Genomic DNA, 144179 nt, shown 5'->3' on the forward strand with positions numbered 1-144179 from the left:
ATACTTGTCCATCAACTGACGACCGAAGAACCTGAAATCATGAGGTCCTGTGTGAATATAGTAAGAGGGACCACCCATCGCTGCCATAAACAACCTGGCTTTAATTCAGCTTGTAAAGAGCAGGGCCCTGAGACAATAGCTTGGGAAGGGAATATTAGAGGAATAGGAAGGAAACAGGAGTGAGGGCCTCCTATAGATGGAAATTCTTAATGGAAACCTGTGAACAAGGTGATGGACAAGCCACAAAATAGAGAAATGGCGTTCCTGGCAGACACTGTGAATTTGGTGAGATCTTTCCTATTCTCCCACCTCTGGGGCCACGGTAGGCCTGCACTTCTGTCCCCCGTGGTTGGGGGTGGGACCAGTCCTGGCTAAGAGGTGGTGCACGTCTCTTCAGGGCCAAGGACTGGGCTGTACCAGTGGAACCCCCAAGTCCTCCAGCATGGCGGCTGGCCCCACTCAGGTGGAGGCTGCCCTTTCAGCTCAGGTGCTTGAGTGATGCAGTGAACTGCTGACCCCCAACATGAACAGCATGCGCGTCATATTGTCCTTGTAGTTTTAAGCCGTGGAGATTTTAGGATTGTTTGTTACCCCAGCATAACTAGCCTGACTGGTTCAGCACAGAAAGGGGAAAAAAATAAATGAGAAAGAATCCCTCCATCGCTGATGATGAGATTATGCTTTAGACGGAGGAAAGGAATAAATTCAACTCCTTCTACCTGCTTTACAACAAACAAATAGATGGGCACATGACTGATACCTTAAATTGCAAAACTGGGCTAGAATTGTAGGTCTCAAAGGTTGAGGTGGGCTTCCCAGCACCATGGAAGAGTATTAGGAGGTCAGAAAAGCCAAACCCCAGCTCTACCCCAACCTCTTGCCTTGGAGCAGAGCAGGCTTTGCGTTGTTGGTTGAATTGTGTCCTCCTGAAAAGATCTGTTCAATCCTAACACCTGGTACCTGTGCATGTGACCTTGCTTGTAAACAGGGTTTTCACAGATGCAAGCAGTTAAATGAAAATGATGGTGGGCCTTAAGCCAATGATTAGTATCCTTATAAGAAGAGAAAACAGAGCCATAGACACAAATACAGGGAGAGAAGACAGAGGCAGAGGTTCGATTTACACAGTCACAGCTAAGAAATGCCAAGGAGGGGCGCCTGGGTGGCTTAGTCAGTTAAGTGGCTGCCTTCGGCTCAGGTCGTGGTCCTGGGGTCCTGGGGTCCTGGAGTCGGGCTCCCTGCTGGGCAGGGAAGTCTGCCTCTCCCTCTCTATCTGCCTCTCTTTCTCCCCTTACTCATGCTCTCTCTCACTCTCTCTCAAATAAAATAAATAAAATGCCAAGGATTGCCAGTTACCACCAGAAGCTAGGAAGAGGCAAGGCAAGGTCATGCCTTAGAGCCTTCAGAGGGAGTGTGGCCCTGCCCACACCTTGATTTCAGACTTGTAGCTTCCAGAACTGTGAGAGAATACATTTCTGTTGTTTTAAGGCCCCCAGTTTGTGGTGCTCTGTTACAGCATCCCTAGGGAACAAATATACCTTGGATCCCAGTCTGCCCTCCAGAACAGCTGCTGAGGGTCAACCATCTCACCTGCTGGGGGAGGGGTTATCCCCAACCCGGGGAATCCCGGGCAACGTGGACAGCCACTACCCGCCAAGCACATACTTCTCTTCAGAAGACGTCCACATCCTGGCCCAGCCCTCCGTGTCTTTGTCAGTGATCTTGGCTCACTGCAGAGTGACAAAGATGATCACTTTATTAGTGCAGCTGCTGCTGAAGTCCCAGAAGAAGGCCATTTGCAAGAAGTACAAAGTCACATTGGGGACATTTCGGAGGCTGATTTTCCAACATTGTGTCCTTTTTTTTTCTGAAAGAGAAATTGGCTCCTGTTATAAATAGTAACGATATAATTCTACTTCTTTCCACAGTACCAGCCGAAACAAAGGGCTCAATCAGCATATTTCATAAAGACAGTCATTGACTCCAGGGATAAGGAAGGAATTTGGACTCTTAATCCTAACCCTGGATTAGCCTAGAGGACTGGAAACAAAATCAAAGCCATTCTCCCCTCGGGGTCTGCCCCTCCCCCCTCTCCAGCAGGATTCCCACAGCAGAAGGGGTGCGGCTCTTACTCAACCAGCACAGCTGTGGGAGCCCCCTCCTTCTGTGGTTTGCCCGTGAACAAGCACTCCTGCGAGAGTCTCTGCTTTCATTAACCTCAAGTGACATTAGAGAGCAAGGGGAGGACTTGATTACAGTCAACTTGTGCCCTGAGACCCAGAACGCACAGCCTGCATTTCCTTTTCCTCTTTTTTTTTTTAAAGATTTTATTTATTCAGAGAGAGAGAGAGAGCACAGGAAGAGGGAGAGAGAGAATCTCAAGCAGACTCCCCGCTGAGCGCGGAGCCCAATGCGGGGCTCAATCCCAGGACCCTGAGATCAGGACCTGAGCTGAAATCAAGAGTTGGCTGCTTAACCGACTGAGCCACCCAGGCGCCCCCCTTTTCCTCTTATACAAACAGAAGATACGATTTATAATCTAGATCAAACGTGAGGCAAAACACACACGGATGGGAATTCCACAGAAACTCCTCCGAGGCCAGGCTGGGCCCTCCCGGAACCCATCTCCCGGGCAGTGTCCCCGGGCACCACTGCACGCAGCTGGCGGGGGACGCGGTGGCCAGGAGGCCACTGCCTAGCATTCCCCTTTCATAGCGTTTGCCACACTCTCCCCTTGATAGAGAGTGAAGGAGTGCTCTGCTAGCAGCCAGGCTGTGCTTCCGAACCAGGGAACCGAAACAGAAACCACGACTTGACAAAATGCGGCGCTCTAGGCCTCACACACCCCATAAACTGCATCCCTGCAGGGCCTGCATGTCGCAAAGCGTCCCCGTGTAAACCCCTAACTCTTGGTCACTCACAGACGAGACTGCCGACTCTGCCAGCAGGTCTCTAGTTGACAAAATCTGACCCATCCCTGCCAAGACCATCCCATGACTTACTCTAGTCTCAAGAACTCGCATTACCTTTCCCGAACTCCCTCCTGTTGAGATGGCCCCCAGCCCCTGAAATGCAACCTCTCCCTCGCTACAGCAAATAATAAACCTGTCGTTGTTGACTCTAAGTGGGTCCCGGGGGGGTCTCTGACTGATGGGCATCAACTCCCAACTCGAGCAACCAGTGGTCTCTACCATGGTCTCTGGATCCACCAGCATGTGGAGCTCAACTCTGAGTGTGTACTAGGTAGTTGGGGACGAGTCCTGAGTCTGGACATGAGAAGGCAGGCTGGGTGGCTCAGGAGGAACTGCAAAGCCTCGAAGGCCCCTCACATGTGCACGTGAATGTCACATACAGATCTTCCTTGAATTATGATGGGGTCACGTCCCTAAAGCCCATTATAAGTTGGAAATATCGTGAGTTGAAAATGCACCTAATACACCTAACCTAGAGAACGTTCACAGCTTAGCCCAGCCTCCCTTATACGTACCCAGGACAGTTCAGCCCCTGCTCGCATGCTCTCTCTAAAAAAGAAATTTTGGTAATGATTTAATGAAGACCGAGAGAGGGTCTTCTACATGCCTGATCCTTGCAGGGAATACAGCCTTGAACAAGACAGAGACATTGAATGCCCTTGTGTTGCTTCCGGAGTATCAGGGAGGACCATTTAAGACAAGGAGTGCATGGACCGCCGAGCCCAGCAGAGGGTCGGGGATGAAGGGCGCCATGCCTGGCGTTCACTAAAGCTGTCCCCTGACGACAGAGATGTGGGCCGGGCCTCAGAGGAAAGCTGGCCAAGAGGAGAATGACACATGCAGGCACGACTGAGGTCCTAAACCCCTATTTTCCAGTCCTGCGATTGGACCTGGGGGCGGAAAAAGGAGCCCTGCTGTTCGGAGGTGGGCCCAGGAGGCCCGTGTTACAATCCTTTATGCAGCTCCCACACCATACGCGGTACAGCTACGGTATTCCCACTGAGATTTAACAAAACAAAGGCCATGGGCACCAGGAGCGTCTCCCCTTTGGTTCCAGGGCGCCCTCTTCTCTGTCTTGCCTTGTGGACCCCAGAGGGGTGGGGAGGCCCTGCTTATCCCATTTAAAAAGTCAGGGTGATTCTTTTCTCTCTTTTTTCCCCCTAGTACTGATTTAGCTAGAGGCGCATCCCAAAGAACACAGCCCGGCAGCTTGGCAGGCTGAGTGGCAGGGGCCAAGGGAGGCTGGGCAGGTTTCTGTTTCCTGAGGGGCCGCGCACATCATCTCCCCAGCTTGGGGAGAACATAGAACCCTTCACAGCTGCACAAGGACAGTCTTTCAGCCTCTGAGACAACCAGGAATTCACAGGGACCAGGTTTTCCCTCTTCATGGACTGAAATGACTGTTTAATGTGCATTTGGCTGAAATAAGGAGCATTTCTGTTGATTCCGGGTTCACCTAACAGAGTTCAGCTACGCGAGGAAGTTTAAATTGGCTTGCAATCCGCGGGCATACAGAAAGCTGAAAAGAGCTGGTGTGTCAGCAGATATGGGGCTGAATCACAAATTTGTTCAGGAAGTCCAAGATTAAAGTCTAGTTTATATTATTATGTAACAAATATACCTGCCAAGCAACACATGCAGGCAAATAAATTTGAAGTATTTTTGCATAGGACACAGCTGGGATATAAAACTTGTATTTATCTAAGACTTATGTGAATTGGTAAATAAGACCACTTCTGTGGAACTCCAAAAAAGGTAGTTAAAACTTTGGAACAGGAATGAAGGTCCTAAATACTCAGGAACAAGGAGCATCCTGCCAGAAAGATGAGTCCCTGGATGGCAAGGCAGGAAAGGGGGAATTCTGAAATAAAAGGACTAGAAGCTGGCACACGTTCAGTCTTCATACCAGTCACAAATAAGTATCTCTAAAGTGCAGATAGGAGGGGGGGAAAGAAGGTATTATGATGTCAAACAATACTCAAAAGTGAACCAGGGTTTCTACTTCCGGAATGGCAGACTAAGGATCTCTGAAAATCCACCACTCCATAAAAGGCATGCGAGAAATGGCAAAAACAGTCAAAACCAATTTTTTCAGAATTCTGGAAATTAAAGGCTTACAAGAGAATTTACTCAAGAAAAACAGCTGAATCTTGGTAAAATGCCTTGCGGCAATGACTTGCCCTGATCTCGTTCTGCTCTCCCCAGCCCCACAACTACAGTAACTGTGAAAACCAGACCCCTAACCCTAGTGGTCCCCAGAGTGGGTAGGACAGATTTGGAGCTCCTCAGAAGCCCCATTCCCCTCAGATTTTCACTTTTTGTTGATCTGTGTTCTCAGGGCCCGTCTTCATCTAACCAGACTCAATAGCAGTAGGCATAGCCAGCACCTACATCTTGAATTATAAATACTATTCTCAATTAGAAGGAATCTGAGCTCCTTAGAAAAATGGCTGATTTGAGGGCTGGGGTGGGAATATACGAAACGAGCCCGAACACCTGTTCCAAATTCATTCACGTGGTTGGCAGATTTCAGTAACTTGTGGTTTTAAGACTGAGTTCTCACTTTTCCGCATCATTCAAGGGTTGTTCTCGGCTCTAGACACATAGCCCTCTCACAACATGGCAGCCTATTTCTTCAAGGCCAGTAGGAGAAACTCCGTTCTAATCTTTGGCTTTAGGAAGGACCCAGTTGCTTTTAAGGGTTCATCTGATTATAGCTTAGGCCCACCTGGGAACATCTCCCTTTTGATTAAACTCCAAACCAACTCATTTAAGACCTTAATTATATCAGAAGTAAAACCACTTCATCTCTGACACATAATGTAAGATAATCATGGGAGTGAAATGCATCACACAGTAATGCCCACAGAGGGAAGTGGTTAAACAGGTTGTGTACACCAGGAGCAAAGAATCTTGGGAGCCGTCTTAGAATTCTGCCTACCACAAGGAGGGCAGGGGAAGATGGGAGACAAGGAACCACTCTTTTTCATATAAAAAAAAACCCTTTTTATGTTTTCATAATTTATTAATCCAAAATAAATTTCGTAAGTTTATTTCACAGTAAACTTTTGACTATATACATACATAAGTTCAATTTAAAAATTACATTCAATCAAATCTAGATGTCACTAACTTATCAGTAAGATCCATCATTTTTTATGCACCAATAAGAAAAAATAACCTGCTGAGTAAAATGTGATATTCCATCACCTGTAAAATACATTCCAATTGCAGAGATGTTAACTATGAAAATAAACACATATCCCAGTATGACACACAGCAACTAAAAATACGTTTTTTCTTTATTTTTAAATAACGTGAGGAGTGTTGCAAACTTCACAGGAGTCAATACCACTTTGAGGCGAGTTGGGCGTCTTATCCCTCCAGACCCAACATATAAATTTTCTCCTCTCCTTTAAATATATCTCTTCCTTCCCAGTCTCTGCTCCGTGCCGGGGGGAACACGATCTTCGGCGAAGAAGGTGGTCAGGGGAAAAACATGAGCTTTGGACAGATGAATGGCGGTGTGATTCTTGGCTCACATTTATTAGCTTGCGTTTGGCTGCAGGTAACAGGGAACGCAAATCAAAAGGGCTTAAGGAGTAAAGAAAATATGTTACTCATGTGGTAGAACAGGAAATGTGAAGGTTAATATCTCCTAAGGCTGAGGGATTCCATGGCTCAGTCGTTCTCAAGAACCCAGCTTCTTCCCAGCTTCCTTCTCTGTCACCGGCGGCTGGTTAGCTAGCTCCCCTTGAGGTCGTAAGACAGCTGTATCTGTTCCGGTGTCATATTCAGACGTGGCAATGTCTAACCTCCTTGTGTGGCTCAAGAGATGTTAACTTTCCCAGAAGTATACCGAGGACGTGGATTCATATTTCGAGCTGGTTCTAAACCAGCTACTGCCAAACGATGGCACTTCCACTAGTTGTTGAGACCAGATGTTTTCAACCTCGGCTATGCTTTAGAATGACCTGGGAGCTACCAAAAATCTAAGGTCCACACCCCAGGCCTCCCTGGACCCTGCCCCCTGCCCCCTGCCAAAAGAAAATCAGAATTTCTGAGTAGGCCCCAGGCATCACTGTTTTGTTTTGGTTTTAAGTTTCCCTATAAAAAGACTCCAATGGGAACTTTAGATCTTTGTTGTTACAACCCTAAGGGTTCAATTGAAGCCAGAGCCCACCATCTACAAAGTACAATGATATAATGGAGGAGGAAATGACACCTAAGCAAAACTGAAATTCTGTTAGGAAAGGGAGAAAACATATGTGATGGTATGCAACTAAGCATTTAAGCTGTGGAGACTCAAGTCAGATAATGCCTTCTTATAAACATGGTTTCCCTGTCTGTAAATAGTAGTAACAACTACTCTTGCTCTAATAATCCCTATTATAGGATTGTAACAGGTACTGAAAAGGATTTCATATGTATGAGCCTAGCATTCAGCAGGTGCTTAACCTGAGATATTCTGATCTCCCTAAACCCCAAATGTGGCATTCGTGCTTCTAATTGGCAATATGAGCCCCATATTCCTTAGGCCAGATCACCAAATCATAGTATTTTGACCTCAACACGCAACAGCTCAGAAGAAATCTTTGAAAGCAACCCTCCAATGGTTATGCTTAGCAAAACCAGTCAATGAACCGAGACACTTGTGCTGGAAGTCAGGAAGCCTATTAAGACAAGGGACAAGTCATTTAAATCTCTGGGTCTGAATTCCTTAAGTTCTACAACTAGATCAAGTTGAAACACCAAAAGACTTCTATTATCTTACCAACTGAAAAAAATTGAGTTTCACTGTCTTGTGGCTTTTAGTAACTGACCACAAAAAAAGTTATATGAAACCTGTCACATAGAATCTTAGAAATGAAAACCGTGTTCATTCCACTTATGAAGTAGACCCACATAAGAACTGTTTACATGAATTATTAGGAGAGGTGAGGTTTTACATCCCACCTCCTTTGTGATAATGAGAGGTTAAATAGATAACCACTTCATCATTTTTGTTTCGGCTCTAAAAAAGATCAGACATAAATTTAATATAGTCAAGATAACCATTCTGGCCAAATGATGCAGAAATCCATGTACAGACTTTCCTACCACAATGGTCTTAAATTTCTTCTGGTCCAGATTTTTTTTTGACTGATCCTGGTTTTAGTATTCATGTACCTGCCTGGAGCTGTGTCAGGGGGTCAGTGACATCTCCCTCACAGGAGGAAACCAAGAGAAGCAGTGAGGAGCACGAGGCAACAGGGGCTAAACATGGTACGGCTGAGGTGGCCATACTGCGGGGCACCGAAGACCCAGCGGACAAACGGATCTTGATTCGGGTACTACGCGGGGTGGGGTAGGGCTGAAGCAGGACATGGGGAAGTGGGCTCTAACTGAGGAAAAGAGAATGGACTGGAGAGCAGAGAGTGGAAAATAGAGGCAGGAGAGTGTGCTGGAGGGTGCAATAATAACCCAGATAATAAGACACCCACAGCCTAATGGCTGCCTTAGGTATGAGGGGCACTTCGGGGAGAAGAGGTCTCTTCTCAACTTGATTTAATAGAAGAGATTTCACTGACACAAATATGTCTGCCTCTTCAAAATAAGAGTTGTAAAGTAAGAGTTTTTTTTTAACTTCTCTGACTTCTCAGTCCCTCAAACCTCTGCTTGGTCTTTTTTTTTTTTTTTTTTTTAAGATTTTATTTATTTGACAGAGAGAGAGAGAGAGCGAGATGCGGGGCTCGATCCCAGCACCCTGGGATCATGACCTGAGCCGAAGGCAGACGCTTAACGAATGAGCCTCCCAGGTGCCCCTCTGCTTGGTCACTAAGTTTAAAAGTGAGATGGGTAGTGCCCCTTGGAATATAAAATTGTTTTTTCCTTATACATGAACTTTACAGGTAAACATTTAGACCTCATCAGTATTGAACGGTACATGAGGTAACATTATAAGGAAACAAATTGTTAAACTGTCATAGAAGATCAAATATAAGTATTTTCAAGGTTCATGGAAATAAAAAAAATAGAAAGTAAATGTTCCTATTTATTCCCTTTCCTAGGCCATTGATCCCATTATCTATCTCAAAGAGGAATATGGCTTAAATAAGAAAGTTAAACAGTATTAAATAAAATAGCACAATGCCCACGGATGGTAAGTGTGCACAAGTGCTTGCTTACTGCTGACCAATGTTAGCTTACACACAGGTCTGCCATAAAACTGACCTTCTCTAATTGTGAGCTATGGCAGGATCTGGAAATCCTTTGAATTGTATGTGATGTTTGAAAGATACAAAGTATAAATTCTACAGGTTATATAATCACTCCTTTGCACAATTTCATTAAATTATTGAAGACTTTTGTAATGGATTCTCTGAAGTATCAACTCAGCCTCTCTCCTCTGTGACTTCCTCTGGCAGCTTCTAGTGTATTGTCTTGCCCTCCTCCCTAGCCACTGCCAGGGAGTGAGCCAATCAACCTGGCAGACAGCAGTGGCGCATGAAGAGATGACTTACTCTTAGCTTACAGACTCCTGATGCTAAGGGCCCAGGAACTATTGTCTTGTCTGATAAACCTTTGCTTGAAGTACACACAATTCCCTTTCTTGCTTTAGCAGGATTAGGTTACAAGCAAAGTAACTGACTCATAGTTTCAAACAGAACTTTGCTAAGAATTTGCTACTACTTTTGGTATACTCTGTATACAGCAAGTCAGTGATACTATTACTCTTCTCGGCAATAAAATGATGATGACAGTTTCAGTCTCACAGTATTGTTCTAATAATAATCAGTACCACTATGTAACAGTGCGTATTTAGAATCTCATGATTTGTGCTTGGAGAATTTTGCCTTTGACTATTGTGTTAAAGATAGCATCACACTTTTAAAATTTACATTTTACACAAGTGTACAATCTCACTACAGTTTATGAACCAAGGAGAAAGATAACCATTCTCATGTCCTAACAACAAAAAAGTTAAGAACTCCAAGTGTAGGAATGGCATAGCAAGAGACTGTTCCACTTTATTTACAATAGTAAGAAATTGGAAAAAACTGGGAAGTGGTTTAAAAAAAAAATCACAAAACCATAATTTAAGACATAAAACAAAATTGTGAGCAACCATTAAAAATATGTTGCAAATGTATTTAATGATATGAAAAGATCTAACCATATAGTCATCATCTACCTATTATCCCAACGTCTTCTTAGAGAAACCTAACAGTTTTCTCTCTCCGATCTCCTACACCTCTTCATCCATTCTCACTCAGGCTAACCTTGCTTCCTATTTTATTGACAAAACTCAATCAGAAAAGACTTCTGCAATTTACTAGCACAACACTGACCTACCAGCCAGCATCTCTGCCATAGATGTTCCTCTCTTGTTCCACTGGCTGGAACATCTTGGTGCAGACTAATTCCCTCACTTGTACACTAGATTCTGTCCCCTCCGCACCATCCATTAAAGAAGATGCACAACATCATAATGACACAAGAGGGCGCTTTAAATGAGGACTCTTGTAAACCACTCCAAATCAACAGTCTTGAACAGGCGTAGGCATAAGCATTCTTCATCTATACAAAACTACAGGAAAAAAACAACAAAAACACATCAGCCAGTACAAATTACCAACTTAGCCACCCCTACTCCCTTCGCCCCCCAAGAAAACCATGCAGCAGCAGAAAACTGTAACACAAAAATCCAAACTGAAATAAATATCCCTGTTTAGGAATATGAAAAAACAACCTCAACTGAAATTCAAAAACTAAGACAAAAACTGAACAAAAAAATGCAAGTAATGAAACAAGAACTGACTGAAGTCAGAAATGATACAAAAAGGGGGATCATGTCAAAAATGTAGACTATATTACAAGGCAGGACAGATTTTAATGGAAACTTAATAAGGTTTATTGGATAAAAGTGGAAAAAGAACAAAAAGAATAAAAATGAGATGAAGAGGAGAGCCTGGTGGCTCAGTCGTTAAGCGTCTGCCTTCGGCTCAGGTCATGGTGCCAGAGTCCTGGGATCGAGCCCCGCATCGGGCTCCCTGCTCAGCGGGAAGCCTGTTTCTCCCTCTCCCACTCTCCCTGCTTGTATTCCCTCTCTTGCTGTGTCTCTGTCAAATAAATAAAATCTTTAAAAAATAAAAATAAAAATGAGATGAAGAAAGCAAAATTTAGAAAAGAGCAAAAATAGAATGCATCATAGAGGGAAAACACACAAATGTAACATAATTTACACAGTAACTATAATACAAAATGTAAGAAACTAACCCAAATGTTCAGTCATTTCAATAAATGTGAATGGGCTTAATTCACTTATCAAAAGAAGCAAAGGACTTTATGTTTGGCTCACAGAACAAAACCCAACTATATACTCCATAGAAGAAAGGCTAAAACTTATTCAAAAAGCTAAAAAATAAAGTGGTGGGCAAATAAATACTAAAACAAATGCAACCAAATTTCCAGTTGCAATATAAAATCTGAAACAAGAAAGAACTTCTTGTACTGTTATATTAAAACCCAGTAACCTATATTATAGGTTGAATGGATGTTTAACCCATGCATAATTTTGTAACACCATGCATTATTTATTTGGAAATATTAGCTTACTAATTTATGCATACCTTCCAAATGTTTCATTATACATTATTTAAAACACCACATTTAAAATATCACTAGTCCTTAATATCACCAACCAATCTGACCAAAAAGTATAAGAAAACTTTCAAGCTCACAGAGACAGATCAAATGTTCCAAAATTATAATTTTTGCTCAAAAGCCAGAATTTTATCATTGGTAACAAATATTTTCAGTTATTTTCCTTGAAGTAATGGGGTCATTTCATTCATTTTTGAAAAAGTGCCTGCCAAACATCCACATCTGAAAAAAAGTTTGCCCCTCAGTTGTTCTTTTGAGTATTCATGAAAAAATACAGCTAATTTAGCTTGCAATTAAGATAAAAGCACACAAATGTTTTTCCTTGAGAATACCATTGAGTACGTAGAAATACTTTATACACCTTCCCATTTTGCTATACATAATACTGACAAGACATGTATCAAGAATAAAGGTTTAACAACATTAATAATTTTTACTGTTTCATCAAGGACATTCTTAAATGACACTAGCACTGGATACAGATGCTTTCAGAGGGGAATTCTATTCAACTTTCAGAAACTAGGCAGTCCCGCTGGACATAAACTCTTCTAGTGGAAATGCCTCCATTGTTTCCCCATTAAGTATGATGCTCATTTTTTTATTAAGGTATAATATATTTTATCATGTTAAGAAAACATTCATCTAGGGGCACCTGGGCGGCTCAGTCGGTTAAGCGTCTGCCTTCGGCTCAGGTCATGATCCCAGGGTCCTGGGATCGAGCCCCGCATCGGGCTCCCTGCTCCGCGGGAAGCCTGCTTCTCTCTCTCTCCCACTCCCCCTGCTTGTGTTCCCTCTCTCGCTGTGTCTCTCTCTGTCAAATAAATAAATAAAATCTTTAAAAAAAAGAAAACATTCATCTATATATCTATAATCTTTTTTTAATTTAATTTAATTTTATTTATTTATTTTTTTAAGATTTTATTTATTTATTTGAGAGAGAGAGAATGAGAGACAGAGAGCATGAGAGGGAGGAGGGTCAGAGGGAGAAGCAGACCCCCCGCTGAGCAGGGAGCCTGATGCGAGACTCGATCCCGGGACTCCGGGATCATGACCTGAGCCGAAGGCAGTCGCTTAACCAACTGAGCCACCCAGGCACCCTATATTTCTATAATCTATATGTAGAATCTATGATCTATACGTAAGAAACCTTAAAGCTTCCACAAAAATACTGTTAGAACTAATAAATGAAGGGCGCCTGGGTGGCTCAGTTGGTTGGGCAACTGCCTTAGGCTCAGGTCATGATCCCAGAGTCCCAGGATCAAGTGCCGCATCGGGCTCCCTGCTCAGTGGGGAGTCTGCTTCTCCCTCTGACCCTCCCCCCTCTTATGCTCTCTTTCTCTCTAATAAATAAATAAAATCTTAAAAAAAAGAATAAATGAATTCAACAAACCAGTAGGATATAAAGTCAACACACAAGAATCAGTTGCATTTCTATATACTAATAATAAACAATCTGAAAAGGAAGTCAAGAAGATAATTCCATTTACTATACCTCAAAAAGAATAAAATTCTTAGGAATCAACTTAACCAAGATGGTGAAAGACTTGTACAATGAAAACTACAAAACATTTCTGAAAGAAGATAAAGACATAAATAAATGGAAAAATATCCCATGTTCATGAATTGGAAAGACTTGATATAGTTGTCAATAGTGATCTACAACTTCAATGCATTCACTATCAAAATCACAATGACATTTTTTGCAGAAACAAATATCTATCCTAAAATTCATATGGAATCTCAATAGGCCCCAAAGAGCCAAAATAATCCTGAAAAGAACAAAGCTGAGGCTCACGCTTCTAAATTTCACAACTGACTATAAAGCTACAGTAATCAAACAGTATGGTATTGGCATAAAGACAAACATATAAGACCAATGAAATAGAACACAGAGCCCAGAAATAAACCTTCCCATACACAATCAAATAATTTTTGACAAGGGTGCCAAAGCCATTCAATGGGGAAACGACAGGCTGGCAAAGCTGGATATCCAAGTGTAAAAGAATGAAGTTGGAACCTTTCCCAAACACTGCATACAAAAATCAACTCAAAATGAATTAAAGACTTAAACTAAGAGGTAGAACTATAAAACTTTTAGAAAAAAAGACAGGATACAAGTTTGACAACATTGGATTCAGCAGTGATTTCTTGAATATGAGACTAAAGGCCCAGGCAGGACAAGAAAAAGAAAGACAAACTGGATTTCATGAAAATTTTAAAATCTTGTACATCAAAGGACAGTATCAAGAGTGAAAAGGCAACCTACAGAATGGGAGAAAATATTTGCAAGGCATATATATCCTAAGTGATTAAAATCCAGAATATACAGAGAACTCCCTAAAACAACAAAAACCCTATTCAAAATTGTGCAAAGGACTTGAATAATCTTTGAATTTCTCCAAAGATGATATACAAATGGCCAATAAGCACATGAAAAGATGCACAACATCACTAATTAGGAAAATGCAAATTACAACTACAATGAGATGCCTACTACCTCATACCCATTAGGATGGCTACTATCAAATAAAAAAAGAAAAAGAAAGTAACAAGTATTGGTGAGAATGTGGAGAAACTGGAATCCTGTGTATTTCTGGTGAGAATGTAAAATGGTACAGCTACTATGGAAACAGTATGGTGGTTCCTCAAAAAATTAAGAACAAAATTATCACACGGCCCAATAATTCCACATCCGGTATAAACCCAAAATTGAGATTTTCAAAGATTTTATCTATGTATCTATGTATCTATGTATCTATCTATCTATCTATTTGAGAGAGAGAGCACAAGCAGGGGGAGCTGCAGGCAGAGGGAGAAGCAGGATTCCCTGCTGAGCAGGGAGCCTGATGTAGGACTCAATCCCAGGACCCTGAGATCATGACCTGAACTGAAGGCAGATGCCCAACTGACTGAGCCACCCAGGTGTCCTGAAAGGAGATTTTCAAAAAGATATTTGTACATTATGTTCATAACAGCATTATTCACAATAGTTAAAACATGGAAGCAACCCAAGTAACCATCAACAGATGTATGGTTCAGCAAAATGTGGTAGATACATTTAATGGAATATTAGTCTGAAAAAGGATGGACATTCTGACACATGCTGCATTAATGAACCTTGAGGACATTATGTTAAGTGAAATAAGCCAGTCACAAAAAGACAAATACTCGAGGATTCCACTTACATGAGGTACCTGGAGTCATCAAAATCACAGAGACATAAAGGAGAATGGTGGCTGCCAAGGGCTTGGGGGAGGGAGGGAGTGGGTAGTTACTGTTTAATGGGTTCAGAGTTTCAGTTTTGCAAGATAAAAAAGTTCTGAAGATTGGATGCAAAACAGTGTGAATATACTTAATGTAACTGAACTGTAAGCTTAAAATGAGTGCATTATATGTAATGTATACTTCAATATAGTTGATTTTCTAAATCTTGTACTATTTTTTTTTTTTTTAAAGATTTTATTTATTTATATGACAGAGAGAGACAGCGAGAACAGGAACACAAGCAGGGGGAGTGGGAGAGGGAGAAGCAGGCTTCCCGCTGAGCAGGGAGCCCGATGCGGGGCTCGATCCCAGGACCCTGGGATCATGACCTGAGCTGAAGGCAGACGCTTAACGACTGAGCCACCCAGGTGCCCCTAAATCTTGTACTATTAAGGCCTTAGTCAACAACACAAGAAAAATAAAAACAAATAAGAACTGCACAAGGAATAAAAATCATTATATGCAGATGATATGTCTACAGAAAAATCCAGAAAAACTTACTCAGATGATCAAATTTAACAGAGAAATTAGCAAAGTTGCTAATTCGATTCAGAAAAATCAACTTTAAAAATATGAATGAGGAGGCACCTGGGTGGCTCAGTCGTTAAGCGTCTGCCTTCGGCTCAGGTCATGGTCCCAGGGTCCTGGGATGGAGCCCTGCATCAGGCTCCCTGCTCAGCGGGGAGCCTGCTTCTCCCTCTGCCACTCCCTCTGCTTGTGTTCCCTCTCTCAGTCTCTCTCTGTCAAATAAATAAAATCTTTTAAAAAAATAAAATAAAAATAAATAAAAATATGAGTGAGAATAACATCCAAAATTATAAAGTATTTAAGAAAAAAAAAAGTAACAAAAATGTGTAGGCCCACTGGGGAAAATGATAACTTTAACAAAAAGACATTCAAAAGGCTGTAGACAACATATTCATGGACTGAAGAACTCACTCTCAAAAAGCTGTCAATTGTTTCCAAACTGATGCATACAGCTAAAGAAATTCCAATAAAAAAACCCCAAAGCATTTGTTTTTGTTTTGCTTTGCTGGGGAAGAGGGATTTGGCAAATTGACTCTAAAATCTATATAGGAGCAAACGAAACAGAAAGCAAGCAGAAGGAAGGAAGTAAATAAAAACTGAGTGGAAATCAATAAAAAAAAAAAAAAATCAATGAACCTAAGTTGGTTCTTTGAAAGATCAACAAAACAGACATTTAGTTACACTGACCAAGAAAAAAAGGTACTCAAAAGTACCAAAATGAGGAACAAAAAAGGGGACATCAGTATGATACAGAACTCAAAACTACTGACACAGAAATCTCTTCTTGATACAAAAATCTTCTTGATATAGAAATCAAAAGGATTATAAAACAGTACTATGGACAAATTCATGCCCACAAAGTAGACAACTTAGATGAAACGGCAAAATTAATAGGAAGATACAAATTACCAAAACTGATTCAAGAAAGAAAACCTGAATAAACCTACGAAAACGAAAGAAATTGAATCAGTATGTAAAATCTTCTGTTAAAGAAAAGCTCAGGCTCAGGTGTCTTCACTGGTGAATTCTACCACACATTTAAAGAAGAAATAATATCAATCCTTCAAAAACTCTTCCAGAAAATAAAGGAAGAAGAAACACCTCTCAATTCACTCGAGGAAGCTGGTATTACCCTGATACCAAAGCTAGAAAAAGACATCATAAAAGAAAGCTATACAGGGCGCCTGGGTGGCTCAGATGGTTGAGCGTCTGCCTTCGGCTCGGGTCATGATCCCAAGGTCCTGGGATCGAGTCCCGCATTGGGCTCCCGGCTCAGTGGGGAGCCTGCTTCTCCCTCTGACCCTCTCCCCTCTCATGCTGTTTCTCTCTTGCTCGCTCTCTAAAAAATAAATAAAATCTTAAAAAAAAAAAAAAAGAAAGCTATACATGAATAGAATAAAACTCCTTCATAAAATATTAGCAAACCAAATCCAAAAATATTCAAAACAGGTTATACACCATGACCAAGTGGGACTTGTCTCAAGAATGCAAGACTGGTTTAACATATGAATATGTCCCAATATTGTAGTATATCATATTAATAGAATAAAGGGAAAAAATGATATGAGAATCTCAGTAGATACAGAAAACACATTTGACAAAACCCAACACCCATCCACGATAAAAGTTCTTGAAAAAATAAGAATAGAAGGGAACTTCCTCAAACCAGTGAAGAGTATCTTGAAAAATCTACAGCTGAATCATACACAAAGGTGAAGGACTGAATGCTTTTTGCCTAGTATCAGGAAAAAGTCAATGATGTCTGTTGTCCCTTCTATTTAACATTGCATAGGAGGTTTGAGCCAATGAAATCACTCAAGAAAAAGAAATAAAAGGCATCCAGATTAGAAAGGAGAAGTAAAACTGTCTTTATTTTTCAGAAAATATGTAGAAATTCCTAAGGAACACACACACACCTATAGAGCTAATAAATGAGTTCAGAAAAGTCTCAGAAAACAAGATCAAAATGCAAAAATTAGTTCTCTTTCTCTACACTATGAATGTATGATCCAAAAATGAAGTTTAAAAAACATTCCTTTCATCATCAGCATCAAAGAGGAAAAAAAACGTGTAAATAAATTTAACAAAAGAAGTGTAAACAACACACTGTACACTGAAAACTACAAAACTGAAATTAAAGATCTAAATAAATTGAGATACATTCCATATTCACAGAACGTGGCAATTCTCCACAGATCAATGCAAACTCTGTCAAAATCCCAGCATAGGTTTTTTGCAGAAATTTACAAGCTGATCCTAAAATTTATATGGAAAAACAAAAGACACCAAATAGCTAAAACAATCTTTGAAAAGGCGAATAAAACTGACAGTTTATATTTCCTTATTTTAAAAAAACTTAGTATAAAGCTATAGTAATCACAAGACACTATCACAAGATAGTGTGATAGCATGTAAAGATAAACATATAGAGCAACAAACATATAGAGCATAACATGTAACATACAAAGATAAACATATAAAGCAACAGAACACAACTGAAAGTCCAGAAAGCAATTCTTACATTTATAGACAACTGATTTCTGACAAAGGTGCCAAGGCAACTCAGTGGAGAAAGGGTAATCTTTTTTTAAAATGGAGCTGGGGCAACTGGCTATCTATATGCAAAAAGAAAAATTTAGATCCTTAGCTCATACTTCTCTTTTCTTTTTTTTAAAGATTTTGTTTATTTATTTGAGAGAAAGAATGAGAGACAGAGAGCATGAGAGGGAGGAGGATCAGAGGGAGAAGCAGACTCCCCATTGAGCAGGTAGCCCGATGCGGGACTCGATCCCGGGACTCCAGGATCATGACCTGAGCCGAAGGCAGTCGCTTAACCAACTGAGCCACCCAGGCGCTCCTTTAGCTCATACTTTTCTAAGAATTAACTCAAAAAGGAATCAGAGACATAAATATAAGAGCTAAAACTATACAAATTTTTAGCAGAAAACATAAAAGCAAATCTTGTGATCTTGTGTTAGACACAGAACTACAACATCAAAAGCATGATCCATAAAAAAAATTATAAACTTATTGCATCAAAATTAAAGTGTTCATGCTTCAATAGATACTATTTTAAAAAGGCAAGCACAAATTAGGACAAAAAGACAAAGCCATATATTGAGACAAAATATTTCTAAATCATATATGTGATAATGGACTTTTATCCAACAAAGAACTCTTACAACTCAATGGTAAGATGATGATCCAATTATAGAATGGGTAAAGATCTGAACTGACCAATGGCACATAAAAAGATGCTTAACACCATTAATCATTGGAAAAAATGCAAATTACAACCATAGCAGATACAACTGTGACAGTAACAAGTATGGGTGAAGATGTTGAGAAACTAAAATCTTCTTACTTTGCTGTCCAGAATGCAAAATGATGCAGTCGCTTTGGAAAACAATGTCACAGTTCTTAAAAAGTTAAACATATATTTACCATAGTACCCAGAAATCCCTAACCATACAATGGAATAATGGGGCAATTATTAAAAAAATTAGTGATCTATAAGGCATGGATGAATCTCAAAAATATTATACTGTATGAAGAGCCAGACAAAAGACCACATACTGAAATTTATATGAAATGCCCAGAAAAGGCAAATCTAGAGACAGAAAGGAGACTGGAGATGGGACTGGGGAGTGAATGAAAATGGGTACAAAGGATCTTTTTTGTGGGTGTCAAAAACATTCTAAAATTGAATATGGTGATGTCATGCAACTTTGTAAATTTACCAAAAAGTATTAAGTTTTACACTTTGTAAATTTACCAAAAAGTATCAAGGGAAAACTGTATCAAAGTAAAAGGGTGCAAAATAGGGGCACCTGGGTGGCTCAGTCGGTTAAGCGTCTGCCTTCAACTCAGCTCATGATCTCGGGGTCCTTGGATCAAGCCCTGTGTTGGACTCCTCGCTGAGCGGGGAGTCTGCTTGTCCCCCCCCCCCGACCCCCGCAACTTGTGCTCTCTCTCTCTCTCTCAAATAAAGAAATAAAATCTTACCAAAAAAAATTTTTTAAAAAGGGCCCAAAATAGCCAAGGCATTTGTGTAGAACAGCATTAAACTTTCAAACTATATAAAATCCAGTAAAGTTCCAGTAATTGAGACAGAGTATTAGAGAAAGAGAGAAATGAAACAGAGAAGATACCCCAGAAATCAATCTTTGTTTGAAGGAAACATATATAGTAGAGGGGGCAGGCATTACAGACCAGTGGGGAAAGGGCAGTCTTTTCAGTTGAATGGTGCAGGGAGGCTGCTTATCTGTATAAGGAAAGAGGAACAATTAGGTCCCTACTACATACCATTCAAAAAGAAGCCAATTAGTCTTAATTCTTTTCTCTCTATAGCCACAACCACCCTCTTTTTCATGTAATTCAGCAGCTCCTCCCATGTGGAAAGTCTAAGTAGAGTGTACTTCCATACTTCTTGACTTTGGGCTTGGCTGTGTAACTTACTTAGGCCAATGGGTTGTGAGCAAATGTGATGCAAACAGCCTTGAGCTTCTGTCAATGCCATGAGAGGAACACATCCCAGCTAGCCCACTGGTCCCAGGAGGAGACGGAGACCAACGTGGAGCAGAACCATCCTAGTCAACCTGCTTCATGAAGCAGAGCCAACCCAGCCAAAGCCAGCCTAGACAGGCCCGGACTACTGCCAGCCAATCTGCAGATGCACGGAAAAAGAAATGTTTATTTTTATATGCTAGTGAGAGGCTTTTGGTTGTTAACACCATTATGGTGTTAACTGATACATTTTCCAAAGGAGTAAAAAATAAATGTAAAAAGCAAAATTCTAGAACTTAAGAAGATTGCCAAAACAAGTAATTCTGCTCATTGAGGCACTTCAGAAAAACGGAAAAGACAGCCCACAAAATGGGAGAAGACCTGCCACACATACCTCATAAAGGATTATATCAGGGATATATAAAATCAATTTATAAAGAATAATCAGCCCAAGGGCGCCTGGGTGGCTCAGATGGTTAAGCGTCCGCCTTCAGCTCAGGTCATGATCCCAGGGTCCTGGGATCGAGTCCCACATCGGGCTCCCGGCTCAGCGGGGAGCCTGCTTCTCCCTCTGACCCTCTCCCCTCTCATGCTGTTTCTCTCTCGCTCGCTCTCTAAAAAATAAATAAAATCTTAAAAAAAAAAAAAAAGAATAATCAGCCCAAAAGAAACATAGGCAAAAACACTAACAGGGATTTCACCAAAAATGAAACTCAAAGCTAGTAAGCGTAAGAAAAGATGCTGAATGTCATGAAAAAAAGCTACGTGACATCACTTTTATGCCCAATAAATGAAAGTCTTGACAATACAAAGTATCGGCAAGCATAGAGCAACAAGGGCTCTTTTACACAGTTGGTGGGAGTATAAACTATTCTAACTACTTTAGAAAAGATTGGTATTATCTTAAATTTTAAGATGATACAATTCTACTCCTTGGTTTATATCCAGAATAACTCACACACATTTACATCAAAAGACATACATAATTATTTATAATACTTTATATTAAAAAAATTGAAAATAACCTAAATGTTCATCAGTAGTAGAATGACTAAATAAATTTTGACATATTCATAAAATGAAATGCTATATAGAAGTATAAATTAATGAATAAGAGCTATGTGCATCTACATGTATGAATCCCAGAAGCATAATGTTGAGGGGCACCTGGGTGGCTCAGTTGGTTCAATGTCTTACTCTTGATTTCACCTCAGGTCATGATCTCAGGGTCATGAGATCAAGCCCTGCATCGGGCTCCACACTAGGCATGGACCCTGCTTGGATTCTCTCCCTCTCCCTCTGCCTCTCTCCCCTGCTCGCTTGCTCGCACTCTCTCTCCCCCTCCCCCAAAAGAAGTATAATGTTGAGTGAAAATAGCAAGTCACCAATAAGTACACAGAATATTTATTGTTTAAATTAAATCCAAACTGTTTAAATAAAATCCAAACACAAGCAAAACTAAATACACTATTTAGTGCATCATACACATTTGGTAAATCTACAAAGAAACAAAAGAGAATAAAAATACAAAAGATAGTGACAAACCAAGAGAGGGAAGCAGGTCCAAGGAGACGGACATATATATCTATATATATGTATCAAATATTTTTTAATTTTTTAGCAGGGGAAGATAAAAAGATTTCTATTTTAGAAAATGGAAAAGTCCTATGTTTCCAAGCCAATTTCTAGAGATGTTTCAGAGAAAAAAAAAGAAATGTGCTAAGTGCTAATTTTACCTTTTTTATGCCTTTTATTTTCATGATGACTTCTTTTCAGTATCCAAAACCTAATATGAAAAAAAAAAAATCACACAATCATTTTTATGCATCAATGTCTAATTCAGGTACATCATAATGCTCTTGTCTAGTGAGTCCAATACTATTTATCCTAGTAATCATCTAATATTTACTCTAAGGCCTGAAAGATGACTTTTACATCTATCTTTTTTCCATATATATTGCATACTAATAACAAAATAATTGGTATGACTTTAATTCCAGGGTAAACCTTCAATTTTATAACCTAAAAATATCCAGAAATAAGCACCTTTGATTTTCTAATATTTGCATACGCTCAACAGAACTTTCTGCCACAAGATGATATGGCTTGGTTCCAGGAGAATCTTTTATTTTTGCTTATATTTCAATTTAATTTTGAAGACACTGGGGCGCCTGGGTGGCTCAGTCGTTGAGCGTCTGCCTTTGGCTCAGGTCATGATCTCAGGGTCCTGGGATCGAGCCCTGCATCGGGCTCCTTGCTCAGCAAGGAGTCTGTTTGTCCCTCTCCCTCTGCCCCTCCCCGCTCTCCCCCCTACCCCCTGCTTCATGCTCTCTCTCACTTTCCCTCTCTCCTCTCAAATAAATAAATAAAATCTTTAAAAAAAAATGTTTATACCTATTGCCTGTATAAGTATAAACTGGAATGTTCTCACCAGCAGTAAGTATAAATTTTCCTTTAAGCTACAAAAAATATATACAAATGAATAATAATTTTCTAAATGGAATTAAATTCTAAGACTGTCAGTCCTAATATATCCCATATCGTAACCTTAAAAAACAGTGTGTTTTCAAAATTCTTACCCTTAGTTCAAACATATTCTTTAAAAAAGAAAAACAAAACTTAAAATTGTACTTACTTTGGCCAACAATTCTTGTGTATCAGGAGTCAGTGGAGAATGTGAAAACTTGCAATATTCACCCTGATAACATTTTGTTCCTGTATGGTAAAACTTGCAAGGATATTCATGTAATCCAAATGTTAAGGAAGAGAACAACTTTAATCCAATAATTTGTTATTAATTTACTGACTTTATTTTCCCTATATAAAGGCCTTTCCTAATAGCAGAAACACTAAATTCTCTATTTAAAATATGAGACAATAGATTATTAATTGAATTACATGAAACATCTAATTTTAGAATAATTATATAAATCAAGTTTAATGGCTATCATAGGATACTTTCCCTTCATATCCATTTTTATAATAAACTACAGGCATATTTCACTGATACAAGAAAAGGATGTGTATTTTAAATACATTAAGAAATGTGATTATTTTTAAAGCATTCTTTTGGGGTGGGGGAATTAAAGTCAATAACAATGATAGGTCTTACAAATCTGAATCCTTCAGATATAAGGCCATTTAAAATAGGATCAATTTAAATAACTTCAGTATTATTTTCTAGGAAAAAACTCTCAAGTTAGAATTTCAGATTCTTTCTATTGAATCACTGAAGGAAAACAACTTTTATGGTGCCCAAAGGTGCTATTACCCTAAAATGTTTATGTTCCATGTTTTTACAACATGTCTGTACCATATGCACTGAAGAGTTAGGGTTATTTTCCAAATTAAGGGACAATTAACCTCTATTCAGTACAGAATATACAGAAAATAAGTACTCTCAAATTACGCAATTCCTGTTTGTTTGTTTTTTTAACAAAGTAGCTTATATGAAGGCACCTAGCTGGCTCAATCAGTAGAGCATGCAATTTTTGATCTCGGAATTGTAAGTTTGAGTCCCACACTGGGTGTAGAGATTACTTAAAAATAAAATCATCTAGGGGCCCCTGGGTGGCTCAGTCGTTAAGCATCTGCCTTCACCTCAGGTCATGATCCCAGGGTCCTGGGATCCAGCCCCGCATCCAGCTCCCTGCTCGGCAGGAAGCCTGCTTCTCCCTCTCCCACTCCTCCTGCTTGTGTTTCTGCTCTCTCTCTCTCTCAAAAATAAATAAAATCTTTTAAAAATAAAAAAGTAAAAATTTTAAAAAATCATTAAAAAAACCCAAAAACAACAAAGTAGCTTATATGACTATAGATACAATTAGTTATTGTCACAGCAGAAATTCTGACAGTCTTTCTGGGGGCTGAATAGGTCCCTCTCGTGAACCTGCTGCTATACTATCCAGGTGAAGGATCTTCATTTGAGAGAATTACTAAAGAATCCATCTTTTCTTTCATGGGGAAAAAAAAAAATCTATACAATTTAACCACTTTGATACGGAGTTGGGCGTGGATAACATAATTTTACCATAGCTAAAACACGGGTTTCATTCAAAATTACACATATTTAAAATGTTCAAGTAAATATTTAGAAAAAGTAAAGTTATTATACGTTGTGATAAAGGATATTATGCAAATACAGACAGTTTTCACCTCTGGTACAATATCCTTGTACATAAAATTTACACATTTCCTTTTTCTTCTCTATCTCTGCATCATGATCAAATTTACACTGGTCTCCCTGGGCCAAAAGGAACAAGGAAAAGCCATTATTTCTCAAAGTTAAGTCATTCAATTCTTACTAAACTTAAGATATGCAAATGATTCCAGAAAGTCTTAGAAACACTAAAGTATAAACTTTTTTTTTTTACTATAATCTAATTCTTAAAGTTATCTTATAACCACACCACACATATCTGCTTAAAATCTTGTTAAGTCCTAAACATTTTTAACACAAAGCATTTTTTAAAAAGTATCTTTCTTAAACATAAAAGAATATTTCAATAAAGTTTTCTAGTCAAACCTTTTCCAGAAGGAAACAGTTAAAAAATGTACAGGTATGCTTTTAGACTATCCAATGGAAACAGGAGTTGGCTTTAGTACATTTTTGCGATACTTTACATTTTAGTATATTTTTGCTTACGTAGTTTTTTATACCTTAATACATTTCCTTTCAAGAAAATATTTACAAATTTGTTTCCCCTTGCGTTCCACTGTATGTTGGTTGATGAATCCCTGACTCATTCTCACACGCTGCTGCTTCTCTTTAGGTTTATCACCCTTTGAAAACAAAAACAAAGAACTAAATGCGAGAAATAGAAATTTAAATATTTTATTCCGTTGCACAAAATTATTTTAACCACCTTTAAAACATTAAAAAGTGACTCTTCTAAATTGGCCTTCATTTGTAAGATATGAACTTTTGCACATCAGTTCGAAAATAAATATTCTGCCAATTATAACAGCATTCCAGCATCGAATATCAGTGTTTGTGCAATTTGAATATTTTATTGTACTTTGCCCTTTTTAAAAATTGGATAAAAAAATTCAAAAAATGAAAGTGCTACTACTTGTGATAAAAACCAAAGTCTAGGAATAAGGCTCTTGAGAACAGTGGAGTCAAAACTGGAAACCATAAGGTGAACCAAAAGCAGCGTGCGCTTTAATTTCAATGAGATGCTCACTGAGTGAGAGCAGGGAATAATAACCAGCTCAAGTTAACGAACATAACTATAAATATAACCTCAAAGATGGCAACAGATATAAAAACAAAAGGTGACTTTTATATAAAAACAAAAGGGGAATTTCCTAATTCATTTTAATGGCTTTTTAGAAACATAAACCATTTTTAGTGTGTTAACTTGTGTACAATTTATAGCTTTTGCATACCAAATTTCTGAATAGTTTTAGGAATTCAGTATGTGCAAAGAAGGGACCTGACTACATTTATGTGATCTACTTTGTAATAATGTCAAATTTCCACTTAAACACCATCAAAATTATGTGTCTAATAAAGACGTGTCAGTGTAAATCTTTGGTTTTATTTGACTATGTTATTAAATTCTAACATACATGTTTACAATCTGTTCCTCATGTAAAAGGGCGGTCAGCTGAATAATCATTTGAGTCAATGTAAACCAAATGAATCACAGGGAATACTGATGGGGTCAGGAAATAATGTTCCAGTTGTGGCCTGGCCCTGTGTGACTCTGAGCAGTTACCTGAACCCCCAGGGCTTCAGAGTCCTCATTTGTAAAATATGGAAGCAGGGCAAGATTTTATATAAATATGCTTTAATCTATAATATCTGATCTTTCTAACGTTTTACCACCCCTAACTCTTGTCTTCTGGACCAAGTCTAACAAAAAAAGTTAGTTTAGAAGCCCTCAGAAAAGCACAGTCCTTACTGTCCTATCCTGAATACATCCACAGACTAAGGAAGAAGAACTTCTACAGAGCAAAATCAAGATAGCAGGTGGGTAGGGGTGTTTTGTAAGGTCATTGCTCAGAAATATTCAGTTTTAATTTCCACAGGGACCGCAACAGTAGAAACTCTGTAAGACTCTTGTGACTTCTGAAGAGTTCTCTTGGCCACTTTATCTTCTCCCTGCTTCCCCTGTTTTCCCAGCCATTGACAGTACAACACTCCAAAATCAAGGGACTTGTGTGCATGTAGTCAGGTAGACAGGTACAACACTAAGGCTTAACAGAGGTGCTGGCAGCTAACGGGCGAGAGGGAAGGCAGCGGCGACAGTGACAAGGAAGAACGTGGAGAGCCCACTGATGGTGAGGAGATTTTTCACCATCAGAGAACCCTCGTTTTGTGGCTCGTCACTGAGGGGTAAGATAAAAATTCGGCAGCACGTAGGTGTCCTCCTGCATGCCTACACTCTTGTACCTGTTCCTGCGAGCCACTGTTCCGCAGTGAAGCGTTCGATCCTTTCTGTCCGGTGCCAGCCCATTTTCGCTTCATTTTCTTCTGTTTACCATTTTTCTGAACAGCTTTAAGTTTTTTATTTTTTTGTTTAACAGCTAAAAACAAGAAAGTTAATCTTGTGTGTTTAAATCTTACACACTAAGTGTTAAAAGTTTAATTTATGAGAACATGAAGGCACAACAGCAGTTTACTCTAAAGTACACTCTACAGGGGCGCTGGGTGGCTCAGTCAGTTAAGCATCCGACTCCTGCTTGCCCCAAGTCAGATCCTTTCGAAAGGTTCAGAGTATAATGGAGCTAATTAGGAATTGCCATAGCACTATAGGAGCAAAAGCTTCAGATGTTTAAACTGACCTCACATACTACTGTCAGAATTTCCATTGAAAACACTTTATATAGGGGAGCCCGGCTGGCTCAGTCAGTAGAGCATACAACTCTTCATCCTGGGGTTGTGAGTTTGAGCCCCACACTGAGTGTACAGATTACGTTAGAAAATAAAATAAGAGTATTACAAAAAAAAGCAGTAAAACAAGAGAATAAACTTCATATATAGTTGTCATCTGTCCTCATATCTATGACTAAGTTTCATTTAAGTAATCTAAAAGAATATATTTTATTTTAGTAATCTAAAAGAATATATAGTCTGACACACCACTGTATCAGACATTAAGTCAATTCCTCTCTAAACTGACAGCAATACAAACAGGCACATCTTGTCCTTCATATATGCAGAATTTAGCATTCTCCCTTTCAAAGCAGTCATGGCCCTTGATAACCCTCTTGTAAACTATCCATTTGTACATGGAATGGCCGGGTTGGGGCGGGGGCGGGGGGGGGGGGCCCGGAGTGGGCGTCTCAGGCCATGCATGCTCACATCTGATGTAAAGATCCACGGAAAGCATGATGTTACTATGAGATAAAATGCAGGAGAAAATCTCCCCCCTCCCCAAACCTCAGTCCATATATGGACAACTGTGACTGATTATCTAGATAAACTTTAAATGACAAAATAGTTTCACCCTTACCTTTTTGGGTATCCTTCACTCCCTCTTTCTTCACTGATTCTTCAGGAAATGGTAAGGATTGAGCAGCATTTGCCATTTCTTTAGCTTGTATATACTGCTGAAGCTCTTTAGCAAAATTATCTTCTGATTCCTGACTGCAGATATCATTATCACTATATACATCATAGTCCTTACTTCTTGATTTTCTATATTGCAAATTCTTCGGTGATGTTGTAGAATTCCCAAAGTGCCTAAACTAAGTAAAAATTAAATTTTCAGTTTTAAAAAGCTGGCATGATTCAAAACAATCTGGTTATAAAGAAGAAATAAAGACTGGCCTATGAACTGATCTTTGTTGAGGTTGGGTGATGGGTATATGCGGGTTCTTTCCACTCTTACATTTTTAAAATTTTCCAGAAATAAAACCAAAACAAAACAAAAACCAACACAACATATCCATCCTTGAAAAAAACTTGATGGAAGATTCTGAATTTGTACACTAGATGTCTTTACTGAATTAAAAGAGTAAACCCCCAAATCCTACTTATTTGATATATATTGACTGAACTACAGTATTATAATTCATATTTTATTTCTCCCTTCGCATCAACCATGCTTTTAAATGGTTTAATTCAATAACTCATCATTTCATAAAGGAGTAAGTAAACTGTAATGGCCCAAGTGAAAATCCCCTATAGTAAGCTACATCACAGCTAGCAAAGCCTATTCTTTTTCCTGTAAATCATGTCAGTGGCGCACACTGATGACAAGGAACAAAGAACTGCCCAGTTCTCTGTAATCAAGTAAACTTTACTTTCAGAAGTTTTCTAACTCTGTTGTTGCAGCTCCCCCAAGGCAGCAGAAGCAAACACAGGCACCTACTGAAACAGGAAGCCAGGAATGGCAGCTGACCCGAGTCAGCCTGAGATGATCACAGCAGACAACTTAAAGTACTCTGTGGACAAGAATTTCCAAGTATTGGTATACATGCCTACACATGGTGACACAAATGTATCAGGTTGTGTAATTACAGTTAGTATGTCTGATACATTTTAATTAAAAGGCTTATAAAAAAATGTCCACGTGCCAAAGGCTCCTATTTTGATGTCAGGAAGAGATAACACATCTACCATTAAACTGGCCAACGATCCTGCTCCAGAGCATGCTTTGGAGTCTGGTCTCTTACCTACTTTCACATAACTGATGAAGGCAGCAAACTCAAAACAAACGAGAAGAATCGCTATTATAAAATATACTAGGTGGCCCAATTTAATGGCTTACTTTTGATGTTAACTTCAAAGCTAGGAGTTGTACCACCAGAGGATTGATCCTAGGCCTATAAAATGAATTTGCTCCCTGCATGAATAATCAAGTGGAGAAAGTTTCCTAACCTGACAATGGCCCCAGTGTACACCTACCTCATCTTCATTATACCAGACAAGGCTATCAACCAATCCAACAATATCAGGCCACCAAGTTCCCTGTCTCCAAGTTTTCAAGAAAGAGCACCTTTTAAAACTAACACCATAGAACAAACTTGTAAACATAACATCTGGTCAGGGGTCGGCAGATGTCAGCCTGGCCTCCTGTTTTTGTTAAAGTTTTGCCGGAACACAGTCACACCCATTCATTCACTTCCGTGTTATCTACACCTGTTTAGTTGTGACAGAGTCAGTATGGCTCACAAAGTCGACAAGACGCACTACCTGGTCCTTTACGAAAAAGTTGGCCAATTCCTGTGATAACCATGGTTTTGGCCTTTAATTTTATTTAGTGGGCACAGGGAGAGTCACTCAGTTATACAACAGCTCCCATGAAGTTTGGTTTAGTCAAATACAGAGATGAAATTCTATTCAGTATATCTAAATCAAAATATTACAATGATCCAAGTGAGTGATTAAGTGCCCCTTACACACAAAATATGTACCAAAGCAGACCCCCTTTAACATGTCTGATTTGTATTCAATGAAGTGATGACATGACATGGCAACACGAACAAAACCAGGACAATCATCAACTATGTTGTTTTATTATACATTAGAGATACGTATTACTAATTGATATGATTCTTTTCAGAGGCCAATGAATACACAAAATACAAATGATTGCTTTAATACTTTTCTTCATGCAGCTAGCTATAAACTCATTACTTTGATATTTGCTGTTCTCTATATAATTTAGAAAGTATACAAATATACTATTAACATTTTTCCCTTTAATGAAGGAGCCTAAATAAAGTTTTTTTTAAGCAAAAGATTTCTAATTCAGGAGGATTTATTGAACTAGTACAGCCTCCTGAGACTCCACAGAAATAAAAGTACAGAAAAGTAAAAATAGCTCCATAAGATTAGTGGGGATAGGGGGACATAAAGTACATTCATTAGTAATTGAGAAAAGCTTAACAAATTCTTCTTTTTTTTTTTTAAGATTTTATTTATTTATTTATTTGAGACAGAGAATGAGAGAGAGAGAGAGAGAGAGCACATGAGAGGGGGGAGGGTCAGAGGGAGAAGCAGACTCCCTGCTGAGCAGGGAGCCCAATGCGGGACTCGATCCCAGGACTCCAGGATCATGACCTGAGCCGAAGGCAGTTGCTTAACCAACTGAGCCACCCAGGCGCCCAAGCTTAACAAATTCTTGACAAGTTTTTGAAAAACAAAAAGTTATAATTGGGAGGTTGGGCTTTGGCTGGAGTGTGAGAAATGGGGCTATAAATGAGGATGAATGAAAATTCTACATAAAAACAGACAAAGCTATTGTAACAAATGCTCTCTGCCCCATTCCTCACCAGAATACATTCAAACAGAAATTTACCCCAGGCAAAAAAAGAGAATAAAGAAATTGAGTAAAATGTTTGATAAAAGCCAAATCTTCTTCTGTGGGTAGGTACTAAGACCCCAGCGTGAAGTCTTCCACATTCTGGCATTTGGGAGCAACCCACCAGAAATATACTCCATCCATTCAACCTACAACAGAAGTTCTACCCTGCTGTCCAGAAGAGATTCCTCACAGGGGTCTATGGACAGAATTCAGTGAACTTGAATGGGAATAAAAATCACACATTATTCACATCAACCTCTAAGTTGGCATTTAGCATTTTCCTGTTTTGAACACAGGGAACAAAGAGCAGTATCAACAGTACCTGCACCTGTCACTAGTAGAATCACAGGTACTTTCATATATCACATGACAGTTGTTGCAAATCTCAAAGTATCTTTTATGTTCATCACTATATCAAAGTTACAATAATTAGACCTACTGCTGGACTTATTATTTAGTGCATTAATGACAAACATATTACTCTTTTCCACATTTGTTTTTTTGGTAACTGTATTTCAATAAATTTCCTTTGTAATCCAACATATTTCATTTTATTCACTTAAAAACATTATTCTGAGAAGGGGCCCATGGGCTTCACCACACTGCCAAAAGGAGTGCACAGCACAATGAAGGTTAAGAACTACTATGCTGAAGGAAACCTATCTCTCCACACAGCCCACCCATGGACTGATGCCCAGTCAGGCTTCCCATCTGGAGGAAAAGCCTATAGAGACACATGCCCACTAACACACCAGGGAAGGCCATCCATCAACTCTCCCGGCCTTTCTTAAATCAGGCACAATGAAGGAACACAAAAACACATGGCAAAAATCTAGAGTAGGTATCATTAAACTATGACCCCAGGGCCAAATCCATCTCACCACCTATTTCGATAATAGTCAGCAAGCTAAGAATGGTCTTCAGATTTTTTTAAATGGTTGAAAGAAAAAAAAAAGAGAAGAACATTTCATGTCAATGAAAGTTATACAAAATTCAAATTTCAGCATCTATAAATAAAATTTTTTTTTAAAGATTTTTATTTATTTGAGAGAGAGAGAATGAGAGACAGCAAGAGAGGGAAGAGGGCAGAGGGAGAAGCAGACCCCCTGCTGAGCAGGGAGCCCGATGCGGGACTCGATCCCGGGACTCCAGGATCATGACCTGAACCGAAGGCAGTCACTTAACCAACTGAGCCACCCAGGCGCCCTATAAATAAAATTTAATGGAACACAGCCCTGCTCATTCATTTACGTACTATAATAGCTGCTTTATCACACTACAATAGCAGAGTTGAGTAGTTGTAAAAGAAACCACAAAGATATTCAAGACATTATAGATAAAAAAGATGCTAGACAGCTATAACAACAAAGCAAAAAACAAGAAAGAACTCTTGAGGGGCGCCTGGGTGGCTCAGTCGGTTAAGCGTCCCTGCTCTGCGGGGAATCTGCTTCTCCCTCTCTCCCCCTCCCCCTGCTTGTATTCCTGCTCTCATTATCTGTCTCTGTCAAATAAATAAAATCTTAAAAAAAAAAAAAAGAAAGAAAGAACTCTTGAATAGTTAAATTATGAGAAATTCACAATTAGGAAATGATGCTTAAAAAAAGTAATTTATAATAGCCTCACCAAACACCTAGCAATAAACCTAACAAAAGGTATGGTAGATATAAGACATCTACAAAGAAAATTACAAAACACTGTTGAGAGAAATTAGAGGACCTAAAGTTTAGACAATTCAATATTCTAAAGATGTCAATTCTCTTCCAAATGATCTGTTGATTAAATGCATTCCCAATGAAAATCCCACCAGGATCTTCCATGGAATTTGACAAACTGAATTCTAAAACTTATATAGAAATGCAAAGGGTAAGAATAGCCAAGATGCTTAAAGAAGAAAAACAAGGTGAGAGGATCTGCTTACCTGACACCCAAACTCATCATAAAGCTACAGTAATTAACATGGTGAGGTCTTGAGGGAGGGCTAGACAGATAAACCAGTGGAAGAGAACAGAGTCCAGAAACAAACCCATCAAACACGAACATCTGATTTTTGACAATGGTGATACTGCAGGCCAGTGGGGGAAAGACAATTCTTTTCCCTCAGTGAATGGTGCTGGGACCAATTGGGTAGGATAACAGGAAAAAAAAAAAAGTTAAACAGAATTTGTCACCCCTACCTCACAGTGTACAGATACGAATAAATTACAGACGACTACAAACGTAAATGCAAAAAGCAAAACAATAAATCTTTTAGAAGACATTATAGTATACTATTTTTTTAAATAAAACACATAAACACTATAAAGATTAATAAATTTGAATACACTAAAATTATGAACTTTTACTCAAAAAATACCATCATGTAAAGCCACAAAATGAGCAGATATTTGCAACACAAGAATCCAAATGAAGGGAAAAAAACCCTTATAATCCAAAATAAAGAACTACAAATCAAGAAAAACAAAATCACAGACAAACCAATAATTATAAGAAGAAGACAAAAGACCTGAACAGGTACCAAAAAAAGGGAAATCCAAATGGACAAACATATGAAAAGATGCTCCACCCCAATACTAATCAAGAAAATGCAAACTTAGGGGCGCCTGGGTGGCTCAGTTGGTTAAGCGTCTGCCTTCGGCTCAGGTCAGGATCCCAGGTTCCTGGGATCGAGCCCCGCGTTGGGCTCCCCGCTCCGTGGGAAGCCTGCTTCGCCCTCTCCCACTCCCCCTGCTTGTGTTCCCTCTCTCGCTGTGTCTCTCTTTTGTCAAATAAATAAAATCTTAAAAAAAAAAAAAATGCAAACTTCGTTACAATGAGCTGCTTCACCAGGTGGCGAAAAATACAACAGATGACAATACCAAGTGTGGAGCAGCAGAAATACAGTCTCTCACACACTACCTCTGGGAATAAAATGGGTAGAACCACTTTGGAGTACAGTTTGGCATTAAGGTCAAGGTAAAGATGCTTTACTCTATGACCTGGCAGTTTTACTCCTACGTAACTACAGAGCATATGTGCAACAGGATACAAGTGAAAGAATGTAGCGGCACTACCCATAACCTCCAAAAATGGAAATCAGACCAATGTCTACCAACAATGAACTCTACTATATTCAATAATGGAATACTATGCAGCTCAGAAAATAGACAGGTATATGCCACAACATCTATGAATCTTACAAATATAACGTTGAGAAAAAACAACAGAAAGAACACATACAATACTATTCTATTTCTATAAAGTGTAAAAACAGGCAAGGAAAAACTGTATTATTAAGGATGACAGCATTAGTAGTAAAACTGAAACTGTAAAGAAGATCAAGGAAGTGATCTGCATGCAAGTTACGACTCTATCTCTGGTAAGAAAGAAAGGAATAATGACAGAGAAAGGAGGCATCAGAGGCTTTGGGGGTAATGCTCTTTCTTGACTTAGCAAAGTCTCTACCTGGGTGTTCTTTTTAATCAGATGTGATACTGCATATTGACGTTTTACAAAAGCACTTGTGAGTAAAGAGCCTGGACTGAAGCAAACCTACTTAGGAATAATGCAGGTGTCCATCTACTCACAGAACTGTTTATTGGAATCTACTTAAAATAATTGTAGCATGTTCTACCTGCCTATCTCCTGTATTGGGTTATATATGGATTAGGGAACTTTTAGCGGGCATGAAGGACTGGGGTCGATGTGACTAAAACAATATAAAAAATTGGGGGGAGGGGCACTTGGGTGGCTTAATTGGTTGAGCGACTGGTTCTTGGTTTTGGCTTGGGTCATGATCTCAGGGTTGTGAGATCAAGCCCCAAGGGGGGCTCTGTGCTAAATGTGGAACCTGTTTGAGATTTTCTCTCTCTCCCTCTGCCCCTCCCCCCCACTTGTATGTTTCTCTCAAATAAATAAATAAATCTCAAAGGAAAAAAAAAAATTGGGGGGAAATCCAGGCCACAGTTTTTCAGTGTTAAGACCTTGGCTCTTGTCCACAACAGCCACACATGCCCCAAAGGGCAAAAGAAATTATATACTTGGGTAGCTGAGAGGCTTGCTGAGGAGATGAAGATGTTACACCTGCTGTATTTTCTGTCCTGTACCCTTTTGTAAAGCTAAGTCTAAGAGTATCACATTAAAGCCTATTTGTATCTTGTGAGTCTCACTGCCAATTCAAACCCATCATTTTGTGGTGTGTTAAAGTGCACAATAAAAAAAAAAGTTCAGAAAGAGAAAAAGAGGCAAGAGAGGAGCAGATATTGGCTGTTATGGGTTGACTGTGTCCCCCACAAATTCTCCCTATGAAGTCCTAACAGCCAGTACTTTAGAATGTGGCCTTATTTGGAAATAGGGCCATTACATTTGTAGTTGGTTCAGATGAGGTCATTAGGGTAGGTTCTAATCCAATATGACTAGTACCCTTACAAAAAGGATATATTTAGACACAAACATATGCACATAGGGAGAACACAATTCAAATATGAAGGTAAAGATCAAGATGATGTTTCTGGAAGCCATGACAAGGAACACCAAAGATTGCCAGCAAACCGGGGCGCCTGGGTGGCTCAGTTCGTTAAGCGACTGCCTTCAGCTCAGGTCATGATCCTGGAGTCCCGGGATCGAGTCCCACATCGGGCTCCCTGCTCGGCAGGGAGTCTGCTTCTCCCTCTGACCCTAACCCCTCTCATATGCTCTCTCTCATTCTCTCTCTCTCAAATAAATAAATAAAATCTTAAAAAAAAAAAAAAAAAAAAAAAAAAGATTGCCAGCAAACCACCAGAAACTACCAGAGGAGCATGAACAGATTCTCCCTCATAGCCCTCAGAAGGAACCAACCCGGGCGCCTGGGTGGCTCAGTTGGTTAAGCGACTGCCTTTGGCTCAGGTCATGATCCTGGAGTCCCGGGATCGAGTCCCACATCAGGCTCCCTGCTCAGCAGGGAGTCTGCTTCTCCCTCTGACCCTCCTCCCTCTCATGTTCTCTGTCTCTCATTCTCTCTCTCGCAAATAAATAAAATCTTAAAAAAAAAAAAAAAATTGAAAAAAAAAAAAGAAGGAACCAACCCTACCAACACCTTGATCTTGGACTTCCAGTCTCCAGAAACACAAAACAAGAATCTTCTGTTGCATAAGTCACCTGGTTTGTGGTACTTTGTTAGGGCAGTCCTAGCAAAGTAACACAAGCTTTAAGCTGTAAATCACTAAGGTTAGTTAAGTTAGCAAATCAAAACCCTTAAAAATTATGGCCTAACTTGAAAAGAGAAGTTTTTGGGGCGCCTGGGTGGCTCAGTCGTTAAACGTCTGCCTTCGGCTCAGGTCGTGATCCCAGGGTTCTGGGATCGAGCCCCACATCGGGCTCCCTGCTCCGCGGGAAGCCTGCTTCTCCCTCTCCCACTCCCCCTGCTTGTGTTCCGTCTCTCGCTGTGTCTCTCTCTGTCAAATAAATAAAATCTTTAAAAAAAAAAAAAAAAGAAAGAAAAGAGAAGTTTTTGAAACAGTTTACAACCCATTTCAGAAACAGGGAAAACCAAAATAAAAGCGATACACTAAAACAGTTCATGTTAAATGACTGAAGTTTCTGAATGATAAATTTTCTGAAGTGTTATCAGGTTTCCTTGACATAAGGAACTAGGTCTCCAATGCTCAATAAACTGGGACAAATAGGACCCCTAACAAATTTCTCACACCCACTCCTGTGTTTTTTCAATATGCCAACTTAATCTTACTTTTTTGGGTATTTGCTCACATTCCAGTTTTACTTCCCATTTTATTTTTTCTTCTTGTGTTTCTTCAACTTCTGTATCATCTATTCCATCATCGATTCTGCAACAAAAATATCAAATAACACAAGAGTTTTTTCAACCTGAAAATGGTTCATACCACAGCATTAAAATTCATGGCTTCGGCTTATCTTCTACATGCCCTTAAAAAAATTCCAAATTCAAATTCTACTCCAAATACTCCAAGGAATAATGTACAAATTTATGATGAGCAATACACATCAACATGTGTTTGTAAGTAAACCATAAAGCTGAAATTTTAGATTACATAACCTTCACATTCTAGTCTCAGGAGCTATATAAACCACCCATTGATTCATCACTCCATTCATTCAACAAATACTGAGTATCCACCATATACCAGGCTATAGGCCTTAAATCTTGGGATACAACAATGAAAAAGACCTTGTCCCTGCCTTCTGAGAACTTTCTATGTGCTTGGGAGAAAAAAAATAAAGCAATTTTAATATAGTATGATAAGCATAGAAACACTTAGCCTACATTTGGGGGCCAAGGATCTTCTAAGCTTAAAAGATATATTAAGAGTTACCAAACAGTGGCGCCTGTCTTAGTCAGTAGAGCATGTGAATCTTGATCTCCAGGTTGTGAGTTTGAGCCCCACGTTGGGTGTAGAGATTACTTAAAATAAATAAATAAATAAACTTTTTTAAAAAGTTAGTGGGGCTCCTGGGTGGCTCAGTCGGTTAAGTGTCTGCTCAAGTCATAATCCCAGGGTCCTGGGATCGAGCCTGGAGTCAGGCTCCCTGCTCAGCGGTCTCTCTCCCTCTCCCTCTGCCCCACCCCATACACACTCTCAAATAAATAAATAAAATCTTAAAAAGAGGAACATAAGGGAGAATAGTATTTCAGGTAGAATGCAAGATGCCTTTCAAGGTCAGGAGAGAGCCTAAGTTATATTCAAATGGGAAGATGAAAAAGAAAAGTTGTTTCCAGACTCGCAAGGACTGAGAAGTTAACATGCAGACATTGTCAGACAGTGACTTGAGGATATTCTACAAAAACTAAAAATGAACCCGAGAAGGATGAAAATGGGAAGCTGGTGAGAAAAGATGTCACTGAAATTTACACCATAAATACAGGGGGCTGAAAGCAATTATGTCTGGACAAGTAGTGACTACTGAATAAAAGCTTAAGATGGAGTTACACGCCAGATAAAGGCAAGAAATAGGCAATGAGCACATTCTCAAAAAAAACATGTTACAAATGGAATGCACTACTAACTAGCACAAGAATGTGAATAGTGGCTCTGAGCTTCTTGCAAAGTTATAGGAGGAGCTCAGGCTTCACAGCTTCATCTGATTCAACAGCTTACCATTGATCTGTCCCTAGTCAGAGTCTCAGAGCTTCGTCTATCAGATAAGGCACCAACTTGTGAGACTCTACAGAAGCTATCACAAGAGCCAGTAAGCCAAATACAAGGAACCTTCATTGTTCCAGTTATCAGTAATGAATCATCTTACGGAGTAGGAAGCAACCTCTCCTGAGGCAAAGCAATAATGACAATAATGACTACAAGAGCAGTAAAAGCTGGGCGCCTGGGTGGCTCAGTCGGTTAAGTGTCTGCCTTCTGCTCAGGTCGTGATCCCAGGGTCCTGGGATGGAGTTCGGCATTAGGCTCCCTGCTCAGCGAGAGCCTGCTTCTCCCTCTCCCTCTGCCTGTCTCTCTGCCTACTTGTGCTCTCTCTCTCTGTGTCAAATAAATAAATAAAATCTTAAAAAAAAAAAAAGAGAGCTGTCTTATGCTTACCGTATGCCAGAAGCGATTCCATGCATGTTACCCACATCACAACAGCCTATGACATACGTACTGGTGGTTAAAAGCCCATTTTACAGATGAGAGAACTGAATTACAGAAGGCTTATAAAACTTGCCACACACCTACTTAACTGGTAGAGCTGAGATTTGAGCCCAGACAGGGAAAGCCAACTTCCTAGGCAACACATCCACCTGGATAGCTACTTGACATATTTTTAATAGAGCCCAAACTGAACTCTTGACCTAATCCTCCTGTTATTTTTTTTTTTTTAAGATTTTATTCATTTATTTGAGAGAGAGAGTGTAAGAGAGTGCGCACAAGCATGAGTGGCAGGAAGGGCAGAGGGAGAGGGAGAAGCAGACTCCCTGCTGAGCAGGAAGCCCAATGCCAGACTCCATCCCAGGACCCTGGGATCATGACCCGAGCCGAAGGCAGACGCTCAACTGACTGAGCCACCCAAGCACCCCTCTCCTGTCATTTTAAACAGCAACTCGACCCTTCTAATGATACTGACCCAAAACTCTGAAGTAACTTGACTCCTCTTTCATATCCTCAATCCAATCTGTGACAAAATCCAGTTTATCTTCAAAATACATCCATTATTTGGCCACTTCTTGCTACTAATACTATGATCCAAGCTACTCTTGCCATTACATTCCACTCTCAACACAACCACAATGACCCTGCTAAAATGTCACTCTCTGTTGCAAACCTTCCAACAGCCTTTCATCTCATTCAGGGTAAAAGCCAAAGTCCTTCTTATGGCACCTACAAGTCCCTACATGATCTGCCTCCCTGACCCTATCCCCGAGTACCTCCCAGCTCCTACTTCTCTTCAAGTCCTGCTACTCTAACTCCATTCCAGCTATCATTCTGGCCACTTTCATCCCATCACCTAATCACACCATGCTCACTCCACCTCAAGACCTTTATACGGACCTTTATATTCTCTCTGTTGGAAATCAACCCTTCTCACCTCTCTACTCAAATATTACTTATCAGTGATATTACTGAGGCTTTCTTTAACTAACTTCTTTAAAATATCTACATTCTCCCTACCATCCCATCCTCCCTTCCTATCCTCCTACCCAGCTTTCATTTTCTCCATGGCATTTATCATTACCTAAAATACTATCTATGCGGGCGCCTGGGTGGCTCAGATGGTTAAGCATCTGCCTTTGGCTCAGGTCATGATCCCAGCGTCCTGGGATCGAGTCCCACATCAGGCTCCCTGCTCAGAAGGGGGCCTGCTTCTTCCTCTCCCTCTGCTGCTCCCCCTACTTGTGCTCTTTCGTTCTCTCTGTCAGATAAATAAATAAAATCTTAAAAAAATAAAATAAAATACTACCTATGCATTGTCTGTGCTGCAAGAATATAAATCTCATGAATATGGAGATTTTTATCTCTTTATTTATTGCTATAGTCCCAGGGCCTAGGATAATGGCAGGTGCTCAAGAAATAAGTAAATCTATTATAAAATTACTATGAAAAAACCCACAAACCATAAAAGCTAGATTCCTGTGACCTTATTTAAAACATACAAACAGGGGCGCCTGGGTGGCTCAGTCGGTTAAGCGGCTGCCTTCGGCTCGGGTCATGATCTCAGGGTGCTGGGAACGAGCCCGGCATCGGGCTCCCTGCTCAGCGGGGAGCCTGATTCCCCCTCTCTCTCTGCCTGCCTCTCTGCCTACTTGTGCACTCTCTGTCAAATAAATAATAAAAAATAAAAATAAATTTAAAAAATAAAACAAAAAAAACCCCTTTGTGCAATGAAAGTGCCATAAGCAGAGTCAAAAGACAATAAATCAAAAGTAAAATATCTGCAGACTAGAGATCCTAAAATTTTAAAGAGAAGGACCAATGAAGAGAAAAACAGGCAAAGGCTATGAACAAGGAACAGTTCACAGATGCTCTCTGTATATAACATTCTACACCTAACATTTGGGCAGAAATCCAGAAGTGCATTTTATGTAGTTCAGTAAAGTTTTTGTGAATAGAATCTTATGTCCAACACATTTTCAAATTGATAGATGCTATTGTTAACATGAAGCTATTGTCTTGTGATTCACCTTGCTAAATTAATGGTTTATTAACGTTCCTCTTGTTTTCTTTTGTAGGTGGATCATATCATCTGCAAGTAACTAGTGTCTTTGTCTCTTTTCAGTATTTATAGATCCTATTTTATGTTAGTCATTTTTGCCTTAGAAACACAGAAATCAAATCATGGGTAACTTAGTCATAGTTATGCCACTTAACACTGTGCAATCTTGGCAAGTTATTTATCCTCTTTGTGCCTCAATTTTTTCATCTGCAAAAACAAGGACAGTATCTTTTCTTCAAGGTTAAGATTAAATGACATATTTCATGTAAAGCACTTAGTAAAACTCTTGATGGTAGCCTGAATTAAGGTAATAGTTTTAATTAAGGTATCTGAGATAAAGTGAACAGATTTGAATGATATTGGGAGGCAAAAATCAACCAGAATAAGAGATATACTGAGAATGAGAGAAATAAAGGAACAAAAGGCTGTGTGTCTCGGTTTCAGCTTAAGGAAATTGGGGAAAACACACAGGTTTAGAGGTTGGTTTTTAGCACTTCAAACAGAAAAAAAAAAAAGTAAACGAATATCTGGGTGTAAAGAAACTACACTATACACGTCTCTAAAAATGAGATCAATAAATTATCACCCTTTGGCCAGCGGCGTCAGTTCCTTTCTCAACCTAAAGGAAAAGTTACACCCAAATCGTGTCTGCTGCTTTATTATGGTCTTTAGGGTCTTCTGATGCAAATCAATGAATTAAAGGCAAACTATTCACTATTTGCCCTCATTGCTTAATGAACTTAGGGTTTCGGATTTTTCTAAAAAAAAAAAAAGTGTTTAGCATGTGTCAGTGAGAAATGACAAATGATCTGTCCTCTAGGAGCTGATGGTCCGGTGGAAGGAAGAGTACTGTGGAAACACACGGAGGTTTCTAACCGGATCTAGAGGGTCAGGGGCGCAGAGAAAGGGGAGCCTCCCGATATCGCCGCCTGGACCCCGATGCTCCCCTCAAGCAGTGTCCCCGCACCTCTCCCCGTGGCAGCTTACGAAAGGAGCCCCATTGCCGGTTTCCATCCCCGGCGGCCCCAGAGCGACCTCTCCACGTCCGACCCCCGTGCCTGCCAGGCGGACCCCACACGCTCGCCCACGCACTCCCCGCGCGACCCAGCGGCGTGGCCCACACGCGGTCCCGGCAGCCTCCAATGGAACCAAAAGGCGGAACCCGACTGGGGCCCCTGCGATCAAAGCATGAAAAGATGGGGAATCACCTTTCATCAAAGTCCGTGGTCGGTTTTTTACCCAGGGCCGGGTTGGGGGGTTTGGAGAAAAGATTCTCAAAATCCATCACCCTCGCGAGGGCCCCGCAGCTAGAGTATAACTACCACCGCGTGAGGAGGAGGGACCCAAAGCCGCGCACAGGCCACAGGTCGCCCCACGCATGCGCGGCCCCGCCCCCCGCGCACGCCCGCTCACTCCTTCCCCGCGGCTCTGCGCAGGCGTCACTCTAATTGCGTTATTTTAGGTGCGCTGATTGATCTCTTATCTAATATTTATTAGAATTTTTAGTCCTTGGGAGTCTACTTTCTTTTATTTTCATTAGGGGTAAGTGGGTATTCCAAGTGGAGAGAATTGTATCAAGGCAGGAAAATAGAGGGGCGCCTGGGTGGCTCAGTCGTTAAGCGTCTGCCTTCGGCTCAGGTCATGATCCCAGGGTCCTGGGATCAAGCCCCACATCGGGCTCCCTGCTCCGCGGGAAGCCTGCTTCTCCCTCTCCCGCTCCCCCTGCTTGTGTTCCCTCTCTCGCTGTGTCTCTCTCTGTCAAATAAATAAATAAAAATCTTAAAAAAAAAAAAAGGCAGGAAAATAGAGCACACATTTGGGAAACGGAACTGTTGAGTTTTGCTTACTCTAATGCCTGTGGAAGAGTGGAAGTTGTGGAAATAATGAAAGCCTCAAACAGTAGGCTAGGCCGGTGACATAGAACCTGACTGGCTCCTACTAGTGTCTGATTCCCGACATGAATCAGGGTCCACTTCCCAGACAAGCAAAGGAAGTTGTACTTTGTCCTATTACAGGCAATCCTTTTTTGGACATGAATCATTACGAAAAATTGAGAGGAAAATTGAAATGAATTAAAGTATTACCCCATTTGGAGGAAAGTACTATATTACAGAACTCAGATTATTATCATACATACATTTTCATATAAAAAGCCCAGTATAAGCAAAAGATAACCAGGCCACGGAAGGAAATGAAAATGATAGGTAAAAAGCAGCAAACATAGCAAGAAATACTGACCTGCAAAGACATCAGATACTAGCCTTTTCAGATAAAGACTATAAAAGGCGAAGTATATTTGTGGTAGATTTGTTACAGGAAGAGACCACTGGCCTTGAGGAGTGAAGGACCAAACTTTCCCAGAAGATAAGGCCTACTACATTTGAAAACAGCTGCTGCTGATGCCAGCAAGTCTATTCAAGGTCATTTCAACATACTACTAAGCATCTGGGCACCTGCTTCTGCTCGTAGCCCCCCTCCCTTTTTCCCATGCCTTCCTCTTTAAAACCCTCCAGCTTCACCTGGACAGGGAAGATGGTCTTTGAAACATGTCAACTGTCTGCAAATCTCAAGGAAAGTAGGCTGGTTCTGCTATAGACTGAGGGACTTAAGTCAGCAAGCAAGGAGTGCATAGGCTTGAAGCCAAGTTAACTCTTAAGACCAATTAGAGTGCTTTTACAGATTGATTTTTAAAAGTGGACCCAATTCTCTCTCTTTTCCTACATCCACATCGTTTGCAATATGACTTTGTAGCTCTTCCCATCAAGTGGTGGGATCTATTTGACCTCCACTTTAATCTGAGTTGAATTTGTAACTTACTTTTGCTAATAGAATGCAGCAGAAAAGGCCTGACAATGCCAAGCCGGGGCCCTAAGAGGACATGTGTCTGTCTCTTCTCTCTTGAACTTCTGCCTTCTCCAGAACAAGCCCAGGCCACCTTGCTGAAGAGAAGGGAGAGATATGTGGAGGATAAGACAAAAGGAGGAGAGCAACAACACCCAGTCAACAGCCAGCAAAGCCCTAAAAGCAAAGCCACCAAGTCAACACATAGCTGACCACAGAAACACAGTGGAGCCCAGTGGAGAACTGAAGAACCTCCCAGATGATCCCAGTCCAAACTGCTGACCAGCATTGTAAGCTAAGTAAATAGTTATTTTAAGCCACCAAGTTTTAAAAGTAATTTATTATGCAACAAAACCTGATAAAAAGGAAACTATAAAAAGTGACATTAAGGAGCTGAAAAAGAACCAAGTAGAGCTTTTAGAAGTTAAAAATATGATACTGACATTAAAAACTCAATAGATGGTATGGTACTCTTAAAATGTGTTCACAAATTCTTTAACACTTGTCCCTTCAAAAGATGGAACCCAGTCCCCTCTCCTTAAATGTGAACTAGATCCAGTGACTTCTAACATACACAGTTTTAGATAGTGCCCGACTTCTGAGGCTAGGTGGTAAAAAGTACTGCAGTTTCTGCCTTCCTCTCTTGAATCGCCTACCTGAAGGGAAGTCAGTCACCATGTCAGAAAACACCTGTGAAAAGCCAGCCATGTGAGTGAGCCACCTTGGAAGCTGATCCGCTAGTGCCTCTCCAACCTCGTAAGAGACTCTGGGATAGAACCACCCAGCTAATATTTCCTGGATTCCTGATCCAAAAAAGATAAAATAAAAAGATAAATGTTTATGTTACTGGACTCGGGCCTTTGGACCCAGCAATGGTAGAAATGAGGCTGGATCCAACATTTACAAACACAGGCAAAGCTTTATTATAGGGGCAACAGCTGCAGCTGGAGGGAGACACAGTCATGACAAAGGGGTCAGACTGGCTCTCTGAACAATAACCAGGGAAACTTTTAAAGAGGCTGAGGTGGGAAAGGAGTGATGTTTAAGCATGTAGGGGCAGGGAATTCCGGGAAATTGGGGGCGTAGGCTCAGTTGACAAAACATGCTTCTTCATATATCATATGTTTCATTTGCATGTTGTCTCCACCTCTGGGTATGTGTTTTAGCATAATAATAAGGGGAAAAGTCAGTGAAAGGTAAATTTGCTGCCCATTTTATCTCAGACTAGTGTGAACCTGGTCTAGGCTTGTTCCTTGGCTAGTGCTTTGCTCTGTGAGAAAAAGCGGTAACAGCCTACAGGTTGCTCTGCAAGAGAGTAATAACAGCCACTCAGGAGAGTCCCAGGTGCATTGGGGCTTGTTCCCAAGGTCCCTGTCTCATTAATGGTTTGGTTTTTTTTTAAAGATTTTATTTGTTTATTTGAGAGAGAGAGCACAGAGGGAGAGAGAGAGAGACAGGGAGAAGCAGACTCCCTGCTGAGCAGAGAGCCCAACGCAGGACTTGATCCCAGGACCTTGAGATCATGACCTGAGCCAAAGGCAGCCGCTTAACTGCCTGAATCACCCAGGCACCCCTCATTTATGTTTTAAACCACAAAGTTTTGGGATAATTTGCTATGTAGCAATAAATAAGTGATGCCCCTATCATTATAAAGCAGCTGGCCTAAACATAGAATTATCATATGACCCACCAATTCTACTCCTAGGTATATACCCCAAAGAATTGAAAACTGGGATTGAAACACATATGTGCATACTCCTATTCGTTGCAGCATTATTCATAGGAGCTGATAGGTGGAAACATCCCAAGTATTGGATAAATCAAATGTATATACATGCAATGGAATATTATTCAGCCATAGAAAGGAATGAAATTCAGACACATGCTACAATACGATGAACCTTGAAAACAGTATGCTAAGTGAAATAAGCCGGGCTCAAAAACATAAATGCTGTATTTCCGCTTATATGAGGTATTTAGAATGGGCAAATCAGAGAGACAGATTAGAGGCTTTCAGTGCTGGGAAAGGGGGAAATGGGAGTTACTGCTTGATGGTTACAGTTTCTGTTAATGGCAGTGAAAAAGTTTGGAAGCAGACAGATATCGTTGCACAGCAGGGTGAATGTAGTTAATGCCACTGAATTGTCACTTCAAAATGATTAAAATGGGAAATTTTGTATCATATATAGTTTACCACACACAAAAAAGCAACTGACATAATAAGATGGAGGAATGGTCTTTTGAGTACTGGTTTCAGTACTAGATGCAAAGTACACGTTTTGTGGACATATGCTATAAATCAGCAATCAATAATATGGTGCTGTTTCTCCCATAGCCAGAATTCATGGAACTGGGAATCAAACCATGGAAATAGGAGTGGACCCTTCCTTTATTATCCCTGTGATACCCTAGTAAAAGTCTTCCTTTTTTTTTTTTTTAATTTTTGCTTCTAGTCCCCAAAACTTTGAGTTCTGATTGTCAAGAGCAGAGTTTTTCAACCTCAGCATTTTGACATTTTGGGCTGAGTAATTGACAGTCCTGTGCATAATAGGATGTTTAGCAGCATCCCTGGCCTCTCCCCACTAGATGCCAGTAGCACTCCTTCCCCTGTTGACACCTTTATAGTGATTATGATATTTGTGTGCCTTAAGGGTGGGAATGATTGTCAAAGATAAACAAAGCCAGACATTAAAGTAGCAAAAACAGATTTTATTCAGAAACTATTGACTGAAGGTAAAGGGCTGAACTCCATTCAGATTATGTAGAAGGTGACTGGGTGTTTTAAAGGGAGAATGAAATAACATATAATTCAGTTTACATGAAATGTTCAAAAAGGCAAATCTATAGAGACAAAAAGTAGATTATCGGTTGCCTGCGGCATGGGTGGCAAGACAGGATTAATTGTAAATAGGCACTTAGGGGGATGGAATGTTCTGAAACTGAATGTTGGTGATGGCTGCATTACTTGGCAAATTTACTAAAAGTCATTAAATTGTACACTTAAAATGTGTAAATTCTCAGGTATATGCTTTTATATCAATAAAGCTATTTTTAAAAAAATTAAGGGAGGGGGCACCTGGGTGGCTCGGTCGTTAAGTGTGGGAGCTGATTAGCTACAGTGGGCTAGCTGATTAGCTACAGTAAGACCTAAATTAATAGTTAAAATAGACAAAGACCTAGAGATTCTAATCTAACTCCAAATGCTAATTATTGTTACTCCAGACAAAATCTGCTTTTTTGAAAGTTTAGTAATGTATCATGTCGAAATGTGGCAAGTGCCTGCAGGATTGTCTATAGATCAGTGCTGCATTCAACTTTAAAAAAAAGGTGCGATTTCTTTACCAAGGTACATATCTAATTTTTTTATTTTTAAATTTAATTTACTAATTGCGATTGCTTCTGAATGCACTGCATTTATGCATTAGTCAAATGCATTCACTACCACAAAGTTAGATATCTGATTTACCATCAAGTTCATCATTTCATTACAAAACAAGGAACTTTTCGTCATAAGCTAATTTACTAAATAGGCAAAAACATTGATTTGTCGTTAAAAAATTATTGCCAAAGGTCAGGTTTGTAAGTATAAAGTCATGCGATGGCTAGTTTTTATTTATAAAATATTCGTGTAATTTTACATATGGAATATTAATGTTTTTACTAAATAACATCTGATTTATTTTTCTTTTAACTTTTATTAATAATTTATTATTATTTAATAACTGGGTAGGTAAATTTAATATTGACTATCAGAAAAAGTCACATGCCAAGCTATTTTCTTCAAAACGCGATTATGAGCACTAGACATTACAAAAAGAGGCGCTACCTTATAGGACATTTTCCCATTATTTAAGCGACCTAGGTGATTTTTTAAAAGACGCTACACCCGCGTGTTCTTATCACCCCACCCCTAATAACCAGGCTGCAGAATGGCTTTGGGGGCCCGTTTGTTAGGGTGCGTCTTGAACCCCTCCGCCCGTGTCCCAGTGAGCCAGCACGAGCTGGGCCTTGAGGCGCGGATCAACAGCATGGGGCTCGCAGGCCTCCTCCCCCGCCCAGTGCTACCGAGGCGCCGCCCGGCGCCGCCAGCTGGCTGCCGCCTCCGCCGCTTCACAGAGAAGAATGGGGACCCGCCCCCTGGGGTGATTGACGGGCTGCCTCCTCCAATGGCCAACGCGCTCGGCCCCGGCGGGCCGGGCAAGGGCCGCGGCACGCGGAGGAATCTCTCCTGCCCTTTAGTCCCGGGCTAGGTGTTGCGGCAGGCGCCATTTTATCGAGCAGCCTGTCTCGGGTGCCGCCATGTTGGTGAGGAGAAATCACCGTTACGGCCAGTGTCCAAATCCCCGCGTCGCTGCACGCCGCCCGCCCGCCCGCTCCCAAGCCTCAGCCACCGGCGGCGAATAGAGACTAAAGCGGCAGCGCCGGCAGCGCGGGGCCGTTGCCCAGTGTTTGCAGTTAGAGCCCCATCTCTCTGGCGTGGTTGTTAATAGACTGGAAAGTCTGTGTCTGTGTCGCTCACTAGTAACCGTGAGTTTTTACCACTTCGTCACCTCTCGGCGGCGGCCGGGAGCAGGTACCCGCAGGCGGCGCAGGGGTCCTCCCCGCGCCCCGCTGCCGCCGGCCTCGCAGACCTGTCCTCCAGCCCCGCCCCGTTCTTGACCAAACATGACAGACTCTGAACATGCAGGGCACGACAGGTCGGGAACCCTTCTTGTCTGTCTTTCTGTCGGATGAGAGGAGGGGTCTTGGGGCGGCGGGAGCGGGCCGGGGCCGCGCGCCTCCTGCATGACTTAGACGTCTCTGTGTGGCTCCATCAGTTCCATGACGTGCGCCCTTATGTAAAGCCCAGGCTGGCGGCCGCGGGGGAGGTCGGCCCGGCCGCGCCCGCCTCCCCGCGCCGGGGTCCTTTCCGGCCGGCCCCGCCCCCGGCCGGCACGTGCGAGCCCCCCGCCCCCGGGCGGCTCCGTCTGCCGCTCGGTCTGCGCCCGGCGCCTCCCGCGTGCTGGCTCGGTGCTGCGGTCCAGCCTGGTGGAAACGAAGCCTCTCCCAGCCCAGGGTCCGCCGTGCACTTCCAGATGGGACCAGCCCGGAATTTGTGATAGCTGGTGTTCTATTTGACTACTGCCCTAGCACACTCCTAAAAATAAACTTTTTTTTTTTTTTAAGGAAAATTTTAAACAACCCCCCAAGGCCATGTATTTATAGTCTTACTCCTCAGAATTTGAAAGAGTTTCAAATTAAAAATGTTAACACAAAAGACTGAGGCTATGCAGACCTTAGTGTAGCACAGCTTTCTCCTGAAGTAAAAACTCCATGGTGATTATCCCCTGTAAATGCATTTTCTAAATACTGTATATAATTCGAACACTTAACGGAGATTCTGATGTTTTATTTTTGCTTTAAGGGTACATTCTTGGTTCCTTTTAGTGTTTTGGGGGTATTTTCATATTTTAAAAAGCGCAAATAGCATACTTAAGTTTTGGTTAGTTTTTAAATTTACATTGCTATCTACCTTGATTGTAAAAACAAAAAGAGAGGGCTTTAGTTCATTAAATTACTGCAATAAAATCTGTTGCATCTGATTCTTATTTAGAATATTTAAAAATATGGAACCTGGCAATTACTCCTTTGTAAATAGAAGTAATCAAAAGTATACATTGTACTCTAAACTAGATACAAATTGCCTAAGTTTTACCTGTGGAGTAATGTGATAATGCTTTTGATGAAGCATTCCACACACTTTTTTTTTTTTATAACCCCACAAGCAGAAATAACAAACATCACTGAAATTTGAAATATCTAAACATTTGGCAACCTCTATAGAGAGTGTTAAAAATATTTCAACAACTTTGATATCCTAGTGATGAAAGTAGATCACCAGAAGACAAGTCAATTAAACATACAGTAATTTTTAGAAAGTAAAAAACACTTAAAAATTATGGCAATATAAGCTTGCACTTGACAGATTTTTCATGATTATTTTACATTATTTTGTCACTAAAATGACAGAACTCTTGGAATGGGTTAACAAAATTTTGAGAAATTTCCCATTCTGAATTTCCCACTCTGAATATCTGTGGACAAACCAATGACTGGGTTTTGCTAATGCAGCCTAAAGTTCATTGTTTTGTATGTAAAAAGAAGATGTGTTCTCTGTTCAGAAATCAGCTTCAATATGTAGAATTATGTATTCTATGTAATGAAGAAACCTTGTCACCAAATTCAGGTATTGAAATAACTTTGCCGGTTAGGAACTGTGATGCCCGACTTTAAAAAGAATTTGGAATTTTAAAATATTGAATTAGAAGTTAAAATTTTAAAGAAGTTTTTGTAAGATTTATTAAAGCTTAGTATTAAGAACTGAAGATTAAATAATAGTGATATTTAGTCTTTTTTGTTTTATATTAGGACTAAGAAAACATTTACTAGCAATTATTGAAACAAAAAGGTAAGCTTCATTTTAACTTTTTCAGTTGTTAGATGACAGTATTCTTTTGAGGCAAGAAGATGGTTTAACTTTCTCACACATTTTTTTGTCAACCTATATGGAAAATAAACAACTACATCAAAAAACAAAGTGGATTGGAGTCAGGAAATGGTCTAGCTACAGCTTTGCTACCACTTAGCTTTGTGAACTTGAGCAAGCCTAGTTTCTTTATTGGTAAGAGGGTTCTACAAGAATTTTTCAAGTTCTTAAAAGGTCAGTGTTTTTCAGCCTCCTCTGGGAAGCTTTTTAAAAAGTGTTGATTTCATTTTTATCAGTCTGAGCTTCAGCCTGGGTTTAAAAAATTTTTTAAAGCTCCTCAGGTAATTCTAATATATGCCAAATTGAGAACCACTGTACTAGATTAATGTTTTACAATCTTAGCTAATCATCAAAATCACTTTAAGGAATAAAGATTTTTGTCTTGCCCAGAGCAACTGAATCAGAATCTCTAGGGGAGGATTGTGGTAATCTATTTTTAATAGCCTGCCCAGGTGATTCTTAAGAAATGTGGGGAAAAGTGGACTAGTCTGTGGAATCCCGAAATATTTGGTGCTTCCATATTACAGCTATTCTATACTGTAATACAAGTTTCCACGAATTACTGGAGAAGATATATGAATTCCGGTATTTGGAGGTAGGCATTGTTTCAGGGATATCCTTTTTCTAACGTCTTTGAAAGTTAAGGCATATTGTGAGTAGAAGGGAAAAAGTTGAATATATGATTTTTATTTACAACTGCTTTATACAAATTAAAATATTGCTATTATAATTTACATCAGAATGAGGTTTGAAATGGAAATTCACAGAAGGCACAATTTTTTTTTCTTTTAAAAAATGGTAGTTTCTTGCACATGTTTTATATGGTGAACATTTTGCACAAGATTTGTTTGCCAAATGAGGTTGCTTTTTAAAAAAATACCGATTTGATGTACTTTTCTTTAAATATTTTCATGCCTGGAGTGAAAACACGGTATTTTTATACGTGTTACTAGTGTAACAATATGCAAAAATTTGTGGATATATAGAATATTAGTAGAGGCCTTCTGCATAGGATCTGAGAAATCAAGATTAGAGTTGGAGAAGGAGTTGGGGGAAGCCAAAGGGAGATAAAATTCTTGTCTTTTCATTCGATTCTTCTCTTTCATCCATTTCTCTTAGGCAAAACTTCAGCCACCTACCTTTATATTTCACTGGATGTTGACCCAGTTAAAACAATACAGAAACAACTTTTGAAGGCTAAATACTATGAGTCCCTGTTTGGACACGTACAGTAGAGTAGGAAAGATAAATATATACCTAAGTAACTATTACATAATTTTCTGAAATATGCTAAAAGTGAAAAGTTTTACAGGATCTGTACTGGGAAAAATGATAATTTTAACATGAGTAATATAAGAGCTTGTGATTCTGAGAGTCTTTAATTGATAAGAGCTATGTATAATACTTTCTTTTGGGAAGAGGTTATTCTTTGCCCATTATGAACAACCTTCCTACCTTCTTTCCCTCCTCTCTCCCACTTTCCTTCCTCGTGTAAAACAAGAACAAAACTCCAACTAGTCAGAATTATAGTAGTTTATATTTTCTCTCTGCTCTGTATCCCCCCACACATAATGATTAAAACATTGCTAAGAGACTACACTGGAGAATCTGAAGGGATTGATGACAGAGACAATGATTACACTTTCCATTTGTAACAGGGTTTTCATTTGATTCTCACATTAATCCCATGAGGTGGTATAGTATTACAGTGCTCAGTAACTTGTTTACGAGATCCCACAGATAGAGGCTAGATAGAGCCTAGGTATGCAAACTCCTGCCTGTAGTATTATTTTTCCTCTTCATTATCTTTGTATGGGGATGGAATACAATAAGTTCTAGCTTTTACTTTCTAAATTGTTTGGGATTGTAATGTGGTACAATTAAGAGATCCCTGCATTCTCAGTAAAACCTGGGTTTTGATCCTGGTTTTTCCTCTTAGTTAATATTTTTCTATTTCCATGATTATTTTTCTTATTTGTGAAATAAGGTAGTTGAACTAGGTGATATTCATTCTCCCCTCCTACTTTAGTTAAAGTCAGTAATTTTAATTAAAAAAATTGCAAATGCCTTATTTCATGTTAGAGTTCACTTAATGTTCTATAAAATACCTGGTTTGTAAATTAATATGTATACTTGAGCAAATGCCCCCCCCCTCACTAAGCTACTAATTATTTTTAATTGTGGTAAAATACACATGGAAAATTTACATCTTAACCATTTGTAAGTGGACAGTTCAGTAGTGTTAAGTACCTTCACATTGTTGTACAACCAATCTTTGGAACTCTTTCATCTTGCAAAACTTAAATTCTATCATTAGTTTATTTTCTCCTGAATCTACTAATTTATTGTTAAAACTATCAAAATGAGCTTTTCTTTAGCAAATATAAAAAACTCAAGTTATATGTCACGTTCAGGTTTGATGTTGGAAAGCACTTTGACTCTTAAGACATTTTTCTTTTCCTAGCCCATCGTAAACAAACTATTTCATTTACTTTAAATTTTCATTGATTAAATTTTCATTCAGCAGATTTCTGTGCCAAGTATATAGTGTTAAGCACTGGGGAGACAAATTTGAATACAATATCACTGAACTTGCTCTCTGGAATCTTATAATGTAGTAGGAGAAACAGACTGGTAAATACATAGTTATAGCACTAGTCCTATAATAAAGGTATAAATTGATTGCCGTAGTGGCATAGATGGGGGGCTTCAGGGAGGCATCATGGAATTAGCTACATCTGAAGGATGAGTAAAAGTTTGGCCAAGCAGAGTCAAATATATGAAAAGCATGAAGAAGCGAACTGGCATGGTGGGTTCAGAGATGATAAAAATGTTAGTATGTAAAGCGTGTACAACATATTTTGGGGAATGAGGAAAAGGCTTCAGTGAATTAGGGATCTGACCCTGAATGATGTAAAGAGCTCATCGAAGTTATTTTTTTTAAGTTTGCTTATTTATTTATTTATTTACTTACTTAAGTGAAAAAAGCCTAGAACCCGGAATGAGCCTAGTGTAATTAAGGAAAGAACAAGGGAGCAGTGTGGCTAGAGAAAACAGTGAGCAAGGGGGAGAGAAGTAAGAGATGAAGTTAGATGGGCAACAGGAGTGATTGTGTAGGGCCTTGTAAAGCCATTTTAAAGAACTTGGGTTTCACTCTGAGTGGTAAAGGAGCCACTGGAGGATTTGAACAGAGGAGGAGCAGGGTCATGCTGTGGTAAAGGAATGGTAAAAAGGAAGTTGCTTATGGTAATTTAAGTGACAAGTGATGATGGTTTTAGGTCAGTGAGGAGAAAATGGTTGGATTTTGGATATGGTTTGGAGATAGAACCAATAGGAATTGCTGATGGATATGGCATAGGAAAGAAAGGAATGAGTCAGAGCTACTGTAAAAGACTAGAAATTGGGTAATGAGGACCTTATCAAAAGCATTGGCAATAAGAAAGCAGAAAAAAGGCAAAAATTCATGAGATATTTCTTAGAGTTGATAGAACTGGAGATAAAGATCTGAGAGGTTTTTTTTTTTTTTTTAAAGATTTTATTTATTTATTTGTGAGAGAGAGAATGAGAGACAGAGAGCACGAGAGGGAGGAGGGTCAGAGGGAGAAGCAGACGCCCCGCTGAGCAGGGAGCCTGATGCGGGACTCGATCCCGGGACTCCAGGATCATGACCTGAGCCGAAGGCAGTCGCCCAACCAACTGAGCCACCCAGGCGCCCAGATCTGAGAGTTTTTAGCAAAGATGTTAGTCAAAATGATGAGATCACCCAGGTATGTGTAGTAGACAGTAAGGAAGACAGAAGTTTTCTGGAAGCCAAGGGAGGAGAAAGTTTCCAAAGAAGGGATGATCACAGAGCAGATAAAGGAAAGGGTTGGAAATTGGCCACAGGATATCCTAAATTAGGGCCGGTAAAAGCATGAATGAAAGAGTGCTTCAGGGCTTGCAAGCAGCTGGCCTTCACATCTAAAATCTGTCCACATTATAGTTTGCCTGACAGGATGTTTAAAAATATTTACGTTTGAATGCCATTAGACTTGACTTGTGTTCTTTATCCTCCAGTCTTTTCACTGATACTTTCTTTGCAAACTCAGCACCTGATGTCTGCTCATTAGGTGACTTGCCTGATCAGGTAGGCATTTGAATTTGTGACCCTTTGTTATGCGATGAAGTCAGGTTTTCACCTGGACAGGTGGGTGATCTGGTTTCCAAAAACAGAGATAGGTGGCCTTGAATTTACCAGGTCAAGCCTCCAGTCAGTCTAGGGCTGTCCCAGTATTCTTTTGTGCATCAGTGCCCCCAGTGGCCTTGCTTCAGTTTTTCAGATTGGGAAAAAGATCAGCCCTCAGAGCTGATCAGACGTGAAGATGTTAATTCATGCTGAAAAGTAGTAACAGTGGCTAACATTTACATGCTGCTGTTTTAAGTGCTTTACATGAATTATTGCATTTAATCTTCATGACAGCCCTACACAGCAGCCCTCATTTTACAAATGAGGAAATAGACACTAAGAGATTGATGAATTTCCCAAGGTCGCAGAGTACATCAGTGGGAATTCAAGTAATCTGATTCTAGAGCCTGCATTTTTATTCGAGGATAGACATCCCTAACACAAGAGAATGTGTGTGTGTGTGTGTGTGTATGTATGTATCAGAATACCAATTCAGTCATGTAAAATGAGGATTAGATATTTGCATCAGGGAGGGTATTCTCTCCATGTAGAATGTTATATGGAAAACAAAATTACAAAAATTGCCCAATGAACAGGAGCATGGGATTAGAATGAGGGAGTTGATTGTAAATGACTGGAATTTTAAATGGCGTCAGGCTCTGATAAAGTGATATTTCCATCTTCATAATGTATCTGCCAAGCAGTTACTTGCATCAGCCTTACAGGATATCCCCTCTCCTGGGCAGTGCTTACATGGGCACTGGCCACATTTGTCTCTCTACCTTTCCTTCTTCATCATTTCTATCGCTAATCAGCCCTACTTTCTGATAGGTACATTTCTTTTCATTGCATGTTAATATCTTAAATTTAGTCATCTTTTACTTGGTCATGTGTATCTGACTTTCTCGTCTTATTCATCTTATTTTGATTTTATGGTTGAACTTTCTGAGGTGATACTGTTCTGAGGAGATACTATTTCTAGTATCTTTTTTGAGGTGTTTGGGTCCTGGAAGGTGTTGCTTGACTGCTGATGCCATGTACCAACCCAGATAGCTGTCATTGGATGACCTTTGCAAAAGCCGTTTCAGCAGATTATTATTACTCTTGGCAAAGAACAACCTTCCTCTAATGTAAAATAGCTTTATATTTATTTTCTTTTGCCTTCTCCTTTTTTTTTTTTTTTTTTTTTTGAGTAGGCTCCACACCCAGTGTGGGGCCCAAGTCAGGGCTTGAACTCATAACCCTGAGACCAAGATCTGAGCTGAGATGGAGTCACACACTTAACCGACTAAGCCACCCAGGCACCCCATGCTTTGCTTTGTTTTTAATGTGAGTTCATGGCTTAACATTACTACTTCAAATGAACTCTTGTAATACTTCAGCTTTCATAAATCATACCCACATTTTTGAGTGGCAAATAACCAAAGCAAGTCCCAAGGAGTGTTTAAAGGGAATCCTAAGTTAATTATCATTAAAATTATAAAACCATGTAAAAATCCTTAACAATGTATTTATAAAAGTGATAGAACAAAAGAACCTAGATTTAGAACTCGTGATACTCAATATTTTACATATATTGCTATTTATAACTCACATACTTTAATTCATTTGATTCATGTAGACAGAACAGTTATCAATATCTTCACTTTATAGTTTAGGAAACAGATTTAGAGGGTAAATAACTATTTACCACAGTCTATGTCTCATAGCATTTGATTTCATACTCTTCCCTTGCCACCGTTGCCTCATGATGGTAGTAAATCTGACACCAGATGCTGGATTGGGATATTGGATCCATAAAAGGGTTTGGGTTTTTTTCTTTCTTTTTTTTAAAGATTTTATTTATTTATTTGACAGAGACACAGAGAGAGAGGGAACACAAGCAGGGGGAGGGGGAGAGGGAGAAGCAGGCTTCCCACCGAGCAGGGAGGCCGATACGGGGCTCAGTCCCAGGACCCTGGGATCATGACCTGAGCCGAAGGCAGATGCTTAACAACTGAGCCACCCAGGCGCCCAGGGTTGTTGTTTTTTTTTTTTTCTTTTAGATATTACTTGATCCCAGGTAATTTCAGCCTACTTTATTATAAATTCATCTTGTATGACAGTTTTTCTAAATCCTAAAACAATTAAAAATTGAATGTATAAAGAATACCAATTTTCACATATTTTTAAAAGAGTATGAAATCAGTTAAATCTAGCTACGTCTGCACATTTTTAGCTATGGAAAACAAGAATTCTTCTATTGTATACGGGTTTTAACCTATTAGAATTTATTGAAGATGCATAGAGATCAAAAGAGCCAACATCTCTTTTGCTTGAATTTTTCTTGATGACTGGCAGTTGACAATAAAATATTAGATCACTGGTTCTTTGTGTGTGGGGTTTGAGTTCTTTACAAAGGCTACTCTTTGGCTCATAAAGGAGCTTGTGGGTTGATTTCTTTTCTACATCCTTGGCATACATAGGAGTCTATTTTAAAATTATGTTTTATGTAAGCAAACAAAAATGGAAGTGAATAATGCATTTATGTAAGAAATTCATACATATTTTGGCTGTATATACATATCGTACCAAACATACATTTTTTAAAAATTACAGATATCCAAGTGTGAAAACCAACATTTGACCAAATTTTAGACTAAAGTTAATATCATCATCATAGATTAAATTTCTGGAATACGTGAATAAATCTGAAATATCCCTCAAGTTATTATAATTTATTATTAGAAATTTCAGTGGTCTATTTTTAAAAATAGGACATTCCAGTGAAGTAATAATTTCTCAACACTGCCTATTGCTAAATTACTGCTATAATTGCTACAATGCACATTATTGGTACTGAATAGAGGGTCACCTTCAAATGAGATTAGTGGAACACAAGATAGTTGGGGGAACTTTTTTTTCCTCTAACATTTTCTTTTATAATTTTTTTAAAATATCTGGAGCAAAGATGATTGATTACATTACACATAACTTTAGAGTTTTTTCCTCATGAAATTTGGAGGTAACAAAGCTAACATTCTGTTTTTAATTCGTCTACAAAAGATGTGAATTCTCAAATAGGATTTTTTTCTTGAAAGATTCATGGGATTAAATAATTGAAAATATTCTTTAGAAGTTATTCTGTGTAGTGTTATGAATGTTAGAATGCCAAATAAATGAATAAAGTTAGAATCATGACATAATTTCTATTTTTCTGTTTTTATTTTTTTTTTTTAAGATTTTATTTGACAGAGCAAGAGTGCACAAGCAGGGGGAGCAGTAGAAGGACAGGGAGAAGCAGGCTCCCCGCCGAGCAGGGAGCCCTATGCAGGGCTCTATCCCAAGACTCTGGGATCATGACCTGAGTCAAAGGTAGATGCTTAACCATCTTAGCCACCGAGGTGCCCCTGTTTTGTATTTTTCATTTAAATTTTTATAATCATTTGTCAGCTCAAACAGTGTATAATATTCTTCCTTAAAATCAATAGCTAAATTACTCTTTCAATATTATTACTCCGGTTTTTTACTTGGCTATTTGAGGATTGTTAGTTTCTTTTGTACATAAAATGGTTTTCATAATCATTAATTGCACATTTTTCTCTTACATAAATGTACATTTGTACTTCATCTAATTGATAAAATTTCAATATATAAAGCACAGGGAAATTCTTGTTGTAAGTTATACCTGAAAATGGATATTCAGATACTAATAGTAAATGCAGATGACATGGCTTTTTTAATATATATGACCTATTATGCTGATTAGATATAATAGTAACTAACCTAAGGATCATGTAATTTCCAGTCATGTCATACTCAGGGATGCAGAAATGACTTGAAGCAGGCCAAGGCAGAATGGAGAAACATGCTTTAGCTGGATACTGAGGCCAAAGCCTAATTTTGGCATGTCTTTTATTTATTTATTTATTTATTTTTAAAGGTTTTTTATTTATTTGACAGAGAGAGACACAGTGAGAGAGAGAGCACAAGCAGGGGGAGTGGGAGAGGGAGAAACAGGCTTCCCGCAGAGCAGGGAGCCCGATGCGGGGCTCGATCCCAGGACCCTGGGATCATGACCTGAGCCGAAGGCAGACGCTTAACAACTGAGCCACCCAGGCACCCCTTGGCATGTCTTTTAAAAAAAAATGTACTCTGACAACACTCCCTGAAACCTGGAGCCCTGGTACCTCATATCGTAGGTAACATGATAGCAAGTAATTTGGCGTATTAAGAACGTTAACAGACCAAGTGGGATTTTTTGAATATTACTGGGTCGTAGGCAATTTTACCCAGTTCACTATACATTCATCCAACAAAACTTTTTCTTTTCTTTTTTTTTTTTTTATTCATGAGAGACAGAGAGAGAGAGGCAGAGGAGAAGCAGGCTCCCAAGGAGCAGGGAGCCCGATGTGGGACTCGATCCCAGGACGCCGGGATCATGACCTGAGCCGAAGGCAGATGCTTAACCATCTGAGCCACTCAGGTGCCCCCAACAAAACTTTTTCAACTTTTGTTCTGATGTCATGACACCTAGAAGATTATTTTCTAGCTTTCAAATTCTGTTTACTTTATTTGCTGAGATTTGTTTCTATTGAGTTTCTAGTTTCTCCAGCCTATACTGGAGAGCCTAAGTCAAGAGGATAAATTGAAAGGGAATGAAAGTAAATGAATTTTAGCTTAGTGAGATAACCAAGATAGTAAGTGAAATATAAAAAAAATATTTAAAAAATGTAGTCTCAAAAAAACCTATGGCAAACTAGTACACAATGTTGTTTTATTCCCGTAATATTCTGTCTCTGCTTATGGCATAAAGGATGTTTGAGGAGTAATATGGTTTTCTTTCATGATGTCAAACATACAAGCTCAAGGATATATTTAAAAATTCTTCATTTCCCTAGATTAATATACAGCAATGCCTCTTCTATCTGGCACTGGGCAGGGAAATTAGCATCAATAGATACTAGCAGAAACTAATTTTATTATAAATATTTTCAAAGGATCTCTTTGTAAATAAAATATGTGGCATACTTTCCCCTCTTACTAACTAGACAATTACTGATTTATCTTTTTCTTAATTACTTTGGATCATCGTGAATATCTGTTGTCACCATAACCACTATGAACCCTAGGTATTATACTCCATCTTGTTTTTTCTTGTGTCCAGGAAACTTTGGAAATATGGGAGGCTTTCACACAGACTGATTAAGCTAAGTATAGCTTAATGATAGGATAAAGGAGAAACAGCCTCAGGAACAGACTCCAGATTTGGTCTACCACAGTTTCTTTTCTGCTTTTACTTGTTTGAAATAATTTTTCATTGTTATTCTCTGAAGGAAAATAAAGGAAATTTCCCCCTGGAGTCCATGCTTTTGGGATTTGTAACCTTTCCCAATTTCTATGAAATTATCTGTCATCTTCCATACCCATTCCATTAAAATGCATGTATTTCAGGTAAATCACAAGAGAAAAGGAAACCAGTTGAGGGCTATCTATTATGAACAGTGCTAAGTAATTACCTAACTTTATCTCAATCCTTACACAACTTTGTGATGGTAGATTGATTGATCCTATCTGTAGATAAGGAAACTGAATATTAGGGGGCAAGATAATTGGTTCAAGTCAGTATAGGTAATATATGACTGGGAAGCAGAATCTGAACCCAGATCTTTCTGGCTCTAAAAGCTTTTGTTCTTCTACTTTACTACCATGCCTCTTTAAGTAATCTGTTTTAACATGCCACAAGTTTGGTTATTGTTCTTGTTTAACATTCTCGCTTTAATTTACAGGTTCAGGTGAGTTCACTTTGCCAGAATCCTGGGTCCTTATTAAATAAGGTGTTTGTTTGATTTTGGTTTGGGTCCTCTTCAACTTTAGGTGAAAATTGCTATTCTGGCAGCCAACTACTTCATTAGTATTTGACTCTCTTTTCTGGATATTGGTGCTTAGCTCCCTTTTGTTTTTATTGACTGGCAAACCTTAGTGATAACATAGCAGTTTTCATTACTTCCAGCATTCCTCTCTTTTCTTTGCCTCTTCTGACTTTGATGTGGAGGCTTTCATCCTACGAAAGCTGTTAACCTAAACTGCACCACTTTTTTTTTCCCAAGTCACATAAGTGATTTTTATTTTTTTTTTTAATTTTTTTAAAGGTTTTTTTAATTTATTTATTTGAGACAGAGAGAATGAGAGAGAGAGAGCACATGAGAGGGGGGAGGGTCAGAGGCAGAAGCAGGCTCCCTGCCGAGCAGGGAGCCCGATGCGGGACTCGATCCAGGGACTCCAGGATCACGACCTGAGCCGAAGGCAGTCGCTTAACCAACTGAGCCACTCAGGCGCCCACATAAGTGATTTTTAAATAGAATTAAACAGTCATCAGAAACGCTGGAGGCCAGAAAGCAGTGGGATAATATATATTTCTAAAATTTTTGTATTTAAGTACAGTTGACATACAATGTTAGATTAGTGTACAACATAGTGATTCAACAATTCTATACATTACTCAGTGCTCATCACAATAAGTGTAGTCACCATCTGTCACCATAGAATGTTATTATACATTACTGACTATATGCTCTATGCTGTACTTTTCATCCCCATGACTTATTTATTTTATAACTGGAAGTTTGTACCTTTTAATCCACTTCACTTATTTTGCCCTTTCCTTTAACCCCCTCCACTCTAGCACTCACAGTTTTTTCTCTGTATTTATGAATCTGTTTCTGTTTTTTTGTTTGCTCGCTTGTTTTATTTTTTAGATTCTGCATGTAAGTGAAATCATATGGTATTTGTTTTTGTCTGGCTTATTTCACTTAGCATAATACCCTCTATGCCCATCCCTGTTATCACAAGTGGCAAGATCTTATTCTCTTTTTAGGGCTGATTAATATTCCACTGTCTGTGTGTGTGCGTGTGTGTGTGTGTATGTGTATGTGTGTATCTCACATAATATTCCACTGTGTATATATATATATATATCTCACATGTATTATGTGTAATATTCCAGTGTGTATGTGTATACACACATATCACATATCACACATATATATATCAATATATATACATCTTCTTCATCTAGTGATGGACACGTAGGTTGCTTCCATATCTTGTCTATTTTAAATAATGCTGCAATAAACATAGGGGTATATATATCTTTTCAAATTACTGTTTTCATTTTCTTTGAGTAAATACCCAGTAGTAGAATTACTGGATTGTATTTCTATATTCAGTTTTTTTGAGGACCCTACATACTCTTTTCCACAGTGGATGCACCAATTTACATTCCAACTAAATTGCACCACTACTTTATCAACTTGTCTGGGACCCTGAAATGAACGGGGAAACCCATTTTCCAGCTCTATGTGATTTGATTCTTTTACTTTTTAAAAAATCTATACAATAAAAATTTTTGACTAATTTCCTTTGAGCCTCTAAAAAAATACTGTTTAGTAAAAAGAAAACCTTATAGCACCTTATAACTCCAAGTGCCATATTTCAGTCCAACTAATCTAGCCTGGTGGCTGCCATTTCCTTACAAACATTAAAATAACTTCTGTGGGGGGCACCTGGGTGGCTCAGTCAGTTAAGCATCCGCCTTTGGCTCTGGTCACGATCCTGGGGTCTGGGATGGAGCCCCACGTCGGGCTCTCTGCTCAGTGGGGAACCTGCTTCTCCCTCTCCTTCTGCCTGCCACTCTGCCTGCTTGTGCTCTCCTTCTCTGTCTCTCTTTCTCTGTCAAATAAAATCTTTTAAAAAATAACTTCTGTGGAATTGAAGTAACTTATATTTACCTTTGCATGTGAGAAATGCAACTTTTAGACCTTAACAGTTTCTCTGTATCATCTCTTAAAATACCACTTAAAGGTGTGTTGATGAAGTTCCTTTTTCTCAACATTTTGTTATGAAAAGTTTCAAATAGGCAAAGATGTTGAAAGAAGTTTACAGTAAACACCCTCATATCCTACCCACCAGTTGGTGAGCTTCTTAATCTTCTTTACATTAGCTTCTATTAAGTGGTTTGGCTATTTGCAGTTTCCTCCTAACACCAAATGTGTGTAGCTATTATAGCAACATGGTGAAGAATTATGGGTCTGGAAATCAGACCCGAGTTTGGGCTCTAGCTCTGTCATCTACTAGCAGAATCAGTTAAGCTCTTTGTCCCCTTGCTTTACCTGTTTAATGAGGATAACATATTTCATAGTTAACATGAAAATGAAGTGAACTGATTGAACATGTCTGCAGCATAGTAATTATTCAGTAATTGTTAACTATCATATTGGTTTTTTTTTACCATAAATTTGATTTAAGATGTTATTTTACTTCATAAATACTGTTACTTGATCATAAACACATTTGCTGGAATTGAAGATAACCTTAAATAGTGAAAGAATTAGATAATAAAAAGTGTGGACTAAAAATTGCTGAGAATTGTATTTTATTTTATTTTATTTTTTTATTTTTGTTTTTTTTAAAGATTTTATTTATTTATTTGACAGAAAGCGAGAGAGCGAACACAAGCAGGGGGAGTGGGAGAGGGAGAAGCAGGCTTCCCGCAGAGCAAGGGAGCCCGATGTGGGACTCGATCCCAGGACCCTGGGATCATGACCTGAGCCGAAGGTAGACACTTAACGACTGAGCCACCCAGGTGCCCCTGAGAATTATAAAATATTTGTCAAAGTCACATATCCATAATCCTCTGAGGGCCCCCAGCTTTTTATAGGTTCTGTTCCAGGCAGTATTTTGGCCTTCATGGGGAAAATAACAAAGTTAACTTACCCTTTTTTGGAAAAGGAACAGCTAAAATTGAATTATTTGTGTTTTTTATTTGCAGGACTGATTGCAGGACTACTAAGACAAACTGGCACTCTAGTGAATGATGAATGTTAGTACTTTCTTTAAAGAATAGCCATTAGGGGCGACTGCCTTCTGCTCTGGTCATGATCCTGGAGTCCCAGGATGGAGTCCCTCCTGGAGCTCCCTGCTCAGCAGGGAGTCTGCTTCTCCCTCTGACCCTCCCCCCCTCTCATGTGCTCTCTCTCTCTCAAATAAAGAAATAATCTTTAAAAAAAAGAATAGCCATTAGTTTTATTTACGTTCTCTTTTGTTTTCTGTATTTTGTTGATTTCTGTACTTATATTTATTATTTTCATTCTTCTCCTAGGTTTACCCATTTCTAAGTTCTTTAGTTGAACATACAGCTCATTTGTTTTTAATCTTTTTATTTCCTGAAAAATGTGTTTATTTTTTAATTTTTTTTAAAGATTTTATTTATTTGTTTGACAGAGAGAGATACAGTGAGAGAGGGAACACAAACAGGGGGAGTGGGAGAGGGAGAAGCAGGCCTCCCGCCAAGTGGGGAGCCCGATGCGGGGCTCGATCCCAGGATCCTGGGATCACGACCTGAGCCGAAGGCAGACGCCTAATGACTGAGCCACCCAGGCGCCCCAGAAAAATGTGTTTAAATAAAAGCATAGATCTCCTTCTAAGGACTCCTTTTCTTTGTTTAGGTCTTTTAATAACTTCATGGTATACTCTGCACCAAATTTATACTGGGAGGTTCACCAGGAAGTTACATTGCTTGAATTTAGATGTTTCATTATTATGTTACTGATATATTCAATACCTCCATCAGATCATTATAATGCCTGCTTTGAACGTTTTGAGGCTGAAATGATGGGGATTATGTGCTCCTGTGTTTTGAAGATTAACACATTATTCATTCATATCCTTACTACTTTTAAGAAAAATGTTGACCCTATTCAAAAGAATGACCTCAGGAATAAGGAGGTGACATTTAAAAGGTATAAATCATGGGAATGTTTGTAATACTCCTGGAGGATTGCCTGAACGATAATAGTCTACTAATTTCTCGATATTAGTAGTTTTCAGCTAATTTTTTTTTTTTTTTGCCTCAACACTGTTGTAGAAAAAACATTCCCAACCATGATAAAGTGTGTGTCTTTGAGTGAAGAGTGTCAAGTTATCAGGTTCTCCAAATATGTTCCATTCTTCTTTTGGATTTTTGCTTGGTTATTGCAGTGGCATCCTAACTGCTTTCCTGTGTCTGTTTTATTTCCCCTTTAGATCTGCTTTTTACTCTCAAAGTTATCTTTCAGAATGGAGATCTAATTACATCGCCTCCTTTGCTGGAAACACTTCAGTGCTTTCTCATTTATATTAGAATAAACCCCAAACATGGTCAAAGCTCTGCATGATCTAGAACCACCCATCACTCCAGCATAATTTTAAACCAGTTTTCCCTTTGTCTTTATAATCCAGTGACGTTGGCATTGTCTCAGTTTCTGTCTCAGTTCTTCTACACAGAAGTTTTGCTATCCTATTATCTCTGCCTGCCACTGGTCCCTCTGCAACCTTTTATCTCTTAGGCTGGAACTCCTCACCTCAGTTCATTCATGACTTCCTCAAGGAAAGCCTTTTGATAAATGACTTTCTCCTGTTGGGTGCTCTCATAGCTCTATTTACCTTCCACATTTACTTGTATGGTTGTTACTTTATATGTATTTATATGATTCTTTCATTCATGTCTATCTCCCCTATCACTAGATTAAAAACTTCTTGAGAGAAGAAACCATGTCTTTCTTGTTTATCATTGTATGCCCACTGAGAAGGTGGTGAATAAATATATGTTAAATGAATGCCTCCCCTTTCTTTTTGGGGAGGACAGAAAATTCTAATATACATACAGTTTTTGAGAATCCCTGCTCTAGGTGTTGTAGATTTCATCCCCAGATTAAATCAGAATATCAGAGGAGTGCCTGGCTGGCTGTCTCAGTTGGTTGAGGGTGTGACTCTTGGTCTTGGGGTTGTAAGTTCGAGCCCCACGCTGGGTGAAGAGATTACTTAAAAAAATAGAATCTTGGGCGCCTGGCTGGCTCAGTCGTTAAGTGTCTGCCTTTGGCTCAGGTCATGATCCCAGGGTCCTGGGATCGAGCCCCGCATCGGGCTCCCTGCTCTGTGGGAAATCTGCTTCTCCCTCTCCCACTCCCCCTGCTTGTGTTCCCTCTCTCGCTGTGTCTCGCTCTGTCAAATACATAAATAAAATCTTTAAAAAAAAAAAATAGAATCTTAAAAAAATCAGAACATCAGACAATTGCGTACTTGGACAATATTACTTTGTTTCCTTATAAAATTGCTTTTTCACAATTGGATTTTGGCAGCAAGCCCTTGGTTCAAATTGAGGCATGCTTTAGGTGATAAACTATTGCATTGGTTGTATGGACACTATTGAAGGTAGTGTTCATTGTGACAAGTACTGACCATTGTATCAGATAATGTCTTTATGAGGACTCGGGGGAGAAATTTCTTTCTGATCTCACTACTAGAAAAAACTATGCCTCTCTTGAGCAACTGGTCTGTTTTTGTCTTGGAAGTACTGTTGTCTTATACCTAATCCTTGTTTCCTGAAGCCAAATTTGCAGCTCCCATATAAAAATTAGTCAGGGATCTCTGGCATACTCCTGTGTAAATTAATCTTAGTCTTAGCTTCACCTTAATCTTTAGAATTTTAACATTTTATATATTGATCAATAAAGGCTCTATAAATAGCATTCAAGGAATAATAAAATTCACCCAGATTTTTTCTTGAAGCTAAGTTAATCCGCTTGCTGGGTAAGAAATGAGTTCACTCTGTCTCTCCGTGCTGAAAGTGAAAAAGAGAGGAAAAGAAAAGGTTTATTATATATTAGGAATTCTAGGTTTTATGTTCTGATTGGGTCATTTGGGAACTAGAAATTCTTCTTTTTGATTTTGTTCTGCTGTCACAAAAGCGTAGAGATTGCTTTATAAAGAGGTCTGAGGTGGGATATGAAAGTGTCTGTTAGGTTCAGAGATATAAGATCAGCACTTTTGTTTTTTTCTTTTTAGATCAGCACTTTTATATGCACATGCTGGGAACTTGGTAGAGTTTTATTTTAACAGTACTGCCTTAGTCCTACCCTTATAGAACAGCATGCTACATATTCACTGCTGCGTGGGTTATGATCTTTGTAGGAATCGTGATCAAAGGCCTTAGTATTTAGCCTGACTGAATATCAGAGTACTTTTGTTTTCCTTCTGTTACAAAATGAATTTTTGTACCATCTGATGAAATAACAGCTGTGCAGAAGCATATATGACTCTGGAGACCAGGCATTGGGAGACTGTGAGACAAGTAAGAATAGCCATGACTAAATTCTAAGAAGAGACTAGAAGGCACTTTAGAGTGATGACCAAAGTAAGGGAATCTTACTTCTGAGTCCACTTTTTTTTAAGATTTTATTTATTTATTTGAGAGAGAAAGCGAGCGAGAGAGAGCATGAGCGGGAGGGAGGGGCAGAGGGAGAGAGACAAGCAAGGACCCTGGGATCACAACCTGAGCCAAAGGCAGAGGCTTAACTGACTGACCCACCCAGGCGCCCCCTGAGTCCCCTTTTGATAGCCAAGTTGTCTTTTGTTTGAATATAGGTCGGCCAACTTTCCCTGTGATATTACTTCATGGGCAGCAGGAAGTATTAGCAGTAATTCATATTTTTTTCTTGGCTTGCCAGCAAGAAATCTAGGGCTTATGCTATTATCCACAATCACTTAGATCAATGACTTTGGTTTGTTGTAACTCTGGGGCTTTGCGGTATTATCTTTTCAGTCAATGTTAATAACAAATTTTGGATAACATTTTCATTATGTGACCTCTATAGTTGAAAATAGAGTCCTAATGATTCTAGCATAAAGAGAGTATCTATTTTTTTCTCCAGGGAGATCAGTGTCCCTTCAGACACTCCCGCAGAAGCATAGTCTCCTGAAGGACATGGGAAGGAAATATCTAATATTGTCTAATTATTATATTTTTATATATAGTTGTTATCTGTATATGCAAGTTAGGTTTTGATGAGGCAAATATGAATAAGCATGTTGTGGATTCCGGAAATAAAGATTAGAAGGGTCACGTATGTAAAAACAGAAGTAGAATTACTTGTAAAAAAAGTGAGAAAGAGATTCTTAGTTATCTCTGGGATACAGATAACTTGCATAGAGTTAAGCAGAATTTGGAAAGGTTGCCATAAGACTGTGGAGGATGTTAGGCTAATTAGAATTTATAATTTTGCCCATAAATTTGTACCAAGTCTCATTCTTGAAGGAATTTGTATTTGAGTTGAGGCTTTTGCAAATTCTAAGGTTGGCTCGAGGAGTGAAACTTGCTATAGCTGTAGATAGTCAAAAAGGGATAAGCTGAATTTCTGCAAACCAAATACATTCCAGAGGGTGTAAGAATGTATTGGATAAAGAATGAAGATTAAAAACACCTTGAAAGTTGTAGATATCTGTCAGATTTTACCACTGGTAATTTGTAAAGAGAAACTTTTGCTGAAACAAGTAAGATGAGCCATCTAGCATGTAAATGTTCAAGGTCCAGTTTGGGGATAAACATAAAATCATAAAAATTCATGTCAGGTAGCTCTGCTATGGCCCTGATATGACCAGACAGTGTTTTCCTTGAGAAGAAATAACTAGTTTGGGAGGTATAAGGTGGGGAGTTATGTCAGGTCTTTATCAAGAAGATCATACATAAGCTATATAGGTTGAGGGAAGATACCAGAGTAGGCATGGGCAAGCCTAGACCCAAGCAAGTTTTCCATTAAGGATGCTGACAAATTCAGCCAGTAAAATTGTTTATTACTTACATAGACAACAAATGTAGGATCACCATGGTGTTAGCTCCTTGTGTCCATTGTCTCACTGGGTAACACTGAAACCAAAGAGGCCAGACAATCATAGGCAACATGAGTGGTAGGGTACCCTGTGGCTGAGGAACAGTGGCCATACGAGGAAAATATATGGAGGTGGGTTAAAAATAGCTTTGTTAGCAGCACCTCCCAAGACTGCCTATATTTCTGTATTCTGGAGGACCATTCTTCTGGGGCTCAGGTCAGCCTGCGGTTGAGCCTTGCCTGTGTGAGCTAGGTGGAGACATGTAAGGTTGCCAGTGCCTCAGTTCAGAGCAGTTCTTCTACATTATCCATGGTAAAGGAGAAATGACAGGGTGAATTAGAACAAAAGCATGAAAAGAAAAGTGTTACAAGCAATAGTTTCAAGTATAGAAATTTGTGTTCTGTTGATCTTAGGATAAGCAGCCTATTTCTATAAAGTTGTCTGCTTCTGGAATGTAAAGGCATCCTTGACATCCTGACAGTCACTTGGTACCTTCTGAGAAATGTCTTTTTTCTGGTGATCATGTCATCTTTTCCCAGGATGCTTGTATTTATGAGTAATATCTTTGTAATATCATCTATCAGGAGTACTTGTATAGTCTTTTATTGAGGCTTTTATGTTTCTTCCAGAAGACTCAGTTTCTGATCTATAGCTTGTAACAGGAGCCTTTAGGCAAGCATAAAGAAAAAGCAGAAACTACCTGTGGAGGTAGGACTGAATGGTTCAGGTTAAGTTGTTTTAATAGCAACAATATCAGAATGGGGAGAAGTAGAGTCCTTTATGAAGCAGATCAATTTATAAGGATTTAGTGAAATACACCTCAGAATAAGAACATATCATGAACAGTGAGGGCATTGAGCCATTTCAGAGTTTTTAATTAATACCACTGTGTGTTATGATTTTCTCCAGTTGTCTGCAATGTAGATACTTAAACCTAGAGATAAAATCTTTTAAAACTTATTTTTTTAAAATAACAGCTTTATTGAAATAAAATTCACCTTTTTAAAGTATACAACTCATTGGTTTTTAGGATACTCAGAGTTGTGCAATCATTACCACTCTCTAATTTTAGAACTTTTTTTTTTTTAGAACATTTTCATCACTCCAAAAAGAAAAACCCCATGACCATTGACAGTCAATCCTCATTCCTCCCTCTGATCTACCTGGCAATCCCTAATCTACTTTCTGTCTCTATGGATTTGCCTAAGAGATAAATTCTTTTAAAAATAACAACTGAACAGTTGTTTACATGTCCATAAACATGAATATGCCTCTTCCTCAAAAGGATATAATCACTCTATTAATTTTACATTAATGAAAAGTCATCCATATAGAATTGAACTGAGAGCCTCTCTTTTTGATTTATTAAATTTAAAAAAGTGTTTTGGGTTTAGTAAAAAACAGCTTTCATAATGGTGTTGAGCTAATTCAAAATCTAGAGAATGCTAAGCACTCTTAATTATATTATTTCTTCTGTTTTTTATTTTTCACAGAGCTAGATTAGTATCTGATACATTAGTAGGTGCTCAATCAAGATAGCTTTATTTTGTTTTGGTGACAGAACTGGCATTAGAAGCCAGCTGTCCTCCCTGGAAGTCTCCTCTTCCATCATGCCATACATGCTTTCCATTTGTGCCCAAAGCTGATTTTTTTAAGCATTTGTAAACAGTTCATGGAAATGGGGATCAATGTTCTTTATTTCCTTTTTCTATCCTATTTCTTGTAACCATACACAGATTTAAATTCACAAGTTTAAGTTTGTTGTGTGAATGCTAAAATGGTAAATAGTCTAAGGGAGAAGAAAGAAAAGTAAAATACCTTTCATTTCTTTTTGTGTAATGACAAATATAAGCACCCCATATTTCACAGTTACAGAATTTATGTAAAGTAGGACATAAATTCATAGGCAGCATTTTTAACTTGAATACTTACGTTAAATAGCTCCAGTCAAAATGTTAAGTATGAATTAGTGATTTTAAGATATAAAAAGATTTATGCTTTAAGGAGCTCAAGTTGGAAGAGAAGGGTGGTAAAAGAAAAGGTGAATGTCTGTAGGTTTTTTTGGTGCTGTTTAAATTTTGTTATGGTGTAAGTATAGGCAGTAAAGTACACAATTTGTAAATGTACAACTTGATGAATTTTTTACACATAAGTATATATATATAATGATCACTACACAGATCAATATACAAAATATTTCAACACCCCAGAAGATTCCTTAGTACTCCTTTTTTGTCAGTTACAACCCTCCAAGAGGTAATCACTATTTTGACTTCTGTCACAATAGGTTAGTTTTGCCTCTTGAAATACATATAAATGGAATCAAATAATACTCTCTTGTGTCTAGCTTCTTTTACTCATAATTGTGTCTATAAGATTCATCCATATTGTGTGTAGCAGTGGCTATTTTTTTTGCTTTATAGTATTTCATTATATAAATAAAGCACAATTTATCTATTCACCTGTTGATGGTGATTTGGGCTAACAGTTTTTTACTGTTGTGACTAAAGTTGCAAAGAACATTCTTGTGCTTATCTTTTGGTGAATATATGCACTCATTTTTCTTGGAACTTCAGGTTTTGTAGTGTTATAAAAGTTCAGAACGTTTTTGTTAAAACAGCCAGAATGCCAACCCTGCCTCACAAGAAATTTTTAAGTCTGCCTAAATGGATATATACCTCTTTGATCTTATAATAGAAATTGGGGGAAAATAACATTGACTTCACTGCCAATTTTGGGTGGTATTGTGCCTGTTCTGTGATGCAAGAGTTACAGATATTATACATTCATTCATTCAGTGAACAGTAGGGAACCATCCTAGGGGTTAGAGATACAGCTATGAAAGACGCAATCACATCCTACTTTCCCCAACCAATATGTTCAAGTTATTTGAACATAATGCATGGAGTGTAGTGATAAAGAAAGGAGAATTATTAGGAGAGTACTTAGGGTGAAGCATCTCACCTAAACCTGGGTAGTCAGTGGAAGCATCTCAGAGGAAATGACATCTGACCTGGGTCCAATAGAACAAAATGGAATTAGCCAGGTGAAGGAAGTGTGGAGGGTGGGTGTTGAGAGGAGCGGACAATGAGAGTTTTTTTTTTTTTTTAAGATTTTGTTTATTTTTGACCGAGAGTGCACAAGCAGGGGAAGCAGCAGGCAGAGGGAGAAGGAGAAGCAGGCTCCCTGCTTAGCAGGGGGCCTGGTGCAGGGCTCGATCCCAGGACCACCATGACCCGAGCCGAGGGCAGACGCTTAACTGTCTGAGCCACCCAGGCACCCTGACAATGAGAGTTTTTAAGGCAATGTTTAAAGCTTGGAGACGTGAGAAATTGAAAGTAGCTGGGAAGCAGGGACTCAATTATAAAGGGCCTTTTGGTAATATCACAGAGTTCTGATGTCAACCTCAGGTCAGAAAGGAATCACTGGTACTGTCCTTTTACTATGGAAGACTTCAAACACCTACACATCCCACAGTTTGAGCAATTACCAACTCATGACCAATCTTGTTGATACCACTTCCTTCCTCCCCCAGTGGATAATTCTGAAGCAAATTTGAGACATCACATCATCATTGAAGATTTTGAGCAGGAGAGTGACATGATCAGTTTTGCATTTTAGAAATCACATATCCCTAGTAACTTTAAAGTATCTTTATAATGCACACACCATAGTTTGGTTGCTTCTCATTTGCTTCCAGTCATACAGACATTTGTCTTTCCGTACTATTTATAGCGGCTGCATTTTTTCAAACTGTATGGAAACATGATTATATGCCAAACTTATTTTATATACTTATCTTCTTATGTAGATAGATTATTGTTTAATTTGCCTTTAAAATACTATTAATGAATATTTTGGCTTCTATAAGTATAAAAAGGTCATAAACAATATAAAAGTTTGTTTCTAGTTTGGTCTCCATTATAGCAAACATACTAGTATTTGGAAAGTGGAATTCAATTTATGATTTTATTATGAATATTTTTTGCAGATTCAAGTTTAATTTATGATTCTTCTGTAGCTCAGGTTTTGCTCTTTATCTGCCTATTGAAATCTGTTTTCTTATTGAAGTTTACTTTGATGGTGAGAATTAATACAGATTACTTTTATTTTAAAGCTAATTATCATTGTTTACGTGACACTAAGTTAAAAATTCCGTCCTGTAGTAAGAATGTTTACTTACTAAAAGGTGATTTAGTAGAAGGTAACTGCTGTAATACCATGGAATAACACTGCATTCATGCATACATTCATTCATTTGGTGAGCGTCCGTGATCTTAATCCAAATCAGAGGTTGGCAAATTTTTGCTGCTAAGACTGGTTCTTACATTTTTGAAGGATTGTTCCCCAAAAAGGGAGAAGAATTTGCAACAGAAACCGTATGTGGCCTGTAAATATACTACCTGGCCCTTTACAGGAGAAGTTTGCCATCCCTGATCTAAATGAATATAACCTAAATTCTTGGCATGTGCTTTTTTTTCTTTTGGAAATGTTTTTATAAGACTCATTTTTGAATAACATTTGAAAATAAAAATGTCATTGTTTTCTACAGAGAAGATGGCGAATTAGAAGATGGTGAAATAGATGATGCAGGACTCGAAGAAACACAAGAACAGGAAGCAAAAGAGGAAAAACAGAAAAATGAAAAAGCCTATAGAAAATCAAGGAAAAAACACAAGAAAGAAAGAGAGAAGAAAAAATCCAAAAGGAGAAAACGTGAAAAACATAAGGTTAGCTAGAATCTACTTTGAATTCTTTTAGTAAATTTGTATGAAATATAAAATACTGAAAATTAGAAAGTATAAATTATTGCTTATTTTATTATAAAACATTGTTTAGAGGGGTGCCTGGGTGTCTCAGTCAGTTAAATGTGTGACTGGATTTCAGCTCAGGTCATGATCTTGGGGCGTGAGATTGAGCCCTGTGTCAGGCTTCTCACTGGGCATGGAGCCTGCTTAAGATTCTCTCTCTCCCTCTGCCCTTCCACCCCCCAAAAAACAACTTGTTGATTAGATATTTTTATTTATGTGATTAATAAATTTTCTGAACATAAAAATTATATGAATTATCTCAAAGATTTAAAAATTAATCAAGGTAACTTTTAATGCAAGTTAAAATAAATCTTTTATTTTTAAAGATTTTATTTATTTATTTGTCAGAGAGAGAGTGCAAGCAGGGGGAGCTGCAGGCAGAGGGAGAAGCAGGCTCCTCGCTGAGCAAGGACCCCGATGCAGGACTCGATTCCAGGACCCTGGGATCATGACCTGAGCTGAAGGCAGACGTTTAACTGACTGAGCCAGGTCATCCCTAAAATAAATCTTTTTAACTAATGGAATTATATGCAAGAATGATAAAAGGTTAAAGAAAGTTTTATTCTCTACCGATATAGATTAGTAGCATTGGCATTGTCTATTTATTTATTCATTCATATGTATTTTCATGTGCTTGTTATGGAAATCTCTGTGCCCTATGCTAGGGTTATAGTAATGAGTGAAACAGTCTCTAACAGAGATTACATTGAAATGGGAAAGAGAAGGCAATAAACAAATGAAAAACAAATGTCATCAAGAAAAAAAAGTAGGGTGCTGCATAGAGAATAATGTAGTTTGGGATAGGGAAGAAGGGACATCTCTCTGACAGAGAACTCAGGGAAAAGTTGGCATCTGTGGTGGGGTAGTTTTTGAATCCCCTGTAAAAATAGAGCAATAAGGATAGCAAAATCAAAAACTCATTGGCAACATCTACCAAAAAATGAAGTAACAAGTTATTCCCACAAACCTTAAAAACACAAATGGATAAGGCCAAACCATAGACAGCACCAAGACCTGTATAGGATCAGCAACTGTGCATACTGAGGCAGAGGGAAGGTAATGGGACTTCCAGAAAACAAATTGCCAACAGGTACTCCTCTCAGATGGAGGAGTTCTGACTCCATGTGGAAAGTCCATGGACCAATCTGAGAACAGCAGCAGAAAATGAGAGGAAACTTTACTAGTTTCAATTCACATGTGAATGTAAAGTGACCACATGAATTTGGATGGTGCTTGAATGGTCTGGGCCTGATGAACTCCTGATACTAATCAACCAAATCCCTCTTCTCAGACAGAGTCCCAACACTGAGAATATAACTGCTATCATTAGAATCTAAACTGAGGGGCGCCTGGGTGGCTCAGTCATTAAGCATCTGCCTTCGGCTCAGATCATGATCCCAGGGTCCTGAGATAGAGTCCCACATCGGGCTCCCTCCTTGGCGGGAAGCCTGCTCTCCCTCTCCCACTCCCGCTGCTGTGTTCCTGTTCTTGCTATCTCTGTCAAATAAATAAATAAAATCTTAAAAAAAAAAAAAGAATCTAAACTGAGAGGACAAGCATACTAGGGCTGGGCAAGGAAAGAAATAGATTTAAAAATGAGGGAAGGGAGCAAGCAAAGCATATTTGAGAAGATACATAACCATATTTATTAATACTTCATGCAAACAATGGAAGAAATAACCCTAGAAAACAAGATAGGACCACGATCACATTCCACGTAAGTTATTATTAAAAAAAAAAAAAAGAGGGGCACCTGGGTGGCTCAGTCAGTTAAGCATCTCCCTTCGGCTTGGGTCATGAGCTCCATGTCTTGGGATCAAGCCCTGAGCAGGCTCCCGGGCTCCCTCTGCCCCTTCAGCCTGCTTGTGCTCTCTCTCTTGCTCTGTCTCAAAGAAATAAAAAAAAATCTTCAAAAAAAATTTTTTAAAAAGAGAATAATGGAGAGAATAATATTATTCCAGAAGAGAAATAATTCCCATAAAACATATAAAGTATCTAACCTAATATTTCAAAATGATAAAAAAATTTAAGAAAGTAATATAAGCTATGATCAAACAGCATAAATACAGTTTTGTAGGAAATATCCTTTGGTCATCTAGGCAAAAAGACGAAGTCCCTTATAGGAAAAGAGAATCAGATTTATATAAAAATTTTTGATATAAATATTTTATGCCGGAAGATAATGGAATGACATATTTTTTTAAAGATTTGATTTGAGAGAGAGTAGAGCGAGAGAGAGCACGAGTGGGGGGAGGAGCAGAGGGAGAGGGAGAAGGAGACTCTCCCACTGAGCAGGGAGCTCTACATGGGGCTTGATCCCAGGACCCTGGGATCATGGCCTGAGCCAAAGGCAGATGCTTAACCGACTGAGCCACCGAGACGCCCCTGGAATGACATATTTAAATAAGATGTGGGCCAAGAATTTTATATCCAGCTAAATACTGACCTTCTGATACAAAGTTGTCAAAAATATATATATGATAGAACTCAGGAAATATTGTTATCATGAGCCTTCCTGTAGACTCTACTAGAGAACAAGTTTAGATAACCAGAATGACTAGTTGAGAGAGAGGCATCTATATACACATACATGTTTCCTTGTAAAACTAAGACTAAATGATGGACATAAGAGGAGCAGTGTATTATGTATCTGAACATTACAACTATAAAAAATACCAGGAAAAGCAGAAGAGTATATGGCAAGCAGGATAAGCTTACTGATTGCCTTATAGTTATTAACTCAGAGTAAAAGGATGTTGCTTCACATTGTTATCCTGAGAATGAAAAAGAAAGGAGAAGAGGTTACTGCTGAACTTCAGTATTGGTCCTATTAGTAAAGAAATAGTATGCAAAGAAGGGACAGGGACCAAGGTTATTGGAAAAAGGTTTTATGAAAGAAATAATGGAGGGACACCTGGGTGGCTCAGTTGGTTGAGCGTCTGACTCTTTTTTCTTTTTTTTAAAGATTTTATTTATTTGTCAGAGAGAGAGAGAGAGACTGAGCAAGCAGGGGGAGGGGAAGGCAGAGGAAGAAGCAGGCTCCCTGCTGAGCAAGGCCCCCAGTGTGGGACTCAATCCCAGGACCCTGGCATCATAACCTAAGCTGAAGGCAGATGTTTAATTGACTGAGCCACGCAGGCATCCCGAGTGTCCAACTCTTGATCTCAGCTCAGGTCTTGATCTCAGGGTCGTGAGTTCAAGCCCCATGTTGGGTTCCACTCTGGGAATGGAGCCTACGTATAAATAGATAGATGGAAAGATACATACATACATACATAGATAAATGCAAACCTTTCTAAATACCAAAAGGTATACTCCCCAACAATGCAAAATCCAACTCTAAGCTGTGTATAATAGAAAGATTTAAAAAATGGGTAAATCTATGCAGGCAAATGCAAAGAAAGAAAAGTCAGAAGTCATAATGCTGTGGGGCACCTGGGTGGCTCAGATGGTTATGCATCTGCCTTCGGCTCAGGTCATGATCTTGGGGTCCTGGGATCAAGCCCTCCGTCAGGCTCCCTGCTCAGCAGGGAGTCTACTTATCCCTCTCCCTCTGCCCTTACCCCCTGCTCATGCTCTCTTTCTGTCTCTCTCAAACAAATAAATCTTTAAAAAAAAAAAAAAAAAGTCATAATGTTGATATCTGAAAAAGTCAAAATTAGGTCAAAATGGCATTGAGAGAAACAAGGATATTTTGTGATGTTAAAGGCTATAATTCACAATGAAGTATAAATTATTAATATTTTATATCCCCCAAAACAGCAACTTTTATAAAGCAAGAACTATAGGAACTGCAAGAAGAAATAGGAATACACTAATAACAGGAGATATACCAGTATGCCTCTCTTAACCCAAAGAGATCAATCAAGTGGATGAAAAGGTGGTTAGGATATTAAAGAGAGATTATATAGTGAGCTCTGAATCCTGACAATACAGCTTCCTCTCATCTTTACGGCCATACAGTAGGCCTTATAAGCTCTAATTACTTTGATAGAGTGGAAGTGTTACAAAGAGCAATGTCAAACTACAATACAATAAAATTAGATATTACTAATAAAGTCAAAAAACAAAATGTCTTTTTGCTTTGTAATTCAAATACCTGCTATAAATAGCCGGTGGAACACAGGGGAAACATTAAAACTGCAGAATTTCATGAAAATAATGATAAAATCCCGATGTGTAAGTACCAACAGAATATAGCTGAAGCGGTTATCAGGAGAAAAATTAGAGTATTGCAGTATTTATTACTGCTATTATTGCTAGGCTAGAAAAGTAGCCGATCAAAACAAAAACAAAAAGGAAGGACTTTTGATGAAGTTACAAGCAGAACTTAATGAACTAGAATGAAAAACCAGTAGTTATTAAAAAAAAGATCAACAATATATATAAATCATTGGCCAGACTAATCAAGGAAAAAGGGGGCACCTGGCTGGCTCAGTGGGTGGAACATGAGACTCTTCATCTTGGGGTGTGAGTTTGAGCTCCATGTTGGGTGTGGAGCTTACTTAAGAAAAAAAGAAAAGAAAAAAGGGAAAAGCAAAAATAAAATTTGATATGTTGAAGCTAAGAACTTTCAAAACCATCAAGTCCCATCTCCTTTTTAACAGCCTTTTCTTTGTCTATCTTCTTTGGCAGATATATACTTTCAACATTTTTCTTGAAAATCTTAACTAGATCACTTAGTTCACTAGATACATTTTCTAGTTTCCATGTTACCGAATGTAGCTGTTTTTGTTCAACTTTCTGCCACTGCGTAATGAGGATTTCCATTCTTCTGGTTTTAATAAGATATCCCACTTTCCTTTAAGTTGCCTCAAAGTTCAGAATTTTACTAACAGTAATTCAAGGCAACTTATTTATTTATTTATTTAAAGATTTATGTATTTGAGAGAGAGAGAGAGAGAGAGAGAGAGAGCATGAGTTGGGGGAGGGGCAAAGGGAGAGAGAGAAGCCCAAGCAGACTCCCTGCTGAACATGGAGCCTGAACGCAGGGCTCGATCTCATGACCTATGAAATCATGACTCAAGAGGAAACCAAGAGTTGGTTGTCTAACCCATTTTTTTAATTATTATTTTTTGTATCTCTACACCCAGTATGGGGCTTGAACTCACGACCTGGAGATTAAGAGTTGCATACTCCACCAACTGAACTAGCCAGGCACCCCTCATTTGAGTTAATTTAGACTTTCACAAATACTCTCCTTAAAGTCCTTCCAGTTTCTATCCACTGCCTGTTTCCAAAACCCCTCCTACCTTTTAGATATTTCTTGTGGAAGCACAGCATTTCCAGACACCAGAATCTTATTAGTTAACTGTTGCTGCACAACATTACCCCAAACTTAGAAACTTAAAAGAATAAAGATTTATTTCCCAGTTTTTGTGGGTCAGGAATATGGGTGCAGCTTAACCAGGTGATTCCGGCTCAGCTTTTCTCATGGGGTTGCAGTCATCTCAAAGCTTGACTGAGGCAATATTCTTTTCCGTGTTCACTCACGTGGCTCTTGGCAGGCCTCAGTTCCTCACCGTGTGGACATCTCTACAGACTGCCTCAGTGTCCTCATGATGTTATCTGGCTTCCCCCAAAGCAGGGGAACCATGAGTGAGAGAGAACAAGAGAAAGCACCCAAGATGAAAGCTCTAGTCTTTTTTATAACCTAATCTCAGAAGTGATATACTATCTCTTCTGACCTATTTACTAGCTATTTTTAATATAGCCCAATTGCTAATTTCAGGTTAATAATTACTACTTTTTAAAAAGATTTAATTAATTAATTAATTAATTAATTTTCGAGAGAAAGAGCCCGTACAAGAGCAGGGGGAGGGGCAGAGGGAGAGACAGAATCTCGAGCCGACTCCTCACTAAGCACGGAGCCCCATGTGGAACTCGATCTCACAACCCTGAGATCATGACCTGAGCCAAAACCAAGAGTCGGACGCTTAGCCGACTGAGCTACCCAGGTGCCCCGTCACACATACATATTTTTTGATAATAGTCTTAATGGCTTCTTAAAGTCTATATATTTTTTTAGCCTCACTGTTTTGGAATAGTCTGAAGAAACTTCTCCCTTAAGCAGAACCTTCTCTTCTCTGGTGGTTTTTCCTGAAGCAGTTCAGTGTCTTCATTTGAGCTCTTCCTAATCAAGTCTTATCCCTTTAGTGATCTTCAAGTGAAAAGTTTTCCTTTGAGCTGGAGCTGACTTCTGCTAGAGACTTAGCAAACTTGGCTTCTGAATAGACAATGTTTAGGGGTGCCTGGCCAGCTCAGTTGGTAGTCATGAGTTCAAGCCCTGCGTTGGGCTTGGAGCCTACTTAAAAAAGAAAAAAGAAATGGGCAACATTTATTTCAAACCCTGACCAACAGATGTTAAATAAATAAGTTTGAAGCATTTCATAGCATAATTATAAAAATATTTCTTCATATCACCTATCAAATCAGCAAAAATAACACCACCACAAAACTAAACCTGAAAACATTTAAGAAGAAGTAAAGGAAAAGTTTGTCTTTCTTAAAAGAGCCTTTAAGAATGGAGGAAAACATCCTTCTGTGAAAATATCAGAGTTCAATTTAGTTCAACAAATTTTTACTGAGTCAGTATTTTCACTGATAAGAACTTTAAGAAGTCTTTAAAAGGAGTGCTTAACCTGAGAAAGTAATTATTTTGACTCAATGGAGATATGGTGACTTTTTTTTTAAGAAGTACACTCATACTTTAAAAAGCTTACTCTTTTTTTTTTTTAAAGATTTTATTTATTTATCTGACAGACAGAGACATAGCGAGAGAGGGAACACAAACAGAGGGAGTGGGAGAGGGAGAAGCAGGCCTCCTGCCGAGCAGGGAGCCTGATGCGGGGCTTGATCCCAGGACCCTGGGATCATGAACTGAGCCGAAAGCAGATGCTTAACGACTGAGCCACCCAGGTGCCCCTAAAAAGCTTACTCTTAATATTTGCTAATCATTATCAGTTACTTGTGGTTTCTATTTCACTTTTTTTCAATTTTGTGAGTTGGATTTATTTCACATTTATAATTTGGTATGTTTCGGTATCTTTTAGCTTTTGGTACTTATGCAAAAGAATAAGAATTCTAAATCCATTTTAGGTAAAAATAATTAATTCATACTTTACTTATGTTCTGTGATCCTCTTTGAAGACATAATTTTGTTCTTTTAAGATTAACTTAAATCTAAGATCACTTTCAAGCATAGAGGGGCACAAGTCCTTGGACCACAGGGATGATGATGAGAATACTGCCATTAAATCCTTAAGAAGAGGAGAAGATACACTTTTCCTCAGAAAATTTTAGAGAAGTTGAGGTGGTGGTGGCCTTTGGAGCAAGGATTTTTTTGGTTAATACTTCAGAACCTACTAGGATAGTACAATCTACTGGTTGGCACTTTTGACTGAAACAAGCCTATATAATTACTAGTTAATTTTTTTCCTTTTGCAAGTGTAACTATTTGTTTTTCCTTTCTTTTAGCATAATTCTCCATCTAGTGATGATAGTTCAGACTACAGCCTTGATTCAGATGTCGAACATACAGAAAGTTCCCACAAAAAAAAGAGCTAGTTTCTACAGGGATTATGACATTCCATTTTCTCAGGTATTGCCTTTTTAAAACAATTGTGATCAAATATACACAGCATAAAATTTGCCATTTTAACCATTTTTCAACATACAATTCAGTGGCATTAAGTATATTCACAGTGTTGTGCAACCATCACCACTATCCTTTTCCAGAATTTTTCATCATCCCAAACAGAACCTGTGTACCCATTAAATGATAATACCTCACTTCCCCCTCCCCACCAGCCCCTGGTAACCACTATTCTACTTTGTCTCTATGAATTTGCCTACTCTATAGGCATATAGGTGGAATAATACTGTATTTGTCTTTTTTTGTCTGGCTTATTTCATTTATCATAATTTTTTGAAGGTTCATCTAGCATGTATCAGAGTTTCATTCCTTTTTAAGGCTGGATAATATTCCATTGTATGTATATACCATATTTTGTATGTTCCTCTGTTGTTGGACAGATGGATTGCTTCCACCATTTGGCTATTGTGATAATGCTGCTTATGAACATGGGTGGGTAATATTTCTTTGAGACCCTGCTTTCAGCTCCTTGGAATATATACCTAAGAGTGGAATTGCTGGATCAGATAGTAATTCTGTGTTTAATTTTCTGAGGAACTGCCAAAATGGTTCCCATAATGGCTGCACCATTTTACATTCCCACCACAATGCATGAGGTTTTCCAGTTTCTCCACATCCTTGCCAAACTTGTTATTTTCTGGGGCTTTTTTGCTTTATTTTGCTTTGGGTTTTATTATTATTATTATTTTTTTGATAATAGCCTTCCTAATATGTGTGAAATGACCTCTCACTGTGGTTTTGAGGTATTGCCTTTTTTTTTTTTTAAGATTTTATTTATTTGAGAGAGTGAGAGAGCACAAGCGGGGCAGGGGGGAAGGGTAGAGGGAGAAGCAGACTCCCCAGTGAGCAGGGAGCCAACTTGGGACTGATCCCAGGACCTGAGCTGAAGGCAGATGCTTAACTGAGCCACCCAGGCACCCCTGAGGTATTGCCTTTTAAGGGGAGAAATGAAATTTTCAGTTTTATTCTTTGCCTTCTGATATTTTGAAAAAATGTTTTATATTTTTCAATATAGAAAAAGAGACATGCAGATGTATGCTATAAATTTTAAATCTTTGAAAATCATACATCATATATTAGATTGCTAGGGCTATCATAACAAAATACTACAGACTAGTGGTTTAAACAACAAAAGTTTATTTTCTAGTAGTCTGGAGGCTATAAGTGCAGATCAAGATGCCAGCAGGGTTGGTAGCCTCTGAGGACCATAAGGGAAAGATCTGTTTAGCCCTTTCTCCCTGGCTTGTAGCTGGCTACTGTCTTGCTGCTTTGTCCTCAAATGGTCATTCTGCTATGCATGTACACCCCCAGGGTCTCTCTGTGTGTCCAAATTTCCTCTTATAAGGACATCAGTCAGATTAGATCAAGGCCCACCCTAGCGACCTCATTTTAACTTAATTACCTCTTTAAAGGCCCTATCTCCAAATACAGTCACATTCTGAGGTATTGGGAGTTAGGGCTTTCACATATGAATTTTGTGACATCTACCTCTTTAAGTGCAAAAAATTATTTGAAGTGTTTTAAATAGAAAAAAAATTAAAAGAACATGATATACTTTATATCTTTCTCAGGCATGTTGTACTGTATGAACAGTCTGCAGTGTAAATAGTCTTTTGTGCTAGAAAAATCTTGATGCTCTCAGGAACACTGGGGAGTATTCAGATCAATGTGCACCTATCTGAAAAACCACAGACTTTCTGAGTTCTGGTTTCTGCCAGTCTGTCAATATGCTTGTCTACAGAGTTCTATTTTTCCTAATTTGATGTTCCTAATCTCTTATGAGCTTAGAAAACAAAATACTCTGTGTGTTTGAGTTCTTTCATTGCCTTCTGTTTCTCTATTGCCTTCTTTATAGCTGAAGTTGCTCAGTAAGTAATTATTGAATAAATGAAGTTTATTATAATATCTTCTATTAAAATTTGAAAAGAATTATACTCTAGTTAATAATTTTGTCGAGTTAGGTGAACGTATCTGTATATTCAGTGTGTCTGCTGATTTTGCAGTAAATGGAGCTGCCATTTCTCAGAACACTGTAACAGTTATTCATTACTAATGACAAAATTTTTAAATATATCAAACACTGATTTGATACCTAAATTTCATAATTTGCAGGTAGATTTATGTTTTAGAAATAATCAAAAGTTGTTTAGAGACTATTCCAAACAATGAAAAAATGCTCAGAATGATCGTTACTCTTTCAGATAGCAAAGCATTTGAAAATATCAAATAATGAGATTTATAAAAGCTCTTGATTCATAAGCTGTCACTAAAAGTTATTCCAGAAAAGGAGGTATACAGTATTTTAAAACAGTGGCAGAAGTATTTTAATAAATATATAGCCTTCTATGGGGGCTACTTTGAAGGACAAAATAAATTTGTATGTATAAACAACATTACATTTGTTTTAACTGACTCATATTTTCTTAAACATTATAATTATTTATTGTCATTAAACTATTATATATCTCTAGAAATACAATGTAATTATTTTTGTTTCAAAAATTCAGTTAAAGAAATTAAGAAAAGAAAAAGGATGATATTTTATATTTACCCACATTTCACTTCCAGTGCTCTTGTTCCTTTGTGTAGATCTGAATTTCAATCTGGTATCATTTTTTTTAAATTTTATTTTATTATGTTAATCACCATACATTACATCATTAGTTTTTGATGTAGTGTTCCATGATTCATTGTTTGTGTATAACACCCAGTGCTCCTTTCAGTTATGTGCCCTCTTTATTATTTTTTTTAAATTTTATTTTATTATGTTATGTTAGTCACCATACAGTACATCATTAGTTTTTGATGTGGTGATCCACGCTTCATTGTTTTCGTTTAACACCCAGTGCTCCATGCAGTACGTGCCCTCCTTAATACCCATCACCGGGCTAGCCCATCCCCCCACCCCCCTCCCCTCTAAAACCCTCAGTTTGTTTCTCAGAGTTCATAGTCTCTCATGGTTCATCTCTCCCTCTGATTTTCCCCCCTTCATTTTTTCCCTTCCTTCTCCTAATGTCCCCCATGCTATTCCTTATTTTCCACAAATAAGTGAAACCATATGATAATTGACTTTCTCTGCTTGACTTATTTCACTTAGCATAATCTCCTCCAGTCCCATCCATGTTGATTTAAAAGTTGGGTATTCATCCTTTCTGATGGCTGAGTGATATTCCATTGTATATATGAACCACATCTTCTTTATCCATTCATCTGTGAAAGGGCATCTCGTCTCTTTCCACAGTTCGGCTATTGCGGACATTGCTGCTATGAACATTGGTGTGCATATGACCCTTCTTTTCACTACATCTGTGTCTTTGGGGTAAATACCCAGTAGTGCAATTGCTGGGTCATAGGGTAGCTCTATTTTTAATTTTTTGAGGCACCTCCACACTGTTTTCCAAAGTGGCTGTACCAACTTGCATTCCCACCAACAGTGTAAGAGGGTTCCCCTTTCTCACAACCTCTCTAACATTTGTTGTTTCTTGCCCTGTCAATTTTTGCCATTCTAACTGGTGTAAGGTGGTATCTCAATGTGGTTTTTTTTTAAAGATTTTATTTATTTATTTATTTATTTGAGACCGAGAGAATGAGAGACAGAGAGCATGAGAGGGGGGAGGGTCAGAGGGAGAAGCAGACTCCCCGCCGAGCAGGGAGCCCAATGCGGGACTCGATCCCCGGACTCCAGGATCATGACCTGAGCTGAAGGCAGTCACTTAACCAACTGAGCCACCCAGGCGCCCCTCTCAATGTGGTTTTAATTTGAATTTCCCTGATGGCTAATGATGGTGAACATTTTTTCATGTGTCTGTTAGCCATTTGTATGTCTTTTTCAGAGAAGTGTCTGTTCATGTCTTCTGCCCATTTTTTGACTTGATTATTTGGTTTTTTGGGTGTTGAGTTTGAGAAGTTCTTTATAGACCTTGGATACCGGCCCTTTGTAGTATCATTTGCAAAAATCTTCTCCCATTCCGTGGGTTGCCTCTTTGTTTTGTTGACTGTTTCCTTTGCTGTGCAGAAGCTTTTTATCTTGATGAAGTCCCAGAAGTTCATTTTTGCTTTTGTTTCACTAGCTTTTGGAGATGTATCTTGAAAGAAGTTACTGTGTCTGATGTCAAAGAGGTTATTGCCTATATTCTCCTCTAGGATTTTGATGGATTCCTGTCTCACATTGAGGTCTTTCATCCATTTTGAGTTTATCTTTGTGTATGGTGTTAGAGAATGGTCGAGTTTCATTCTTCTGCATGTGGCTGTCCAATTTTCCCAGCACCATTTATTGAAGAGACTGTCTTTTTTCCATTGGACATTCTTCCCTGCTTTGTCCAAGATTATTTGACCATAGAGCTGAGGGTCCATATCTGGGCTCTCTATTCTGCTCCATTGGTCTATACGTCTGTTTTTGTGCCAGTACTGCTGTCTTGATGGATCACTGCTTTGTAATATAGCTTGAAATTGGGCAACGTGTTGCCCCCAGCTTCTAAGTTCTAAGAATAGTGCAAAGAACTCCTGTATATCTTTCACCCAGATTCCCAGAATGTTAACATTTTACTGCATATGCTTTGTTTTCTCCTTTACCTTTCTTCTCTCCTCTTCTCTTTAGAGGATCTAATTTGTCATTAAACCCATCTATTAAGTTCTTAATTCCAGTGTTTGTGTTTTTCAGATCTAGAAATTTGGGTTTTTTTTCAAATCTTTAATTTTATAGTTCCCAGTTCACTGCTAAAATTCTTGTGTCATTTTTTTTTTTAAGATTTTATTTATTTATTTGACAGAGAGAGACACAGCAAGAGAGGGAACATAAGCAGGGGGAGAGGGAGAGGGAGAAGCAGGCTTCCCGCCGAGCAGGGAGCCCAATGCTGGGCTCAATCCCAGGACCCTGGGATCATGACCTGAGCCGAAGGCAGACACTTAACAACTGAGCCACCCAGGCGCCCCTCTCATGTCATTTACTTGAAAATAACAAGCACAGATATTTTAAAATCTGTGTCACATGAATTTCAGTATCTGGAGTCTGTTTCTATTACTGGTTGCTTTTAGCTGTTCCTCATGCCAGTCTTATCTCCTCATATGACTAGGTTTTTTGTTTGCTTTTGTATTGTGTGCTGAGCATTGTGTTTGCAAAATACAGTGCATTTTGTAGAAATAATTTGAGGCCTAAGATGATATTAATTTCCTTCAGAGAGGATTTTTACTTGCTCCTGACAAATTTTTAGTGACCCTTACAAGCTTTATTCCAACTTCAGGGTTTGAAGATAGATTGGACTGTAGCCTCTGACCCACGTTTTGAGATTGACCCAAAACTGGTGGGTGGGGGTTACTAAGGCTTCTATTTTTTCTAGACTCTGGATTTCTCCTTTTGTTCCCATAGATTAAAGGGGCAGTCAGAAGTGCTCTTGAACCTTTCAGCTGATTTTTCATGCCGGGCTGATGCTTTCAGAGCAAAAACCGCTCCAGATGCTGCTCATTTCTCATGATTTTCATCTACTCCATGGATATTAATGATCCAGTAATCCCTCACACGTTGATAGCTCTCTGATGTTTACAGTGGATTAAAAAAATATTGTGTCTATCTTTTGTATATTTTTTAGGAGGAGAACTGATCTGAATTATTTAGTCTGCTAGGAGAAAAAGTTCAGTACCATTTCCTCCACATATGTTTTAGAGTTGACTCACTGAGATTAGAAAGTACCCTAAGTACATCCTAAAACTTCTGTTTTCCTAGATAACAAATGCCTGCTGTATAACTTCTATAATTTAGGCCAAAAATAGAATATAGTATTAACATCTAGCTATTAAATTTGAGGAGTTAGTATATCTTCCCTTTTCCTTATCCTTGTTCAAGGCCTCCCATTCCCTTATTTCATGTTTACAGTGATTGTCGTGGGACCAGGTTCCGTTTTACAGAAAGCCAGTCTGCCCTGCAGACATTCTAGCCAAGAATATAGCCTCATAATTAGTCAGCAGAGTGATTGGAGAAACTGTATCCTACGTGTAGAACTTACAGACTTTTTCATTTCTGTTATCTTCTTGCAGGAAGGCTTTAAAAAATACTTGCTAGATCCTTGCTGATGAATGCATTTTGTTCGTTCCAAATGATGAACATGTGAAACATACGGAGATATTCTCCTAGAGAACTGGGGCTGCTCCTGTAATGTCATCCATTTAGTGCTTCGTGGAGCACTAGCACTGCATGGGTGATGCCCAGACTCAAACATTAGAGTCTTTCACTGCAGAAGGAGCCCTGGGGTGGGGGGGGGGGGGGTGTTTGCATCATTAGAGGGCTATTAGGAATATTTGCAGTTGGGAAAACTAGCTAGGGGTATAAATAGAAAGTTTAGGGATAATTATATTTTAAAAAGTAGGAATATGGAGATTATTTTTGTAAAAGCTGTGAAAAATCAGGGAATTAAATTAATATTAAGAATTAAAAGTTTTTAGGGGCGCCTGGGTGGCTCAGTCGTTAAGCGTCTGCCTTCGGCTCAGGTCATGATCCTGGGGTCCTGGGATCGAGCCCCGCATCGGGCTCCCTGCTCCGCGGGAAACCTGCTTCTCCCTCTCCCACTCCCCCTGCTTGTGTTCCTGCTCTCGCTATCTCTCTCTCTGTCAAATAAATAAATAAAATCTTAAAAAAAAAAAAGAATTAAAAGTTTTTGGGGCACCTGGGTGGCTCAGTTGGTTAAGCATCTGCCTTCGGCTCAGGTCATAATCCCGGGATACTGGGATCAAGCCCTGCATCAAGCTCTCTGCTTGGCCGGGAGCCTGCTTCTCCCTCTCCTTCTGCCTACTGCTCTGCCTACTTGTGCTCTCTCTCTCTCTCTCTCACTGTCAAATAAATAAATAAAATCTTAAAAAAAAAATTAAAAGTTTTGGGGGCACATGGGTGGCTCAGTCAGTTAAGCATCCGACTCTTGATCTCAGCTTTGGTCTTGCTCCTCAGGGTTTTGAGTTTAAGCCCCCCATTGGGCTCTATGCTGGGCGTGGAGCCTGCTTAAAAAAAAAAAGAATTAAAAGTTTTTATAACAAGCATCTAATCTGAGAGAAAAATTCATACTCTTTAAAGGTATCATTGAAGAATTAATGAATCACATTTTTCTTGGATGATTTGTTTTTTGATGTTGAGTTGATAAGTTCTTTATATATTTTGGATACTGACCCTTTATCAAATACGTCATTTGCAAATATCTTCTCCCATTCAGTAGGTTGTCTTTTTAGTTTTGTTCGTTGTTTCCTTTGCTGAGCAGAAGCTTTTTATTTTGATGTAGTCCCAACAGTTTATTTTTGCTTTTGTTTCCCCTACGTCAAGAGACACATCTAGAAAGATGTTACAGCCAGTGTCGGAGAAATTACTACCTGTGCTCTCTTCTAGGATTTTTATGGTTTCAGGTCTCACAATTAGGTCCTTAATCCATTTGAGTTTGTTTTTGTGTATGGTGTAAGAAAGTGGTCCAATTTCAGTCTTTTGCGTGTATCTGTCCCCAATTTTCCCAACACCATTTGTTGAAGAGACTTTCTTTTCTCTCTCTCTTTTTTTTAAAGATTATTTATTTATTTATTTGACAGAAAGCAGAACAAGCAGGAGAGAACATGAGTGGGGGGGGGTAGAAGGGGAGGGAGAAGCAGACTCCCCACTGAGCAGGAAGTCCCGACGTGGGGCTCGATCCCAGGACCCTGGGATCATGACCTGAGTTGAAGGCAGACGCTTAACTAACTGAGCCACCCAGGTGCCCCGAGACTGTCTTTTTCCCATTGCATATTCTTGTCTCCTTTGTCAAAGATTAATTGACCATATAATTGTGGGGCTATTTCTGGGCTTTCTATTATGTTCCATTGATCTATGTGTCTGTTTTTGTGCTAGTACTATACTGTTTTGATTACTACAGTTTTGTAATATAACTGGAAGTCTGGAATTGTGATACCTCAGTTTTGTTTTGGTTTTCTTTTTCAAAATTGTTTTGGCCAACTCGAAGTCTTTTGTGGTTCCATATAAATTTTAGGATTGTTTATTCTAGTTCTGTAAAAAATGCTCTTGGTATTTTGATAGGGATTGCATTAAATCTATAGATTGCTTTGGGTAGTATAAACATTTTAATGATATTTGTTCTTCCAATCCATGAGCATGGAATGTCTTTCCATTTGTTTGTGTCATCTTCAATTTATTATTTTTTTTAAGATTTTATTTATTTACTTATTTCAGAGAGGGAGAGAGCAAGAAAGGGCAAGCATGAGTGGGGGGTGGGGAAGCAGACTCCCCGCTGAACAGAGAGCCCAGTGTGGGGCTTGATCCCACCTGAGCTGAAGACAGACGCTTAACCGACAGCCACCCAGGCACCCCTCATCTTCAATTTCAATTTCTTTCATCAATGTTTTATCGTTTTCAGAGTACAGATTTTTCACCTCTTTGGTTAAGTTTATTCCTAGGTATTTTATTATTTTTAGTGCAACTGTAAGTGGGATTGTTTTCTTAATTTCTCTTTCTGCTGCTTCATTATTAGTGTATAGAAATGCAACAGATTTCTGTACATTGATTTTGTAGGCTCTGTGACCTTAATGAATTCATTTATCAATTCTGGTAGTTTTTTGGTAGAGTCATTAGAGTTTTCTATATATAGTATCATGTCATCTGCAAATAGTGAAAATTTTACTTCTTCCTTACCAATTTGGGTGCGTTTTATTCCTTTCTCTTGTTTGATTGCTGTGGCTAGGATTTCCAGTACTATGTTGAATAAAAGAGGTGAGAGTCGACATCCTTGTCTTGTTCCTGACCTTAGGGGGAAAGCTCTCAGTTTTTCCCCATTGAGGATGATGTTAGCTATGGGTTTTTCATATAAGGCCTTTATTATGTTGAGGTATGTTCCTTCTAAACCTACTTTGTTGAGGATTTTTATCATGAATGGATGTACTTTGTTAAATGCTTTTTCTTCTTCTATTGAAATGATCATATGGTTTTTATCCTTTCTCTTATTGATCTGATGTATCACAGTGATTGATTTGTGAATATTGAATCACCCTTGCAGCCCAAGAATAAATCGCACTTGAATGTCATGAATGATATTTTTAATGTATTGTTGGATTCGGTTTGCTAATATTTTGTTGACGATTTTTGCATAAATATTCATCAGAGATATTGGCCTGTAGTTCTCTTTTTTGGTGGTGTTTTTATCTGATTTTGGAATCAGGATAACGCTGGCCTCATAGAATGAATTTGGAAGTTTTTCTTCCTCTTCTATTTTTTGGAAAAGTTTGAGAAGAATAGGTATTAACTCTTCTTTAAATGTTTGGTAGAATTCACCTGTGAAACCATCTGGATCCTGGGCTTTTGTTTATTGGGAGTTTTTGGATTAATGAATCAATTTCATTGCTAGTAATCAGTCTGTTCAAATTTTCTCTTTCTTCCTGATCAGTTTTGGTAGGTTATGTGTTTCTAGGAATTTATCCATTTCTTCTAGGTTGTCCAGTTAGTTGGCATATTTTTCATAATATTTATTCTCTTACAGTCTGTTGTGTTTCTGTGGTATTGGTTGTTATTTCTCCTCTTTTGTTTCTGATTTTGTTTGAGTCTTTTTTTTTTTTAAATGAGTTTGACCAGAGAATTAATCAATTTTGTTGTCTTTTCAAAGAACCAGTTCCTGGTTTCATTGATCTGTTCTGTTGCTTTTTTAGTTTCCTATATCATTTATTTCTCCTCTAATCTTTATTATTTCCTTCCTTCTGTTGATTTCTGGTTTTATTTGTTCTTTTTCTAACTCCTTTAGGTATAAGGTGAGGTTATTGAGTTTTTTGTTTTGTTTTGTTTTGTTTTGCTTCTTGAGGTAGACTTGTATTGCCGTAAACTTCCCTCTTAGAACTGCTTTTGCTGCATCCCAAAGATTTTGGACCATTGTGTTTTCATTTTCAGTTGTCTCCATGTATTTTTTTTATTTCTTCTTTGATTTCTTGGATGACCCACTCATTGTTTAATAGCATCTTATTTAACCTCCATGTATTTGTGCTCTTTCCAGATTTTTTCTTGTGATTGGTTTCTAGTTTCATAATGTATTATGGTCAGAAAAGATGCATGGTATAACTTTGATCTTTTTGAATTTGTTGAGACTTGTTTTGTGAGCTAATATGTGATCTATTCTGGAGAGTGTTCCATGTGCACTTGAAAAGAATGTGTACTCTGTTTTAGGATGGAATGTTCTGAATATATCTATTAAATCCATCTGGTCTAGCATGTCATGGAATCACATTTTTTAATAAGAGGAAAAGTCGACATCATTCAACTAATTAATTAATCTTCACCTTAATCTAAGTAATTATTTTTTATTTTATTTTCATAGTTTTTTATTAAAAATGTCAGAAACACTGCCTTTTGGCTACAAGTATAAATCCCTTTCTGAATTTCTGAAGTGCTAGATGAGAACAGGTGATTTTAAAAACAACAAACAACAAAAAAAATTTCTAAAACACTGCTCAAGGGACGCCTGGGTGGCTTAGTCAGTTGGGCGTCTGCCTTAGGCTCGGGTCATGATCCCAGGGTCCTGGGATCGAGCCCCACATCGGGCTCCCTGCTCAGTGGGGAGCCTACTTCTCCCTCTGCCTCTGCTGCTCCCCCTGCTTGGGCTCTCTCTCTGACAAATAAATAAATGAAATCTTTAAAAAAACAAAAACACTGCTCAAAGTCAGTCAGAAACCTAATACAGTATCTTTAAAATTTAAAATTGATGAGCTAATTGATTTTCTTGGTATGTTTAGTTAAGTATTTTTTTCTCTATTTTATAATTACTGAAAAAATCTTAATATTTCCCTGCATTTTATTAAAAACTCATAGTCTCATGTTGGTAATCTGCCAGGGCAGACAGTATTTTTATATTATATTTAAAATGTGCTAAGCTGAAGATGAGTCATGGTCTGGGTTTTGCTATATCTTCAAACTGTAATTAGGTGCATTTTTTCTTTCTTTCTTTTAAAAACATTTGACAGAAGATATGACTGAACTAATACAAATATTTTAGTGAATAGAGATGGAATTGAATACTATCATTAAATAAAATTGTAGGACTAGGGGTGCCTGGGTGGTTCAGTTGGTTAAGTGTCCAGGTCTTGATCTCAGGGTTGTGAGTTCAAGCCCCACATTAGGTTCCATGCTACTTTAAAAAAAATTGTAGGACTAAAGTATATTCTTAGTTTTCATATGTTTTAGTAAAATAAATTATTAATAAAATTAATAATGTATAGTATAATAAATATTTCCTAATGAGCAATTTTTTCACTAGATGTTTTTAACTTTTAGGGAAATCCTTGTTAGGCCTCAGATATAAACATTTCCTTTTTCTAAAATTTCCACACATTTTTTTTTAATTAAGTATAATTATAATGCTTAAATTTGTCATTTGGGACAATATTAGGAGAATATATATTTTTTTCCACTTCAAGCTATTTTACTGTATTTTCCATATTTTCAAAAAGACTATATTTTTTTGGAGAAGGAATTCATGTGTAATGGTGTGGGTTTTTGAGTATACTTTTATACCCATATATCGAGACATGGGACATGGAAAACAAAAAGTGAACAAACCACACTCACCAGCAAGATCCAAGAACTTCAGAATGTTTAATAATACCAGAGTAGCATTTAGCTTTTTGAACTTTAAATACTTTAGCTTTAAATACTGTCATAGACAAGTACTAACCAAGAGTTAGAACTACAACTATCTTCCCCTTCTTTCTCTAAATTTCTGAGGGAAAAAAGATGTCCTGTATTACTATCAATTCATTTATTTAACTGAAAAATCCTGATAATGATTGTCCATTTTCACTTAGCATGGACACTTATCAGGAAGCTACATGACATCAAAGAAGAGTCAACATAACAAAAAATTTAAAAGTAAAGAATATGATGAGTACAGTACGTACAGTGATGACAACTTTGGTACCTACAGTCAGGAAACAGAGGAAGATTTTGCCAATCAGCTGAAACAATACAGACAAGCTAAAGAAACCTCAACTACTGCTTTAGGATCATCATTTTCTAAAGAACCAGGGAAAAAACAAAGAATGAAGGCTCAGCAAGGTAAGTGTGAAATTGCCAGTCTTTTTTGAATATGAAAGCCTTATTACAACAGGCAGCTATGGAGTAACAACTTAAATTTCTTAGTCCCTTCTCAAGATCAGCTTATTCCCGTGTTCCTGAATTTGTTTTTCTTTATTTTATAGATTTTGAGGACAAACATCTACGAATATTTCAGTCTGCATGATATCTTCATATTTGAATTAGAAAGATACACTAATATTTTAAAAGTATATAAAAATGTAAAACAACTTTCCCATTATGTTTTTTCCCTTTCCTTGTACGGTGATATCAGTATACTGAAAAAATGGCTTACCTTTTTCAGTTGTTTCTGTTACTCTGCGCATTGCTTTATATTTTAGACCTGTAAAAACAGAATTCTGGGGAGCTATTCTTTTATTAGACTTTAAAAGATGATGATCATCTTTGCTGTGCAAAGGTACTTATACTTAGGATTATGGATATCCTTCAAGATTGGAAATAAGAACATAAACTAAGAAATTTCTCGAGTGATCATCACTTCATCTGCTGTATTGAGGCACATGATCCCTGGAGAGACCAGGGCAAGTTGCCATAGAAACTATGGGTCACATAAAAGTCAAATCAACCTTACAAATTGTCCACTCAATGTCTGCTTCAAGAAAACTGGGAGCAAGATGAGGCTGAGGTGAAGGAGTGAGCCCCTAACCCAATGTTACTATACTTTCTATATTGTTGAAAAAAGGAATCAGTTATGAGTAAATGTGATTATTTTTATGACTTTATTTTTTCTTGATTTCCTAGCAAAATTCCTTTGAAAAATATGAATCCGGGCTTTGCTGACCTAAAAAGGAAAGGAATTTGTCTGTGCATATGCTATTGTAATTAGTTAAGTTTGTTCCTGAAGTCTAGACATAGTGGTGTCAGGAATCATTCCACTTGGGGAATAAGGGAACATAGAGAGGTTTTGCTCATCCATTCCCACCTGGGGTTTTCTCTTTCAAGCTCTTCCTGTTTGTTCTGTTAAAGAATTGAGTATTCTTTTATTTTTGACATTCATTTTTCCCCCTCAGTTATGAAAGTAATATATGGTCAAATGCAGAAAACTTTTTCTATGTGTGGAAACAATAACAAAGATCAAAGATAAAACAAAAATAATTTGAATCCCTACACCCAGAAATAACTACTATTAATATTTTTGGTGTACATTCCTCCAGAATTTTTCTGGCAATTATTTTTAACAAAAAACTATGCATACTGTTGAACTTGTTTTTTCCCTTAACTATGAATTGTATTGTTCTTACATTAATGAGTAGCTTTTAATGCTAACATTCTATTCAATTAAATAGATATACCATAATTTGTCTAACAGATTCTTAGGTTTGTGTGATCGTAATCACTTGAGATTTAAGTTGCACCCATTTTTTTTTAAATTCTGTGATTAATCCTATATATTTATATATGTCTCAAAGAGCATCTTCACAAATATTTTTTCTTAAGAATAAATTCTGAGGGGCGCCTGGGTGGCTCAGTTGGTTAAGCGACTGCCTTCGGCTCGGGTCATGATCCTGGAGTCCCGGGATCGAGTCCCGCATCGGGCTCCCTGCTCGGCAGGGAGTCTGCTTCTCCCTCTGACCCTCCCCCCTCTCATGTGCTGTCTCTCTCATTCTCTCTGTCTCAAATAAATAAATAAAATCTTTAAAAAAAAAAAAAAAAAAAGAATAAATTCTGAAATGCAGAATTGAATCAAAAGATATAGCCACGCATTTGAAAATTTTTTATCCACATACCAAGTTGATTTCCAAAAAGTTGATAGACCAACTTATAACACCCCACCAGTATGTGAAAATGCCAATTTCTCCAAATCCATACCAACACTATTCTTTGAGATAAAAATTGGTATGTTATTTTTAAACTTTTAGTTTTTTATTTCTTTTAATGAAGTAAAACATTTTTTCATATATTTATTTGCTGTTTTGTAGGTTTAAGAACACTTAATACATAAGAAAATGTATTAGTTCGATGTGACTTTGGTAAAATGAGAAATGACTCTATATAGTAACTTGCCATCCTAATACATAATTTTTGCAATTTTAGATACTTTTAAATGCCAAGTTTTTTAAAAGTAAAAGACAGGTATAAATTTTACTTGGAAATATATGTGATACCTACTCAGAATTATCACTAGAAACTCAATTTGGTCAAATTAACCACAATGTCTTCCTTAAGGATGAATATAATATTTAATTCCCTTAAAAACAGAAAGCTTTGTTATTTCCTATTCAAAGGAAAATTGAAAAGAACAAAACTAGCTTTGACTTCTGTAGCCATGTGTATTCTGGTGCCTTGACCTCCTTATTGTTAACATCCTTTAAAAAAAAAAAAAAAGAATGAGAAGCACTACCTGGAAAGTAAAATGTAAAGATTTAATTAATTTTTTTTCATTGAATCTAGAGAAGAAGGAAAAAAAAATGCACTGTATATTATAGACTATTTAAAATATGCTGTTCCCTATAAACTGATAGGTTGACAGGTGTGTTGTTTTTCTATAATATTTGAAGTACATTTTAACTCTTTTAGGTATTGAACAGAGGGTTAAAACTTTTAATGTTGGTCGTGGACGTGGTTTGCCGAAGAAAATCAAACGCAAAGACCGTGGGGGAAGAACCAATAAAGGGCCTAATATTTTTTCAGGAATGGATGACTATCAAGAGGTACTGAGAATTTATAATGAGGAGAGCTTTTCCATCTTTTAACCTATTTGGCTGCAAAGAAAGCATTGTGATTTTAATGCTCCTTTCCTAGTAAATGAAAAATTTCCAGCTAAGATCAAATGAGTATAAATAGATTCTAAAAAAAAGAAATAAAAGAATTGTTTTAATTAGTCAAGATACTAGTATAGAGATGCAAATTTAGGTGACCTTGAAATAAAATTAATGTGTTTGAAAGCACCTCAAAATAAAACTGGTATGTCGGAAAGCAAAAATGTGATTCTAGTAGTTCTCTGTTGTACTTTACTTTCCTAGGAGTCATCTTCCCCAGACGCAAAGGGCAATAAAATGCTAATAGCTCAATATGAAGCATGGCTAATAAGAAGGGAGATACTGTAGCGGTAGATTAATTTATTAGAACTGAAAGCAGTGAAAGAGAAGAAAAGGCACTATAAATGGTTGGAAAGCTGAATTTGTGTACCTTGGGTATAGTAAATAGTGAATAAATATATGTTGAATTGAATTCTGAACATGTACATTTCAGCCTTGTTGCAACTCTTGGGGTTAAAGTGGTCCAAATCCAGTATTCTGCCACTGTTCCAGTAAGATTGATTGAATTATACAGAGCAAGGGTAGGTTATTAAAAGCTACGACCTTAAGTGAGAGCAAAGGGATAGCAATATATTGTAATGTGAAAATGCTTGATTTTCTGATGTCTGGGTTTAAAGATAAGGGGCAAAGATTTCTTTCTTTCTTTTTTTTTTTTTTAAGATTTTATTTATTTGACAGAGAGAGAGACAGTGAGAGAGGGAACACAAGCAGGGGGAGAGGGAGAGGGAGAAGCAGGCTCTCCACCGAGCAGGGAGCCCAATGTGGGGCTCCATCCCAGGACCCTGGGATCATGACCCGAGCTGAAGGTGGACGCTTAATGACTGAGCCACCCAGGTGCCCCAAGGGGCAAAGATTTCTTAATATGTACTCCTTAGTGTACTATTTAGGGAGATGTTAATAGGTATGACCTAAAAAAAGAAGTTCAGGCCCAAATAAATTTGTGAAACCCAGCACATGCCAGTCTACTCTTGGGGATTCTCAGTTGACATTAATGTATTAAAGGCTTCTTGCAAGTTAGGTATAGAAAAGCCTGTTTTAGGGCGCCTGCGTGGCTCAGTTGGTTAAGCGACTGCCTTCGGCTCAGGTTATGATCCTGGAGTCCTGGGATTGAGTACCGCATCGGGTTCCCTGCTCAGCAGGGGGTCTGCTTCTCCCTCTGACCCTCTTCCCTCTCCTGCTCTCTCTCATTCTCTCTCTCAAATAAATAAATAAAATCTTAAAAAAAAAAAAAACCTGTTTTACTTTGTTCAATCCATTGTTTTCATATTTTACTTGACCCTGAACTTCCCCCCACTCCTGCCCAATCTATTAACATTCATTGAGCCACTCACTATTCCATGGAATAGCAGCTTTGGAAACAAGCTTAGAATTTCTGAGTGATTGTAACCTACCTGTCCATCTTCCTACATTCCTCTAGAGTGTGCTGCTTTCCCTAGACCAAATTAATATGAATGCTGTCTGAAAGTAAGCTTTCTCCTATATCCAATAGGTACACACTATGCTTGGAAAAAAAATTAGCTTCCAAGAAAGTGTGGCTTTGAACAAGTTACTACCTGAATCAGAGCTTTAATTTGCTTAATCTGTAAAATGAAAGTATGGTATTAAATTAACTCTAAGGAGACCTTCAAGCACTAACATGTTTACAGATCTGGATTGCAACTAAAAGATTCTTTATCATGTTATAGAAAATCGGAATAAATTATTTCTTTTGCATTCATCAGATTTAGAATATTTTTCCTTTTGCTTACTAAGATTAAAATGTTATCAACTGTGTCAGTTTATTGGCTGTCAAGAGAGATTTCTTATGATTCCAGAAACAACCAGGAGAGTGCCAGATCCCAAGCAAGTAGCTCATATTCGGGAGTGGTCTGGGGGAAACCTATCCAGGGTAGAGTGAACATGCTAGAGTGGCCAACATAGATCCATTACCATCCTTTCCAGGAAGTGTGAGATCCTCCCAAAGCCAGATAAATTCACAGATACCTGCATGTCCACACGAACTGTCTTGAAAACTCTGTGTGGTCATAGAACAAGTAAATTTTTGATAGATTTGAAGGACTTATTTATTCTGTTGGCCATAAAACCTCCCTTAATTTTTTTGTATTTATAACAGCTGTTACATTTTCTGTAAATACATATTATTTTGCTGGCAAATCTTTTCATTCCCTCTTCCTTATATATTTTAAAAAATATTTTATGCTCGGGCGCCTGGGTGGCTCAGTTGGTTAAGCAGCTGCCTTCGGCTCAGGTCATGATCCTGGAGTCCCGGGATCGAGTCCCGCATCGGGCTCCCTGCTCGGCAGGGAGTCTGCTTCTCCCTCTGACCTCCTCCCTCTCATGCTCTCTGTCTCTCATTCTCTCTCTCTCAAATAAATAAATAAAATCTTTTAAAAAAAATATGCTCTTGTTCCTTATACCAATGTAATACATCTTCTAGAGTAAATACATTTTAAAATAACCAAATAGGTACTTTAGTTTTCCCTCTCTCCATCTTTCCTTTCTCTCCCTCTTTCTTTTTTTTCTCCCTCTTTGTTGAATTGTGTTTTCTTAGAGGTAGTATGATACAGTGTAAAGGGTTCTAGCTATCCTGACCGCTAACTTGCCATACGACCCTTGGCAAGTCACTAATTTCTCTAAATGCCACTTTTCACATTTGTCTAGTGAGGCTGATGAACTAAATGACTTCTGTGGTTCTTCCAACTCTTATATTACAAGAGATCTTAGGGTAGAGGACATTCGTGTCGCTTCTATAGGCTTAGACTTAAAAGATCAGATCTTTTAGGCACGTTATTTTGTCCTAAAATTTTATTGTTAAAGCTGCTTTAGATTTTCTAGAATATCTTGATTATAATTAGGTTTCTCATGGTTATGGATACTGATATACTTTCTACTCATTTAAACTAAACTCAACAACTAAACTAAAAAACAAAAAAACCGACTATCCTCTATTAAAACAATGAGGCACATCATTAGAAAGTAACATAGAATGCGTTATTGATGAAATAGAGGTACAACTTGGTGCATTTTTCAGGGTGGTTTTGGGTTTTCTTTGGTGATTACTTAATATTTTACTTTTCAATTTCAGTTATATTCTCCAAGTTGGCCTATTGGTTTTGTATAATGCATTCTCCTTGGCTTCCTATTTTATTATAGCCACCATTTTTTGTACAGAAGGCATATGTGAGCTGGTCATTTGTATCTACTTGTTCTAAATGAGCCTGGAAATAGAAAATGCTTGTGAGTCAAATTTACATAAATTTAAGACATTTTAAATGATCCTATCAAGAATAGTATAAGCAATTTCATTATGTTTTTCCTGGGGCAATTTGGGTATACTTATATTTTTTAAAAGAACCTATAGGATTATCTGTTTTCTTGGTATTTTTGTACTTTTTTCCCCAGAATTCTTACAGTAAAACATATATTTCAAATGCGAACGCTGAGGATCAGATTTAAGTCTAGCCATGTTTTGCCTCAAGTGTTTGCTCTGAGGCAGTTTCCTATTTTCAGTAGGTTGTGTATTGTTCTCCCATCTCCTTAGCAAATTGAAGGAAAGGGAAACAAATCAAATTAGAAGAGCAAATAGTTTATTGTGAGCTCCTGCTATATACAAAGCATGGTGCATACCAGGTGTTTGTAAAACAGTGCTATTTTATAGAGCTCATGAATCTAAGTCCTTAGCATGGCTAAGCATCCTACTCTTGTTACTCAATCTTCTTGTACTCATAGCAAAAGTTGAATAGAGGTCTAAGGAGAAAGTAAGGAAAACAGGTAGGGCTGTGAGATTTTCTACCATATACTTCTTTTTGTTATTTTTTAAAAGTTAAAGGAAATACATCCTCTTTTTTTTTTTTTCCTAAAGGAAGTACAGAATAACCACACATGCAAAATATCTTTAATTTTTTGGAGATCCATCTAGAGACATACACTTTAAACATGGGGTTATATTCTTTTAGTCTTTTTTCTTTGTCTTTATTATTATAAAATTCAGATCAGTTTTCCACTTACTGAAGTACTGTGAACATTTTCTTATGTCCCTAAATTGTCTTTCCATCTCATCAATTTGTAATGATTTCATACTAATCTACCCTGATCTGCATCATAATGTATTTGACTGGTCTCATTGTTTGGGATGTGTAGCGTATTTCTAGGTGTCTGTCTGCTTGTTTGTTGTTTTATCATGTAATTCTGCAGTAATTTTTGTGAATAAATGTATGTGTGCCTCCCCGATAATTCCTTCAGAATACTCCTGAAAAGTGCAAATTTTGTGTCAAACAGTATGGATATTATCAATCTTTTATAACATAGCTATCAACAATCACAAGAATGCACATTTAACATCTTTGCCAACAGAGTATTATTGTTATTTTTCAAGCTTTTCATAATTTTATTTTTAAAAAGTAGTTGTACAGCCTCATTAAAATAGAGGGTTCTTTGCAACCACTAGTAGCAGTGAGCAGTGTATGAGAAGCGTTATCTCTCCAAATAAGTGTATAGTGTCTGAATGGCCGCTCTTGACCACTTTAAATAGTAGTTTGTACTGCTTTCCCAATCCATTTGACTATCCATTTTAGTACATAATATTTCGTATGTTGTATTCAAATGATTTTTTCTTTCTTACAGTATAGTAAACCAGGGAAAAAATGGAAGGTTATGACTCAGGAATTCATTAATCAGCACACAGTGGAACACAAAGGAAAACAAATCTGTAAATACTTTCTGGAAGGGAGATGTATTAAGGTAAATTTTGGGGGGTATCATAAATCATTTTAACTTCCAAAATAATCTTTAAAATGTAAAGTCTTTTTTGGGGGTGGTTAGTTTGGTTTTTTTTCATTTCTCATACAGTTGTAATAATAAAGCTGGTTCTTCAAAACGTATCTTCAAAGTGTATCTATGGAAATACTGTACATCAGAGCTCATTTAATTATATTCTGGGACAGTAATATAATTTGTTGAACTCAGATTTTATTTAACAAACACATAATGCTTTGTGGCAAGTACTGTCAAAGATTATTAATATTAAATTTTTTAATCTTTACAGCAACCCTATGAAGTAGTTACTGTTATTATCCCCATTTTAAACATGGCCAAACCAAGAGGTTAAATAAGTGCCCACAGTAGCTCAACTAGAAATGATGAGTGCTGGTGGAACCCAGGCAGCAGCCTCTGAGGCCATGCTCCCCGTGCTGCCTCTGCACATAGCCACATCCACTGTCTTGGGCAAGACTTCCAAGGGATTGTTTGGATTATTATTAGATCATTATTTAAACACTGAAGATATGGCCACAATTCCACCATGGAACACCAAAGAAAAAACTCAGTTTCTTTTTTTCTCTTTCTTTCTTTTTTCTCTTTTGTGACAGGGAGATCAGTGTAAATTTGATCATGATGCAGAGTTGGAGAAGAGAAAGGAGATCTGCAAATTTTATTTACAAGGATATTGTACCAAAGGAGAGAACTGCATTTATATGCATAATATCCTTTATTAAAAGGTGTAAATCAAAATATTGAGGTTGTAAAATATTACTGAGGTTTTTCAAAATCCCTAGAAAACCTATTTTGGTTTTAAATTTAAAATGGCTTGTGCTATGTTCACATGATTTTTTTCTCTTGATCTTGTCAAAGTGCTGATTACAGTAATAAATTTCCTAAAACCCTACAGGAATTCCCTGAACCGTAAACCACCTGAAGATGGCATATTTTTCAATAAACTTCTGGAATTAGTATTTTCTTTAGAAGTTCAAAATTTGTTTTCAAAATCATGATGTAGCTTGGCTTATAGTTTTCATGTTGGGATATTTGACTTTAACATGACATGTTGAGCCCTTTTGTTTTCTTTATTGATATAAGCTCTTGCTACAAAATTTGTTTGCTCTGTCTATAATTTTTATTGTGTTTCGAAAGTAATGGAATTTACATAATTGACATACTATAGTATTTGCTATAACAATTATATTTTTTATTTAAAAAATTTTCTAACTAAATATAGTAAGGAAAATTAAAATCTTTGAATGTTTTGCTATGTAATTGAAATATTTCATCTTAAAAATTAAATTGTCTAAACTGACATGATTGTAAAAAATTCAGTACAATATATAGTAATACAGCCTTATTGACTCAGCACAGTTATGTTTTTGGATTTAAAAATATTAGAGTTTGATTTTACTTAGTCTCTTCCTTAATATTTTTATTTACATGAATTTCCGTGTAAGTTCTATCATAGTGGAGCAAAATGTTACCAAGGAGACAATTGTAAATTTTCACATGATGATCTGACTAAAGAAACAAAGAAACTTTTGGACAAAGTAAGTAATATTTTTGCACTTGAATTATTTGTTAGGTCTCAGTCAAAATATGATTCATTTGACTTGAATCATATTTTATAAATCGTATTTCATAAAAGTCTGAGAAATCAAGGATTTGTTATTTTATGTTTTAATCTATGAATGTAGTGTGTTAGAAAAGCAGAAATATTGGACTAGGAATTAAGAATCATTCTTACTCTTGTTCTGCCATTAAAAAGCTAATGTACTTTGAGAAATATCCTTTACCACTTTGAACCTCATTATCAAAAATGAGTTAGCACTCTGACCATTTTAACTTCAAAATGATATTTTTCTAATAACAAAACTGGTTTATTGAAGTCTTCACAGTTTTTAAATGTAAGGAAGAAAGCTTGTTTTGGAATAGTAATCTTTGCCGATCATTTTTAGGTGTTGAACACTGAAGAAGAAGCCACAAATGAAGATGAACGAGAATTAGAAGAACTTAGAAAACGGGGCATAACTCCTCTTCCCAAACCACCTCCAGGAGTTGGGCTTCTGCCAACCCCACCAGAGCATTTTCCCTTTTCTGATCCTGAAGATGATTTTCAGACCGATCTCTCTGATGATTTCAAGAAAATCCCATCTCTTTTTGAAATAGTTGTAAAACCTACTGTGGATTTAGCACATAAGATTGGGAAGAAGTAAGTTAAAATTTTCAAAAATGGCATCATTTTTCCCCTAAAAGTTCTTATTAAGAAACTAACTTGTATTCCATGTTAATCATATAGTTAAACTTAGGTAGAGATAGCAGATACCTGGCATTTACCCCGATTGCTCTTCCTGCTTCCTCTTTGTCTCTGCCCTCTGCTGCATGCCATCAGTGCTTCTCTCTATGGAATCCTTAACAGCTTCAGAAACCTCTCCACACAGTAACCCTGAAGGACACTGCCAGGTGGATGACGTTGGCCAATTCATTACGAGGCTACGTTCGACATTGATAACATTTTCAAATAGTGGCATTAGCATGTTTCCAGAATATTTGATTCTTTTAGAGAAGTATTTCCTTGGGCTATTAGAGGAAAACCTTTGGGTAAGCTGCATCCAGATTTGCATTTTCTAACAACACCATTCCAGTCCTGCTGCCCTTTCCCAGGGATGTGCACCTGGGCCTTAAGTCTCATTGTTGATTATTTTAACCCTGAACACTCAGGAAAGCAATGAGATCTCAGCAAATGAGGAACAAGAAATGTCACAGTTAATGTGAACCATTAAAATTATTTCTGTCAATGTCAAGAAGACAGGTATGTTCACTGTTTGGCTAATATTGTAGATCAGATCCTACCCAATGCAAAAAGAGAAAGACATAATAGATAAAAGGTTAGAAATGGAGAGGCAGCTCATTATTTGGGCGGTTTCCCTTGGTAAACCTGAAGGAATCAACTGATAAAACTATTAGAAATAGTAATTAAATTAGTAAGATGTCCAGAAAGAAGAATAACAATCAAAATCTAAAGGTCTTTTTATATGCCAGCAGTAATTGATGAGAAATTGAAAAGTTGTGGGTTTATATAGTTTATATATAATATAAATTCTATATATATATAGATTCTATATAATATAAATTCTATATATAAATTGTATATATATATACAATTCTAATTTTGTTATATTTAAAAAAAGGTCTGTGGGGGCGCCTCAGTCAGTTAAGCGGCTGCCTTTGGCTCAGGTCATGATCCCAGGGTCCTGGGATCGAGCCCCACATCAGGCTCCCTGCTCCACGGGAAGCCTGCTTCTCCCTCTGCCACTCCCCCTGCTTGTGTTCCCTCTCTCACTGTGTCTCTCTGTCAAATAAATAAAATCTTTAAAAAAAAAAAAAAGGTCTGTGTATGCCTAGAATAATTCTAGGAGAGAACTAATCAAAAAATGTATCTTTGGGTGGCAGGATTAGAGGTGATTCTTATTTATCTTTGTACTTTTCTATATTTTTCAAAATATCTGTAAGCTTTAGAACAGCTGATGGTGTCAATTAAGACTGTGGGCTAAAATGAAGGCAAGATGCTTATACTGGTGTTTTCATTTAGAGATAATGTAGAATAAACTGCTTCTTAAAAACACATTCTGGGGGCGCCTGGATGGCTCTGTCGGTTAAGCGGCTGCCTTCGGCTTGGGTCATGATCCTGGGGTCTTGGGATCGAGCCCCACATTCCGGCTCCCTGCTCGGCGGAGAGCCTGCTTTTCCCTCTCCCTCTGCCTGCCATTCTGCCTACTTGTGTTCTCTCTCTGTCAAATAAATAAAATCTTTAAAAAAAACAAAAACACATTCTGATATAGAAAAACACACTTAACCAATACATATTTAAAAATATAACATTCTTGTTTGCCTCTTTTCTTTGAGCTAAGAAATATTATTCTTTCTGTCTACAGGCCACCAGCATTTTATAACAGTACCTCACCACCAGGACCACAGTTTCAGGAAAGCAGCCCACATCCTCAACATATCTATAGTTCTGGATCAAGTCCAGGTCCTGGACCTAATATGTCTCAGGGACACAGTAGTCCTGTGATGCACCCGGGCTCCCCCGGACATCATCCATGCGCAGCAGTGCCACTCAGCCCACCTTTGCCACCTGCTCCACCTGGAATTTTAGGTCCTCACAGTCAAGCTGGGGTACTTGTTCAACCAGATGCACCTTTGACACCACCGAGTATGAGTGGTGCTTACCATTGCTCGGGCTTTCCAGAACATATGATGAAAGTACCTAGAGAGAATCACTGTTCTCCAGGTTCCTCATACCTGCAAAGTACTGGTGAAATGCAGCTCAACACCAGTTATGAGTCCCTACAAAACCCAGCTGAATTTTATGATAATTACTATTCACAGCATGCTGTACATAATTTTCAGCCACCCAATAACTCTGGTGGTAAGTTTACCTTTTCAAATAACTCATTTTTAATTTAAAATCTTTGGAGTTCTCCATTTTTCATTAAAAACATGATAAGAATGTATGTTTTTAATAAAGCTAAGTAAAATGTAATGAAATTGAAGCCATAAAATATATTTTAAATTTAACCAAACATTTGCTACACCAGAACTTTAGATAGCTTTAAAAAAATATTTACAATCGGGCGCCTGCCTTGCTCAGTCGGTTAACCGTCCAAGTCTTGGTTTCAGTTCAGGTCATGATCTCCTGGTCGTGAGACAAGCCCCGCGTCCAGCTCCATGCTCAGCATGGAGTCTGCTTGCCCCTGCCTCTCCCCTCCATGCTCTCTCTCTCTCAAATAAATAATATCTTTAAAAAAATATTTACAATTACATAATTTGGTAATCAAATGTAGTTATTATTAAAGCTTCAATTTCTTATAATTTTTTATAATTCAATTTCTAGTGGAGTTCTGTGCTAAATCAGTGTCTGTGTCTTTCTGTGTTGTGTGTATAGATGGGATGTGGCATGTTGACTTTGCCCAGCATCAGCCAACCATTGTTCAAGACTCCCCTAACCGTGCAAGTGGATCTGACGGCAGCAGCAACACAACAGGCCATGGCCCCCTGCCTGCACCAGGCCTCCTCCCTGCAGTGCAGAGAGCTCTTTTTGTCAGACTTACTCAGAAGTACCAAGAAGATGAACCAAGCAGCACCCAACCTCAAAGGGCACCAAGCAAGGAAGAAGGTGTGTCAGGTGTTATGATAGCATCTTACTTTGGATTACTCAGTTCCTGAAATGCTCTTGAATAGGTTAAAAAATGAGTTCCTCTGAACTATCTATTCTATTTCCAGTTTACCTTGTAGCTTGTGTCTGCTTGGAATTGATTGTGGTTTCCAGTGCCAATAATGCTTTAGTAATTAATTGCAAAGAGTTTGACCTGAAGCAGTGATATCTGAAGCTATAGTGTGAGGCCTGGGCTGAAGCCCTTTTTATGGAAGAAAGAAATAGAATAGGAACCAGACATCTTCCAGTTCAGGAATTTTGACTTCTAGCCCAAGTTTAAAATGATTCAGTTATTAGAGAAGTTTTTATGGGCATGAGCTGTATACTTAAGATTCTACTATATTATGAAGGAATATTATTTTTAATATAAAAGATTATGTGGAAACCTCAAGTTTACCTTAGTGTTTTTGATATCAATAAGTATACAGCAATTAGTTAATTCAGTTAAGGAGAGAAAGCTTAATGCATCCAGTTCTTCTTATGAATTACAAAATTGATGTGTTTTCCCACTTTCTTTTTTGCATATATATATATTTTTTTTATTAAGTAAATTACATGGCCAACGTGGGGCTTGAACCCATGACCCCGAGACCAAGAGTCTCATGCTCCACCAGCTAAGCCAGCCAGGTGCCCGTTTGCCCACTCTTAAGCATAAAATTTATAAATATGTACAACTAGATAACATGAGGTAGCTCCAAGCTATTATATAAACATCTGTAGCATTAACTCTTCATTTATTTAACATCACAGGGAAATGAGGGATTCCTAATAAGTTAATTTCCTGTACAATTTATGTTTGCTCCTTAAAGTGCTAAAACTTAACTTTAAGAAAAAACAATTTTAATGATAATCTTTCTATAAAGTCTTAGAAAAGTTTACATTTTCATAAACAAGAAAATTACAGTTTTTCTGGATTTAAATTTTGTAGTGTAATAATATAATTGGTGATGTTTTATGAAGGTTTTTTCTCCATATCCAGAAAAAATCTTGAACAGCTAGGTTTTTTTTTTTAATTTAAATTCAATTAATTAACATATAGTGTATTATTAGTTTCAGAAGTAGAGTTTGGTGATTCATCAGTTGTATATAACACCCAGTGCTCATTATATCTCGTGCCCTCCTTAATGCCCGTTACCCAGTTACCCTATCCCCCACTTCCCTCCCCTCAGGCAGCCCTCAGTTTGTTTCCTTTGATTAAGAGTCTCTTATGGTTTGTCTCCCTCTCTGATTTCATCTTGTTTTATTTTTCCCTCCCTTCCCCTATGCTCTCCTGTTTTGTTTCTTAAATTCCACATATGAGTGAGATTATATGATAATTGTCTTTCTCTGACTTACTTTGCTTAGCATAATACCCTGTAGCTCATCCATGTCATTGCAAATGGTAAGATTTCATTCTTTTTGATGGCTGAATGATATTCCATGGTGTGTGTGTGTGTGTGTGTACACACACCATATCTTCTTTATCTATTCATCTGTCGATGGACATATGGGCTCTTTCCATAGTTTGGCTATTGTGGACATTGCTGCTATGAACATTGGGGTGCAGGTGCCTGTTTGGATCACTACATTTGTATCTTTGGGGTAAATACCTAGTAGTGAACAGCTAGATTTTTTGTGTGTTTATGTTCATTTTTATAAATTTTAATGCCCTTATAACTTTAATCTGTCCTTTGATAAAAAGCTGATAACTGTCATTTCTTATTTAGTATCTCCTTTCCACTGGCCTATCTCTACTGGTCTGCTTTCCTTCTGTTCTATATTCATTCTCATTCCAAAAAGGATTTAAGATTGCTTGTGAAATATATTGATATGAAAGTCAAAATAAAATAGCATCTTCCTTTTGTGGGTCAGATTTGGATCATCTTACCTATTTGGAACAAATAAATTCTGTGAGGAGTGAAATCGCTATGCAGAAATATTTAAAATAATGGCAACAGGTAAAAGTGAATCACTAGTTCAGCTTTGGTCTTCCTGAGGTCAAAGAGAGGAAGAAAAGAGATCTAGTGTCTAGAAGTAGTTTTTTCTGACACTGAAATATGAGTGAAACTTTTTTCCGTTGGGTTGGAGTGCCTGGCTGGCTGAGTCAGTGGAACATGAGACTCTTGATGCTTGGGGTTGTGAGTTCGAGTCCCACATTGGATGGAGAGATTACTTAAAAATAAAGTCTTTAAAAACAAAACAAAACTTTTTTCCATTGTGATATATGGTTTATACGATTTTAAACCCCAATTCCACCCTAAATACCAACGCCTGTTTTGTAACTCTGTTCAAACTAAATGTGTAACACTAAAGTTCCGTGGAGTAGAAACATGTTAGTGAGCAGTGAGAGGAGTTAAATGAGAATATGTCCAATATTCTATTAATCCAAAATATTCTAGGATATATACATATATATGTATGGGAGTGTGTGTGTGTGTGTTTGTGTTACCAATTCAGAGTCAACGTATGTATGTTTTAATAGAAAGGAAGGAGACTCCCTCCTGTAGCATCAGTTTATAATCCCTGCTGTACTACTAGAGAGAACACCTCTGACAGTTAAGCTTCTTAACAGGGTGTCTAACATACTAGGGTTAAATATAAACCTTCAGGAGTAAGGCCCAAAGTGTTCCCATAAAGTTAAAGTATATAAATTTCAGGATGTTAGTTTTGTTATTTTTACTTTTAAATGTTTAAATAGCTAATAATATATTCACATATGTCAAACATCTAAAAATATAATAAGCTACAAATGAAAAATCTCTTCCTCATCCCTCATTTGCTTGGTTCCCATTGCTTCCTTAACCAGTGCTATTAGTGTTTTGTTTTCTTTCCAGATTCTTAAAAAATATTTCATCCTTGTTATCTTGATAAATCCAGAGCTACAAAGCTTAAGTATTACTTGAATTAAAGAGATCCAAAACATTTTAGCATTCTTTTCGAAGAGTATTTTCTCTTCTTCCCCAACTCTGTCATACCACACACACTCTTGAGTTCCCTTTCGGCCAGTTCGAGTGAAAGGTCCTGACTTCTCCCTGACTGGAAGGATGTTACAGATATTACAATATCACACCTCTTTCTTTATAGAGTATGATGACTAAATTGATCATTGTCATTCCACATCTAATTTTATTCCAGTATTGAAACTCTGGTATTTCTCTGATGCATTTTCTTGAAGTTAGACTACACTTATTCCAGAAGTGCTGTGTGTTTTTTAATTATTTTAATTAAGGTCAAATATGAATGATTCATTCTTTATAATAACTTTTTGTCTGCATTTAGATGATACTGTTAACTGGTATTCAAGTAGTGAAGAGGAAGAAGGAAGCAGTGTGAAGTCAATACTGAAAACATTACAGAAACAAACAGAAACTTTAAGGAATCAGCAACAACCTTCCACAGAGCTCAGCACTCCTACTGACCCAAGACTCGCTAAAGAGAAAAGCAAAGGAAACCAAGTTGTTGACCCTAGACTTAGGACTATCCCAAGGCAAGACATGAGAAAATCTGAATCTACCCCACTGGATCTTAGACTTGCATGGGATCCCAGGAAACTGAGAGGGAATGGAAGCGGTCACGTAGGATCTTCTGTTGGTGGAACAAAGTTTGATTCACATCATGCAAATGCTAGCTCTGTCAAACACAAAAGAGGAGATGATGATGATGAAGATACAGAAAGAGAATTGAGAGAAAAAGCTTTCTTAATACCTTTGGATTCTTCCCCTGGCATAATGCTCCAAGATCCAAGGTCTCAGCTGAGGCAGTTCAGTCACATTAAAATGGATATTATCCTAACCAAACCCAACTTTGCAAAACACATCGTGTGGGCTCCAGAAGACTTACTTCCAGTCCCTTTACCTAAACCTGACCCAGTATCTTCAATCAATTTACCTCTGCCCCCTCTTATAGCTGACCAGAGGCTCAATAGGTTATGGAATACAAAAAGCGATCTTCATCAGAACACAGTGCCCACTGATTCGAAATCAGCAGCCAAAGCCAAAGTGAACACCACAAACAGAGAAGGCTACCTAGAACAATTTGGAGACTTACATAGTTCAGGAAGTAAATTAGGAGATCCTAGGCTGCAAAAAAATTTTGATCCTAGGCTTCATAGACTGCACAGTACAGAGTCTCACCCAGCTGTTGTGAAGGACTCACATACATTAAAGGCCACCCCTCACTTAGCCAGATCTAACCCTGCTTCGTCACAGCCCTCAGGGGCAGCGACTAGCAGTTCTGGGCCAGGGCCTTTGCCTCCATATGCCCCTAAACTCTCCTCTTCAGCTGGCCTTCCCCTGGGAACTCCAAGTTCAGTTCTTAGTGGCATTAGTTTGTATGACCCTAGGGAGCATGCTTCATCATCTGCATCAGAGCTAGCAACAGAAAATGCAGAGAACCAGAAAAAAAGTGGTGGTTTAAAAAGTAGTGACAAAAATGAGCCTTCTCCTGGAGAAGCAGTCCTGCCACACAAAACCAGTGCAAACGTGGAAGTCGCTGTGGATGGGCTGGCTGATCCCCAGGCAGATATTCTCAGGAGTCCTGGTATGGTTCAGGTCCCAGCAGTGCACAGTCTTCCTATTCAGGCATTAACAGGCTTAATTAGACCCCAGTACAGCGATCCAAGGCAGTCCAGGCAGCCAGGACAGATGAGCCCCACCCCAGAAAGTGATCCCAGTAGAGAACCAGATGACAAATCTCTGAAAGAGGTTTTTAAAACTTTTGATCCAACTGCTTCACCATTTTGTTAGCTATTCTTTTCACTCTGTGACTATTACAGTCCTCTGCTGTTTTGTAACTGGTTTACCTCTATAGTTTATTTATTTTTAAATTATAAATACTTTTCAGCTGCTAGTATCAGAACCACATGAAGTTATATCCTCTAAAGCCTGTGGTATTTTATATAATATTTTTATAACTTTAAGAGACTGTAGTAATTGACATAGAAACCTATATATCATGTTAGCTTCAGTAAAAGTACTTTTATCGTTAATAAACCATCATGAACTTGACACTCTGCCCAAATATATGCCAGTCGTCTTTCATAATCAATGTTTAGATAAATGATTACCACTTTTATATGGTTGTTAGTTTCAAGCAATATGATGTACATTACTTTTGAGCAACAGTATTTTGACTAGGATCTTCTCTATTTGTCAACACAGAACTGATTAATATGTAATGCTAACTGCTAACTAAAATGTAAAATGAAGTAAAGAAAACATTTTTAAAATCACAATCAACAGAGCAGTTTGTGTTTAAGGGCATCACTTTTATTAGTATTGGCAATATTATTTGTGTAAATGAAGCATTTGAATGTCATATCTTTTAAAAGTATTTCATTGTATACTGTATCATAGAAGTTGGAGATACATAGATTGTTTTTGCTAAAGTGAAAAATTCCCCAAGTTCTCTAACATTACTTTTTAAATTTAATTTTTCATATTAAATAGTTATGAGTTCTTGCTGTGCTATGTGATGTTTATGTGTTTCAATGTTTTTTGTCTTTAGCAGCATAATTTATATTACTTTTTCAAATGATGTAGCTGCAATAATTGTATTCATCATGACTTTGGAAATTTTTAACAAAATTTTAAAAGATCCAGTGACAGTCTGTAGTGATTATTGCATTGATAATGTTTTAAATGTCCAGGTTCTATATTTTAAATAGCAAGAAAACACAGAGATGGTATAATCAACTGTATATGGCTACCAATAAAGAATCTCTTTCAGATCTCTCCTGACTGGCATTCTGTAACAGAAGAGACTGCCTGGTATTTTAAGTATTTAATGTCCTCATAGTTTGGAAATCTAAACTGATTTAGAAATTGTGTTTTTATGAAAAATAATTTGTATTCATTCTTGTGTCTTTTGTGCAGTATATAAATAATGGCAGCCCTATTTTATACATATATTATTTATAATGGAAACTAAGTATTACACTGATATTCATATCTTGAACTGGACATGTGTGACCGTGTTTGCTGGTAATAGCTCCAATAAGTAACTTGAGATGGAGCATTTCACTATAAAAGATAATGAAAGTGAAGGAAATTGGTCCTTGGATGAAAATAGCTATGCTTGAGAAGTGATTTAAAAAATACACGGCAAAATATTTCTGTGGGAACCTAACACTCAGCTAGTATATAAATTAATATTAATGCTTATTTTTCTATTCACTTCTTCATTTTTTTTTCTGCTTTGATTCCATGCTTAAATGGGGTTGCAGCTAAGTGAACAGAAACTCTGCTTACCTAAGAAGTTCACTGTGTTCTAAGTGGAAGGACAGTTGTTCAAGGGGATGTGAATTTTTACTATTTATACTTTGGTTCCATTGTTGCCTAAAATGGCTCTGGATAACATTTTTGGGTTAAAAAATGCACTTTAAAGCCGCCATAGAGAGTATTCTCTGCTTTACTGTCCACATGAACTTTTATTGTTAATTGAAGTCAATAAATGGTTAAAACTGACAGAAAAAAGTATGTGTGTGTGTATACACACATACACTTATATACATACATATATATAATACTACTTTATCAGGAAAAAATCAGTAAAATTGCTGCATTTTAGTAATTAAATTGAAATTTTTAGCAAATCTTTAATTCCCTCTTAAGTAATGATGTTCATATTTTAAATATCATACAAAAAAGATAATTTGGCTTGTTAAAGATTCAAATAGAATCCAAATTCTTTTTTTTTTTTTTTTAAAGATTTTATTTATTTATTTGACAGAGACAGCGAGAGAGGGATCACAGCAGAAGGAGTGTGAGAGGGAGAAGCAGGCTTCCCGCGGAGCAGGGAGCCCGATGTGGGACTTGATCCCAGGACCTGGGATCATGACCTGAGCCGAAGGCAGACGCTTAACAACTGAGCCACCCAGTCGACCCTAGAATCCAAATTCTTAACAGAAGATCCTTTTTGGAAGAGAAATGTTGAAGGTTTAATTAAAAAGTAAGGTTTAAAAATCATTAATGCAAATTATAATGTCCATTTGCTCCATATTCTTGAGTCCCTATCATATCAGCTAGGGTCCTAGAGGCTATTTTATAAGTGTGGGCATAGTCTCAAATTTAACAATATATGTTACATGAAAATGTTTAAAATAATGATTTTAATTTGTGGGTTTTTTTTTTTTTAATTTGTGGTCTTTTTTAATCGAGATAACTTTAGCTTAGGGGATAGTCTATTGTATCCTGTCAATTTAGATTATTTTAATCTTCTTTTTTCCTTTTTCTCACCAAAATTTAGTAAGTAGCCATTTTCCCTGATGAATAGGTCTTCTTTAAGATGAATCAGTATTTGTTAGAATCCGTGTAAGTTGATTCACACTAGCACACTGGAAAATACTTTATGTCCCTATTCTTATAAGCCAAACATTTACAGATAACAGAAATAACTTGTGTCCTAAAAGAGTCTGGATGAGACTCATTGATTGAGGTGTAACTTAACTATTCATACTGGTTTGTGACAGAAGGTTTATACCTATTTACTGTGATGTCGAGTAGAATGGGATATATCAGGGTGTTGAATTGGAATACCCAGGTGACCATAATTTAGTTTGGGCAACTCCTTTCCCACATTTTAATGTTTAGTTTTTGCTCCAAACTCCTGTCTCTGGATCTTTCCCAATTAGGACCTCATTCTGAACCTGAAAGTAAACCAAATATTGGAGTGATTTCAAATTCTGCTTCAGCAATTACATCTGCTTCTGTAGGGACCCTCTGTGTTACCCAGCTGCATGTGCCAAACCCCAGAATTAGGTTGCAAGTGAAACAGCCTAATTATAGGATGATGTTTGCTTAGGTTTCTGTTGTCTTTTAATTTGCCTTAAGGACTAGTTTTCCTTGCTTGTCCTACTTATTTTAAGAGTGGAAGAACTGTTGATTAGTAAAGAAATCCTGTATAAGTGTGCATATAAGCCACTTCGCTGAATTAATTAGAAGAGAAGAAGGAAAGGAGAACTTGGGAGGGCTGGGGGCTTAAAGACAATAAATTCATATTCTTGTTCTGAATTGTTTTTTTCTCAATGTCCAGTTCCTTATCTGTGAAATGGGTATAATTTTGACTGCTCACAGATTTGATGTAAGGAGTAAATGAATTATTAAAGTATTTTTAAATGTGAAATTGGTTTATAATTTTACGGACATAATCATTACACATTACACTTCCACTAGGGTGCATTAAGCTGTACAAATTCCAAAATAACATGATTTGTATGGCTCACCGATTTTATGTTTTTTCAGATGATATATATTGAAGACACAATAGAATTGCGTGAGAAGTTGTTTTAGAGAATATTAACCCATCAAGTTAGCGATTCCCTTTAACATTTTGTGTGTTGTTAGTAAGACATAGGACTTTCGTAATTTAGAGCTGTATGGACTTGTAGCGTCTGTTTAAGATCTGACCGCTCTGCCCATTTTATGTAAGTTGGATATTGATGGAGGGTTAAAAATGCTATGACAATCCATATTGCGTGGTGTATTTGCTTCAATTATAGCATGTGTGATGTGGGCAAAGTGGCCAATTCATTATAAAAGCCATTGGCTCTTAGAAACATTAGAGATGTTTACTCCCACTCCTTAGTATGTATTTCTGCTAGCACATGACATGGAGGTCTTTCTGAGTGACCACTTGATAAAGATATCATTTTCCTTTGGTTAATGGCAACTTAAAGTTTGGAGGTTCCTAGGGACCTAGATGTGAGGTCTTGTCGAAATCTTTCCAATTGCCCAACACAAAGTCAAGGTAGAGATGTTCTCCCTGAGTTTACCCTTCTGGGCTTGAGGGTTATACCTGGGAGAGGTGGTCTGTGCTGAAGGCACAGACTTGGAGGTGTGGTCTGCAGTCAAGTGGTCCACTGATAGGGCCCCTGCAAACTTCAGGAACTGGGCTTTTGTGAATATCTAAAATAAAGAGTTGTAATTACCTTTTCAGAAATGGGTTGGCAGCACTTGATCATATTTATGGTCAAAAAGTGGGATAGATGAGTCATTAGTAAACAAATAAGGCTTAGTTTAGGAAATGTAAGTTTTAACAAAATGTAACCAAACAGGGCTTGAGTGTTTAAAGCTGTCTTCCTCACGTATGTGTTACGATTTAGCATTTATGTAATGCCTTTCCTCCAAGGAGTTTAGTGTGATTTACAGAAGCAGTTTCGGTAGCTACCAATCACCAAGTTGCTAGGGTTTTGTTTTTGAGTATGTTATTTATCAGTATCTGCCAGTTGTAACAGAGCCCAAATTAACCTGCTTTTCTTGGAAAGGATACAGACCTAAGAAAGGACTTTAGGTCAAGGTCAACATAATATTTAGAATTTCTAATTTTTAAATAAATAAAAAGCACATTTTAAATGGTATTTTATGCTTTTGGAGGCAGGATGGTGTGTGCCGCCTTGCTTTGCTGTTTCCCCACAGCAACAAGCCTGGTTCTAGGCACAGGGTGGGTGCTTTGTTAATTGCTTGTTAACTGCTTCCCCACATCCATCCAAGTTTAGATTTTGATGTGGTGGAGCCATTCCATGATTATATCCAAGAGTACAATTCAGAAAGTATACCTCTTTTAGTAGACACAAGGCACCTACCTTCTCTCTCTCTCTTTTTTTTTTGCCTCCCCTGCTCCTCTCCCTACCAAACAATGTGAAGGTAGGGTTATGGCAGCATTTAACTTAGGAGTTAAATGTTTCTACAATAATTCATAACTCTTAAGAATCCTCCAGGTTTACAAGATAACTTTACTCCTTCATGGTGGAAGTTTGATCAATAATTCATTCCTGTAGATCTATGAAGGATTCTTTCTGTAGCCAGAAAGAACTGCATAATCAGAGCCATATTTTTATTTTAAAATATATTTCTCTAATTTCTCTCTTCCTGTTCTCAAAATATCAACCACAATTACGAAGGTATGCCTAACCTAGTGAATTTCCAGTAACGTTTAAATTTTTTTTATCCCAGCACCTTGAATGGTAATTTACCCTTTAAAGTCGTGACTTGGACTCTACATTGGGTCTTGTGTGTTCCTTAATACCCTTCATTAGCCTTTGGAATAGAACAGTCACATTTTACAGTGGGCAAAATCATTGTGGGCATAGATAAAGTCTATTTCTTCAAGATTGGGAATTCTTAAGACTATTGCAGTCTTGTTTATCCTTGAATCTCTTGTTTTTAAAACTTTGAATTTGTCAGAAAAAAGTTAATATATAGCTAACCATAGCATTTTAGAAAAATTTTAGCTCTGTGAATTACCAGGCCCCATACTTCCTGGCTCATTATTGATTTTAATACCTTGGTGAGGGTATTAAAGTTAAGAGGAGCAGTAGAATTTGCATTAGCCAATATTATTTTGTCAGAGGTGTGATACATAGTTTATTTTAAGAGAATTAAATATATAGAGACCCAAATAAAAAAAAAAATCTAGCCATGTTGTTTCCAAACCTCCATTATGAGCAATATTTTAGTGTTAGTTGTCAGTGATAGACTATACATTTTATATGCTTTTTTAAATAGAGAAAGTGAAAAATTATAAACTAATCATTATTACAAGAGGTTTTTGTCCACCTCTGTTTTACAGACGTTTGCCCTCCAGTTGTTTGAGAGGAAGTCAAATAAGAGAGGAGAATATCTTTTTCAAGAGGTGGAATGAGATTTCCTTATAAAAGTGACAAGAAGTAGTCATTTGTATACTTACTTGCCAAAGTGTTAAAAAGAATTTTCCTGCCCCTAAATCCCCTGCTCTCCCCCCCGCCCCGCCCCAGGATTCAGAAAGGGCTCAGTATAGATCCAGGTCTCCAGGGCCCAGGTCATTTTGGTTTTAGTCCCGGGCTTTTTAGCCTGCACCTGGGAAAGGGATTTTGGGGCTTGGGGCTTCGGGGGGGGGGGGGGGGGGGGGGGGGGGGGGACAGTGGGGGGGACGTTCTGTGTCCAGACTTACGATCATTCATTTTCTATCAGACCCACAAGCACCATCTGTGGGCTAAAATGTAGGTTAAACCTATTCAGAATGAGGTGGGATTTTAAAACAAAGCAACAATTTTTAGTGTTGTTATTTCAATCCCCCAAGTTGTATCTCAAATGTTGGGGAAATGCTGCCTTGACTGTTTCACTTTGCAAGGTTTTAGTAGATACCAATTTAGTAAATTAACTGAACTGTTAATCTACTGTCTGTTCAGAAGATACCAGCAGGATATATTTTGCTAAACTGATAAGGACTGACAAATCATTGGGTAAAATCAGGAATATTATTTCTTCTCATTTACTAATAACTTTCCAACTTACGTTCTGTTGTTGCGAGTTTCTGTAATTTTTTTCTGTGACACCTTTCTATCGTCTGACTTTAAATAAAAACGTTTCTGATAATATCTGTCTGGCGCTGTGTTGCTTTTCTTTAACAGATCTTTATCATTTAAAGACAGAATACAGGGGTGCCTGAGTGGCTCAGTTGGTTGAGCATTCGATTCTTGATTTTGGCTCAGGTCATGATCTCAGGATCCTGAGATCAAGCCCCATGTCGGCTCTGTACTCAGCCAGGAGTCTTCTTGAGATTCTCCCCCACCTCCCCCTGCTCATGCATGCTCTCTTGTGCACACTCTCTCACTCTCTCTAAAATAAATAAATCTAGGGGCACCTGGTTGGCTCAGTTGGTTAAGCATCTGCCTTCAGCTCAGGTCATGATCCCAGGGTCCTGGGATAGAGTCCTGCATCAAGCTCCCTGCTTAGTGGGAAGTCTGCTTCTCCCTCTCCCTCTGCCCCTCCTCATCCCCCACTTGTGCTGTTTCTCTCTCAAATAAATAAAATCTTTAAAATAAAATAAATCTTTTAAAAATAATAAAAAAATAAAGACAGAATACAGGGGAGCATGTACTCATATAAGAACTTACAACTGGAGCCCATCGCAGGCCTTCCTGAAAGCAAGGGAGGGCAGGCCTTCAATGTACCTTTAGTACACAGAGATTATGCTTCACTGAGCCACACAGATTAATAGCATCTAAAGTCCTAGTTCCCGATACTGTCTTCATTCTGGATATGTAAGCATCTCTTATGTTAATTTTCGATTAAAGGACCCAAATCTGAGAGGTTGCTAGCAAATTCTCTGCTTAGAGCAGAGCAGGAGCTCTTCAGGACCAGAGAAGAACAAACCTCATTGCAGAGGAAGGGCTCAGAGCAGTGGGGTGTGCACTTCCCTTCGAGATCAGGAGCAACAAAGAAGGGACCCATCTTGCATCCCTCAAAGGTCCGGAAGCCTCGTCAAAAGATGTTTTCTGGTTTCTGTTCTAGTATGTTCAGTGGTCAAGGACACACTGTCTCTAATAAGGGGGCCTAGCAGATTCCTGGATTTAATTATTGAGCAACTCTGTAGAAAGGTCTTTTTTGAGAGCTGGTCGTCTTGTCTTGGTGCGCACTATCCTGAGCTACGGAACCCTGGGCAAGTCAGGACTTCCCTGAGCATCGCTTTCCTCATTGACAAAATCAGGATCCATCACTCATTTAAGAAAGACTGTTTGAACACTCAGCATATGCTATTAGGTGCAGAAATGGACACGATGGACTGCTTTTATAGCCTACTATTCCCCAATGAGAAATGTATGTGAAACCGGTCTGCAAAATGGATAAAAGTGGAGATATTCTGGCTGAAGTTGGGGTGGGGTGCTGGATCCCACACCTACATCACCTCAAAGGAACAGGAATGCCTGCGAGAGCCCTAATCTAAATCCCCCCCCCCACGGCAACCGGCTCATTGTAAAATGCAGCTATCACACAGCCACTCACTGCCTTAAAAGCCCTCCAGGATTTCCCTTATCTGCCCAAAAAAATCCAGACTCCACGGCTTGACAGTCCAGGCTCTTTTCCCGTGCCTTCCCCCACCCCCACACCCCCCCGACTGTTACATCCCTGGGTCAGCAGAGAACGAATTGTTCTCTCTCTGAATGAGCTGGAAGTTTGTCCTCTCTTGCACTGTGAGCTCTTTTTCTATTTGCCTCTGTCTCCCTGGGACAGGGGAAGACACACAGGCTCTGTTCCTCAGCAGGAGCTCCAGCAGTAATCACTAGGACGAGACAGACCGGGATTCCAAATCAGAGGCCTTTATCCATACGAGTGGCACACTTCCAGGTCCCACAGCCTTTTCGCAAGTCTACAAAAATGTTTGAGACTTGAAAAAGAATTTTGGTTTCAAAATGTTGTAAGAAATTGTAAAGGTGAAATGTTTAATTTTGAAAGCAAAGTTATTAAATATTTTCATAATGTTTATAAAGAATGATTATACAAGTATATATTTTACACATACATATAAGCACATCCATAAATAAATATATATATACACACACACACACTTATTGTGGAAGATGGGTGCATTTACGATGCTAGAGTAAGATCTTGAGAAATGAGAGTACTTAGGGCCTGTGGAGGTCAACACATGGCCCTGCTTCCAATCGAGAATTTAAAATCAAGAAATATCCTGGAATAGAGGAAATGGGGCTTATTCTATAAACCTGGAGCTTCACTACTGTTAATTATATTTCTGTATATGCAAGAAAAGTGGCGAGTTCATCTGCATAGCTTTCTGTGCTTTGTGCAAGATGTTGAACAGGAAGATATTTTAGCTAGTTGTAAATAACTATGTATGCTTTATGTATTCGTTCAGCAAATATTAAGCGCTTTTTCCTTGTCAGGCTCAGCAATAGGCCCTGGGGATTCTGACGCAAACGGGACAGATGGGCTTGGAGTTTACAGCTGAACGGAGGAGCCTGACATGCAGTAAGCATGTAATTCCAGGGTGCCGAGTGCCATTTCTCAGGGCTGCTGAGCCGCAGGGTGCTTGGAGAAGGACACAGCTGCAATCCTCCCTCTCTTCCTGGGAGGAACTTGGCCTGTACTTGTTTCAGCCCCTTACGAGCAGGACAGCTGAGTCTGATCACCACCTGGAGGCCATGTGGAGTAACGGCTCACGGGGGGAGTACCAAATCCATCCCGGGAATGAGTCAAGAACCCAGAGAGACCAAGTTCTGGGAAGAGCCCATTGCATCGGACACATTGGAGAAAAATAAAAAACTAAGCCAGATTTTTGAAGAATTGGTGGATGGTAAAGAAACAAAATAGCAGGGAGACTAATATTTATAGGAACTTGGTTCTGAATAGCAGGAGATCATCCAGGGAATGTTTCCGAAAAAAGGAGACTCAACCATGAGCCAGAGAAAAGGTAGTTCAAAAAAGAGAAGTTCTTCCCCTGCTGGCCGAGATGGAGTAAGAGAGACCAGGTCTCTGCGCACACACCCCACCCGAAGGCGCGAAGCCACCAGATGAAATGTACAAAACACGAGTCCTCAGTCTTGGAACCCAGGCAGCACAGGATAATCGTCCTTAAGAGACACTAAACCCAACAGGCAAATTCACACTCCTAGTTGCAGATTTCCATACCCCTCTATCAAAATGGCTGGAAAACGTAGAATGAACATCAGGGAGGACATTGAAGACTTGAGCATTGGTGTCATTTAACTTGCCCCAGCCGGTGTTCATACAACACTCCACCTAACAACAGCAGAAAGTCAATGAAACCAAAAGTTGGTCATTTAAAAAGATACATACAATGGAGAAATCTCTACATCAATCTTTCGGAAGAAAACATTAGAGGAAGTCTTGTGACCTAAGTGCAGCAAAGAGCCCTTGGGAGCTGGGAAGGATTACCTCACAGTCGTCATGCTGAAGGAAAGAAGCCAGAGGGGAAAGACCGAATGCTACTGTGGGGTCCCAGGTTTACAAAAATCCTAGAGAATGCAAACTAATCTTCACGTAGCAACACAAGCAGCCCTAGTAGGGACCCCATCCCAGGCTAACACCACCTCAGCTTCCCCATACCTTGAACTCCACCAACCTCCCCAATCCAACCTACAAATCTTCCAGTACCTGGCTTCCTGCACAACTGGGACTGTTCTCACTTTGCAATGCCTTAATAAAGGCTGAAGCTGACAGGGGTTGGATGTTTTTCTCCCCGCTTCCACAGCCTATATGTGATGTTCCTTCTAAGCCCAGAAACAGAAGCATCCTTCCCAGGAGGAGATCAGCCTCACCAGGGGCCCAGGGACAGTCCCCCAAAACGAGAACATGGCCAGGGCATCTCTCTGCGAGGCCCAGCCCCAGCCACCTCACCCCCGCCTGACCCACCATGTCACCCTGCGTCCCCACAGGCTGATTCAGCCTAAAAGGCACTCCCCACTCTGGGCGGCCCATCTCAGGGCCAAGGTACACATCGACAGAGAGTCTGACTCGGAGAATACTTCTCAGCCTTTATAAGGCTTCTTGAATCAGGGCTGCCAGTGTTGGGGGCCCTTTAGTGCTGGTTTTACGCAGGTCCAGCTCATCACAGTCCAGGTTTGAAGTTTCTCGAAGTCTGTGCCTTAGCAGTTTTCTTCTCCACTGTATGCAGAAGGTGGCAACTTCCAATTCTTCTGAGTCTGAAAAAGGTTGTCTCAAGCCCTAGAGGAGAGAGAGGTAGTTTTGGGTACTGAGGGACACTGTGCACATTCACCAGAGCTCTTGCTTAGTTAGGGGGCTCCGCTGAGTGAGGTTGGAGCTGATTTTCTGACATTCTGACCCTAAATTTTTTAAGTTAATTTACTTATTAATTAATTAAACTGTACAGCCAACATGGGGCTCTAACTCATGATCCCAAGATCAAGAGTCACATGCTCTTCCAGCTGAGCCAGGCCAGGCACCACCAGCCTTGATTTAAAAGAGATCAAGGAGGGGCGCCTGGGTGGCTCAGTTGTTAAGCGTCTGCCTTCGGCTCAGGTCATGATCCCAGGGTCCTGGGATTGAGCCCCGCATCGGGCTCCCCGCCCAGTGGGAAGCCTGCTTCTCCCTCTCCCACTCCCCCTGCTTGTGTTCCTTCTCTCACTGTCTCTACCTCTGTCAAATGAATAAATAAAATCTTTTTTAAAAATTGTCAAAAAAAATAAAAGAGATCAAGGAACTGTTGGGAGAGGTCCTCTGAATTAGAGTCCACCCGTTCACTCACTCACGAAAGAAGCGCCACAGGACAAAGGATCTTATGTTGGTCACCATTGAATGTTCTGAGAATGTAGCCAATTAAACATGCTCTCTCTACCCAACTTCTACCTCCTTTTGGATCTTGCTTTATTCATTTTGCTTTATGTAAACTATCCGTGGGTCTTCATTCCATGGCCTAAGTGGAACTGGGACACAGGTGCACGCTGCCAGGACCCAGCCCCACTCTCAGGTTCTCCAGCACTCAAGCGGCCTGGAGACTGGGCTTCGGGGACGGGCCCCGCCCCGCCTCCAGTGGTGCCGCGGGGTCCGTGGGGGGCTGGCACTGTGGCCAAGCCAGCAGGGAGGGAGAGACACTGCTCCCCAGGGGCCAGGCCTGAGCTTTTCTCTCAGCCTTCTTTATAGCCAAGAGACTGGAACCTATAGCTAAAATATGCATATTTTTCAAATGCTTTTCACTGGGTGTGTCTATTCTATGTACTCTTTGAGCTTTAACTGATACGAAGTTTCCTTGAACTTGACAAGAAAACTCCCGTTCGATTTAGTTAGCACCTCCATGCAGCAGCCCACAATTCTAGGTCTGTGGCTTCATGGAGTCAACTTTTTAAAATTTTAATTCCAGTGTAGTTAGCATACAGTGTTATATTGGTTTCAGGTGGACAATATAGTGATTCAACACTTCCATCCATCACCCAGGGCTCATCACAAGTGCACGTCGAGTTTACATTTTAATAAGTGCTCCTCTCAGCCGGGGACCCTGAGCCACGGGGCTGTGCATGTGTAGTCTCTGCCAATGCCGGCTTTTGGGGTCAGCAGTTACCCGGGACTTGCAGCTTCCGTGGTCCTCACCGTCTTGGAGACAGCCTGGTGGAGCTGTTTTCCAGCAGGTGCTCTTCAGAGGACCTGCTTCTCGCCAGGGAGGCCTTCACGCTTGAGCGTTTACAGGGGGAAAGCAGACAACATTACACCAGGAAAGACATGCAATCTCAAATAGATCAATACCAGAAGGTTCTACAATGGGAGCCTCTTCCAGAAAGCTGGGATGCCTTTGTATCGGGACGACTCTGGAAAGAAAATGTTCCAAAGGCAAAATTTCGCATGTTAAAACAAAATTTATATTTTAACACTAAGAAAGCATGAACCGTACAGTATCTACAAATTAACGAGAAGTGTGTTTTTATAGAAAATAATGGAAGAGAAGTAGCAGAGCACATGGCAACATCCATATATGCTGAAGGGAGCAAGAGATTTCGCACCGGATTGCAGTCAGGACTTCAGCGTTCTACTCAAAGGTCAGACTGGCCCTTCCTAATTAAATTACACACCTCAAGGACTTTTGCTTTAAACGGAATATAACTGGATTTAGTTACACAAGCTGGTTTCCCACAAAGGCAAATAAAGATGTGAAATTTAAGTTCCTTTAACTTAGGTAAAATCTCAGGACTTCCACGTGCTTTAGAAGATTGAGAGCTTGATAAATATAGCTGTAGTCATCATGCCTGTTTACTTTCTATATTTCCGACGCATTGAACTCTTAGAGCCCTGCTGATATTGGAAAGACTGTCCCTCCCGGGGTTCGCCACTGCCCAGAGGAAGTAAATGACCCACTGGTCCTACACAGGCAAACCAGCCCATGCCCTGAACACCTCCTTTGCAGAGGTCTCCCCCCGGGGGCTGCAACCCTAATCGCCCCAGGGCCAGCCAGGTGCCAATTAGAGGTCATCTCTACATGCCAGGGCCCCTTGAAAATACTCCATGTAGCCTATCCTAAACCTGTTTGCCTCCTTCCCCTGCCTTGCCCATTCCTTCCCACGAAAACCCCAATAAAGGCTTTCGTCATGTTTCTCCCTTGCTCCCTCTGCTTTTTGACCAACCCTGGTGCCTCCCTGTGCGGCCCTGCGTGGTATGCCACGCCTCCTGTTCCTAGGGACCTTCTTCCTCCATGGCAGTCTTTTCCACATTTCCATGTCTTACCGTACCCGATGGGAACAAATCCCAGGTGCCCTTATAACAGTACCCATAACTGAAATGCTAACATTAATTGCAGTTCCTGTATCCTAAGTAGAAAGGATTGGGTAGCCTTGAAGTGATTATGTACCTGAAATATTATTTCCCAGAGAACGGTAGCCACATTTTATTTTTAAAGAATTGTTTAAGAAAATTCACATACCCTGGTCTTGGCGATGTTATGCCTCCCAGGAACTGATAACAGTTTTAACTATCAAGCTTTCCCATAATATAAGAATATTACGAATACGGGTTTGTTACTGACAAATGTGTTGCTATCAACACAAAATCTGCTCTAAGGAGACAACAAAAACTGCTCAACTCCAGAGTCTGGGCATGTTAAATGAATAAATCTATTTTTTTAAGGTTTGTTTATTTATTTTTAAAGAGAGAGAGAGTGAGAGCAGGGGGAAGGGGCAGAGGGAGAGGGAGAGACAATCTCAAGCAGACTTCCCACCGAGTGCAGAGCCTGACGCGGGGCTCTATCTCACCACCCTGAGATCACGACCTAAGCTGAAACCAAAAGTCAGATGCTTAGCCAGCTGTGCCACCCAGGCACCCCAATAAATCTTTTTTTAAATCTTTTTAAGTTTTATTTAAGTAACCTCTACACCCACCGTGGAGCTCAAACTCACATCCCCAAGATTAAGAGTCGCATGCTTTTCTGACTGAGCCAGCCAGGCGCCCCTAAATGAATAAATCTTAACGTAAGCTTTGTACTGCTATAGTTTTCCTTAGGCCGATGACATTCACAGTGCTTTCACTTTGTAATTAATGTATTTTTAGACAACTGGTTTTTTGGTTAGATGAGTATAAAAACAAATAGGGATGCCTGGGTGGCTCAGATGGTTAAGCATCTGCCTTCGGCTCAGGTCATGATCCTGGGGTCTTGGGATGGAGCCCCGCATCGGGCTCCCTGCTCAGTGAGGAGTCTGCTTCTCCCTCTGCCGCTCCCACCTGTTCATGCTCTCTCTCTTTCTCTCTCTGACAAATAAATAAATAAATAATCTTTTAAAAAAACAAATAGAGAACTAATGGTCAAAATTTAAACATGATTACAGTGTAGAGATCAGTCATTTCTGTTTCTGGATGAACTCTGATGTGATGTGAGCACAGGAGCAGGTACACGGTGCCATGCAGGGAGGGGGAGCCTTGCAGGGAACAGAAGTTCTGATGTATTTGATTTTTAAACATTCCTTATGGTTACTTTATGTTCACACCTCCCCAGGAACTAGTTTTGCATGTTAAATCTTTTTTTTTCTTATGTATATTGCCAGATATACTATTTTGGGGATAAAAGGAGAAATGACAGTGGCTTAAAATTTTTTTTTGGTCCTCTATAATAATTCTCTATATTTTCAACATCTGTTTAGTATTCTCAACATAAATGTAGACTCTTGGAGGAAACATTTTAAAAAGTATCCAAAAAAAAAAAAATCTGTCCCCTCCTAAGCCCTCCCTCTGGTTCTTGAGAAAGCAGAGCACAGCAGTTGCCACCAAAGCCATTTCCTACTTGGAGATGATGCGGAGCTGGTTGCTCATTATTTGAATCTGCTCTACCCCACACAAAAGCTCCCGGGAACATCTTTGATCTATGCAGTTCTTAGCAATGATGCGGATAAGTCTGGCGAAGTTTTGTCCAGAAGTCGCAATTTTCCTAGTGGAGGTAATGAGCTGATCTTTGATCTATATCAAAGAAATGAAAGAGTTAGGAGTCGATCAACAGTGCCCTCCCAGGTTTTCCCTAAGAAATCGGTGGCAAATTGTAAAGCATCCAACGGGGCGCCTGGGTGGCTTAGTCAGTTAAGCAGCTGTCTCTTGGTTTCGGCTCAGGTCAGGATCTCAGGGTCATGAGATTGAGCCCTGTGTCAGGCTCCACGCTCAGCACAGGGTCTACTTGGGATTCTCTCTCCCTCTCCCTCTACTCCTTCCCCAGCTCATGCTCGCTTGCACACACCCTCTCTCTCTAAATAAAAATAACTAAATGAAAATCTTCCTTAAAAACCTGTAAAGCATCCAAAACTTGTTTGGCACAAGTTATGTCAGCCCCAGAATGGACAAATTTTAGCTTGATCTAAAACTATGATCTCCCGAACCTCCTCCAAAGGCTTCAGGACCAGCCCCTCAGAGGATCACTCTCCTGAAAACCAGCAGAATGAAGCAGTCTGCGCCCAGGCTTCTGTGGGGGAACTGCTGAAGGGAAAGCAGCCCAGCCTCCTGGTCATGGTCTAGCCCTTTTCCCACAGGAGCCGTGGCCTGCACTGGTTCAGGGTGAGTTTTCAGCAGACCCAGGACAGAAATGAGGCCCCTAAGAAGGGCCAGGTATGGGGAACATCCAGGTTGAAGGGGATCTCGGCTGGAGCAAAGGTGCAAAGGACTACAGTCCGGTGTAGGGCTTCCTAGCTGGGAAATGATCATTAATGGGCTGGAGACAGAAAACAGAACCTTTAATGCAAATAAAATCTTAAACATTATGGTGAATGCTGAAGCAACTAGTATGGATAAAAGACGGACAAGCTCTTTGCTTCTGCCAGCTCTCTCGATCCACGAAATGTGGGTTTGATGACCTGATTCCAGAATCACTGGTCTTTAGGATAAGAATGAAGAAGCGTACTAAGAAAATAGGGAGGAGGAGGGTGGGAGACTCCCTACCTTTTCCTGTGGGTACAAAATATGGTACACTTTTACTGCCACAGTTCCCTAATCTGGATCATGACTAAGAAATGGCTATGGTTCTCTGCTGGCCCATAGAAGGTATTCAACAAATATTTGTTGAGCAAACAAAGATCTGAGATGCCATAATGCTATGGAAAGTCTACAGTAGGATCACCTCCATGCGTGACGGGGAAGGGCTCCACTGAAGAGGTCTCACAGGTGCCAGAGAAAACTCAAACCCCATAAGAATAATCTTGTGTAGACCTCCGCCACGAAAGGAGGTGCTTACCTTTGCTGTCTCTCCAAAGGACAGCTTCTTCCCGTCTTCCCACCTTCCTCCTTGTTTCCTCCAGCTCCACCCCAGCCTCTGGGCTGAAGCGCGGCTGACATGGCTGGTTCTAGATTAGTGTCATGGGATCTGAAGTTCTGCTTCAGGAAACCCTAGGTCCCCCACTCCTGGGCTGCCAGTTTTCCCCTCACCAGCCATTTTAAACTCTTTTCTCTGATTGACTTTGGTGGTTAAAATCTGGAAGGTATTAACACTGAGATTTGGGAGGTTTATGGGAGAATTCTGCAGAGGCACTCTGTCTTCCCAGGCACTAGCCTCACTATTAAAGATTATCATTTGATTTTTCTTTTGTCATTTCCCCGTATGTGTACATTTCCCCAGGGAACTCCATGGGGTGGAGGGTTAGCATATTCCTGGACCCTCAGCCACACGGCACTGCCAGCGCCCAAGTCCTATATAAATGAGACTATCTGAGATGTCTAGAAAGAAAATGGGAGTCAGCGAGAAGGTACCACTCCCCCTTCTGAGGTAATGACCCCTGGGTAGTCAGTGGCAAAGTGGCTGGCTGAACTGGGCAGGGCAATGGAAGGTCTGAGCCTTGAGGGGGTGTGGTGGGGGCTGCTGGGTTTCAATCAAGAATAGAGCTGAAGAGAATTAGGACAGCCACACAGGATAGAAGTTGGCCTCCAAAAGCCAGTGCAAAGCAGCCCCCTTCCCCTCCCGCTGTGCCGGCCCCGAGTGGCTATCCATCAGGAGGCTGCAGCTCCGTTACTTCTATTTGGGGGAATTCTTTTTTTTAAAGATTTTATTTATTTATTTGACACACAGAGAGAGCACAAGCAGGAGGAGCGGCAAGCAGAGGGAGAGGGAGAAGCGGGCTCCAATGCGGAACTCGATCCCAGGACCCCGGGATCATGACCTGAGACCAAGGCAGACGCTTAACCGGCTGAGCCACCCAGGCGTCCCTACTTGGGGGAATTTTTTTTTTTTAAGATTTTATTTATTTATTTGAGACAGAGAGAATGAGAGACAGAGAGCATGAGAGGGAGGAGGGTCAGAGGGAGAAGCAGACTCCCCGCTGAGCAGGGAGCCCGATGCGGGACTCGATCCCGGGACTCCAGGATCATGACCTGAGCCGAAGGCAGTCACTTAACCAACTGAGCCACCCAGGCGCCCTTGGGGGAATTTTTAAAGAAGTAAATAGCCCTCTTCAGTTCATCCTTTTGGGATATGAATGAGTCCTTAATTTTAGTAAGCTGCAGTTTCTGACAAATTATCTTTCCTGATGCAATAAGACCAAGACTTCATGATTGAGCCCAAAAGATGAAGGGCAGAGAGAAGTGAATTCTAGGATGCACCCAGAGAAAGAAGAGAGCACTTTAAAATGCTATGTGCTCATCAGCCCGGAGCGTGGCCCTTCCTCTCTGGGAGCTGCCCTGCCTGGTCTGTCCCCGCTCCCACAGGCAGCCGTAGGGGGCGCGCTGTGCCCATGGTGCCCGGCCCTTCCACCACGGCGGCCCGCTGAAGGCCAAGTACCAAGATGGGTCCTCTCCTCCTCAGACTCTGAGCCATCAGGAGCAGCTCTGCGGCCATCTCGCGGGTAATCTGGATGATTCGGCTCCCCTCATCTGCGCTGCCATCCTCCGGGAGGGGCTGGTCTGGCTCAGGGCCCAGCCAGGCCAGGGGCCCCGGGGAGCCGGCTGCTGGGCTGCCCCTGCAAGAGGACAGGGTACAGCTAAGGAGACTCCAGATGCTCAGGCCTTTCCACTACTGTGCGGGTAGCCCTCTCGCCACTTTTTAAAGAAGAGTGGGAGTCAAGAGGGCTTCCTGATGCCCCACATGCCAGCATCTCAAGGCAGTTTTCTCCAAGTACGAAGGGAAAACAGTGAATCCCTATTACTCGGTGCTCCGTTCATCCAGAACTTGCATAAACTGGAACCTGGCATACTCAGATCCCAGTGTGATTCCACTATCCCCTTTTCTTTCCCTCTGTCAAGTTTCAGGCCTTACGTGGGAGAAGGGAGACTCTACAGCTTCTTGAGGAAATTTGGGAAGCCTTGAATGTTCTACTTTTGGGTACCCCGACACTTTCTCACCAATCATTCCATGTGAAAGGACTTTACAGTTCTGATATGAATAATTAGGAATATTCTCCCATGAATGTGTTATTTTCGAGCGAGAAAAAGAGCTCTCGCCGGCACTCACAGCTAGGCCAGGTTATTTCTTTATTGGACCCTTCGTGGAGCCTCCCCTCAGCCTTTTCCAGAGTCTGGAATTGAGACAAGTTGTTCTGGCTTGGAGCCAAATCCAAGAACAGAGGATCAAGACTGGCTTTGGTGTCTTTCCACCCTCCCCACCAGGCCCTGAGCTCCCGAGGGCAAGGGGTGTAGGTGGGCGGGGAACGGGGGGGGAGGGGCCTCCGGGCCTGCCCCCAGCATTCCTTCTTCCCCAATATCCCAGAGTAGCATAGTAATGCCTCAGAAGGGAGAGAACTGTTAGATGTCGCTATTGGAAAACTATGAGGTCTTGAGCATGATAATAAATTCTATCTAAATTGGGATATATCAGTTCCTGATTCTATTTGGTTGTAAATGTAGCAAATATTTGGGCAAAACAGGAATGGAAATCAAAGGGTAACTGTTCCAGGCCTGTGGAGAGACCTGCCCTTGCTCCTTCCACTCCCACCGTGGTAGGTGGCTATGTTCAGTCTTTGTCAGCTCCCCACTGCCAAGCACACAGGGAGGGGTCTATAGCTAACAGTGTGGAACCAGGAGACCAACCATCCAAGGAAGGGGCAGGTGAATCGTATCATTTTGGCTGTCGCTATAGAGCTCAGGTGGGTGGGGAAGTAAGAAGTTTCCATGGGACAGACGAGGGGTCGTGAGTCTGCGGCCAGGAGACCACAGAGGACAAGATCCAGAGGACCTGCCCTGGGGTCTGGGGGCCTCCAGAACAGTGCATTTGGCCCCAAGCTTGGCCCAGGAGGAAGCAGAGCTGACAGCTGCCAAGGCTATGGGAAGCATCCTCATGCCTCAGGCTTGACTCAGAAGCTGTGCAGGTGTGGAAAACAGCAACCAGCCAGATGCGCGGCTGGAGGTGGTACAGAGGTCCATAGCGAAGGCTTGGTTCTGGCAGCTTTCCTCTCCAACCATAAAGTACCCCGTTTCACACAGGAGCAAATCTCAGTACAGGCATGGGAGGACCTCTGGGTACTCGCTCACCTCAGAGCTTTTATTGCCTGGAGAGTCCTTCCCATCCTCATGGACAAGACCGACCCCCTGCTTCCTTTGAAACTCAACTCAAGACTGCTTTCCTCTTAGGAGACATCTAGAACATGTTTCATCCCTTCCACGACCGTTTTGCCCCAAACGTGAACCTCTTCTGCACTTGTAGGCTGTCTTTAGCATCCTAGCAAGCATTCAAAATCACCTACTGTGCACTGCAAGGCACCAGAAACTGTGCTTGGTGTGAAGGATCTAAAGACAAGTAAGACTGAGGCCCTGAATGCTAGCAACTGAGAGCTGAGGCTTTCTGTGCTTGTGTGTATTGAGGAGTCATCTGGTTTGCTATTGTTTCGTGTTGCTTCTCCAATTAAATAGTCCCCTGACTTCTGAAAACGGTTCGTCAGCCTTCTTTTAGACAGGCTGAATGTCCCCTGACTGATGAGAGGGGTGAGCTTTTCTGGAGAGGGACCAAATTATGCCAAGGCCCTGGGGTTACCCAGATGGGGCCTTGGAGTAGGTGAGAAGAAGAGAGAAAGAGGGAGAGAATCCACCTGAGACTAAGACTCAAACGCAGTGACTGCAAACAAGGGCAAAAATGGCAAATGTGTGATTTGTGGTCCTTGAGTCAAGGGTTAAGAAAGTAGGAAATATTCTTTTCTTTTTTTTTTTTCTAAAGATTTATTTATTTATTTATTTGCGAGAGAGAGAGAGAGAGAGAGAGAGAGAGAGAGAGAGAGAGAGAGAATGAGAGACAGAGAGCACGAGAGGGAGGAGGGTCAGAGGGAGAAGCAGACTCCCCGCTGAGCAGGGAGCCCGATGCGGGGCTCGATCCCGGGACTCCAGGATCATGACCTGAGCCGAAGGCAGTCGCTTAACCGACTGAGCCACCCAGGCGCCCCGGAAATATTCTTTTCAACTCATGTTTCACATTCAACTATCAGGGACTTTAAGCATCCAAAGCCAGATGTGTCTCCAGGCTCTTCAGTAAGGGAAAAGGCCTAGCACTGTGTGTGGAGATCCCCTTAACTGGCATAAAGAATTTCCACTTGTGACTTCCAAGTGCCCAGAAGATGCACAAGCCCCTTCCCAAGCCCACATCCTCCCTCAGCAGGTTCTGTCAGGGGCTCACTGTTTGGGGTGCTGATCTGGGCTGGACAGAGGGTGTGTCTCTGCGCCCCAGGAGCCCAGGGAGTGGGAGAGTGGAGCAGACAGATACCATGGATGGCGAATCTCCCTTTTCTGCAGGCCCTCACCTCGGGGGGTGGGCCCTTGAGGCAGAGCCACTGTCCCTATTGGAATGATGTGTGTAGGACAGTGCTTCCTCCGGGATAGGAGCCTTGGAACGTGAGGCCTTGCTCTTCACCCAGGGGAAACCAGCCTCCAACAGGAGAGATGACACCCCTTCATGGACAGGCGTGACAATGAAAGCTGAACGGGCTTGCTGTCCTCGCCATCCCAGGGCGGCCCGCCTCACCTGCCTTGGTGCAATTGTGCGAAATGCTCCTGACAGGAGGTTTTGACAAGAAGGGGATGCATCAGGGGAACTGATAGAAACAGAATGTTAGTGAAGTCAGTGGCATCAAATAAGTGTCCGAAAGACCATATGGAGAAACAGATGAGGAGCCTGCAGGATACCGATTTCACGAGACCAACAGCTATGGAGCAAGGTGAGCCTAGAAGACAGCTGGAATCTGCGGCAAGAGGCCTTAGGCTGTGGGGGAAAAGGCACTGTGCCTGCTCTCCTCCCAGCTACTTTGGGAAGAGGGTCCCCTCCCACGGCAATGACCTTTTGGGGAGAAAAAGGAAGTAAAGAGTAAGGGAGTGGAGGCACATGGTCTGGCCAGCTTTGCCTTGGGAGAAGGCCCAGGGAAGGGCTTGGAAGGGTCCACGTAGCCAAGCATAAGGGGATGGATCAAGTTGTGCCTAAAACGCTGGGCTGAGCACGCCTGCGAGGGAATTTCTTGAGCACTGCCAACCTACTTGTACCTCCCACTGACTCTGGTCACAACTGGTGTAAGTAAATCAAATGTTTGGGCTCCCCAGTGGCTGACTGTCCTGTCTGGTACCCTAGAAGGAAATGACTATGTGTGGAAGGGGTTCAAAAGACCCAGCACCCTTCCAACAAATCTTTCTTTTTGCCTAGGCTGCTTCAAGTTGGATCCCTACCATTTGCCGACAAAAGAACCCCGATTGGGGCAGGGAGGTAAGTAACATCACAGAGGTCGAGCTGGCATGAGGCAGCCTGACCCACTGGAGGGGTGCTGTCAGTCACAGCAAGGGAAACCCCTTCCAGCCGGGGCAATGGGGAAAAGCTTCACAGATGTCAGTGGTTAGAGCCACCACTTACGGGACACTTCCTACGTACGTCCAGGCAAGTGCGACTGGTTTACATGGAAGCTTTCGTTAACCCTCTGCCAGAAGAGTTATCAACGTTCCCATTTCCTAGACTAGGAGCTTGAAGTCCAACATAGCCAGAAGCTTCACTGAGGTCTCAGGGCTAGGAAATGCTAGAGGCAGCCACAGCCCCGGGCAGTGTGATTCCTGATCTCAGACTCTCCAAGGCTGCGCTGTGCTGCCGGCCAGATGGGAAGTACACACGTGGGCACCAAGACAGCTTTTTCTGGAACTTGGCACTGGCCTTTGGTTACTAGAAAGAGGGCTGTGGTGGGGGAGGAGGAAAGATGCTGACTGCCCTGCCATGTCCAGGTCTGCTGCGAGTGTCCCGGGGATGGCTGGATCAGCCTTGCAGGTCCCCACTGAACTCCCTGGGGTGTTTTTTGGGGCAGCACCCTGAGAATGTACACTGCCCACTACAACAGCTCCTGATGCACGCTCGTCACAGCGGCGCTGGGGCTGGGCAGGGTCTTGTTCATCCCTGGGTTTCATCACTGCTCTCTCCTCACTGGGCTTCAGGCACTGGGCCAAGAGTCTCCAGGCCTCGGTGTGACCACCCTTCCAGGCCTGGAGCTGGGCCATGGCATGATGGGCCTTGGCTGCCCACTCCCACTGAAGCCAGTCCAGGGTGTGCACTCTCCACTCCTCTGGGTATTCTTGGAGCCCTGGGACCCTCTGGGCCACCTCCTTGGTGAGGACAAGAATGCTCTCCAGAGCCATAAAAAGGTCTTCCTGGCATGCCCCAGACTCCTGACTTCCTGCCACGATTCCCTGTGCAGCTTGGATACCAGACACCATTCCTTCCAGGGAGCTTTCTGGCCTGGTCTGAGGTTCTTTACAGACAGAGAGCCTTGGACAGAAGGCATCTTGGAAGGTATGTTCATAGTCGGCATTGATGATGCTGAGGTGGCCAGTCAGGGCCTTGGCTCGAAAGGAGATCTCCAAGCAGAGAAGTTCAAAGCGTGTGGACAGGCTGGGAGATGGTTTGGGGGAGGAGGCCAGGACCTCTGCCACATCCAGCAGAGCATCTGTGAGCAGGTGAATTTCCCTGAACAAAAAGGAGACCTCACCTTTTACCTGCACATCCCCACACAGGAGGCTAGAGAGCCTGGCAGCGTCTCGTAGCCTCTGAGAAACATCTGCTGCCTGGGCCAACCCTTCCTGCAATCCCTGCTGGTCCTTCACGGCCTGTCGCAGGGGCAGTAAGAACAGACCTTGTCTCCTGCTGAGTCCCTCCATGCACTGGAGGAGGTCTTAGACAGCCACTGACCATAGAAGGCACCCATCCTCAATGCTCTCCTCCCATGACTTAGGGGCTTGGAGGCCATCAGAAGCCAGAATCTTGTCCAACAGCTGTTTAGCATGGGTCTCCACCTCCTGTAATCTGCCTTGCATTTGTAAAAGTGCTTCTGGATGCCCAGTTGAGGCAGGGTCCTTCTTACCCAAATCCACAGGCCCACTTTTGGCTGCTAGTTGAACCATTGACGCTAAGTTCTGCTGCAGCTCCATGAACACTGCCATGTTCCTTGGAAGATCAGCTGCTTGGTTGTGACAAAATAGCTGTTGACACAGAGGGTACCAGTCACCAGCCCTGGCCACCAAACCCTGTCCGGTTTCTCTGGGTCTCCCAGACAGCTGGAGAGCCCCTTCCAGAAGCCCATCGGTTCTAGCAGTTGTACAGTGTGCTATCTCCGTTGCTAGGTCAATAACAGAAGGTGCTAGTGGTGGGATTTCTTGGAGTCCAGGCATCCTCTCTGACCCCAGTGGTCCCTCTCCAGCCAGGGCCTCTTGAGGTACATCCACAGCTGCATCCTGCTCCTGCAAGTTGGTGTGAGCTGAGGTCACTGCCTGGTGGCTCTGGCTCTTTACAGCAAGGATGAGTTTGCTGATGGCTGGTAGTGGGGAGTCCCCTCTCTGTGGATGGATGTCAGGAATCAAGGGGCAGGAAAGATCGTCCCTCGGTGGATAGGAAGTACCTGAGTTGCTTTTCTCCAACCAGGTTCCCCCTGGTGTTTCAGTGCAGGTGCTGCAGAGTCCTGAAGGCTGGGGAGACAAAAATAAGGTCGTCCCTTAGCAGCGTCAGACCTCTGGACCTGGTCCCGAAGAGGGCTGAGGATATCTGGGTGGTTAGTCCCATCCAGCCCCTCTTGGATGCTCTGGGCTGAAGAGATCAGATGTTTTGCCATGGTTAGAAATGCATCTGTGTCCTGAGTACTGTGCCCACCTGAACAGTACTCAGCAGCTGCACGCAAGAACAGTGAAGACTGCTCCAGCTGCTGGACCAAGACCCTCAGGCCATTCCGGAAAATGGGATCCCGATGTCGGTCCACATACCTGCTCATCACCTGCACTATGTGTGTGGCTCGACCCTGTAAATATGCCACAAGTCCGGGAAACTCTCTGGAATCTCCACTCCTCAAAGCCCAAGTAAAGAAGTCCAAGTGGTTGGTCATTTCCTGAATGGACACACTCAGGAACTCAGGAATATTGAGAACGTCATCAAAACATGCCAACAGGCCTTCAGATGCCCTGGTCCATGCCTGAAGCAGGGCCTGCAAGGCGGCCGGGCTCCAGTCCAGACCAGACCCTTGGGGGCTTTGTGAAAAATGTTGTTGCACCCTGACCACAAGCCCCCAAAGGCCTGCCATGGTGACCTCCATGTCTTTGCCAGTTTGTTGTCGGGGGCAGCAAACCAAGGCCAAGTGAGCCACTCTGAGCATCCGCTTGGCCTGGTCACGGAAAGCAGCAAGGAAAAGCTGGAGTTTCTTTGACAAGGCCTCGCCATCGCCCGGGGAGCCGACTGCGCGAGTGGCCAAGGCGGCCTGGACCGGTCTCTGAAGAGGACTTCGCGTGTCGGTGAACGTGTCCAGGATCTGGCGCAGCAGTCCGGCCCGCACTCCCTGGGAGAGGGCCTCGGTCGCGGCCTGCAGCGCCGCGCACTCCCGGCCCGGCTCCAGGCTCCCGGAGGCCCGGCCCGCTCCCGGAGGCCCGTGGATCCGACCCAGGCGCCAGGCGCCGGGCGCCGCGCAGCTCCAGCAGCTGGCCGCAGGCGGCCACCAGGCGCAGCCTCTCGGGCGGCGCGGAGCCGGCGGCCAGGCGCATGCAGTGCCACACCACGGCGGCCAGCAGCGCGTCCAGGGGGCCGCCGCGCAGGCGCTCGGGCGCGGGCGCCGCCAGCAGCTCGCGGAGCCGCCGCAGGCGCCGGGTGAGTGCACCGGTCGGGGCGCCGGCCGCTGGGGCCGCGGCGCTGGGCTCCAGCTGCGCCAGGAGCTCGCCGAGGGTCTTCCTGGTCTGGGCCAAAGTGTGGCGCTGGGAAGCGGCCAGCTGCGGGTCGCGCGGACGCTGCAGGTGGCCGCGGGCGGCCTCGAGCAGCGCGGGGACGCAGCCTCGCAGCAGGCGGCCGGCGCGGCCCAGGCGCTCCCCGGGCCCGCGCGCACTCAGGCCGCCCAGGCGGAGCAGCGCCGAGGCCAGGTCGGCGAAGGGGCCGCGCAGCGAGGCCGCGTCCTCTGTCGCCTCCAGCGCATCCAGGCACGTCAGGCACCACCCCGCCGCCCGCACCATCTTCCTCGCCATCGCCGCGTCTTCAAGCAGCAGCACCTGTTCGGACAGCCAAGGGGAGAGAAGCTTGAAAACGCTGGCGCGTTCGGGGAGCGCGAGCAAACAACGGCAGTTGCGTCCCTCCCCGAGGTTTACGAATAGACCGCCCCCCCGCCCCCGCAACATCCCAAGGCTAAAGAGTATAGAATCTCAGGGCCAAAACAAAACAAGTTATCTAGAAGTGACCTTTAAAGTAAATATTTGGCTTGGCTGAAAATGTGAGGCTTCCTAAATTTGACAAAGCTACATTTAATGTGAGGTCCAACTTGGGTTTGGAGTGGGCATCTCCAGGTTAGAAGAGGAAGAGTCAACTGTCTATGTGGTAACTGACACATAATTAAGGAAAAAGTGTTTAGGAGAGACTTACTATTTGGATGAGGATGATGGGGGCTGGAGAGATGGCCTGTCCAGGAAATGTCTGAGAATCTTTCCTAGCCCGAGTCTGCCCATCCTGGATGGCTCTATCTCTATTCCCTGCTACAGAGCTGGTACCCAAACACTTCCAAGAGCCTGCCCTTCTTCCCCTCTGCTCCTCCCATCAGCAGGTGCCCAAAGCCCTCTGGTTTTGCCTCTCACATCTCCCCATTTCCAGTCTCACTTTAATGAGGATCTGTTAAGTTGCCAATACCGTCCCCCCCCCCAATAGCCCACACCATTAAAGCTTTAACGATGAACGTTAATAATATTGTAATATTTAGGACATATAGATCTTATTAGGGAGCAATGCCCCAACCTACAGGAGTTGTGCCATACATTCCTGACATTGTGGAATGTCAGGAAAATGGAGAGTATTTGGAGGCCAAGAGGTTATTCGGCCCCCCTGCGATCCTTCCAGCAGAGCCTTCATTCTGGACCCAGACTTGCCAAATAGGCTAAGACTTGCAGAGGTTTCAGCAGGCTCTCCGCCACAGCTCCTGGCCATGAGCCAGGTGAAAAAGGAACCCCTCCGTGACACAGTTTTATTAGGGGTTGATAAACCAAGTGTGGGGGATGAGGGGGGCACACATGGGTTAAAGACCATAGGCCCTAATTTAGTAGGTCTACCAGCTTTCTATGGCAATCTTCCACATTTAGCATTTATTAAATTGGTAATGAAGTCTGTGCTGTGATCTTGCTGGAAGCTTGGGCAGGGGATCTCTCTGCAAAGGGCATCCACTGTGGGAATGACATGCCCAATCCATGTTTCCTTGCAATGAGCTATGTCCCACTAACCAGCTAACCAGGTCTGATATCACCCTCACCTTGGTGGTATCTACCAGGATCTGCTGAGCTGTAGTCACTAGCTCCTCCCGGTGACTTTGACATTCTGGCTGAAGATGGAGCTTCTGAGCTACCAGCATGATGTTCCTCCCAGACAGGATCAGAGACTCAGCAGTAGGCTCCATTTCCTCCCAGAGCCACTCCTCCTCAGAGTCTCCTGCCAGCCTGGACAGACACATTTTCAAGCAGCATTACCAACATGTCCATGAATGGAATGATACAAAAAGAAACATACCCATAAGGAAATTATTATACATAGACTTTACAGAGTACTATGAAGCCCTTAAAATGGTAAAGTAGGTTTGTATTTATGGTGATAAAAGCCTCTCTAAGACATAATGTTAAGCAAATAAAACCAAATTATAAAATAGCATGTATGGCAATATCTCATTCATTTTCATTTATGTACATATCTACATAGAGAACTATCTATCCAGATGGATAATCATCAAACTGTGGTTATAGCTTGGCATTTAAAAATATGCTTCATTGGGATGACTAGGTGGCTCAGTCAGTGAAGCGTCTGCCTTCTGCTCAGGTCATGATCCCAGGATCCTGGGATTGAGTCCCGCATCAGGCTCCTTGCTCAGCGGGGAGCCTGCTTCTGCCTCTCCCTCTGCCTGCCACTTCCCCTGCTTGTGCTCTCTCTCTCTCTCTGACAAATAAACAAAAAAATCTTTAAAAATAAAAATGTTTCATTCCTTTTTGAATTGCTCTCATTTTCTCTGCAATGAACATGTATAATTACTACAAAAATAAAAAAGCCTCTTTTTGTAAGAAATACCTAGAATCTCATTTCAATCCATGTTATCAAGAGGAGAGGTTCTGCATAACAAAAATCAATTTCCATGAACACAGATGTCCACAGCAACTGTTTTCATGTGATGCAAACATTTCCCTTTCAACAGCAATCCCTAATTACACAAAACAGACCAAGAAATGTCCCAAGTCCTCCTGCCCCCTTACGATTATTCTTTGCAAATGAGGCTGAGCTCTGTGCCTTCAGAACTGTAGGCTGAGAGGACACAGGACTGCCAGCTGGAGTAATCACGGAGAATCTCCTCTCAGCTTTTTGTCCCTTACGTAGTGGCAGCCAATTTCAAAGCCCCTCATCCCGACCTGCTCCAAACATCCCAGCTACCCTCATCAGAAATATCCCTTGAGTTCCCCTTGTGCAGAATGACACAAACCAAACAACCCAGCATGGCAAAATGCTGAAACATTAGGGGTGAGCAATGTGTAACAGCTGTCTCCTTCCCTTATTTTACTTTTAACTCCTTGTGGAGAATGTGCTCATCAGCTGAGGTTGACATGCAGTCCGCTCAGCCCATAAATAGGATTCGCCACATCCTGTCAGCTGTTCAGTTGCAGAGCTGGGACCGTCCCCCATGCAGCCTGACCTCCTGGGATTTCTCATTTCTCAATGTTAAAAGGAGGGGAGAGAAACAAAGCTCCCAGGCATCAGGGCTGTCTATGTGAAATGAGGCTGTGGAGTGCTGTGTTAAAGCTAAATGGCTACATCCCAATATAAGCTTGAGTCCAAGGTGCTTCACAGAGAGGTCAGTAAACACCCTGTCATGATCTGATGGACTTCCCCACGCTCCTCCCTCTTCCTTGAGAGCTGGGGAACATTTTCCTGTCTTCCCCTCACTCCTCACTCCCAACCCTGCTTTCAGATTCGGCTGAGATTGTTATTCATTTGAAGGTACAGTTGGAATTTCCCTTAACGTTGCATTTTCTCTTCCAAGAATTTTGACCATCAAGCATTCCAAGATACGAAACTATCGTCCTATACAAAGTTCTTTGCTTCTTCATCTTCCCTTACCTTGAGGTCTCTGGTTTCTGTTTGTGGGTTAGTGTTGTTAATCATTATTTTTCTTGATTTTCTTGGTTTCTGGAATTAGGGTATACATGGTGGTAATAGTCACCACATCCTTGCACATCTGCACTGTTTATGTCCTTCCTATGCTGGGGGAGTAGGGAATATAATGGTAGTGGCCATTCTTTGTGGCGGTCCTTTCCTCTCAGCTGCCCATAGACCCGATTCCAGCACCTTCTGGCCTCCAGAGGTACAGGTGAGAAATCCAAGGCCAGTCTATTTGATACCAGTCTAATTGATTTTCCTTTGTAGTAATTCGTTTTTCCTGTCTCTGAAAGCACTTAGAGTTCAGGAATTTTACCAATATATGCTTTAGGTGTATCTTTTCTCCACAGTCTCACTGAGAACAGAGGGAGCAGTTTTTATGTACAGATTTGGGTCATTAACAGGCTCAGATAAATTTTCTTCTATTATTTGTTTGTTTGATTCTCCATAATCTCTTCATTTTTCTCTTTCTAGAAGCCCCAGTATTTGCAAACTGGGTCTCCTGGATCTGTCCTCCAATTCTGTTTCTTCATGCATGATTTCTATCTTTCTGCTTTTACTCTCTGGTTTGAATTGTATTATTGACAAGCTTTCAGATCATGATTGGAGTCATAACTGTAAACATTCTCAAATTTCTGCTTCAAGTTATAAGGGTATCAGACTAAACTCCTCACCAAGAACAGTTGTAAAAGATAGATAAAATAGTTTATTAAACCCAGAGAACAGCCAAGACAGCCAGGACTTATCCTTGAGTAACACAGGCCAAGAGGCAGAAAAGCCATGTACAAAATGGCAGCTATACCACGACTTCTGAGAAAAAAAAATTAGAGTTTGGGTCTTGTCAATGTGAAGGGAACCTGATGAACACCCCAGAATTTCAGCTGAGACCCCAAAAGTCTACACCTTGGTAGTAAGAACAAGCTGGAAATATCTTCTTACAAAGAGTGAAATTAGTCTTGAATCATCTCAAGGCTTTGATTGGATAAGCGAGACCTTTCCCTACATTAATTTTCCACCAGAATAAATTAAACTTTGTCTAGAAGGAGACAATACTACATAGAAGCACTAAAATTTTTCATTCATTACCGTAGTTAATTTTTAAGAATTACCCCTCACATGAAAAAATAAAGGTGGCTCAAATTATTTGGGTAAAGATAGACTTTATAATAAACAGTACTGGGATGACTGAATAGCCATCTGGAAAAATATAGTTGGATTGTTATTTCAAGATACATACAAGATTGAACTCTGAATGGATTAGGGAATCTAATGTGAAGTCAAAACCATGTAAGTATAATGATGTACTATGTGTTGGCTAATTGAATTTAAATTAAATAAACAAACCCATATAAGTACTAGAAGAAAACATAATTGAATGCCTCTTTAATCTTGGTATAGGGAAACCTGTGTAACTATATTCAAAATTCAAGGCAATAAAAAAAATAGGTTGATAAATTTACATAAGAAATTCTTAATTTGTATAGCAAAATAAATTTTCTTAAGTCACATGACATGGCAAACTGGGAGAAGATATTTTCAATATATATGACAAAAAGCTAATAACTTTAGAACATATATTCAATGTTTATAAACCTGGTAATACAACTCTGCATTGTACACTTTGCTTTTATGACTTAACAATGTATGTGAGTATTGGGTTAATAATATAACACAAAATATATTACAAAGGGTTAATAACCTATTATATATTTCAATATATTCAATATATAATATGTAATATATTTTAACCCAGCAATGTCACTAGTTGGAAACTACCACCTCCAATAATATGAAAGCAAATATGCACAAAGTTATTCATTGCCACATTGTTTATAATTTCAAATATTGGGAACAACCTAAATGTCCATTCATAGGAAAGTGGTTAAATAAATTATGATGTACTCATACACACGATGGAGTGTTATGCAATTATATAAAAAAGCAAAGAAAATTTCTATGAAGTGATATGTGTGATCTCCACAATATAGTGTTAAGTAAAATAATCAGAGTGCAAACAATGTCTACAGTATGCTACCCTTTGTGCCCAGTGTGGAGCCCAACATGGGGCTTGAACTTAGAACTCTGAGATCAAGACCTGAGCTGAGATCAAAAGTTGGATGCCGGGCGCCTGGGTGGCTCAGTTGGTTAAGCGACTGCCTTCAGCTCAGGTCATGATCCTGGAGTCCCGGGATCGAGTCCCACATCGGGCTCCCTGCTCGGCAGGGAGTCTGCTTCTCCCTCTCCCACTCCCCGTTTGTGTTCCCTCTCTCGTGTGTCTTTCTCTGTCAAATAAATAAATAAAATCTTTAAAAAAAAAAAAAAAAAAAGTTGGATGCTTAACTGACTGAGTCGCCCAGGCGCCCCTGAGAAAATACACGTGTTAAAATCAAGTAGCATGTGGGGGAAAACCCCAAAATGAAATATGAAAAGGAAAAAATGAATCTATTAAAAAAGTTGTCAGAATTCTAAGATGGCCCCCAAATTCTCATCATGTGGTGCACACACCTTATAATGGCCTCCCCTTACATGTGCGTGGGACCTACGAATAGGATGGGATGTTATTCTGTGATCAAGTTATGCTATATGGAAAAGGAGATTTTTTTCAGATGTAATTAGAGTCTCTAATCAGTTGGCTTGAGTTAATCAAAAGGGGGCTATCTTGGGTGGGCCTGACCAAATCAGGTGAGCCTTCAAAAGAGGGTGTGTGGGTCCTTCTTGAAGAGACAGATTTGAAGCAGCAAGGACACTCTCTGGTTCAGCCTTGAAGAACCAAACTGCCACATTGTGGAGAGGACCATACGTCAGGGCCTCAGTTTTGTAATCCTAAGGAACAATTCTGCCAACAACCAGTGGGTTTGGAAAAGGGACTCAAGCCCCAGGTATTGCAGCCCCAGCTGCCACCTGCATCACACAGCTCACCCAGTCTGCTGAGACCCAAAGCAGTGGACCAGCTCCTGACCCACAGACACTGTGAGATAATAAATATGTGCTGCTTCAGACTGTGGCAATTTGTAATGCAACAGTACAAAACTAATATGATTACAAGTGGGTAACATAACAACTCTGAAAAGGATAGGGAAGAAAAGAACTAACCTAAGTAACTTTGGAGGAGAATATTTTTCCTGGATAGAGTCAGGTTAAAAAGAGTAAGAACTACACACAAATACTGCTCTCTAGTTAGCCAATTTGTTTCTCCTATGGTTACAAGTTAAGTTTGCAACTCTTTATGTGTACTCCAGGGTTGAACAGGTAAGTGGACATACTGTGGATAGTAAGAGCAGGATTCTCACTGTTGGAGAAAGAAGCTACAGATAAGAAAAGGGGAAGGCAAGAAAGGACCTTGTGGTGTTAGATTGGAACTGGAGATACCAGTATGATATAGATAGATAGATACATGATAGATAGGTAGATAGATAGATAGATAGATAGATAGATAGATAGATAGATAGATAGATGATAGACGGACTTACACAGCATAAGGGAGAGATGGGGAAAGAAAATAGGATGGGAGGGCGCCTGGGTGGCTCAGTTGGTTAAGCGACTGCCTTCGGCTCAGGTCATGATCCCAGGGTCCTGGGATCGAGTCCCACATCGGGCTCCCAGCTCGGCGGCGAGCCTGCTTCTCCATCTGACCCTCTCCTCTCTCATGCTGTTTCTCTCTCGCTCGCTCTCTAATAAATAAATAAATAAAAATCTTTAAAAAAAAAAAGAAAATAGGATGGGAATAGGAAGTGCGAAGGAGAGAGAGAAAGGGAAACTACCTGTAATCAATATGTACCAAGATGTTCACAGTGGTTATCTTTGGGCAGTAGGCTTATGGGCAATTATTTCTTTCTCATCGCACTCATATTTTCTAAATGTTCATCATAGGATATATTTTTAAGCAAAAGGAAACATATACTTGTATCGACCTCTTCTTGTGGGGTCTTCCCTGAAGCCCTGGCTTGCTGCCAGCACTAGACCCCTGATGTGGCAAGTTCCTTCTTGCTTCCTGAGAGCTTACCCAGCAGACAGAGACAGGGGAACTTGCCAGCCAAACACTTACCACGTTTTGTGCTGATTGCCTCCATTTGGCTTATCTTGAGAAGTGCTCAAGGAGCTGCCCTGAAAGCCAATGGAGCCAATCCCAAGTCAGAATATGAATTATTTGCAGTAATGTCCTGATTGGCGAGCTGGACCATTTCCCATGGTCATGAGCATGGATAATTCTCTTTATAAATAATTTACATGCCCGGAACAGACAATACAACAAAGGCATTCACACTGAAACAGACAAAAAAGATGTTTACCTACTCCCAAAATTTTGTGTGCTTTTTTTGTGGTTACAAATGCATTGCATTAAAAAACTTAGAATGTACAAAAGAGTATTAAATTACTATAGAACACTTAAGTACATTGTTATAAATATTCTGGTAAGCTTCTTTCCGTGAATTTTTTTCTTTTTACATAATTGGGAGTCACATCACATACAGTCCCCGGCTCCATATTTTTTGTACGTGTGTGTGTTAAAATATATAAAACAAATGTCTATATTTGAAATACATATAAAAAATGCATATAAATATATAACAAATATAACAAAATTTACCAGCTTACCCATTTTTAAGTGTACCATTATAGTGACATTAAGTACACTCACATTGTTGTGCAAACATCACCATCATCCATCTCCAGAACTTTTTTCATCTTCCCAAACTGATACTCTGTGCCCATTCAACACTAATTCCTCATCTCCCCTTACCCCTGCGTATTCCCCTGGCAACCATCATTCTTTCTGTCTCTGTGAATCTGACTACTGTGGGTACCTCATCCTAGTGGAATTATACAGTATTTGTCTTTTTGTGCCTGGCTTATGTCACATAGCATAATGTCCTCGAGGTTCATCCAGGTTGTCAGAATATCCTTCCTTTTTAAGACTGAATAATATTTGGGGCGCCTGGGTGGCTCAGTCGTTAAGCGTCTGCTTTCGGCTCAGGTCATGATCCCAGGGTCCTGGGATCAAGCCCCACATCGGGCTCCCTGCTCAGCGGGAAGCCTGCTTCTCCCTCTCCCACTCCCCCCTGCTTGTGTTCCCTCTCTCGCTGTGTCTCTATCAAATAAATAAAAACTTAAAAAATAAAAGACTTAATAATATTCCACTGGATATGTACACCACATTTTGTTTAGGCATTCATCCATTAATGGACACATGGGTTGCTTCCACCTTTTTTGGCTGTTGAAAGTAATGCTAGTATGAACACAGGTATACAAATATCTGTTAGAGTCTCTGCTTTCAATTCTTTTGGGTATATACCCAGAAGTGGAATTGCTAGATCACATGGTAATTCCATTTTTAATTTTTTGAGGGCTCATGTACAGTTTTGAATCCTCTTTGTTTCTAATTCACTTAACTTTTGAGCATGGGTGTTTTTCAACAATATTTTTGTAATTTTTTGTTTTTGTATAAATTTCAAACTTCCAAAAAGTGGCAAAAATTATATGACAAACTCTAATATATCCTTCAACCAGATTCACTCACTGTTCTCATTTTGCCACATTTGTTTTGTCATTCTCTCTTTTTCTCTTTGTGTATGTGTGCATGCTTGCGTGTATGTAGAGAAGGTTCCAGATACCATGCTCCTTTAGCCAAAATGATTCAATGTGTATTCCCTAAGAACAAGGACATTAACTTTCAAAACTGCAGAACAATCATCAAAACCAGGAAATTAAACTTTGATACAATGTTCTTACCTAATCCAAAGTCAATATTCAAATTTTGCTAGTTGCCCCCAATCTAAGAACATGCATTAAATTTAACTGTCAAGTCCTGTGGTGGGCAATTCTAAACGCCCCTCCACCCCCAAATTCCCATCCCCTGGATAGTCAGTCAAATGTTAATCTGGTACTGCTGTGAAGGCGCTTTGCAGAAGTAACTAAGGCTAATAATCAGCTGATCTCAAAACAGGGAGAGTGTCCTGAACTGTCCAGGAGGATCCAGTGTACTTGCATGAGCCCTTAAAAAAGAAGTAGGCAGATGGAGAAGTCAGAGAACTTTGAAGTATGAAAGGAACTTGACCTGCCCATGAGGGCCACATGGAATGCAGGCCGCCTTGAAGGGCAAAGACCAGTTTCTGGCTGACAGCCAGCAAGGAAATGGGTTCCTCAGTCCCATCACCATAAACAACTGGATTTGGCCAATGCCCTGAATAGTCTGGAAGTGGATTCTTCCCAGAGCCTCTGCCTATGAGCCCGGTCCACAGACACCTCAATTTTGGCTTATGAGGCCCAAAACAAAGGAACCAGTCAAGCCCACCAAGTTCCAACCTGCAAAACTGTGAGACAATACATTTGTGTTGTTTTAGGTCCCTAAGCTGGTAATACCTTGTTAGAGCCCCTGCAGGAAACGAATACAGGTCCCCTCAGTCTCTTTTACTCTGGAACAGTTCCTGAGATTTTCTGTCTTGACTCTTGACATTTTATGAAGAGTACAAGCCAGTTATTAGTAGAAAGTCCCTCAGCTTGGGCTTGTCAGTTTTATTAATAGATTCTCATTACACATTTTGGGAAGTAATTCCACTGCAATGGCGCTGTGTCCTCAGTGCATCACATCAGCAGGTACATC

The 144179-nt window shown here is 39.9% G+C and overlaps 2 protein-coding genes across 3 annotated transcripts; one reads left to right on the plus strand and one right to left on the minus strand.

Moving 5' to 3' along the window:
* Positions 1-10384: 10384 nt before the first annotated feature.
* On the minus strand, positions 10385-41123 carry ZC3H8 (zinc finger CCCH-type containing 8). Of its 2 annotated transcripts, none has more exons than XM_021697549.2 (9): positions 41020-41123; positions 35880-35976; positions 27377-27611; positions 26314-26447; positions 24573-24695; positions 24045-24156; positions 22552-22661; positions 21653-21702; positions 10385-10542 (listed from the first exon to the last, which is right to left on the minus strand). In XM_021697549.2, exons 1-8 carry the CDS (start codon positions 41094-41096, stop codon positions 21673-21675), a joined length of 918 nt encoding a protein of 305 aa, XP_021553224.1. In that variant the 5' UTR covers positions 41097-41123; the 3' UTR covers positions 10385-10542; positions 21653-21672. The 2 variants fall into 2 exon arrangements, with proteins under 2 accessions (XP_021553224.1, XP_021553223.1); XM_021697548.2 differs by lacking the exon at positions 10385-10542 and adding an exon at positions 19604-19674.
* A 6027-nt stretch (positions 41124-47150) lies between these two features.
* ZC3H6 (zinc finger CCCH-type containing 6) lies at positions 47151-109970 on the plus strand. Its single transcript, XM_021697343.1, is given in 13 exon segments — positions 47151-47349; positions 71579-71756; positions 79314-79388; positions 79390-79437; positions 91291-91540; positions 94097-94230; positions 98962-99078; positions 99705-99816; positions 100537-100646; positions 101055-101308; positions 103032-103528; positions 104045-104275; positions 107573-109970. Coding segments are annotated over 13 exon segments (3504 nt in total). The 5' UTR covers positions 47151-47317; the 3' UTR covers positions 109039-109970.
* Positions 109971-144179: the final 34209 nt, after the last annotated feature.

Source organism: Neomonachus schauinslandi, chromosome 10, assembly GCF_002201575.2.
Source record: "Neomonachus schauinslandi chromosome 10, ASM220157v2, whole genome shotgun sequence".
NCBI classification, from domain to species: Eukaryota; Metazoa; Chordata; class Mammalia; order Carnivora; family Phocidae; genus Neomonachus; species Neomonachus schauinslandi.

Bases quoted from the DNA above. Each gene is read 5' to 3' on its own strand.
- ZC3H8 (XM_021697549.2), bottom strand. From the start codon at position 41,096: ATGGATTTTGAGAATCTTTTCTCCAAACCCCCCAACCCGGCCCTGGGT. The intron at 26,448-27,376 runs GTAAGGGTGAAA...TCTTGTTTTTAG, and splicing joins AGTGAAGGATACCCAAAAAG to CTGTTAAACAAAAAAATAAA. The intron at 24,157-24,572 runs GTATAAAAAACT...CTTTTGGCCCAG, and splicing joins TTGAAAGGAAATGTATTAAG to GGAGACCAGTGTAAATTTGA.